The 127,368-nt window shown below is 32.5% G+C and overlaps 11 protein-coding genes and 1 long non-coding RNA gene across 13 annotated transcripts; 7 read left to right on the plus strand and 5 right to left on the minus strand.

The window, feature by feature from the left end:
* The first annotated feature begins 4,435 nt into the window (after window positions 1-4,435).
* Window positions 4,436-7,086, plus strand: LOC137835693 (probable glucuronoxylan glucuronosyltransferase IRX7). Its single transcript, XM_068644308.1, has 4 exons — window positions 4,436-5,259; window positions 5,346-5,707; window positions 5,799-6,049; window positions 6,176-7,086. Exons 1-4 carry the CDS (start codon window positions 4,998-5,000, stop codon window positions 6,654-6,656), a joined length of 1,356 nt encoding a protein of 451 aa, XP_068500409.1. The 5' UTR covers window positions 4,436-4,997; the 3' UTR covers window positions 6,657-7,086.
* Window positions 7,087-12,428: 5,342 nt separating this feature from the next.
* LOC137835694 (xyloglucan endotransglucosylase/hydrolase protein 31-like) lies at window positions 12,429-15,009 on the minus strand. The gene is made up of 4 exons (XM_068644309.1): window positions 14,211-15,009; window positions 13,978-14,078; window positions 13,651-13,868; window positions 12,429-13,236 (listed from the first exon to the last, which is right to left on the minus strand). Exons 1-4 carry the CDS (start codon window positions 14,437-14,439, stop codon window positions 12,876-12,878), a joined length of 909 nt encoding a protein of 302 aa, XP_068500410.1. The 5' UTR covers window positions 14,440-15,009; the 3' UTR covers window positions 12,429-12,875.
* Window positions 15,010-25,609: 10,600 nt separating this feature from the next.
* LOC137835696 (probable beta-1,3-galactosyltransferase 2) lies at window positions 25,610-27,912 on the minus strand. The gene is made up of 7 exons (XM_068644310.1): window positions 27,870-27,912; window positions 26,999-27,098; window positions 26,775-26,848; window positions 26,556-26,684; window positions 26,371-26,443; window positions 26,094-26,214; window positions 25,610-25,970 (listed from the first exon to the last, which is right to left on the minus strand). Exons 1-7 carry the CDS (start codon window positions 27,896-27,898, stop codon window positions 25,930-25,932), a joined length of 567 nt encoding a protein of 188 aa, XP_068500411.1. The 5' UTR covers window positions 27,899-27,912; the 3' UTR covers window positions 25,610-25,929.
* Window positions 27,913-32,249: 4,337 nt separating this feature from the next.
* On the plus strand, window positions 32,250-36,094 carry LOC137835698 (serine carboxypeptidase-like). Its single transcript, XM_068644312.1, has 9 exons — window positions 32,250-32,734; window positions 33,328-33,496; window positions 33,740-33,859; window positions 34,102-34,245; window positions 34,344-34,494; window positions 34,663-34,751; window positions 34,897-35,155; window positions 35,505-35,638; window positions 35,721-36,094. Exons 1-9 carry the CDS (start codon window positions 32,403-32,405, stop codon window positions 35,841-35,843), a joined length of 1,521 nt encoding a protein of 506 aa, XP_068500413.1. The 5' UTR covers window positions 32,250-32,402; the 3' UTR covers window positions 35,844-36,094.
* On the minus strand, window positions 35,986-36,921 carry LOC137835699 (uncharacterized). The gene is made up of 3 exons (XM_068644314.1): window positions 36,616-36,921; window positions 36,407-36,527; window positions 35,986-36,320 (listed from the first exon to the last, which is right to left on the minus strand). Exons 1-3 carry the CDS (start codon window positions 36,775-36,777, stop codon window positions 36,148-36,150), a joined length of 456 nt encoding a protein of 151 aa, XP_068500415.1. The 5' UTR covers window positions 36,778-36,921; the 3' UTR covers window positions 35,986-36,147.
* Window positions 36,922-37,222: 301 nt separating this feature from the next.
* LOC137835697 (alpha-L-fucosidase 1) lies at window positions 37,223-40,333 on the minus strand. The gene is made up of 3 exons (XM_068644311.1): window positions 39,499-40,333; window positions 38,588-38,824; window positions 37,223-38,126 (listed from the first exon to the last, which is right to left on the minus strand). The coding sequence occupies exons 1-3, from the start codon at window positions 40,101-40,103 to the stop codon at window positions 37,361-37,363; spliced, it is 1,608 nt and encodes a 535-aa protein (XP_068500412.1). The 5' UTR covers window positions 40,104-40,333; the 3' UTR covers window positions 37,223-37,360.
* Window positions 40,334-61,980: 21,647 nt separating this feature from the next.
* On the plus strand, window positions 61,981-64,089 carry LOC137835700 (transcription factor RAX2-like). Its single transcript, XM_068644315.1, has 3 exons — window positions 61,981-62,392; window positions 62,507-62,636; window positions 63,056-64,089. The coding sequence occupies exons 1-3, from the start codon at window positions 62,257-62,259 to the stop codon at window positions 63,801-63,803; spliced, it is 1,014 nt and encodes a 337-aa protein (XP_068500416.1). The 5' UTR covers window positions 61,981-62,256; the 3' UTR covers window positions 63,804-64,089.
* A 6,619-nt stretch (window positions 64,090-70,708) lies between these two features.
* LOC137835701 (probable CoA ligase CCL7) lies at window positions 70,709-75,097 on the plus strand. Its single transcript, XM_068644316.1, has 6 exons — window positions 70,709-71,989; window positions 72,284-72,473; window positions 73,634-73,779; window positions 74,116-74,183; window positions 74,291-74,393; window positions 74,737-75,097. The coding sequence occupies exons 1-6, from the start codon at window positions 71,000-71,002 to the stop codon at window positions 74,848-74,850; spliced, it is 1,611 nt and encodes a 536-aa protein (XP_068500417.1). The 5' UTR covers window positions 70,709-70,999; the 3' UTR covers window positions 74,851-75,097.
* A 12,173-nt stretch (window positions 75,098-87,270) lies between these two features.
* LOC137835702 (uncharacterized) lies at window positions 87,271-99,364 on the minus strand. Its single transcript, XR_011085116.1, has 3 exons — window positions 98,960-99,364; window positions 98,602-98,656; window positions 87,271-87,477 (listed from the first exon to the last, which is right to left on the minus strand). It is a non-coding gene; the product is annotated as an uncharacterized lncRNA (long non-coding RNA).
* A 9,713-nt stretch (window positions 99,365-109,077) lies between these two features.
* On the plus strand, window positions 109,078-110,088 carry LOC137834407 (heavy metal-associated isoprenylated plant protein 3-like). Its single transcript, XM_068642463.1, has 5 exons — window positions 109,078-109,140; window positions 109,247-109,478; window positions 109,614-109,807; window positions 109,891-109,968; window positions 110,074-110,088. Exons 1-5 carry the CDS (start codon window positions 109,078-109,080, stop codon window positions 110,086-110,088), a joined length of 582 nt encoding a protein of 193 aa, XP_068498564.1.
* LOC137834528 (heavy metal-associated isoprenylated plant protein 4-like) lies at window positions 109,625-110,882 on the plus strand. The gene is made up of 2 exons (XM_068642554.1): window positions 109,625-109,984; window positions 110,074-110,882. Exon 2 carries the CDS (start codon window positions 110,109-110,111, stop codon window positions 110,610-110,612), a length of 504 nt encoding a protein of 167 aa, XP_068498655.1. The 5' UTR covers window positions 109,625-109,984; window positions 110,074-110,108; the 3' UTR covers window positions 110,613-110,882.
* A 977-nt stretch (window positions 110,883-111,859) lies between these two features.
* On the plus strand, window positions 111,860-116,246 carry LOC137835703 (ABC transporter F family member 1-like). Of its 2 annotated transcripts, none has more exons than XM_068644317.1 (6): window positions 111,860-112,133; window positions 112,229-112,454; window positions 113,539-113,612; window positions 113,692-113,902; window positions 113,986-114,220; window positions 114,945-116,246. In XM_068644317.1, the coding sequence occupies exons 2-6, from the start codon at window positions 112,245-112,247 to the stop codon at window positions 116,000-116,002; spliced, it is 1,788 nt and encodes a 595-aa protein (XP_068500418.1). In that variant the 5' UTR covers window positions 111,860-112,133; window positions 112,229-112,244; the 3' UTR covers window positions 116,003-116,246. The 2 variants fall into 2 exon arrangements, with proteins under 2 accessions (XP_068500418.1, XP_068500419.1); XM_068644318.1 differs by having other exon boundaries at window positions 111,900-112,133; window positions 112,236-112,454.
* Window positions 116,247-127,368: the final 11,122 nt, after the last annotated feature.

The following is a 127,368-nucleotide window of genomic DNA, read 5'->3' on the forward strand; positions in this document are numbered from 1 at the left end:
TGTCGAGCCGAGTTGGCCTAGGACGATGCCAATCCCAAACGGACTAGGCCGGTATCAAGCCAAGTCGACCCCGGTTGACCCAGACCCATGTCGATCTGAGTCGGCTCGCGCCGATATAGAGCAGAGTCGCTCCAGGTCCATGTCGAGCCCAATTGACCCTAAATGAGGCTAAGCCGCGTCAGTCCGGGTTAATGTCGAGCCACGTCGATCTAGTCTGATGTCGAGTCGAGTCGTCACGGGTCAAACTAGGCCCATGTCAAGCCGACTCGACCTAGGTCGATTTTGGACAATATCGAGAGAACTCAATTTGGACCAATGTCAGGCAACACCAACCAAGGTCGAAGGTGAGCAGCGTCGACCCGGGCCGGTGTCGAGCAGAGTCGGCCTGAGACGATGTCGAGCGTAGTTGGTTAGGGTCGATGTCGAGCAATGTTGGTCGGGGTCAATGTCGAGCAAAGTTGGTTGGAAGCGATGTCGAGCCGAGGAGGCCCGGGCTGATGTCAAACGGAGTCGGCCCGGACCGATGGCAAGACGAGGCGACGCAGACTGATGTCTAGCCTAGACGACCCAGGACAATGTCAAGTAGAGTCAGCTTGGGCTAATGACAAGCAGAGTCAACCTAGGTCGATGTTGAGCAGACTCGAGCCGGACTGATGTCGAGCAACGTCGACTTGGGCTGATGTCGAGCGGTGTTGGCACGAGCCGATTTCGAGCATAGTCAACCATGACCAATGTCGATCATAGACGGCCCAGACCGATGTCGAGCGGAGTCGGCCGGGACTGATATCTAGCAGAGTCGGCCCGGACCGATGTCAAGCAAAGTCAACCCGGATCAATGTTTAGTAGAGTCATCTCGGACCGATGTCGAGCGGAGTCGGCTCGGACCGATGTCGAGCCGAGGCGACCTGGGTCGATTTTGAGTGGAATCGGCCCGGACCGATGTCGAGTAAAGTCAGTCCAGATCAATGTCGAGCCGAGGTTGTCCAGATGTATGTCAAGTATAGGCAGATCAGACAGAGGTTAAGCTTAGGCGACTCAGACTGAGGTCGAGTTGAGTCAACCCGGGCTGATGTCAGGCTAAGTCGGCCCGGGCCGATGTCTAGTCAAGTCAGCCCGTGCTGAGGTTGAGCCGATGTCAACATGAGTTAGCTCGGGTTGATGTCAAGTCTAGTCAGTCTATATCCATATTGAGTTGAGTCGATCTGAACCAAGGTTGATTCGACATCGAACCCATGTAGAGCCAAGTCGACCTAGACCTAGGTCTAGCCGAGTCAGTCCGGACCCAAGTTGAGTTAGCCCAAGCCGATGTCTAGCCGAGTTGGCTTGTTTCCAGGTTGAGTCGAGTGAGCCGAGTGTTTCCATAACAATACTATTGAAATGGTTGCATTCCATTTTTCATGAATTGTCTTAAAATATCGTGTAATTTTGTGAGCAAGTTTGATCAACAAAAGCAAATTTGAGTTCAATAATGTATAATCAAGAACTTGAAAATTTTAAGTATCAATCACGAAAGCATTTTGAAAAGCCAAGTTCAATAATAAAATTGAGTTCCAGATTTAAACATTGAAAAGCTCAACTCGAATTTTTTTTCTGTTTTTTTAACTAACTTATATCTTTGGGTCTCTTTTTTATTCATATAATGGTGTCCAGGAAATTTCTTCTTACACGCATATTTCCCTTCTACACCCCATAAATGAAATCTCTATTTTACCCTTTTGCTTTAAAGTTTTTTGTTTTAGATTTTGCCATTTGAAAACTTTTTCATTGTCCAATTTATAAGTCAAAATCGTCTTTTAAATTACATAATATGTAAGTATTTTTTTATAAATTTTTTTCTAAATTATTTAATTCAAAAGGTATTTTTAACTTCTATTTTACATAACTTAAAAGTATTTTTTTACATTATGTGATATATTGAACACTTCTCAGTAAAGAAAACATGAAAGATAAAAAATGTGGGATCATAATAAGTTGGAAGGACAGTGGTGGAAGAACCAATGACGACAATGTAAAAGAAGATGACAAAGAATAAGGACATTTTAATCTTTCACACATCCAATGAAAGTGCAGGAAGAAATGACTGTGGTACAAAAAGAAATCCCATAGAGTCCAGTGCTTCTGTTGCGCTGACTTTTAAATCACAACCCAGTATATAATAGCTTTTTTTTTTGGCTCTTCACACCCTCTAATATTTCATTTTTCTTTACATTCCCAAAAGCCCCTTTTACCACTCACTTTAACATTGAAGAAACTTATTTCTTTATTATAGTTATGTTGTATTACATTTATAGAAACTAATTTCTATATTGTAAAACAATTTCATTACAAAACATGTCTTTCAGAATATAACCTAGAAACTAGTTTACTTAAAAAGTATTTTCGTAAAAAATATTGAAAACCCAAACAGTGTAATAAAATTGATGGCAGATTCTCTCTACAGCAGATCATTTTGGACTGCACCCAATATACATAAAGAAAAAGACCAAAATACCTTTAATGAAATGAAAATTAAGGTTTAGTAAAATGTGCACCCAACTCACATCCAACCCACACCCAACCCAGCAGCATTGCACCTTTTTTTTTTCTGTGATCACTGTGAGGAGACAGCGCGCAGTGGCAACAATCCTTCTTTAGTGGCTTCGTCTCCTTCTCCGTGCGCTGCCTCACAGTCTTCTCTGCGCGCTGCTTTCTCACCATGATCACAGAAAAAAGGATATAATGTTGCTGGGTTGGGTGTAGGTTGGATGTGAGTTGGGTGCACATTTTACCTAAACCCTAATTTTCATTTCATTAAGGATATTTTAGTCTTTTTATTTGCATATATTGGTACAGTCCAAAATGATCTGGTGTAGGAAGAATCTGCCAAAATTGATTCTTCTAGTAAGATTATCCCACATTTAACGGGAAAATTACTATTTGCACCTGCGTCATGATGGTGAACTATGGAAATGGACATCACATCAGCATCTGTGAAAATACCTATTTTGAGCAATACTTCTTATAATGTGGGCCACAAGAGGTGAGATATTGGGCTGTTTCTTCCTGCAACTCCATAGCTTATTCCGACACCCTAAAGATGAGGTGAAAGATCATTTTATTTTTTTAAAAATCTATTTTGGATTTTACAATAAAAAATGTATATTTTCTATTTATACCTACCAAATTGTGGAATCTGGAGTATTTTTTTTTATTTAAAAAATATATGAAAGGTATTCTCAGATTCAAAAATACATTTTTGATTTTGTTATCCAAAATACTTTTCAGAATCAATAATTTAAAATGTATTTTGTTTAAAGAAGCTCGTTCTAGATTACAGAATCCAATATATTTTTAATTTTATAATTTAAATTTTTTCGAATTATCTATTTAAAAATGAAAAATAACAGTAGAATAAATAGTATTTTTAATATTTTAAGGAGTTTGCAATTGCAGTCAACATGAACTATACATTGGGGTACGTCTAGTTTTGTTATGTGTAAAATACAAATATATGAATTTAATTTCAAATTTAAATTATTTTTAATTCTTTCCGTGGGTTCAAATCTTATAAAACTAAATCAATTTTGGAATAGGTTTATATGGACAAAATATATTTAGTTCAAAATGGATTTTAAGATCAGATTATATCTCTAAACCGGTTTTTAAACTTGGAATTTGTTCGTATAATGTTCAAAATTGAGTCAGAACTCTTTTTAAAAATGAATCTTAAGAAAATGATTTTTTTTTGTTATAATTAAAACTAATTAAAAAAACTGGCTTTAGCGGAAACTATTTTAAAAACTAGACATGTAAGTTTTTTTAAAGAAAGAAACCTGTTGATATTATTTAATTCTTTTAGCCCAATGTATATTATAATGTTAGAAAGGGTGTACAAAATCATTATTAAACATGGTAAAAAGTTTTGTATTTGCGGATATATGTGAATAAAACTTATAATGGATATTAAATGTATATCTTTTGCGAATATTAATGTGTAATGAATACATATATTTTTAGTTATCTATTTATTGGTAAACAAGTATATTCAACTGACAGATACTTATTATCTACTAACCATTATTAATCAATTTTATTTAGATATATTTTAAAAAAATAGAATGATCAAAATAAAATTATTGAGAAGAGAAATATCATCATTAAACTTTTTAGGAATCTAATTATATAAATTTGTTTTAGGAGATTAATTTTTGAAAATAATTGAACTCATTATACTTTGTTTTTTTCTTTTAAATGTTATCTAGGTGCAGCACTCCCTATGAATTCATGTTTCTTTCCAATCTTTGTGTTTGCCTCCATATCTGGTGACACCACTGTTCTAAGTTCAATGCATAAACAAATTCTGCAACTTTTTCCAGCTCAAACTCCTCTTTCAACGCTCCTTGTCATTTTTTAATTAGCTCTATTCTTTTAATAATATATTATTAATGTGTGTACTGAATCTCCAACATTTTTATCAATAATTTCTTAAACAGACAAAGTTTCTACGGTTTCCAACCATTTCACTTCGCCACGTTACTGTGGTAGCATCTCGTGAGAGGTTCATATGATGTTGGGCTTATTAAAACCATGATGCAATTCTTAGGTTATAGTTATATAATAATGAAGATACGATGAATAAAATATGAGTAATAACATGGCAGCAAAGGAAAAACCGAAACCACATTGGACCAATCATTTACGACGACAAATACTGAGAGGACCAAAAGCAGCACAGTGACCGATGCCCCCGCCGAGCTACATGCTCATCCATCATCGCCATGTGATCTCTGAATCAAACCCATCTCAGTTAAATTCACCTTCACTTTTTAGGGAAGAAGAATTGGATTTCGGAATTCCAAAGCTGCAACCATTTTAGTTTCAAAGGATTCGTTAAGATTAATAAATATATCCCCACTTGTTCATATTTTGGTGCTAAAACCTTTCTTCATTTCTTCAGTTCCACTTCTTCAAAGCTAGGTTGCTGCTATCTTTCTGTAAATGTTTTAATTTTAAAAGAAATGTCAGAGCAAAAGAAGCCCCCCAAAAGCAGGGTTATCTATGTTGGGATGAAGCTTCTGCACAAACCAGGGAACAAGCCTCTACAAGAGAAAAACAGTTTCTTTCATGCATATTACAAATGGGTTCTTTGGCTCTCTCTCTCCCTCTATTTCTTCACTTCCTATCTCATCACCAGCAACCCCAACAACGCACCAACCTCTCCCGACACATCCTCCCACGTTGTCCCTCGTGCCTTTGTCGACACCACAACCAACTCTCTAGGTGGCGTAACATAACACATTGTTCAGCATTTTCAGCTCAATAATTGTTTGCTTTTGAAACTTATTTCTCTACTACATTCGTTGTAGGGGTGCTGAAGAATCTGAAGTTGTTCGTGTACGAGCTTCCTCCAAAGTACAACACCGATTGGCTCGCGAACAAGAGGTGTGCCAATCATTTATTCGCGTCGGAAGTTGCCATCCACAGGGCACTGTTGAAGAGCGAGGTTCGCACGTTTGACCCTTACGAAGCTGATTTTTTCTTCGTCCCCGTTTACGTTTCCTGCAACTTCAGCGCCGTGAACGGCTTCCCCGCGATTGGGCACGCGCGCGCTCTTATTTCCTCCGCCGTCAATCTCGTGTCCACGGCATACCCTTTCTGGAACCGCAGCAACGGACGTGACCACGTCTTCGTCGCTTCCCACGACTTCGGTTCGTGTTTCCACAGCCTGGTAAAAAGTCAATGTCCCACATCGATTAAATATAATGTCTGATAAAATTAGTCCCCTTTCTGTTTGTCTGATTGACTTTTGTGCTTTGAAGGAGGATGTGGCCATGGCTAATGGAATACCCCAAATTTTGAAGAACTCGATTGTGTTGCAGACATTCGGCGTTGTTCACAGACATCCGTGCCAAGACGTGGAGAATGTGGTAATTCTGCCATATGTTTCGCCGGAAAGCGTACGGAGCACGCTGGACAATTTTCCGGTTAACGGACCGAGAGATATTTGGGCTTTTTTCCGTGGGAAAATGGAACTGCATCCTAAGAATATCAGTGGACGGTTTTACAGCAAGTAATTACCAGTGGCCCCACTCAGCATTAATTAAACTTAAATGTAACGTAGTCAAATCATTAACTAATGTTGCCTTTTGGTTGAAAAGAATTGACCGTTTTTTCCCTCTTTTTTTCTTCTGTGAAGGCGAGTGAGGACGCAGATTTGGCGGAAGTTCAACGGTGACCGGAGGTTTTACCTGCAACGGCACAGGTTCAGCGGTTACCAGTTGGAAATTGCTCGGTCGGTGTTCTGTTTGTGCCCGTTAGGGTGGGCTCCGTGGAGTCCGAGGTTAGTGGAATCCGTTGCGTTGGGTTGTGTGCCGGTTATCATCGCGGATGGGATTCGATTACCGTTTTCCTCCACCGTGAGTTGGTCGGAGATATCGCTGACGGTGGCGGAGAGGGACGTGACGAAGTTAGGGAAGATCCTTGAGCGCGTGGCGGCAACGAACCTGAGTGACATACAGAGGAACTTGTGGGACCCGCGGACAAGGCGAGCCCTGCTTTTCAACAATGTGATGGAGCATGGCGATGCCACGTGGCAAGTTATGGTTAGTTTGAGTGAGAAGCTTGGTAGGTCTTACCGAAGGTCTATGGTTAATAACGAATTAGGGAGTGACACGTAATAGTTGGGTATTGGCGTGGATTTTGGATTGGATATGGTGGTCTTTCTCCCACGCTCATGACAGCTGGCATTTTTTTGTTAAATAATTTTTTGTGTATATAGATTTTTATTATTATAGATTATAGGAGTAGGTTAGGTTAAATAAATTATTATTATTATTTTTTACTGTTTCTGATATATGAGTTGGCATGGAAATGAAATGACGAAGTGAGGAAGAGTTTTTGGAAGTGGGAGAGCGACATGGTTGAGTGGTTGAGATGTGTGTCAGAACTTTTTAGTGTTTTTATTGAAAATTATGGGAAGTTGTGAAGGTGTCAGTGGTCACGGATATGGATGCTATGCTCTTTCTATGGCTATGGCTGTCAAAATCAAATGCTGAAGGAGAGAGAATCCAATATTAATTATGAATTGCATTAATTAAGTCATTAAAACACCCTTCAAAAAACTCTGTAAGCAAATTCTGGACTTCAATTTTACAACTTTGCATATAACGTTCGTACGGTTTCTACCTTTTCACCTCAGTGATGTATATTGGCGTTGGATTATGGGTGGCAAAGCGGGCGGCTTCTATGGGCCGGTCCGCGGCCCGTAAAAAAAAATAAAGCGAATTGTTTATTTTAATCTGCTGATCCGTTTAAGTCTGTTCTGCATAATCAGCAATTTGCGGGGATTCAATGTGGGATGGGGACGAGTTGGTTTGCATAACTCGTATTAATTTTAAAATGTATAATATTTTTTCACATATTTATATTCTTTTTATATAGTCTTATATTTTATATTTCGAAATTTTTAATAACATCTTACTACACATGTTTCATGAAAATAATATTATGAAACCATCTACCTAATGTCTATAAATAAAAAAATATCAAAATCTTTATTTAAAAAATTATTTTTTTTAATAAATAATTTTTATGCGGACTGACCCGTAAGTCCATGGACCAACTCTTATACGGGATAGGTTGAAAAAATCAACTAACAAATTCTATGCGAAATTGACCAATACAATCTACTTTTTACAGACTAAGTGTGGAACGGACCGGCTCGCATTTTCAGCCCTTAGACTGGATGAGATAAGCCACTAATGTTGTGTTGTGTTGCCATAAGCTGCACGGATCATTGAAATGGTTGTAAACGTCACAATTGATAGCGACAGATAGTATAGGTTGAAAACCGAAAAATTAAAAATGAATTCTAAATTTTTATATCAATTTTTTGTATTTACTTTTATTAATTCAGCAATTTTATTTGAATTTTAAATTAAAAAAAATTCGAACAAAATGGTTTATTATAATTAAATATAATATTATGTTTAAAATTCATTAGCAACTAACAAAGACTAATAAATATAACTTTTAAATACTCATTCACTTTATTTTATTGTAATTATTCTAATCAAAAGTACATTTGTGGTTGTATTAGGACACTATCCAAATTTTTGTGTTTTATTATAGTAAAATGTGTGTCTTATAACTCCTGGTTACTTATTTTGATATCTCTAGATTTTAATTAATATTATTTAAATTTTATATTTTTTTTAAACTGATTTTTTTAAGTATAATAGGATGATTTTTTTTATCTGAATTTCTTAATAGTTTTATTAAATGTTCTTCTTAATTATTAGTAGACTTATAATTGATTTGTTAGGTAAGTTATACTTTTTTTTAAAAAAAATAGGAGATTAGACTAATTAATACTATACAACCCTCACGGCTCAAATTTTTTTAAGGTAAATAGTCTAATTATACGTTGAAATAACATCAAATTACAACTTACTATTTTAAACGATAAATAGGAGACAAGTTTATTTTTAAATGATCTGCACATTGAAAACATTGATAAATTCTATTGGGACCTATAAACCTTGTTTTGCATAAACTAGATTCATAAGTCATATTGTGACTTATAAGTTACCGTATGCATAAACTCGATTTATAAGTCATATTAAGACCTATAAGTCACCTTATGCATAAACCATATTATGGCTTATATAAGGTACCTTGTGCATAAAACTGAGTGATAAATTATATTGGGTCATATAAGGCACCTCATGCGTAAATGCAACCAATTATCCATATTGAGTCTTATAAGCCACCTCATGCATAAAAAAGTCTATAAGTTATCTCGTGTATAAACTCGACTTATAAGTCATATTGAGGCCTATAAGCCTCTTTTTACTCGTCGTTGTGTTGTCTTAATTTGTATTCTTAATTCATTAAGTATATGCATTATTTGATGCAAGGCTGCAAAATATAATTCTTTTAGGTCCCGTTTGGTTCAGAGACGAAAGATTTACTGTTTGTGAAGAATGCACAAATATCAATGCACATACAGACAAAATCACATGGAAAATCGAAAAAAAAAATTTGATCAAAACTTTTTTCGCTGAATTGCGAAGAAAGTTGGAATTTACTAAATAATATATATATATATTTATTTAATTAATTAATTACATTTTACTTTCTTAACCTTTTCATTTTACACTTAAATTATTCTTATTTTTAATTAAAATAAAATTATAATTTAAATATAAAATATAATCAAAATTATAAAAAATTATAATTATAAAATAACATAATTAATCATGTTATATATAATAAATTATAAATATAAATAATAATAAAAAAAATTATTTTTTAATAATATAGAAATAAATTTATATAATAATTATATTAATTACAAAAAAGTAAAGATAAAAATAAAAATATTATTTAATCTAAAAATAAGTTTTTATCAAATATTTATAATTATAAATATTTATATAATATTTTAGTGAAAATAATTATAATTTATAAATAAATAAATCAAATTAATTTTTTAACAATTTTTAGATATAAGGGTAAATTTGTAAACTACATTATTATCAATTAAAAAAAATATAATTTCAATCATACCTATCACATCACTCACAAACTTTCATAAATTTTTCCTATACTTTCCACTCTATTTACCTTAATCCAAACACCTTAACTTTCTTTATATTTTTCCATCAAATCATCTCAAATCCACTCCCTCATCCAAACAAAGCATTAAGTCTTAGAGCTTAAATATCTCATAATAAATTTGGGGGTAATTTGACTTTTTACTCAATGAAAGTTTGTATTTTCCTCGAATCATTCCAAAGAAGTTAATCTCCGATTTTTGTTTAAGATCCGGCTAATTTTATTAAATATCTCTATTAATGATTAGTAGGCTAAAAGGAGGTCAAATTAACTAATGATACAATAATTATACATATTTATAATTTTTAAAATATGTTAATAATTCTGTATGGTAATTTTGAATTATAAAATTATGAGAAATAAATTTAAAACAATATAATATTAATTAAAAAAATTATATTATTTTTATCGGATATTTTTTTTCTGAAATATTTGTTAATTTCTTTTAAAAAATGTTTAATAGTGTTATTGAAAAAATAAAAATAAAACCCAATCTAAATGGAATGTAAATGTTAACTTGATTTGATTCACTAAAAAAATAATTAAATAATAACTAAATTTAGAGAAAAAAATAATTAGTCACTGTATTAATTAAATTAGATACTAATTTAGAGACTAAAAACTTATTGATATCTAAAGTAGTTTCTATTATTAATAAAATATTATAATTTTGTTTTTATCAGCAAAGAAAAAAAATGATTTCTAAAAATATTATAAAATAATTTATAAATTGGTATCTAAATTAACTAGCAAATTTTTAGCTACTAATATTTTAGATTCTAAATTAGTCCCTAAAAAGCTAATAAAGACTAATTTAGAACATAAGTAGTTAGTAGTTAAAACCTTGGTAGCTAATAATTAGATACCAATTTTGAAACTACTTTATAAAATTTTATTAATATAAAAACTATTATAGATACTAATAAGTTTTTAGTTTATGAAATGGTATTTAATTTAGTCAATATAATAACTAATTATTTTAGTCCTTAATTTAGTCAATATAATGATTAATTATTTTTGTCTCTAAAATTAATTTTTATTTAATAATTTTCTTAAGTGATTCAAATTTTATATAAAATTGAAACCAAACCAAATCTAATTGAAATATATTTATCTTGTGTAAGTTTTTTACATGCACATTCTTCAAATGGTTTTTCGAGTTGACAATAATAGCATATGACAATTCACTCCCTTGGAAACCAATTTCATTTGTATTAGGTCTCAAATACCATAGCCAGGCTTCCGTTGAAAGAGGACTGTTTCTTCCTGCAACTCCATACCTTCTTATCTCATCGCCATAAATTTTCAATTTTAAAAAAATGCTCCTCTATAACATTTCGGATTTCGTAATTTAGAAGTCATTTTTCAAATTCGTAATTAGTCTCTGGATTACATAATCCGGAAGCCTTTTTTCAGATGCATGATTACTTTCTGGATTACATAATATGGATTATGTAATTCAGAAGTCTTTTTTCAAATGAGTTTCTGGATTACATAATCCGAAAACTATTCTATGGAGGTGGCACAAGAAGGATAAAAATGTATTTTCACGTTGTGTATGGAGGTGACAGAAAAAGATATGGAGGTGCAGGAAGAAACAATCTTTAAAGAGAATGATGGAAAACCCAAACCAAACACTACAGTTTGGGTTTGATGCAAAAAAAAAAAAAAAGAGCTACGAAGTAATTTCTAACAAATTAATTTAATTTAATCAGCTAGTTCATTTATTTTGAGTTTCGAATTAAATTAAAATTCATTTTGATTTTAAATTTATTCTTTCGTAACCTGAGTTTCGGTCACCTTATTAAATTTTAAATTTTGCACTAAGAAATTTGTTTATCTTTCTTTAGTATTTAGATTTTTGCTCTACCTTTTATATTTCCCCAACTAATTTCAACCTTCGTACTGCTGCTATTAACTGTATTTCGTTGTTTTTACTTTCCAACATAATTATAGTATTCTAAGGCAAAAATAATAATTGGAGAATTAGTTTAAAAGTATTTCTATTTAGATTTGGTTTACACATCGCTTAAAACAATTAGATAAATAGACATTTTTGCTTGGTAGTGTAGTTTTTACACTCTCATTATATCAAAATTAAAGTCTCCACACACACATACATTAATCAACTATATAACAATAATCAGAATATAAATAGAAAATGAGTGTTAATAATTGTAGTGTGATTTGCATTGTTCTCACCGTAGATGCTCTTTGAAATTCTGAATCCATTTTCGTTCATGTGACATTTGACAATGCCACAACTGGACAAGAAATAGTACGATAAAGTAATGTTTCTGACCACTCACAAGATGAAATTTAGAAAATTCAAAGCAAGAGACTGAGATGCAATTTACATAGTTCACATGATTTCATAGAAGTCTTTGTCAAATAAATTTTTACAGGTGTAACATGATAATTATGTAAAAATAGTATTTTTTTTAATACTTTCAAAAAAATCCGTGACAATTAAATTTTATCAGTTGAGAGGGGATGATCATCATGAACTTATTCTTCATAATTATGTTCATAAATTGCTAAGATTAAAATAGTAGCAAGATTGTTGCTTATTGTAGGAAAACTCTTCTATATTTATTTTTCTCTTCTCTGATTTCTTAAATGTTTTCCAGGTTCAAACAATAGTCCTTGACACGGGCATTCTACTGACACAGCAGAATATAAGATTAGTTATTATTTTGATGGAGTCACAGATTGAATAATGGTTTTGGTTGTCCGATTCTGCAACAAAAGTCCATAAGAAGTTTCCTTTCAACAGTTTACTTTCAGAGGGACAAAGGTCCTTTATCTCATTTCTGGTAACTAAATACCAATTAGGAAAACATCCAAATAGATTTATTTCAACAGGAAAAGACTAAACAACAGTGCATCACATTACAGAAACAACAAAAACATCACAATCTTTTGTGGGGGCACAAATAACATAATTACAGAAACAACGAAAATATCACAATCTTTTATGGAGGGGCTTGGATGCTCAGTGTTGTTGCAATTACACTTACCATATGCAATTCGGACCATCACAAAATCCACCCCCAGGAACAAACTCTTCTGGTAGTAGGATGTGAAAAGTAAAAAAGTAACTTTGGAACATGCCAACCTCAACCAAACCATGATTTAAGCTGGCAGAGTTCAAAATAATTTTATTTTCAAAGCAACTAGATATTCCTTGTTCATTGTGTATATTGAAATTTTGCAGTTGTGCATTAAAGTTTAAGAAAGTATTTTCCTAACTTTAATCCAAATATATATGTTAAACCTTAACATTCTGGAGTAAGGGTGTGGTCTCTCCCAGGATCATGGCAATAGTCATACACCAAGTGGTTGTTTTGGACCCATTGCATTGCAGCAAGTTGCTGAGGACTCAGGCTTCCATGGCCTGATGGTGAGGCTGATGGTGGTTGGCATGAAGTGGAGGCTTCTGTGGTGCAACCTTCAAGTTTGAAATTTTGGTATTGACCAATGAAGGGTTGGTATTTATAATCAGCTTTGTATTTTCCACCCTCTGTGGCCCATGAAGATGCATCCCATATTGATCCGTACACATGCATTTCTCTTGTGGGGAACGTGGCATCACTCTTCCTAGGATACCTTCTTATTGGGACATCATCAACCAAAAATCTGCATATATTATTCCCAGTGTAAGATGATTAGATTACTAAAACTAGCAAGCAACACAGAATCCAGATTCTGCTAGATTTTATCATAATCAACCTACTCCCGTGAAAAAATACATTGTCATCCCATAATAAGCTATGAATGATTGATTGACAAAATGCACAGTTTTTCTCACTTTGAGAAACATGATAAAAAAGTTAATTGGTATATTTGAAAGGGGACCACCACATTCCATTATTGTATAGAAATGGCCTTTTCGGTGAAATATTTTAACCTACCTTATTTGCCTAATTGGCTAGCTAGATGATTCATTCTTATTATATAAGAAAAATGTTCACTAAAAAATTACAGCAAGGGCTTTAAGTTAGATTTTATAGGAAAATTTATGAGTATCATGGTAGTGCATGAAGATATTACATGATCTCACTGGGTTCCCATAGAATAGCATAGTTGTGAAAATCTTCTGTTGGGTCGAACCAAAGGTGAAACCTCATCTCTCTCCCTATAATATTCCCATCTCCACTTCCTCTGATGTATACATTTGTCTGCAAGACATATGGCTTATCTTGGGTGGTACCAAGGAATTCAATGTCTATTTCATCATGGTTTCCCGGGTAGTCTTGGTTGTTTGAAAGCTACAATTCCCAAATGAAACAACAAAGAAAAGCGATGAGTAACTGTACATAGCATAATGTATATATACTCAATTTTCAACATTAGTTCAAGCTACAGATTAATCCTCACGTATAAAGATGTTATGACCCCTGCTGTATAACCAGGTTGAAGTTTAACTGCAGCACCAAAGTATCCAGATCGGTATGAGTGAAGTGACTTGAATCCACTCCCTGTGTTTCAAAAAAAGTGCCAGTGAAGAGGTAGTAACTAACCAGTGATAATGAATAAACGGGACTTCAAATTTTAATAAAGAAAAATAAATAAGCATATGTGGTTGGGTTTATGTGAGACATTTTACATACCTGTGTAAGTGTCAAGCCAGATTGTTAATGACTCTTGGTCTAGTTTCTGATGCTGAGGTCCCCAAAGGTTTTTAAATCCCTCACCAAAGGTAACAGGACTAATTTTGGAACTAGGGTAGTAGCCAGGGGAAGGTGGACCCTGAGCAGTACTATAACAAATCACAATTGAGAATAAAAGAAAAGAGAAGAGAGAAACCAGGTGGAAGAAAGAGGAAGGTAGCAAGGACATTGTGGTAACCAGAGTGGCTCTGCTAAGATGAAGGGTGGGACACAAAATCAAAGGGGTAGTTGGTGGTGTTCATGAAGAGTATGAGCACATTGTTAATATATAGACGGATTTGGAGGCCACACAGTGCCAAAAACGGCGATAACTTGGTTTAATAAGGAGTTGGGTACACGAGGGACTAGAGTTTATCTGGTTTATGATGATACATCAATCTATGGTGTGCTTTTCTACTTTGATTTCCTCTTGAGAAGGAACTTCCTTTTTTTGAAGTAAATAAATGTTTGTTATGCTTTGTCAATTGGGAAGGAGAAGAAAACTTGGAGGGTGAAAGACACATTAACGCTTACTTTCGTGACATTTATTTGGTGACCTTTGGAAATGTGACAAAGATGGCATAGATAGGTTTCGACATGAATGGTTCACCTTATCAAAAGCTTTTACATGTTATCATACAACACTTGGACAAAGCATATGATAAAGAGAAAAACGTCCTGAACTTATGTTTAGGGGGATGTGATGGGAATTGGGGTAGGATATATGGCCTCATAATGACACACATCAATGAGAGCTATCAACTGGTACTCCACACTTATTCATCAATATATATTTTCTTGCTACTGTATAATAAAGTAAGTAACAGTATTCTTACAATTAGCTTTTTGCAACAACTTTTCACATGCATTTCTTCTATCTCTTTTTTTGACATCACTCATTTTGTCACAAATTTTTAGTCTAAATTGTTCTGATAATTTTTTGTATGGTGTGAAATTCAGTCTGATTGAGAAAAAACAGTTATACAGCTTCTCATCCAGAATACCAAGTTCTGAAACAATGAACCAGTACATTTAGAAACTATTATTTTGTACTGTAAAAGCACATTCATGAACTTGAAACGCGTATTTGTAGTAGAGTCTAAAAGTTTTAATAGTTGGAGGACTTGTTTCTAGTCAACACTTAGAGAGGAACTTATAACCACCACAACCTATTATATTTAGCATGCTTTGACTATTTTGATAATTGGAATAACCACATGAATAGTCTTAAATTTTCTTTTATTCTTGCAGTTTTTTCTATGCTTTCTGCTAATGAGCTTCTGCTGATCATAAAAAAACAAACAATGTCAAATCTCAACAACTTCGGATCATTAAATACTATAAGTTGTGGTAGTTTTGTGAACATGAAAAGAAACATGGTTGATACTACCCTCCCTCCATTTCACTCACTTTTACCTTTCAGTTTAAGTTTTTGATACTTTTATTTGAAGTTTCTGATTTTGGCAGATTCTTTAAGTCCAAAGCAAGTAGTTTATATTTATTTAATGCAGAAAGTTGTTAGTCCATAAAGTGAGGATTAGTTTGACAAATAATATGGTTTAGGATAGAATTTGGAAAGATTAATGAAATTTTGAAGTGTAACAGCAGTGAGGTGACAAGATTTGACCTCATGCAGAAACAAAAGCAATCCACAAAGGATTATAGATAGGATTAGGATGCAATTGAAGAGGATTAGAGAGTGTAGGATAAAATTTGTTGGGTTGCATATTAATGTAATGAAAGCAACCATGGGAATTCATGGATTTAGTTAGTTGAAAAAGAGAAAACAATTTAACTACGGAAGTGGTTGTCCACGTTCTTTCTGATCTATAAAGGAAACAGAAGTGCATATCCCTTGTGTTTGGCAGCTCTGTTCCCTTCCATGATTTATGAAACAAGATAATTATCAGTTCATTTGGAAAGGAAAGGTATTCCACTCACGTAAATGCTTTTTTTGTTGATAATAACATATATTATGTGTCTCTAATTTAAGAGCAATTCTTCCTAAGCAATACCTCACTCATCTGCAATAACCATGTATAAAAGAAGATATTGGAGTGAATAATATGAACGGTGAATTAGATGTAGAAACAAAGGTGTTGGTGGTGAGTGTGCCCTACAGCACTTTTTCATCTGGTGAGAAAGCAAGAAAGTGTAGCAAAGTTGATGGTTGATGTAAACATTTTAGTGTGCAGTATGAAAATTGAAGACAATGGAACTTCAAAAATGTATAATGTGATGGAGCATTTGGTGTAAATAATTTAGAGACACTGTGTTGTTCTTTTCAAATCTCCTAACCCGCAAACAACGTGAATTCATCTGTATGCATCACCTTTACTCTCTCTTTCTGTTGAAGTCAACTACCCTAATTTTTAGTAGTTCATAATGCATGACTACTACTGCATAAATCTTTTTGAGTCAAGTTTTGGATTAAAATTTTATAAAATAACAAAATGTAAATAGATAAATTTATTGAAGTCAAAACGTGATTTAAAGTTTTATATTGAGTGAATATAAATAAAATTTTATTACGAAAAACTGTTGTTTGAATCCAATCAAAGACCCGTGGCCACAAATAAATAGTTATGTATTATAAAAAAAATTGGATCTTCTATTTTTTTTTTATTCAAATCAAAACAAAACAAAGAGTATGAAACATTAAACTCATTCTAGGTATAGCTAAAAAAAATGTAAAATAAAAAATCAATAAAAATTAAAATAAAGACTAAACATATATAAAGAAAAACAATTGAAAATTAAAGAAGACAAAATTAATATTAAATTTTCTTCTAAAAAATTTGTATCCATATCTTTTGTTGTTATGAATATGATAATAATAATTATTTTGTGTAGGGTCTCTTGGAGATTTTGGAAACTGTGTCTCGAGTGACTGGGGATTTCTTTCGTATTACATTGAGATGCACAAATGCACTTTAAAATGTTTAAACCTAGGTTTGAAACATGCTATTGCTATGCTGGGGAGTGATTTGGGTAGGTATTATAGGCGAAATTTGGAATCATAGGTATAAGGTTGTTTTTAAGAATGTGCGTGTTGATCTAGTTGAGGTTTTTACTATGGTATAAAGGAAGACTTGGTCTTGGATTACGGTAAAGGAAAGATTGATTGATTTCTCTTACTTAGATTGGTGTTTGGAACCCCTTTGTTGTATGAAATATTTGATATATTGATGTTTAGTGATTTATGTTTAACGTTTTGTCCATGTTTATGCAAACTTTCTTGGCTTTTGTTTCTTCCTGACAAGGTCGGTTTGATGATTTTGGGGTTGAGATACAGTAAAGGAAAAATTGGTTGATTTATTCTACTCAAATTAGTGTTTGGAACCTTTATTTGAGAGACTAATGTTTGGCGATTCTTGTTTAACACTTTGTCCAGATTTGGAAGACGTAGTGTATTTTGTGCAGGTTTTTTTACTTCTATATCCCCATCGCAGGGTCAATTTGATGGGTTTGGCGCTTGGATGTTTGATTTACTTCTGTTTGCTGATAAAGACTGAGTTTAGTTGTTCCACTTTTGTGTCTTGTCTTGAGAATGTGTTCCTTTGGAGGGTTGATGTAATTGTATATTGATGTGCTCTTGTATCTTGATATGGTATGTTATTGTGGCTAATGTGCTGTAATATCTGTTGGATTCCCATCTGATTAGGTGATAAGAAACTTGTGTTGAAATTATTTGTAAAGGGTTAGAGCACATGTGAAGTGCCTCATTTTATTTTATTTTATTTTATTTATTCTTTGCTTATAAAAAAAAACTATTATTTTGTTTGCATGTAGATGATTAAAAAATACTTTAAGTTGGTCACATAAATATTATTATTAGGAAAACATATTTTATTTTTTATATAAATATTTTATTTTATATTTTGCAATAATTTAAAATCATTTTTTTAATGTTAATAAAATAAATAAAATATAGTTTCAGGTAAAATATATATTTTTTAAAATTTTTTGTTTCTTTTAAAATTTTGAAATCATGATTTTTCATTCTTAATGATCTAACTATAAATTAATAATATTTATTTGAAAAATTCTTAAAAAATTAAAATAGGTAACATTAGGAGATGATAAGCAAATATTAATACAAGTTATTACCTGAAACAATTATTTAACATTTCGTTTAGAATATAAAGAATTAACAAATATAACATAATATAAAAAGCTAAATATAAATTTTAAAATAAAAATATAAAAAGGTAATGCATATGTTATTAAAGTCACATGCAAACTAGAAATAAAACACTTATGGTAATCAAATGAGAGTGAATGAAAACTTCATTTTATATAAACTTCAGTTTTATAAGTTAATTTAAATTACTTTTTAATATATGTCTTAGAATGAATAAGATTGAAGTTGATTTGATTTGATTTGAAAGAAAGGTTTTTAGTTTGGTCATTTTTGAAAGTGAATTAGTGCAATTATATAGTAATTGAGTTAGGCACTAATATTAGCCTTTTAATTCATCAACAATATTCTTTATCACAAAGATAAGCATTATGTCTTTGTAAGTAAATATCTTCTTTATACGTATTACAAAGATTAGAAAGAGTGGAAAACAATGTTACGCTTCTAAATCATTTCAACTTTCTTAACTTTTTAGGGTCTCCACTCATGCATTAAGGATTGTATCAAATATATATTTGATTTTCTTATTTTACTTATTTTATATTATACTATTACAGTGTGTGTTCATGAATCTAGAATATAATTTATATATTCAAAAATATTTTTTATTTACTACAAATTTTAATCGTACTATAATTTAAATTTTTAAAGTATTTATTTACTATAGATAATTTTAATTGTATAAAATAAACATTTGTTTTAGACTTAAAAGGCTAATAAATTACTGACTCAAATCTTAAAAAAAAATCATAGAATATAATCTAATTTTATACATAAAAAATAATTAGTTGTTACAGTGATTAAATTAGAGATTATTTTAAAATTTTTTATTTTTATTTTTTAAATTAATTTATATTATTATTAAATAATTTCTAAATTAATATCTAATTAGCTACCAAAGTTTTTCTACTAAATTGGTAGCTAATTAGATAAAAATTTAAAAACTATTTAGTAATAATAAAAATTAATTTAAAAATAAAAATTATTTTAGTATCTAATTTAATCATTATAACAACTAATTGTTTTTTAATTAGTTTTCATTTAATTTTATTAGTGTAAAGACACAACCGTTAATTAAAGTGTGATTAGGATAATAAAGATTAGATTTCAAACTTCATAACTTTCACCCCTAATGAAGAAGAGTTCATAAAAATAAACATAAATTTTATACACCTTAAACTACACCACAGTGCATTAATAACTAAACCACAAAATTTACTTATTTAACCAGAATTTAAAAGTATCAGACCCTGTACCTCTGCGAGAAAAAAATTCAGTTTTACTCTATTTTTAATCATTTGTTTTTTCAAATTGATATTTGTGAAAAAACTAGTTAATGTAAAAATCTAATAGATACATCATAAATATCTTATAATTTATTTATGATTCTCACATCTTATTTATTCAATTATAATTATATTAAAAATACTTTAATTCATAAAGTATAATTTTTAAGTCTTTTTTTTCAATCTATCGCTTTCTAATTTATTTTATGGTCGACATGAATAAAATTTATTACGGAAAAAATCATATATTGTTTTAATCATCAGGTTAAACTTTTATTAATTTAAAAAAATATATATAACCTTTGACGACGTTAACTAATACATTTTATTTTATTTTATTAAATCATACTTAAATAAAAAAATCCCAAAATTATTTCAATAAAGTATATTATTTAATTAATTTACATAATTTTTCTAACACTTAAAAAAAACCTTTGCAAGATTTGTTAGAGACTTTAAGAACTTAAACAATTAAAAATGCAGTGTAGGAGATTGCATTGCCTGTATTTGAAGCTTATCATAACAAACCTAAGTTTTAATTTAATCAATATTATTTTCAACCAATATGAAAGCATTAAATATGAAACATAGGGGTTTGCTAATTATGTAATTAATGAGTAAGATGAGAGGATTAATAATAATAATAATCTGATAAAAAAAAGAAGGAATAATAATAATTGCAGCAGTTGATTAAACAAATTGCAGAGCCATTTGGTTTTCGTGGCCCCATATGTTATTTCAAATTCTAAACCATGGAGATCAGATATGAATTATTGCATGAACAATATTTTTTTTTCTTCTTACCTAAATTAGCATCTTTATTTATATATATATATATATATATATAATATGGGTGTTGAAAATTAGGTATTACATTTGAATTAAGAAAATCATGAAATAAAAACTAATTTTAGAGACAAAAAATAATTAGTACTATAGTGACTAAATTAGAAACTATTTTAGAGACTAAAAATAATTTTAGTTTCTAAATTAGTTTTTATTATTGTTAAATAATTTATAAATTGATATTTAATTAACTATGAAAGGTTTTAACTACCAATTATTTAAATTCTAAATTTAGTAGAAAAATCTTGATAACTAATTAAATATCAATTTAAAAATCATTTTACAATAATAAAAACTAATTTAAAAAATAACAATTTTTTCAGTTTTTAAAATGGTATTTAATTTAGTCGTTATAACAACTAATTATTTTTATGATTTTTATTTCATGTTTTGTGTTGTCGTAGTAGAATTTTACATTTTGTTATGGAACAAGATTAAAGTTTATAAAAATATTTTGAAATTATTATTTTGTTGGAATAAAATGAAAGCAATGTAAAAAAGGCTGAAAATACATAATATATTTTTCAAAGGATATCATGCCTGATATAAAGGAAATAAATAAGGAATAGTTTAATGATATGCATATGAGGCCAGGATGTGACTTAAGAAAATGGGTAACTTTAAACATAACATAATACCAAGTTTTGATTAAAATATTGACTATTAATATTATAATTACTAGTGGATATAAATATTTGTCTGTACATACCATATTCATGTAAGATAATGACAACACATTTTTTAATCAAAATAATTAAAATAAAATATATATACTAAAAGCATTTATCAAAATTGCTGTCCTATTTATATATTAGTATAAATACGTGCATATAGAGTTAATGAAAAATTAATTAGAATGCACTGTGAATATACATTTTTTCATGCTATCTGCAATTTAAGTTTACATATAATTGAAAATATTGATTTTTTTAATAACTGTTTTAAAATCATATTTGTAGATTGATTTTTAATGGATTGTAAAAATATTTACACTAACAATATCAAAATTAAACTCATAAATAAATTATGCAATTGTTTTAGCGTATTTGGATCCATTAGTCCTTGTTTTGTTGTAGAACTTCTAGGCTTTTGGTTCCTTCACTCCATCAAATTGGAAGTTGCACCTTATCATTCAAATGATAAAAATATTCTTCTTAATTAAATAGTTGTTCTTAAAAGACTATTTCAGAATATATATATATATATATATATATATAATTATCTATTTTAGAAGGTGATATTATTAGGAAAGTCTACTACCTATTTTAGAAACTCCTTTTCGGAATCTATATAAAATAATTCCAAAATTTTCAATCCTGCAATGTTTATCTATACCTGGATGGAACATAGATACGAATACGGATGACACGACACGGATACGAACATGAAGATACGTATAATATCTAAAATGTAGAATACGAGGATATTGATCTATATATTATATAATTTTGAATTATATAAATTGAAAATAAATATTTATGTGCAAAAGTATGTTTCAGATTCTTTTGGGAACAAGAAAATATTTTTCATGACTGGTTCAAAAGAATTTGTTCCTTATTTTTATAATCATAATAAAAATTTATACAATAAATTTGAGTTTTTAAAAAATTATTGTATTTATACATTTTAAGATTGTGTTAGAACCGTGTTAGAATTTTTAAAAATCCAACAAATATTTTTTGAATTGAACACTTCACCAATAAGCATCATACAAGTGTCGTACAAGTGTTTACACCGATACGTGTATCCGACACAGATACGCCATTTAAGAGAAGTGTCCGTGATGAGAATCAAATAAAAGAGGCTTTTATTAATGGAGGAAGAGGACATCCACCCTCACATTTGAAGTTCTTCCTTCTAGTCTTCTCAAAATTAAAAGAAAACATAAAATAAAGATGAGGCCCAAGCCCAAAGCCCAAGCCCAAGCCCAAGAAGGCCAAAGCCCAAAGAGCCCAAGTCCATCCCATGAGGGGCAAGGCCAAGCTTTGAAATACTCTTGTATAGTTTTAGGAGGTGTGGTTATTAAATAAAGGTGTGTGAAAATGTAAAATAAAGTCACATTGTCCATGTGACTTAGGAGAGTGGTGTAGGTGTAGTTTTTGGGAGGTGTCATAGTAGAAAAAGGTCACACCTCCCATGTGACTTGGTTTTGGTGGGAATTTCAAATGAGTTTATTTGAAATTTCCCACCTATTTTTCAGCACCTTAGGCTATAAATAGAGGTGCTTCCTTTGTAAAATTCAGATTGGAATTAATCTAAGAAAACTATACTCAAATTTTGAGTGACCTTTGGAGAGCTTTTGGAGCCTTCTTCCCTAGTCTTATCTTGATGGATCCATGGAGTCCTCAAGTGGCGGCATCACTCTCATCTAGGAGCATTCCACACTTCTAGTGGCGAGATCATCCATCCTCCTTCCATCTTCATGAGCATTCTCTTCTCCTTCCTTTCTTCTTCTTCAATTGTTCATGTTGCCTTGTGTTTTGAGTTGTTTTAGTTTCGGTTCTTCCATTTTCCAGCACCTATATTCTGTTTTGTTTCTTAATTCTGTTCGGTTCATTTGAGTATTGGTTTATTTCTGTTCGGTCTTTTCAATTTTAATTCCTTTGTTGATTCAATTTGACAATATTTGGTTCATCCAAATGAGTTTGGGATTTGGGTACTAGTTTTTGGTGAGTTCTTGTCTTAGAACAATGATCCAACTCTAAGAAAAGTGCCTCTATAATGTCCAACTCAAGGTGATTCCTAAGAAGGTCAAGAACCTTTCTCTTCTAAGCTAGTGGAATCACATCAGTCCGAGTCTCATAGTCTGAGATTCTTTTATAACTGTTTTTTTTTATGTATATAAATTTATTTCTATTTTATTTTTATTAATATTTATTTTATTAATTTATTTTGATTACTTTGTAATTCAACAATTAACAAAGATTTTAGTTTTAAAAATTTATTTTATTTATTGACACTTAAATGTTATTAGATGTGGACCATGTTATTTGGAGAGAGTGGAGAAATTAACATAATGCTGATTTAGACTCATTTTTTTTCTTCCAATTGCTATTATACAAATTTGAATTTTCCATTTTATCCTTATTAATATTTTATTTTATTAATTTATTTTGATAATTTTGTAATTTCATCACTTAACATAGCAGTTTTTTAGTTTTAAAATTTTATTTTATTTATTGTCATAGTTTTAAAATTTTATTTTATTTATTGTCAGTGACCACGAAGAGAATGGAGAATTTAGTGCGCTCCTATTTTAGACTCATTTTAATCTTATTGATTAAGACATAATGTTTAAACTATTTTTCCATTTTAAACTGATATTTTTTTCTATTTTAAAATTAAAGATAATGACAGTATATAACTACTATATTAATATTATATTAATATAAAATTAAATAATTTATATATCTTATATATATATTCAAATTTATTAAAATGTATTTTAAATTGATATAATTAATATAAGTATCCGAAGCATCTATATTCCGCCAATAAATAATAAAACTTATATATTTTAGAAGTATTTTTATAACTCCAAAATTTCAAAATACAACTTCCATCATTTAACCTAAAATCACAACAAAACAACAGATTTTGACCTGAAATCACTAACCAAGCCTTCTAGACACCACTACCACCACATCTCATTTCGAGCTCAACCTTCCCTGGAGCACCTCCACAAACCACCGACGCAGAACATGCTTCCATGGAATCATTGTGCTTGAAATTCAAGGGCAATTTTAGGATTTCAAATAATGATGGGGTGCAGATTTTAATTGTTGGGGTGCAAGAACCAAAATCCCAGCTTTAATCAAAGGATAAATGTTCAGAACGAGAAATCCCAAGATCGAAGGAAAGAAAAGCCCATTTCTATTTGTGGGCTCAAATTCCAAACTGTACGGTACACGACCAGAGAAAAATTATGCATTTTGGGCCAATATTGCTCATAATTCTATTAACCAATGCACTGCACTCTGATTAATATTTATAACAAATAAATACTTTTAAAATATATAAAATATAATTTTTAAAAGTGCAATGAAAAATTATATTGTGATTCAATTAGTGATGATCCTGTTTATTCCTTTCAAATATATTTCTTATTTTAGTTTTAAACTTAATTTATTGACTAGTCGAAAATTCCATTCTCTACAAACTTCTGTCACTTTATTTTATTCATACCAGTTTTCTTAATTCACTACAAGAAAAAATGGTTTTAACGAAGGTTTATTTTTATATTATCTAGGGTTAAAACCTCTATTAAGTCATTTACCCAGGGTTTTTTTAAACCTCAGGAAAAGCCTTTCAAAATACCATGGGTTTCAAAACCTCCGTAAAATACCATGGGTTTCAAAATCTCCGTAAAATACCATGGGTTTCAAAACCTCCGTAAAATACCATGGGTTTCAAAACCTCCGTAAAATACCATGGGTTTCAAAACCTCAGTAAAATACCATGGGTTTCAAAACCTCAGTAAAATACCATGGGTTTTAAAACCTCCGTAAAATACCATAGGTTTCAAAACCCCCGTAATATACCATGGGTTTCAAAACGTCCATAAAATGTTTTAGAACCTCCTTAAAAAATACCATAGGTTTCAAAATTATGAAATTTGTTTTTTATTATTCATTTACCATTTAGGCATTCATGTGTTTTTTAAACCACAATTATTTACATCTATTGTATTTATTTATCTATGTTTGTTAAAGTTTTTTTTTTTCAATAAATAAAAGAAATAATTGGGACCAAGTTTTATCTTCAACAATATCTTAGGATGAAGATTAAGCAAAGATAAATTAGTGTTTAGCAAGCACTAAGGAAATGACTTTTCTATGTAAATTAGTACAATAAATAGTTATAATTGTTATAACATTTACAACTTTTAATTATAACTGAACAAAAATAGTTATAACTAAAACTTAAAAATATTATATTGTTTTTGTATAAAACTGAAAAGAAGATTGTGGCTGAGATAAATTCTTAAGGAATGAATTCTGTGAATTGTAAAATTGTGCAGGATTGGAATGCTAATAGAAATGGTAAGGTTGAGCAATATAAAAAAAAAAAAAAAGACAATAAAGAAATGCCTTGAAAACTGGTTCAACTTGTTTCTAAATAAAAAAAATTACAGCAGATAGCTTCTCCAATATTAAATACAAAAAGATAACAGAGTGGTTGATGCTATAGAAGTTGGAGAAGGCATAGAGAAACTATGAAGCTACGAAAAATTGAGAAAAAGTAAAAGAGATACATGAATTTTCAAGCTCTGGATACCATGATAAAATTAAAATAAAAAGAGTACATGTTTACAACCATTTCATAAAAAGAGTAGAAGGATAAAAGAAAATGATCTTCACTTTTGAGAAAGAACTGGCCCAGATTTCATGCATCCAATGTACACCCGTTATTTTGATCGGTGTCTCACTAGAGTTTGTCCTAGTGTTGCTGAAAAGGGAGTGAATAGTATAAAACAAGAATCCATGTGGAACAGTTTAAAGAATCCTACAATATTAATCACAAACACCTAAAGCAAGGTTAGTTTATGAGAAATTGAGAAAGCTTAAATACCTATATTTACATGAACATCGTCATCAACTTTGATATAGAAGTCAGCATCCCATAAGTTAACAGCAGTAGCAAAGTAGGTCTTTGTCTTTGCTGACAATTCAAGGTATCCTTCAACATGATCCTGCAGAATCAAAGCACTCAGATTTGTTGCATTTCTTTTAATTTTACCTCTAAATAAATGAATTCATGCTATTTTGTCAAGTGATTATTCAAGTAGAGACCAAATAAGTGAAGGGAGATTGGGGCAAAAATGCAGTAAGACAAATAGGACCATTACCAGTCTCAGAAAATCTTCATGCTTCTTATCTTCTGCTTCAATAGCTCTGTCTAGGATACCCCCTGATGTGGCACTGGTGAAAGAAAGGAAAAACCAAAAATCTCAAGTTACAATTAATTCAATATATTGAGTCTCTTCTTTTTCTGTTGCTGAAAGCAGTGTTGATTCCTACTACCATTAGGTACCTACTCCTACCAGATGATTCACTCATCTTGATATCTTCTGGTACTGGAGCACCACTTCGTATAGACTCCTGAGCTGCCTTTGCAGCTGCTAATTCCAACTCCAAGTTTGAAATTGTCTTATCAAGGGTTCTACATTCCATTCCATGTAGTTACACATTTTTAGTATAAAAGCAACAACAAAATAAAATTACAACAAATGGTAAGATAAGTATAACTTACTGTATGGCATTTTGTGTCTTGAAAGCCTCTTTATAGATGCCTTTAGTTTCACGTTTCACTTCCTTCTCTTGCAACTAAGGGAGACAAGCACACAAACACAGGAATTTCAAAGGATGATTTACATCATAGCCGAAACATTTAATTGAAACTATGTAGTGCCTTTGATAACTACCACGTAATTATTAAAACTGATCAAGCAGGGAGGAAATGTAACAAATGCTTACAATTCTTGAATTACAATCCTCTGAAACTACATTCAATTTTTCAGCTTCCATAGCTGTTGTCCTTCCAAGTCCTTTAGGTTCAGGAATAGTCCATATCCAGCTATACATTTAAATTTCTTATAAGCAAAGCACCACAATAATTGTGTAACAAAGTACCGCAGTAGGTACATAAACATGATGCATTATTGTCAAATCAGAATCTGAAAAGAAATCAATGTCAAGTTGTTATAGAAACTATGAACGTTGAATTAAATTTCTTTAGTGACCACGCTTTCATTAATCCTTCATGAGTCTATTATGATGTGCAAATAGATGCAATTAAAAATACTAAAGCACCCCAAATATGTTGGACCATTGCTATTTAATAACAAGGCAGATCCCAAAATAAAAGGTCCATTTCCACCAACTTGTAAATATAAAAATAAGTGCTTCAGTTGCAACTACCCAATCTCTTTTTCATAACCATGCTCTTCTCCCTGTTTAATTTAAAAGAATTATGGCCTAAATCATAGAAAAGTTAATACCAGTTGCTACTTTGCCCTCAAACTACCAGTTAGAATTTTTCGTATGACAACTGAACAGGCACACATATGCTGTGAACTGCAATAAAAGACCATTATTTTCAGCGTATCTGTAAATTAACAAAGGCATGTTACCACAATGAACCAAAGCATAATTTCTTTTCAAGAGCTGAAACATGTTGGAAGGGTTCTGAAACTTAGGGGGTAATGGTTTCCAAGCATGCAGGCATTCACAAGGCATGTTAAAACCGGTATAATTTTCTTATGTAGTTAAGAAGGGATAAAAAAGTGCATAAGATGCCATAAATTTCATACACTTCCACACAAAAGTCAGGTACCACACCACATACATGATTTCTGAATGAATAATGATGTGCATGGAAATTAAACTGAATTAGATAAAACCTAGAACTGAAGCGGAGAACCAGGCAGGGTCATGTTCGCGGGCGGCGCGGAGGTCGGTGATAGCTGCTGACCGGAGGGAGGGAATGCGTTGAGGAAGAGGTCGCAAGAGCGGCATTGACGACGGAGGTTGCGATATTTTCGGCGAGGAGAAGCTCCGACTATGACTTGGCGTCAACGACGAGGAGAAAGAACGAGAATGTGAAAAGACAAAGATGGAGATGAGATAAAATGAGAAGGTTGAGAGTTTCTCCAAGAACCGATTCCGTGGTGGAGCAAAGGCGGAAAGAGCTTCTCTGGAGCAGCAAATGAAGAATGGGTTTTGTGGCTTTTTTTATGGAAGTGTGGCTTAGCAATGTGTGAGTATGTGGTGGAAAACTAAGTGTATAAGGAAGATAAAAAAAATTAATTATATTTGTTTAGGGATATTTAGGGAGGTTTTAGAAAACCTCAGGTATTTTACTGAGTTTTAGAAACCTCAGGTATTTTACTGAGGTTTGTACGAAAAACCTTAGTAATTTAACAATTAAAAAATATTTATTTATTAAATTTATATTTGAATTATATTAATATTTTCCTAAATAATTTTTGTTAAAATAATATTTTTAGTGATAAAAATACTAGTTTTTCTTATAGTAAATTTTTAAGAAAAATATTTATATAAAATAAATAAATAATTAATTAATTTTAATAAACTTATTTTGCAGAATTTTTAAAATAAATTTTTGTAAATATTAACTAAGATTAAAAAAATCTCTCTTATTTTACGGAAGTTTTAAAATAAATTTTAGAAATTAATGAAGGTTAAAAAAACCTCCGTTATCTTTGTGGAGGTTTTAAAATAAACCTTTGTAAATTAACTAAGGTTAAAAAAACTTTCGTTAATTTATGAAGGTTTTAAAATAAACCTTTGAAAATTAACGAAGGTTAAAAAAATCTCCGTTATTTTGTTAAGGTTTTAGAATAAACCTTTGGAATTTAACTAAGGTTAAAAAACCTCCATTATTTTGTTGAGGTTTTAGAAAAAAACCTCCATTAGTTAAATAATTCCTAAGGTTATATTAACCTCTACTAAATAACCTCCATTAAAACCTTTTTTTCTTGTAGTGATTGCTTATATAATTAATATTTTTTTTTCTAAATTAAACTACTCTAAAACCAGTATAGTCGGATATATAAAATGATCTATTAGTATACTACTGTACATGTTTCAAAATAACATATTTTTAAGTTTAAAACGAGTACTCCAAATACAATCTAAAAGCTAAATAGTAATGATGCAAATGGTTAGATAACACTGAAGTAAAAAATTATCACTTACTATTTATTTTTATTATAGTGGGTTTATTAGAATTTTGATTATCTTTTCCATTAACAATCTTGAACTAATTTCTTGACAGAATTAACGAGGGTTTTAGATTTGAAGTGTTGAAAAGATACTGGAGTTAAAAACTATTCATTCTGTTCAGTTGGTAAGGTCACCATATCTTCAAAAGCTCTATCACTTGTCTGTCAGTAAAATACTTTGTGGTGATTTTTTAACTTCCAATTTGTCATACATCATTACACACATATGTGGTTTGGACATATAACAAAGACATCATGCTGAGAGCATGTTAGGTATGAGACTCACTCAGACTAGGAACTGAAAGAGTCTTGCAAGTTTATTACATAAGAAAAAATAAAAAAATAAACTCAATATTTCATACTAACTATTGAAGATCCGAAACAAGGAACACTACAAGAAAATCATGAAATAAAAATTAATTTTAGAAACAAAAAATAATTAGTTGCTATAATGACTAAATTAGAGACAATTTTAGTGACTAAATAAATTTTTGGTTTTTAAATTAGTTTCTATTATTGTTAGATGGTTTTTAAATTGGTATCTAGTTAGCAACAAATGTTTTTGTTATCAAATTTAGAAACTAAATAATTCGTAGTTAAAACCTTGGTAGCTAATTAGATACCAATTTAGAAACTATTTAACAATAATAGAAACTAGTTTAGAAACCAATTTTTTTTTAGTTTCTAAAATGGTCTCTAATTTAGTTACTATTGCAACTAATTATTTTGGTATCTAAAAATTAATTTCTATTTGATGATTTTGTTGTAGTGGAAATTGATTTACTATTATATAAGAACATTTTATATTATATAAGTGATAGTAATTAGGAGTCAGTTTTGTAAGACGAAATTAAACTTAAATTTTACTTCCTAATTGTATCAGAGTCATTTGGAACTTATCTCATTAAAAATTTGTTATGATTACTTATCGGGTTACAATGATACCATCCATAAATATATAATCTCACACACGAGTTGACAATGTTAACGTGAGGAGAATGTGTTCAAGATTTAGGAAAAAAACATATATAAATGAATACAAATTTCACCTTAGAAGACAGTATTTTAAAGTTGAGTTAAATTTAAAGTTCACTCTTAATAATTAATAATTAGTTTATCCAAATAACTTATTTAAATTAACCATCTTTTTAAGTAAGTCTTATCAATTCAATTATTTAAGAGGTCTTTTTTAAGGAAAACAACATTTTTCACTTTTGCTGGGATGATTGGAAATTGGCAATAGCATACCCACAAGCAACTCTTGCATCTGTGAATCACTCAATATCTGACCTAATAACCATAATAAGGCCGAAAAACTCTTTATAATATTCCCTCAATGGTTGCAATAATTTTAGCATGTATCCAATATCTACACTCCAAAATCATCAATAACTACAACCCTTTTACTTTCTTCTGTTCACTTGATAAAACAACAAATGACACTTAAGAAACTCCAATCCATTGCATCAAAATGGCATGATGCAAAAGAGTAAAAAACTGTTTATATTCGGCTAAGTTTTTCTCTGCCTTTTGTTTTCACAACAAGTTTCTGGTATGGCACATGTTCATATAATTGACACAGAAGGATGAATATGAAAAGGGTAGGTATCTATTTTCATTGTAGACATGTTGGTAGTCTTGTACGGCACTCGGTTGTAGCATCTCACAAACAAAAACAAAAGAAGTGTGGTTCATGAAAGTGTTGAACACACTCATCAGTTTTCTTTGTTTATGCTTAGACAATATTGCGTGTGCATGCAATTAAGTCACCGCTATCATCTCTTACACGCTACACTTTCCTAGCTACTTTATGAGCTTCACCATTACAAAACACACTACTGCTATAACTTTCTTTAAACATATAATTAATTGTATTATTTACAATAACTGTGCAGTGGATATTAATCTAGAATGTTTTTTAAAACTTAGGATCACACTTTTTACTATTCTCTAATTGACTTTATGTTGACATAACGAATGAGGCACAAGATAAGTGGTTTTGCAAGAGACAAAACCAATTAAAGGAGGGGCTTTTTCATGCATATTTTGACATATTGCAATTATAGATTAGACAGAATCTGTTCCATTGATTTTCAATAATTCATCATGCAATATGAAAACGTAAGAATGCCACACTTGCAAGACATGCTAACCGGGTCATCAATTTCATCCTTTTAAGCTTTAGAAATGAAAAAAACAGAAGCTATTTGCTTTACTACATTAGATCAGGGTCAAAATTATTTTTTCAACATACAAAACTAAATGCACTATCAATTATATATGCTATTTAAACTCATTTCTTTAAAAATTAATTTTACAAAACATATAAATAAAGAGATTCTCAGTGTTATAATGGTGTAGATTAAGGAATGTTTATGTACTTTATTAAGTACTGCTAATTAATTAAAAATATACTTCTTCCATATTTTTTTTTTTGTGTTTGTCAGAACTCTTTCCATTTTAAAACAATCAACACTTAAGTTTTTTCAGTGATTAAGAAAAAAATAAATTAATGAGAGTAATAATTTTATTAAACTATTTTATTTGTTCTTCATTTTCATCTAGGTGTTGATTCCCTCACATTAATTATTTTTTTAGCAAAATTGAAATACAAAAATTAATGTTTATTTGTTAAAACCTCACTATTTCGAAATAGAGAGAGTATTAAATAGTTTTTTTTATATTTTATATAATAAATACTTTTATTTTCCATTTTCATGTTAATTATAATCAATGTATGTAGGCATACTGAAAGTGTTAAAATGTTGGACCAATTAAAAATTATCTTTAACATAATTTTGAAAATAAAAATATATATCATGTGGGCCAATTTATATTTATGTAAATAACCTTCAAAATACTATTGTATATATTATTTAATTCTTAAAAACTTTGATAAGAAAAGGTTTTTATGGTTAAAAAGCAAAGTTTTATTGTCTTGTGATGCTAGAGTTAAAAACCTCTAGTAGTTATTTGCATGTAGACTTATTTTAAAATAGCAAGTTGAAAGGTGCAGGAAACCACAAAGCCTCCCACACTCAACTTTTTCCCGAGCCTAACAACCAAACCACATAGGTAAAGACACCACTATAAATTCATAGCCATTGCCACACTTTTTTTCTACGAAACAAAACATGGCATCATCATCGTCAAGGTTCCTCAACACATCTCTGTCTTTTATGCTCTTCTTCCTCATCTCCAATAACATTCCACCTTCTTTCTCCTCTCCAACTCACCCCACAACCACTGAACTTAGTTTTTCTTCAACGGCAGAAAAACTCATAAGAGGGTTCAACCTGTTCCCTAAAGACCCTATTAATACACTCGAGAGTGACTCTCTTCTTGTGGCAGGAAACATTGTGGAGAAGAAGTTAACTTTTCCTAGCCTTGTTGCTCCAGGGTCTTCTGTTGAAGAACTTGGTCACCATGCAGGCTATTATAGTCTTCCCCGTTCCAAAGCTGCAAGGTAAAAATGCAAACTCATGTTCAGAAATGGTTCTTGTTGTTTGGTAGAGAATTCTTTTCTGCGATTTTAAGGGGTTTAGCTTGCGTACTACTGCTTTATTCGGTTAGGTGGGAAAGGTAAAGTGTCACGAGGAAGAGGGACGTTTTGGTGAAAAGCAACCAAAGTTAAAATTCCTGCCAGCTATAGTTGAGGCCATGTCATGTGGATTAAATAATGCAAAATAAAAGATTCATTAAGGTTGAATAATTATTCAGATTTACAAAAGGCTAATAATGCTTGTTACTGGAACCTTGGCTAGCTCAATTAGAAATTATTTGCTTTAGATTTTTAAGTGAGTTGACTTTGTCTTGCATGGTTTTTTGACGCATCACACATTCATGGTTACATCACAGCTAATATAATTTTTATACATTCTATTTGAATTTCAATCAGCTAAATTTACTCTCACATAGATATAGTACTGGTTTAGGCTGGTTAATAATGCAGATTCCTCATAGGTTGCTTATTAGTCAATTTTATCTTCAGTAAATAATTAGGAGCTAGTTATGTGGTCCTGCATTGAATTGAATATTTGTTCTCTTTATCATCTGCAGGATGTTCTACTTTTTCTTTGAATCTCGAAGCAGAAAGGATGATCCCGTTGTCATATGGTTGACTGGAGGACCAGGATGCAGCAGTGAACTAGCTTTGTTTTACGAAAATGGTCCTTTTCAGCTTACCAAGAACTTGTCCCTTGTGTGGAATGACTATGGTTGGGACAAGGTAGCAATAAATTCCCCTTTGTTTTTCTCACTTTACCTCACTCGCATATTTCCATCCTGTGACAAATCCTATCAATTTTTTCTGTGCTTTTTCATGCTCCCATGCAGTGTCTCCCAGGAAAAAAATGACTTTATGTATATCTCTGTCCACTCTTAATAGGACTATAGCTAGCTCAAAGAATCAACTTGATACACTATATTTGTCTACATGCTAGAACCAATAGAGTGTTTTCTCATTTTGTAGGCATCAAATATTATATTTGTTGATCAACCCACTGGTACGGGGTTCAGCTATACTTCTGATGAGAGTGACATTCGCCATGATGAAGAAGGCGTTAGCAATGATTTGTATGACTTCTTGCAGGTGAGTATATTTGATAACTGATTAAATAAAATAATTTCCTAATAAAATCAAACTCAATCATTTCTGTTTTTTTATAATTACTTACATTAATTGGTTAAAATTGATTTACCTTTGGTTGGTTGTAGATAAATTAAAAATGCAAGATTGGTAATTGATATATAAGTACCATCAAAATTTCAAACTGTATGTTACACTATGCAGTTGAGCATACACGAGTCCACTAAATTTTACAATAATGACAGGCCTTTTTCAAGGAGCACCCTCAATTCACTAAGAATGACTTTTATATTACTGGAGAGTCATATGCTGGACACTACATTCCAGCTCTTGCATCCAGGGTTCACCAAGGAAACAAAGCAAAAGAAGGAATTCATATAAATCTAAAGGTCTTGTACTATCTCATAACCTATAACATAACTATGAAAGGTTAAGTAATTGCTTTTTCTTCGTTGTACTGATTCGTTTCTTCCTATATAATAAACAGGGTTTTGCTATTGGTAATGGCTTAACCAATCCTGAAATTCAGTACCAGGCGTATACAGACTATGCATTAGACAGAGGACTGATTGAAAAGGCTGATTATAATAGCATCAACAAGTTGCTCCCATCATGCAAGCAGGCCATAGAAGCTTGCGGTATAAATAACTTCCTTTATTTTTTTTCCTTTTCACTACAGAGTTATTTAGCCAGAGAGTGGGTAACCTTAGAAAAGAAAACCACAAGGGATATAATTTTACCAATTTATTGCACTACTCACACTACTTATGTTCAATGACACTCTTAATTTGTATTTCATTTATCAGGCACTGAAGGTGGAGAAACCTGTGAAACTTCATTATATGTTTGCAATAGGATATTCAATCGGATAATGAACATTGCTGGAGATGTTAATGTAAGATCTAAAACAATGCAGTTTGAGTTTTACCATGAAAAAACTTTTGCATCTTCATTTTAGCAATATAAAGAGTACTACGATCAAGATGAATTAAAATAATGCAGATTGAGTTTAATATCACATCCTGTTATTCTAAATGCAGTACTATGACATTAGAAAGAAATGTGTGGGAGATCTGTGCTATGACTTCTCTGAGATGGAGGAATTCTTAAACAAGAAGACAGTGAGAGATGCTTTAGGTGTTGGGGAGTTGGACTTCGTTTCATGCAGTAGCACAGTGTATAGTGCTATGATGCAAGACTGGATGAAAAATCTAGAAGCGGGTATTCCCGCACTCCTCGAGGATGGAATCAAGGTGCTTGTGTATGCTGGAGAAGAAGATCTCATATGCAATTGGCTTGGTAAACCTACGTATACTCAATTTATTTGGAACCAAAATAGCATATCAAAGGGATAGAGAGGTCATTGAGCATTCTTAGTTTGATTGACTGAACATTTGCAAAATTGATTTCAAAATGCTACAATTTATATTTGAATGTTTCTATTCTAACTAATTAATAGTATTTAGTACACTTATGTTATAACATAATAATTGTAAAAAATTATTTCACCTCAAAAGTCAATTGTGAATCTGGAATCAAAAGTATGAACAGATATTTATCAAAAATCACCTTAGTTGATATTTGAATGTGATTCTGGAAACTTAATGTGAATTCAAACAAACAATTAATGTGTCTGTGATTTGGGCAGGGAATTCAAGGTGGGTTCAAGCAATGGAGTGGTCCGGTCAAAAAGAATTTGGGGCGTCTGGTACAGTCCCATTTTTGGTGGATGGTGCAGAAGCAGGCTTGCTGAAAAGCCATGGACCTCTCGCTTTCCTGAAGGTTTGTGTTGAAGGGTTTATTGCTATGCGTGAAATTGTGAATTCACTTCTGGTGACTTTATTTTTTGGTTAAACAAAAACAGGTATACGAGGCTGGTCACATGGTGCCTATGGATCAACCAAAGGCTGCACTTACAATGCTAAGAAGCTGGATGCAAGGGAAACTGACAATGACAAAGAATGGGGATAATGTCTCTCCAAAATGATGCACTCAGAGCACAAAACCCAAAACCATCCCTCTTCTTGCACAGATATTGATGTCTTCTCCGTGTGTATAATGGGAGGGTGGAATATAATTCTTTTTTTTTCTTGTTTCTCTTATTATCCTTGAAACTGCCCACTGAAGAATTTGAAACAAACCATGTATTCATGTCACCAAATCGTGTACAACTTTACACCCGATTGTATTGAAAGCAAATTTCAATTCTTGAGCAATACAAATGACAATTAAGAAAAAGGGAATATGAATATGGAAACATTAAAAAAAAGTATACCAAAGTGGTGACAAGACTAGGAAGCGTGTGGCGTTTGGTAGCATTGTTTCAAAAGGTTAATTGCGGGTTGAAATGAAGAGCTTAGAGGAACAGCGGATGCAACTCTGATGTGTTGTGCATTGGCGTTCATTGATTTGGATAATGTCACAGTGAACATCTCTCCCTCCATTATTTCATTTAGCGTGACCCCTTCGTTAATAAAGAACAAGTTATAGAAAATATTTTTACTAGAAAATGCAGAATATATATGAAATAAAAAATGCAGTAGAGAATACCGGAAAAAGGGTGAAGTTTGGCGAAGTGGAAGAATTCATCCGCGGAGCAGCCAAGGAGGAGTTTGGCAACCCTGTCGAAGCAGATGACAGTGAGAACCTCTGTGTCTGTGGCAACTGACATCTACCGAAGAAACAAAACAAAACAAGGTTGTTATATTAAATTTTGTTGGAGAGAAAAGAAAGGAAAAAAAAGAGAGAGGATACGATACGAGGAAGCGAAAGAGTCGTTTGGAGGGAGGGTTGCAGGAGTGGCAGATGGAAGAGGGGTTGGGAAGAGTCCTTTCGCAAACGCCGCACACTCTGTAAAACATATCGGTGTGGTCTATGGATAGAATAGTGCACGTTACTCTTCTTTTGCTTCCTTCTTCCATTTCTGTGTTTCTTTTCTCTCCCTCAATTGCTCTCTTCGCTTGTTTAGGTTAATTCAAATTTCATATGCCTAACAACTCTGTTTTGATTGGAGGAACAATAAATATGGATAAGAATGTATTACCAACGCAAGTCAATTAAAAATCCCCATCTTTTAGTATCTTTAAGTATTCAAAGCTTTATTTTTTTATTTTTTCATGCAATGGCAACTAAATGACTAAGCCACTAGTTACTAAAGATCTGCAGAGGGAGAGGAAAGGTATGGTTTTGGAGAAAATTACCCACCCATTTGCCCATTTGATAGGTTGTGTTCACCAGCGCTGTGAAGAAATTAATACACTTTTTATCACATTCTTTCTAGATGCTGTTATTGAGTAAAATTTATTTGAAATTTATTCTATAATAAATCACACTTATAGAATAAAAGATGAGAGACCTTTTGCAACATTTGTAAAAGAACAAATCAATTCACTGGGATTAATCTCTTCTGCTTATAACCGTATTCAAGGAATTATAAAGAATCTAAGAAAATTGAAAGTGTATTTTCCGTGTAAAGTGCTTTCAAATTTTACAATTGAACAAAGTTTACATTGCAGCACTTAGGGAACTGTTGTGCGTGGTGGTCTGCAGAACTTGACTTCCATTGAAAGAGGCTCCTGATTTTTTATCAGGTGTGTCCCTCAAAACGGTAACAGAATCCATGTAGATTCCTAAGTATGATATCAATGGGTCTGCACGTGACTTGTCAACAACTAGCTTCAAATACTGAGACTTCAGTTTTGGAAACAGCAACAGCCTCTGATATCCGATTGTGGTGCCATTTACAACTCTCATCCATACACCATCTTGGCTCAACGTCTCAAGGTGAAATTCAATCACCCTCTGTCCCATGTGAATAGGCTCTTGTAATTGCAAAACATTGAATGATACTAGTTCTTCGAGATTTATGTACAATATCCACTTAGTTTGGTTCTCCTCGGGAGCCCAATATGTGTATATACCTTCTTTAAGAATATTGTAGGGACTAAAGTGAGTATCTTGAATCCCCCCTCTTATGCTGCTGGCATTAATAACAGCATTTATAGCCAAATTGTGAGAAAATATGGACCTCCGAAGTTCAGCGAACTCTTGAAGAACTTGGATATCCTCATCTGAAATAAGACCCGAGGAGTTTGGGGGTACATTCAATAATAGCTTGCAGTTTCTACCAACTGATTTATAGTATATTTCAAGTAGACTCCTTGCAGACATCGGACTTTCTGAAGCATGCCAAAACCAACCGGGTCTTATTGAGACATCACATGTAGCAGGAATCCAATCAGGACCTAATGGGTCTCCCTCGCTATTGTATCTGTTTGATGACCAAAACACATTGGTAAATGTCTACAGTACTCAAAGTAGAAACAAGGGAACCTCTGGTTCTATGTAATCTGAGAGTATTAATTTTTTCACATGCCATTTTGAGAGCATTTTAGTCATGTACATGATTCTCCACATTTTCAAGCCTTGCAAAGGATACAAGCAACAAAGAAAGAACTAACTGAAATTTACATTCTTCAACTTCATTTAAAACCAATGAATAGGCTGAATCAGAATAAGTTCATTTCTCTGAATACCCATGTACGAATTATAGAGAGTTCCATGATTTTCAAAATTGCTCCATAGAAGTGTTTGACGCAGCTAAAACACCATGCAGCAAGAATTATAATCCAACTATATATAATGCTAAGTGACAACAAAGTAATCATGTAAACCAAACATCATTTAAAAGTAAGGGAAACTATAGGAGTATTAGTACAAAATGGAACTTACTGGAGATCAATTTGACCAATTTCAAAGCCTGTTTTGTTGAATAGAGACCAACAAGTGAAGCCAGCAATACCGTACTCATTACCTACCCACCTTGTCTCAGGACCCAAATCAGAAAAAATAGAGACCCCTGGTTGGAGCTGGTGAATCAGAGAATTCCAGCTTGTATAGAGATAATTCATGTCCTTCTCCCCTTCCCCTTTTGCACCATCCAGAAAAACGTCAGTTATCTCTCCATACCTGGTTTGAATGAACTTACTATTTAAATAAACATGGAATATATATTGACAGCAAATTGGCATATAAAAAGAATGATTCACAGGATCACAGGGAGAATTTCAAAATAGTAATGTTATCTCTCCAATCACAAATGTATTGCATTACTAAATAGATACCAGATTCTCAACAAACCTAACATATAGGAATTCAAGTGTGACTTAGGAGTCACACAGGTAAAGATGATCATAGAACGCAACACTAACTATGGTTATAAGGTTTATTGAAACTTATTTTATGCACGTATGTGAGTTAGGAAAAACTTATAAAATAGCTTATAAAAATGTCCAGTCCAGCATAACTTGTGTTTGAAAACAGTTTAACATATCAGTCAATAATCCAATTATTTTACACTATCATTTTAGTCTCTGACGTTCATAAACCATAAAAACTAAAACGGAATGAAAAGTGTATGTATATGAACTATTAAAATATAAGAACTGAAATAAATAATTTCTAGAGGAACTAAGACTAAAAGATCCTACAGTTCTTTACACTTTATACTGCAAATGCTTACAAATTGAACTTTTAATTTAACATTTATCCCCTTACATTATAAAAACAACTTACAAATAAATACTAACATGCGAATAATTACTTAATTATTTAACATGTTCACAACTACTTAATTTAGTTACCTAGTGAGTAGCTCAGTCATTTGGGCCAAGTAGAACTCATTATACCGCAAAGTGTCACCAAAACTTGTCTCGTGGCGATCCCACGGCGAAAGGTAGATTCCAAAGCCGACGCCGGCATCCTTGGCGGCGGATGAGAGCTCGGCGACGACGTCGCCGCTCCCATTCTTCCAGTTGCTGGAACGCAGGGAATAGTCGGTGTAATCAGAGGGCCACAAGCAGAACCCATCATGGTGTTTTACAGTGAGGATTACTGTCGAAAAGCCACAATTTTTTGCGACCCTTATCCACTGCGATGGGTTGAGCTTGGTGGGGTTGAAGACGGAGGGGTGAGCGTGGCCGGAACCCCATTCGGAGTCCGTGAAGGTGTTGGGGCCGAAATGGAAGAAGAGGGACATGTCGCGCAGTTGCCATTGGAGCTGCAACGCCGTTGGGAGAGGCAAAATTGGAAGAGGTGGGGGTTTCCGGGAACAAGATGCAGGGACCAATAAATGACAGAGACCCAGGAGGAGAATCTGAATTGGGAAATTGGGTAGTCTGCAAGTTGAGATTTTGATCAAGGGATTGTGGGGTTTGCACCACGATCTCGAACTCTTGTTCAGCTTCATGTTGGTAATCTCACAAAGTATGGTTGACCTCAAGTGTTTGTGACTCTTCCACTTCGCAAAGTAATGTGATAGATAACTATATAATGCTGATTAACAGAAAGAAATAGGTGCCACGAAATCAGAAGACTTTGGAATGGATTTAGACAATTATGTAAATTAAAATTTTATAATATAACTCATATCGAAGAAATTTTGAGATTTGGACCGAAGATTAAATAAAATAAAAAACTTATTAGTTAATGTTTGGAATCTTCTTTTATATTGGTGTTAATAAATGGAAGTTCAGCTAAAAATTTCTATCGCGTTTTTTTTGTTCTTCATTGTGGTTGAAGATGAAGATTTAACAAGGGTGTCAAGGAAAACTATTGAGATGAATATGGTAGAGAGCTTGAAAATCGAGGTTAAAAAGGTAAAAGTAAATATGCTTCAATTTGTAGATGACACTTTGTTCTTGTGAAGTTAATACTAAAAGTGTAATTGCTATTAAAGTAATTTTGAATTGTTTTGAGTTAGTCTCTAGCCTTAAGGTTAACTTTATGAAAAGTAGAGTTGGTGGGTTGGGGGTTGATAAGTTAGTGATTTAACGTTTTGCGATAATTCTCAATTGCGATGTGATGAATACTCCTTTTAAGTATTTGGGGATGATTGTGGGGGGTTGTCATAAGAGAAGTGCGTTCTGGGTCGATGTGTTAAAAAGGATCAAAAGCAAATTGGGAAGGTGGAAAGGAAGATTCTTGTAGTTAGCAGGGAGAATTTGTTTGATTAAGTATGTTCTCTTGTCTATTCCATTGTTCTACGTTTCTTTGTATAAGATGCCTTCTGTGGTGTTGAAGAAAATTGTGAAATTACAGAGGAATTTTATTTGAGGTTGGGGCTCAGGAAGATAGCTTGGGTTTCTTGGAAAAAGGTCTGTGAGACACGAGAAGTTGGTGGTTTTGGTATCATGGATTTAAGGCTTTTCAATGTGGCTATGTTAGGGAAATGGATTTGGCGTTTGGGATCAGATAAGGGTGGTTTGTGGAAAGAGGTTATTGAGTCTAAATATGGTAGTTGGAGGAGTCTGAAAGAGTTTAGGAGTTCCCACATGGAGTTTCTCTGGTGGAAAGATCTGAAGGGATTTGGAGGAGTGGGGAAGGAATATCGTGGTTTGTTTTGAGTGGGTAGTCGATAATGAGGATAATATTTTGTTTTGAGATGATGAGTGAGCGGGAACTAAAGCTTTGAAGAGTAAGTTTTTGAGATTGTTCTCCTTAGTAATAATAAAGATTCCTTTTTGGATTCTTTTGGGGAGTGGTGTTTTGGCTCTTGGAATTAGGATCTAGTTTGGAGAAGGGACATGTTTGATTGGAAGAAGAATTAGGAACTTCAACTTATACAACTGCTTCATGGTTTGCGTCTTGTTTTAGGAAAGGAAGATTTCTAGGTGTGGAAGGACGACATGTCAATGAGGCGGTCAGTTCGACCTACAATATATTAAGGAATTCTTGTGACTGAGAAAGTTCGTCCTTGTTCGAATTTTTTTTGAAGATCAAAGCTTTGTTTTTTGTTCACTTCACAACTTGGAGGGTGTTGGGTAATACGATCACTTCTAAGGCCAATCTAGTAAGGTGAGGGGTCACAATCGATTATATATCTTGTTGCTTGTGTCAGGAAGAGGAGGAGACAACTAGACATTTGTCTTTTGAATGTAGAATTGCTTGGTTAGTTTGCAATGAGTGTTATGCTTGGTTTCGGGTGGCGTTGGTAGATCATTTTGATTTTGGTTCACATTTCCTACATTTTAAATTGTGCAATGTGCTAGACTATGTAAACACCGATTGGGGAAGTGTTTGAGACATAGGAACAAACACATCTTCAAAGATGGAGTGATTGATCATTATGAAATTTTTTCTTTGACTCAATTAAAGGCTTGATCTTGGATTACATCTAATTTTGCTTCTGCGTGTTTTTCCTTTTATGATTGATATCTTGGTTCGTTGACTTGTTTGCTTATGATCAAAAGTCTTTAATAGTTTGTTAGGTTGAATAGTTTGGTTTGATGATGCTCTTCTTCTAAGTGCCTTTGTTGGTTTTGAGTTATAGGTTATAGCCGTCTATAGGACTTTCCTTTTTAAAAGAGTTATTGGTATGCATATTGATTAGACCACTCCTGAAGTAATTTATATTTATTTATTTATTCTTTTCATTGATAAAAAAATTAAATATAAATTGAATTGAAAAAGTAATGATAAAAGAAATAGAAATGATCACCTGTAAAAATATTATGTAGAACTGGAACGCTAAGTTGTGAAGATTTGAAATAAAACAACTATAAGATCTAATCAAACTGAAAAAACAAAAAAACCCAAAAACCCAAAAACCAAAATATTAGACAGATTGAATCTGTGAACTAAATTCAAATATTTATTATTTTAGTAAGTAATACATTTATGTTTCTTTTTAATCAAATATATATATATATATATATATATATATATATCAATCTAAAATTGTTGAAATAATTTATATATAAGATAAATATTTAAAATTTGTAAAAAACACGAATAATCAATTCTAACAATAAATTATTTCTATAATCCAATTGAATAAATTGATATTTATAATAATGCTTTTAACAATAATTTGTATTAGTTTTTGAAAAGTATTGACCAAAATAGTCACTGACAATAATGATCCACGTCCTATGAGAAATTCAATTCTGAAAATTTAAATACATTTATAATACAGCCAAAAAAAAATGCATTTATGATGCACAAACTGAAGGTTTGGCGATGACTATTTTTAATCATCTCAAGTTTTCCTTTTTCTAATTAAAAGAAATCTCAGACACAATTAAAACCAATAATATCAGTATAAGCTGAAATAATATTAAAAAATAATAAATATGAAAACAGATAAAAAAACGTAATTAACTACAAAATATGAAAAGTAATATCTGTGAGATTAAATTGCAATTGAAACTGAATTGGTGTGAGGCTGGTACCATTATTGAGACCCCTCGAATGGTCCAATTGGTGTTGTGGGTTATGTGAAAACTCGCCGTGCTCTTCGTACATTGAACACTGTGTGGGCTCAGCACTTGAGAGAAGAACTCAAAGGTAGGCTCTCTGTAAGAAGTGGTGCAAGTCCAAGAAGAAACGTAGGCTTTCACCAACTACTCAAACTCACTCACAAGGAAAACAAAAGAAAAACACACTCATGTTGGAGATCCCACATCAATTAGTTATCGGGCCGTTATTGATCACTCAAAATATATAGTCCCACACACAAGTTGACAGTCTCGGCGTGAGGGGTGTGTTGGAGATCTCACATCGACTAGAGATTAAAGCCTTTAATAGTATATAAGTGGGTGCAAACCTCACCCTTATGAGCTGGTTTTACGAAGTTGAGTTAGGCTTAAAGTTCACTCTTTCGTAATAACTCAGCTGGAGAAACTAAACAATTATGCTACTCTCATTCCACCATCACTAATATTATTAACATTTTTACTATTATTTATTATTATTAAATCCTTTACCAGATCTCGAAGTTTTCTCTTATAAAGCACCAAAACTGCACTAAATATATAATAATATATGATGAAATTTTCTCTTAATGTTTATCAGAGGCAAAGCTAGGGGTCACAGCAGAAAATTCCAAACTTCAAATAAGACAATAACTAAAACTTCAAGCCTAATGATGCCGTGATTAAACCTAATGCTGGTATCTGGAGGGACTTGTTAAAAACAAAATATAATTAGATACAGCAGCAAAACCAATAGATACAAAAACTTTGACTCTTTTCTTTAGAATGTATACTTGTGGAGACGTCTCTTTAATCAAGCTAGAAACACCAATGTATCATGATGAAACTGCTGAATGTGGCAATGGAATGAGTGACACCTCAGGTCACGAGAGAACAACTAGAGAGAGACAGAACAGTCAACTGATTTGATGACCACGAAATTGCTGTACACCTCTCATTATTACTGCATTGCTATCACTACTGTGTACTCTGTATGTATATATATATATATATATATATATATACTGTCTTTCTTACCAAGCCATAATGCTTATTAAATTATTTAGCCACCACCCCTTCCCATAGTTTACATCTCTAGTTTCAAAGTCAAAGTTTCATCACCATTCTTTACCAACCTCATCAAACAAAATGCAAACATTTCAAACCAAGTAGAATATAATGCATGCTATCATCCATTGTCATCAGTTACTGGTCAAACAATAGCAGAATGTGAAGAATAGATAATGGGGAGGTCTGAAATTATTGTAGCAATTTGTAATTTGTTATCTGCATGAGGTGACTAATTGATTGGTCCTTTTTTTCCTTTCCCTATATCTTAGAACATGGTCACAACCAAAGCAACACAGAAACACACTAGGCCACCTAGCTAGCTCTCTCAGTCTAACTCTTCTTCAGTCTCAACTCAACTAATGACCAACCAACCAACCCCTTATTTATCAATTTCTATGTATGCATGTCATATTCACACACATATCTCAATATGAGCTTAAAGATAAACATATATCAAACTTGAGTTGAAGAAGAAGCAAACCAATACTAGCTTAGCTTCACCTGAAAGGTGTACGTAGATACAAAGACATGTATAAAAAGTTTTAACATGACAAAAACTAGCGAAATCCAATAGTGCCAACAATCATGCATATACATGATTCTTCTATATGATGTATATGCCATACACAACAGTGGCAGCTATTCTACTCTATTCTTGGACATTTCTACTTACTCTGCAACATTGATGTTGTTGAGATAAGAGCGTGCATGCACGTGCGGGGAAGTGTCATGTCGTGGGGACCATAGCCTCAGCAGTCAGACTCTGGCCACGTTTTGAGCGACCACTAATATTAGGACCCTTCAAACTTTGAACCAAAAAGTGAAAGTGAGAGAAGCACGTTCTTTCAGTTTTCCCTTACTTGTTCCTAACATCCTCGTCACGGGCCACCAGGGATATATCTCCCTACTACTCTTTCATTACTGTATTTTATTTTATCACAATTTCTCTCACTTTTTTCTTTCAGATTTTTTTTTATTTGGGTTAAATATATTTCTCTATGAAATTGATTTTCGTTAATTTTTTTCATCCCTTTTACTTTTTCGTCTTATTTAAATTAGCTTTTAGTTATGAAAAATTTCAATAATAAAATTTTGTTGTCAAAACCTTGTTTTGGGATAAAAAAAAGTTTAGGTTTTGTGAAAACTTTCTAAATATTATACATGTTAAAAAAATAGGAAAAATAACTAGTAGAGTTATATATACTAGTGGAAACACGGCGCGATTGCGTGTGTATCCACATTTTTCTCTTTTACTCAATTTTCACTATGACAGAAATATAACATACATACATAAATAATTTTGGATGAGTCAAAATTGAAAAGCAAAAAATAGAGTGTAGAGAGTGATTAAGAGTAGAGGTTATTTTATTTGATATGTGAGATTTTGTGTGGAAATGTGTGAGAGTATGCTCTCTTTGTTGCCTTAAAATAAGGAACTAAGGGAAAAGTGAGAGAGTCATATGAAAAAACACTCTATTGTATTAATAAAATGAGATATATTAAATAAGGGTAGAATCGGAAAAAAATTATGTACACTAAAAAAACAGTTATAATGAAGAATCCCTTTATATATAGGTATAAATGAGATATATTAAATAAGGGTAGAATCGAAAAAAAAATTGTGTACATAAAAAAACAGTTACAATGAACAATCCCTTTATATATAGGTACAGATAAAAAAAATATTTTCAACAAGTAAAATAATAATTTACTTTTCTTGTACTAAGATAATAACCTTGTGTTTTATGTTAATGCGTTATTTAATAATTATCAACAAAGATTTTTTTCTTTTTACTCGTGATTAATTATGATTAAATCTTAAAATATAATTGTTTTAGGTAACTTCAGATCGGTCGACAATAAGAAAATAAAATATAATGAATATGATATAAAATAGGAGTTGAGAATACTCCCTATGTTGTTTACTAGATTCTTTTTGTAGAGCACAATTTGGTATATATAGACTGAGTTGTAACCTCTCTACCTTTAGCCATGATTCTGATTTAATTGAGTGTTTAAGACTAATTGATTTAAGATTCCTTAATTTGTGTTCCTCATACATAGATCAGGAAACGACCATAAATAATCAAGTATCAGACCAGGTCGATGACCTAACATGCTCCTGCCTCAGACAGGTCAATAAGACTATAATTATAATGAATTTGAAGGTCATAAGATAAACTATTTATTATATTCCATAAGTCAAATCCATGACTTAACAATAATATAATATATAATATTTATTGGTTAATGCAAATAATGCTGTAATTCCTTTTATTTTGCAGCTTAGTTTGGCAACCGTTGAGAAAGGTAAAGCATGTGGTATATCAGAGTCAATGACAACTATTTACACTGCATGACAGCAGTCATTTGATTATTCAAAACAATTAATTTAATTTTTTTATGAATATCGTGAATTGATACTGATGGTGACCCATTGTGCTTATCAATTCGGAATTGGAAAACAAATGAACATGAAAGACATTTTCACGATTGAAGCTTTGAGTTACTAATATACTAATATCACCAAAATAATCACCATTATTTTTAAAATATGCATATTAAATATTTTTGTTCGGGTGCAATATATAGACTGTATACAAGAAAAGAGAATGATTAATACAAAAAATTTAATTTAGTAATGATTTAAAATTTAATTAGCCCACCTTAGTATAATCTTTCTTAACCGAAAATACCCTATTAATAATGTGAATTTATGCTTAAAAATATTATATATTAATAAATGATCATGTTAACGCAAATTATTGATATATTGAATCTTAATGTAGAACTTCAAAATTTAGATTATCAGTTTAAGTTTTGTTCTTAAAATTATATTATATTACTAGAATAGTAACCCTAACACTTTAATTTTTATCCTTTATTATACTACAAGAAAAATATGATGTTTCGTCAGTCAAAAACAGACACGAATGAGAAAAAACGACACTTAAACGTCGAATTTACGTGAACCAACAATCCAACAAAAAATCGTGGAATGGTGATGAAACAAATATCGTCGGCTTATGCGTGGGTCAAATCGACGCAACTGTATAAAATCGCCTTTGTGTCGATTTGGTTGACGAATTGGAAAAGAAAATTGACATCAGATTTTGTGTCAACCTGGCCCACGCAAAGGCCAACGCATAAATTAATTAATAGAAAAAAAATAAAAGCTTGGCCGACGCATGAATGGTAATAAAAAAACATTTATTTTTTGTTCTAGCCATTTTACCATGTAAGACAAATAATACCAAACCAATCAAATTCAAAATTCAACATAACAAATTGCCATCATTCACACCACATTCACAATACAAAAAACATTCAAATAGTTAAACAAAATCATTGAGATAATTTCATCCATCCAAATATTCAAAGTGAATATGAATACATAAAACAAGACTTAGAACTAAAATTTTACTTTAGAATTTAATTAAAAGTACTAATAAAATGTTGAATAATTCAATTACATAAAAAGAATGCAAATGAAAATATAAAATGGATCCCATAGTGATGTGATTTGTGAAAACCTACAAAAAAAAATACAAACAATGTGAATAAATAAAATACTTAGTATATAATAAAAATGTGAAATAATTAAACTTACAATATGGGATGCACTTGAAGGGACATACTGGTCATCGTGCTCTGGACCATACTGGTGGTCAAATTAAGTTGTGCTAGTGGAAGTATTTTTGTCATGTTCCATTGAGATAAGCTTTTCATTTATAACCTTCATTTAGTCCTCTAAGTGTGCATACTTTTGGCCCCACATACTAAGTTCAACACAAAGTATTTGATTTTCAATCACACGATCAGTCTGAAATGTCAGAAGTAGAGGGTTGAGTGAGGGAAGAGACTCCTTAGCAGAAGTTAGCAGCTGTCGTACCATACACTCAACCTCTAACCTTCTTCCGACAACTTCCTTCCAAGTTTGAAGCTTTGTTGCAGGATCAAGTTGATGGACATCAATGCTAGAGTCCTGAGAACTATTTACTTGAAGGGCCCTCAAGCGTTCATGATAGTTTTCCTACATAGGTCATTAGGAGATGAAAATATTAGGAAATTAAAATAAAAATATAAAAAAGGTTAAAAGAATAACTTACACAAGTTTCACGAGCACGAGTATCAACCCAATCACCCTTCTTGTTTGTGTGGGTGGCCATAAATAGTTCATCAGGTTCTAGGGGACGACCATATTGGCGTTCCTAATAATGTTGTACAATTAGAAGCAATATATGTTGCAAATGAAAAATGAATTTCATATAAGATAATGATGAGTACTTACGAAGGTCACTGCAATATTTTTATGTGATTTTCGACCTGTGGAGTGCAGTGCTCCACCACGAGATGAAGCCCTATTCACTTTATTCTGAGTTGATTTATCTTTAAACTTTTGTGAATCCCAATAGTTCAGAAGCTCAACCCCATGCCTGCTCGCCTATCCAAGTAGGTCGGGCACCCTTTGCCCTGACTTTGGTCAACTTGTCACAAATTATGAATTTTTTTATTAATTACGTATCCTTTTATTAATTAACTCTCTAAACTTTTCAGCCATATTTTGTCAATTATTAAACTCAAACTTTAATTCTCATTCTCATTACAAAACAATATTAACAAAAGTCCATATTAACAATCCATACAAATTTAAAGAGTTTGAGGTAACCTGTTCAAAAAATAGATCTATATTGAATTAACTCGTTCAGAAATTTTAGAGTTTTAATGTCATCATGATGATTAACACATTAAAAATTTAAGTTTCAGTTAAGTAAAATGTGTGTGTCATTACATTCACATAGCCCAACAGAGCAACATAACAACAAAGCAATAAAATTAATAAAAAAATCTGAAATTTTAAAACTTTACCTCATGGAAGCATATTGTTGTGAAGTAGGAGGTGGAGCTCAACAACGACGGTGGATGATGGAGCTTAAATGAAAAATGAGAAAAAAACATAAAGTGGGAGCGAAAATGGAGAAGAAAAAAAAATGAAGACCAAATTAGAAAAAGAGAAGACAACCCATGAACAATGTTGGACCAAAAAAATAGCATGAGGCAAGGGGACCCTCTTACACCATTCTTGTTTCTTATAGTGGCTGAAGGTTTAGTTGGGATTGTCTAGGACTGCATAAAGACTTGGTGGAGAGTTTGGAGATTGGAAAAAAGTTGATTAAGGTAAACTTGCTCCAGTATGCAAACGACACCTCGCTCTTCAGTAAAGTTAGTATTAAAAGCGTGTATCACATCAAGGTCATTCTAAACTGTTTTGAGTTGGATTATGGTCTTAAGGTAAATTTTCTCAAGAGTAGAATCAGAGGGATAAGGGTATATTAGACTGAGATTCTCTGTTTCATGGCTATTTTAAATTGTGATGTGATGAAAACATCTTTCAAATACTTGGGGATGCGTGTAGGGGGGTGTCATAAGAGTGGAGTGTTTTGGGACGAAGTGGTTAGTAGAATAAAGAGTAGATTAGGGAAGTGGAAGGGTAGATTCATCTCGATGGCTGGGAGAATCTGTTTGATTACATTTGTCTTATCGTCTATCCCACTATTTTATCTCTCTTTGTTCAGATTGCAATCTATTGTGCTGAAAAAAATAGTGAGTCTGCAAAGAAAATTTTTGTAGGGATGGGGATCTGAAGGGAGGAAGATTGCATGGGTTGCTTGGGAAAAGGTTTGTTTGTCCAGAGATGCGGGCGATCTTGGCATTATAAAGGCTAGGCAGTTCAATATGGCTTTATTGGGAAATTGAATTTGGCATATGAATTCGGAAGAGGGTGGATTGTGGAGGGAGGTTATTGAGTCTAAGTATGGGGGTTGGAGAAGTCTGAAAGATTAGAGGGCAGAACATCAAAGCCTTTATGTGGTGTTGAGATTTGGAGGACATTTGGAAGTCAGAGGAGTGGGGAGTTTAAAGACTGTTATAATTGGGAGGTTGGAAAAAGGGAGAGATATTCTGTTTTGGGAAGACGACTGGGTAGGATCTGGAGTCTTGGAAAATAGATTCCTGAGGTTGTTTTCTCTGTTTGACAATAAGGATGCAAAGTTAAACGACTGCGGAGTTTGGGTCAATAGTGTTTGGCAGTGGAACTTAAATTAGACAAAAGGACTTTTTGCTTGGGAAGAGTCTCAAGTATGGCAGTTGTTTGAGGTGGTATCCTGTAAGAGCCTGACCTTGGAGACTGAGGACAGATGGGTTTGGAAGGGTTGCGAGTTTGTAGAGTTTTTTGTCAAGTCTGCTTACGATTTATTAAGGGGAGAGAAAGCAGATGATTGTTCGAGGATGTACAACTTTTTCTTGAGGGTGATTGAAAAAAGATTGCTACCAAGTTCAATCTGTAGAGGCGAAGGGTTCAGGTTGAGAGCAATCTTTGTTGTTTGTGTAGGGTGTTAGAGGAGTCGACAAGTCATCTATTCTTCAGCTGCAGAGTCACTTGGCTAGCTTGAAATCTTTGTTATGTTTGGTTATTAGGAGTGAAATCGATATATATTCTCTCTCCTGGGTCACATTTCGAGCAGTTTAAAATTCTTGATACGACCACTTCAGTTAATCTTATTTTGGGTCATGTTTGGATTGCGTTGGTAAGCGAAATTTGGAAACATATAAAGAATTGTTTATTCAATGGAAGAGTGGTAGACTATTCTGAAGTCTTCTCATTGGCACAGGTTAAGGTTTGGTCTTGGATCTTGTCAAAGGTACCTTCAGTGAGTTTCTCGTTCTCTAATTGGTGCCTAGAACCCCTGGTATGTATGTAAGTTGATGATAGGGTGGCGGGGTTGGTCTTTCAATTTTAAGTTGTTTTTTAGCTTGTTGTTGTAGGGTAGGCAATCAAAGTTGTCTTGAGGTGTATGTCTCTTTTGCTTTATAAGAGGGTTGAACCACCCCTAAAGTAAGTCACATTTATTACATATTTTCTTACTAATAAAAAAAATTGGGATGACTTTGAATGAAAAAAATTATACACCTGATTTAAGTATTAATCTTTTTTATAGAAGTAGTGTGTAATGCATAATTTTTTCCCAATTCTTTTTAATGAATTGAATGTCATTATACATTACTTCTATAAAAAGAAATAAAAAAAATTAATAGTAATCATATTTCCTAAGTCAATTTCAATAAAATAAAAAAAATACCTGTAATTTAAGTAAAAGTTCTGTTAGGTATACAATTTTTTACATTTGAAAGTCGTCATCCAAACATGACTTCTACATTTTCATTAAAAAAAAAGTAAAATTATCCTGTTTGATGAATCTCGAATAAAGTTTCACCAAATCAATAAAAAAAATTGTTAACATAATCCAATCAATCTCAGGCCTTTGTTCAAACTGATTTTCTATCTTTGTTGAAAATTATTATTACTTCAGTAGGAGTAAAGGTGGTAACATGTTTAGGATAATGTTCAATCTCTCATATACCGTCCAAAACTCTAGTGATCGATCATTGGACGTGGTCCAAGTGATTATCGTTGCTCCTGAGGTGTTATGCCTCCATTCTAATAGAGAATGAGTGAATTGACAAAATTGACTCTCGAAAGACTCAATCATTCCAAAAGCTATTATGAGCTGCAATCATTTATAAAAGAAGAAATGTTAGAAAGAAAAAATGGACAATTTTTTCTTAGAACCACTCACATTGATTTGGGGAAAATTTTCACATTGTATTTACAAAAAAGTTCAAAAGGTCTTGGTCCTCTCTTAAGTTCCTTGGATTATTGTTGATTCCAATTGGAGATGTCGTGTGATTTTCGGTCTTTGATCGATGTAGGTGGTGTATCTGCAAAAAAGTTACTCTGATACTTAAGTTAGTGTTCAATTTGAGGTAGCTGAGTGTAATAAATATTGTTTAAAGTTTACCTTTACCTTGGTTGGTATGCTTATTTATAGGATTGTGATGGACCTTTGACACTAGATTGAGATTAAGGTAGATTTTTGGGTTAATCTTTGAATTTTAAATAAATTTTCGTATAATAATTACATTAATCATTTTGTATTAAAGGATGTATGTTAAGAACATGTTTAAGAAGTACTCGGTCAACAATCTATTACATATAAAAAAATATAGAGAATGTAATGTTTCTTTTTTATGGTGACTCATTTTTTTTTTATAAGAGTTGTAATATCTCTAAAATACTCCTATTTATTTTGTTGATAAAAAAAATTATAAATTGAAATGGATCAAACCTGAAATTTGTGATAATTTCGAACTATAATGAATTGTTTGTTCATCTACAATGGCAGTTGAAATAAAATATAAGGATATGTAAGATTTGTATTGCTACATTAAAGATTAACACTCTGGTATTTTCCGTGTGGTCTGACAAAGCAGAACAAAATATTATTATGAGTAAAATACTTTAGAATTTGTACCTCTTGAACGTGATTAAGATTTTGTGTAATATCTGTTGACACAAGACTTTTAAAGCAAACTGAGGTAAAGATTGAGTATATCAACCTCAATCTAGGATAGGCTAGATCTTAATGGCTTTAGCGACACGAAGGTTCTCTGACAACATTAAATTGGATTAGAGTATGTCGGACCAATAACCTACTACCCTATGCTTCTACTCACACACAAAGGTCCAATCTGGAATAATATTTCACAAACAATACTTCACATTACATTAACCACTTTCATTTGCATGTCTCAAAGGTTATTTATGCTACTGATCCAATTATTATGCAAACCTTTTGAGTCATTTGAAAATCTACAAAACTGAGTTATTATTTGAAAAACAAGGTACGATTAATAAGTTTATAATTTGACTATCTTGGCCTCTCGTCACATCATGTTATGCATTCAACGTTCCGATGCTACCTTATTGAAGGAGAACTAATATTATTCTATATTCAATCTACTCTGTCTGATATCCTGCCACCAGATTGATGCTGCTGCTTTTGAACTACTGCTTGTCACAACTTTATACAGCATCACCATCACATTATATCACAGGGCTACTGAAATATTTTGAGTACACAAGCAAGAGATTTAGTCGGATTCATATGCATGTAGCCCCTAAATCTCATAGACATAGCTACACATAAGTTTTCCTGAATAAGAGTCTATTATCATGCACACCTTTTCTAACATTTTCATTTTAAAAAGGTTGAGCATGAGTGCAGAAGAGCATGGAATGATTTTGAATTTTATATCTTGGTGGGGATGGTTATTGTTTTGGATGGTGAAACGTTTCTTTCATACATGGAGATAATGGTCAAAGATTAGTGTTACTGTTTGGAGCACTATGTACAGTGGTTTATATCCATCGAGAAAGTGATAAGAAATGCAGGTATTATATAAGCTACCAAATTGCAAAAAGCGTGGACTATAAACTAAACGTATCTTCCTAGATCCCTGCCTACCCACCAAGATTAGCTTCCTTTAATCATAATAAATTATCAACTTTACTTTATATCATATGCCACTACATATATAACTCTTCTTTTTCCACAGTCACTTCTCTTCCGTTGCCTTCAACCAAAACAGTTTAACACAACTTAAAGTCATGAAGAAACAATAGAAAAATCCTTCATTTACACAATAAAATAATATCAATTATTCATTTAGACAATAAAAAAAACATCAATTTGATAGTTGTGATAAAGTAAATATAAGTATGTCAATATGAATATTTATGAGAACACTAAAAAAAACCATGAAATAGAAATCAATTTGTAGAAATCAAAATAATTAGTTGCAATAGTAACTAAATTAGAGACCATTTTAGAAACTAAAAATAAATTTGGTTTCTAAATTAGTTTCTATTATTTTTTATTATTGTTAAATAGTTTCTAAATTGGTATCTAATTAGCTACCAAGGTTTTTGCTACCAAATTTAGAAACTAAATAATTGGTAGTTAAAACCTTAGTTGCTAATTAGATACCAATTTAGAAACTATTTAACAATAATATAAAATAATAGAAACTAATTTAGAAACCAATTTTTTTTTTAATTTTTAAAATGGTCTCTATTTTAGTTCTTATTGTAACTAATTATTTTTTTAAAAAAAATTGGTTTCTATTTCATGATTGTCTTGTAGTGGAAGAAACTTAAATTTTAAATGTTGAGTTTACATTGTATTTTTTAACTTAGAAATATAAATATTTCTAAATTAGTACAGTGTATAATTTTTTTTTATAGACTGTGGGAAGGTTAATGATATTATAGATTTTTTTTTTGGATCTTCGTATAATAGTTTTTTTGTTTTGAGAGGTTATGTGAGGGAGTTTTATTTATAAGAGTTGTGATATTTTTTAAATATTTTAATTTATTATTTATTAATAAGAAAAAAATAGTATCTTTTAACTTTATTAGACCCAACTTAATTAAAATTTAGCTATAATAATATTGGGAAAGTTTTTTTATCAAGTTCGAGTCTCATTTTAAAAGGTGAATTTTTTTGAATTTTTAATTACACTTGATTAAGTATCCTATCTTGTCACCAATTTTTTTTTTTTTTTTTGTGTAACAGCAACATTTGTTTGGACTATATATCATGACCTTTGTATTAAATATTCATGAGTTACTTTTTTCAATATAATTTTTTTGTCAATAAGATTTGAATATGAAATTTCATTGAATTAATCTGAGATAAATTCTACCCGAACTAGAACATTGATGGCTGTAGCTCTAAAACACAAAGAAGGGAAAAAAATATGATAAGTTGATGATATAAGAAGTAAAAGATAGAGATAAAAAAACACAAGTGGTTAAAGAAGAGATGTGTACTTAAACAAGTGAATAATCTATTTAATGCTGCTAATACCATATAAAATTAAGATTAGAACCCCATACAGTATAGTTAGCTGGCAGCAGAAGCATGCATACGTTAGCAATGACACAATTCAGTTCATTAAATAAATCAAAGTATGCAGCTGCATAATTGGTGAACTTGTTTCAATTATTTTCAAATATAAGACGAAAATTAAAAATAATTGTTAGCTTTAAACCCATACCATGAAGTAGAGCAGAATTCTATAGAACCATTGAATAGCTTTCTTCCACCCTTTATACTGAGAGAGAGTACAAAGTATAGGGATGTTTATCTATTACAGAGAAGGAAAATATAGATATAGAAGAAGTAATAAATAAAAGGAAAAGAAGGAATATCATCATGTATGATCTATGAAATAGGGCCTTTGCAGAAGACCTAGGTCTCTTGTGTATTTTCATGTGTCCTCAAGCAACACAAACGTCCTATACTAGGAATGTTATTCTAGTGTACATGACAGCACAGATATATGTGATAATTGTTTTCCCTATATATTTTTCACTATACTGTCGGTATAAAACTATTTATATATATATATATATATATAAAAGCTCTATATCTATACAATTTCACTCATTAATTAGTCAATATTTAAACACAACATCTCTGAGCAGATGAATTTAAGGACAATCCCTGATCCATAGGACCCTATATATCAGATATGTACAATTGTGAATATATATGCGCCTTCTGCCGCAAGTGAAAAAGTTAAACTGTGAGGAGCTGTAAACACACAAGTATATATACTTTATCACATTTTTTTTATCTAACTAAAAGAAATAAAATTATTTTTTTCGATATTCGTTTTAGTGGGATGTCGGATGAACTTTCTGTCGGATTTTGTCAGCATTACAAGAAAAACATGAAATAAAAATTAATTCTAGATAAAAAAATAATTAGTTACCATAGTAACTAAATTAGAAACTATTTTAAAAACTAAATAATTGGTAGTTAAAACTTTGGTAGTTAATTAGATACCAATTTAAAAACCATTTAACAATAATAGAAAGTAATTTAAAATTAAAAAAAAATTTAGTTTCTAAAATAGTCTCTAATTTAGTCACTATAGCAACTAATTATTTTTTGTCTCTAAAAATTGATTTTTATTTCATGATATTTTTTAGATATTTCATAGATATTATGCAGTTAAGCTCCTCGTAATTTTTTATAAGAGTATAAGAATTGAATAATCTCTTAAATGATTCTTGTATATATATATATTTTTATTGGTGATAAAAAAAATATTATTCATATAGATATACATATGTGATAACCAGTTATATTTGTATTTACCGACTGAAGAAGAATGTGTACGAAAAGGTGAAGAAACAGCAAAAATATTCCTCCCTAGTTAATTTAGAATTGCATAAAGACACCTAAATATGAATGAAGTTCTTTACTTATCCTGAACTTTTTTTGTTGAGAGATAATCAATTAACATTTAATATATAATTGGTTATCAAATCTTTTTAAGGTATAATCAACTCTATTTGCACGTAATTATTTATCAAAACAAATTTAGAAGGATAATTTCTTTTATCAGCATTTAGAAGGATAATTAGTTATTACTGAAATATAATCGATTATACAAATCTTAAAAAAAAGTAATCAATTTACTTTAAAACGTAACCGATATCAATTATCAGTGCATGTATATTAATAAATTTAAAATTAAAATTTTAACATAATAATTTTATATCCAAAAATATATTTAAACATTAAATTAATTTTATAATATGTTAATTTAATTATTTTAATTATTGAAGGTAAAGCCTTGATCTTCCAAAAGAAGTCATACAACCACGAATTTCCCCCTTCTGCCTCTCCTATCAGAAAACAATAGGTTGACTGAACAGAAAACTCTTCAAAGATGCTATCTTTCCAAACCCATTCGTCCTAGACTCACACCTCAGTAAGTTGGCGAACAAGGAACTCCTCCCACACAAAAAGATCCATTCTCCAATTTAGCCTCCATGCCCAAATGTTGTTCTCTCAAGCCCCACACTCAGACAAAGATGCCTCTTTGTTTACAAATATTCTTCAAGGCACCGGAACTTAACCAATTATCTTCCCAAAAAAGAATGTCTCTTTCATTCCCTACCTCCCATTTGAAACAGTGTTCAAAACTCCCTCTCCAACATTCTGACTTCCTTCAGGTCATTCCACCACAAAAAAAGTTTATTTTTAGATGCTCCCCACTCTTTCAAACATTTCCAACCACCGTACTTGAACACAACGGTCTCCTGCCACAACCCACCTTTGTTGGACCTCAAACGCCAGATCCACTTCCCCAGCAAGGCCACGTTAAAAATTTTAATATTGATAATGCCTAAATCGCCCTCTTACCTAAACTTGCAGACCTTATCCCACACAACCCAGGCTATCTTCCTCCCTTTAGACCCCAAACCCCACAAAACATTCCTTTGCAAGGTCACAATCTTCTTCATCACACAAGCCAACATCCTGAACAAAGAGAGATAGAACAGGGGGATTGACGATAAAACGGACTTAAGCAAGCAGATCCTCCCAGCCAGCAAAACGAATATGCCCTTCCAACTACCAAATTTGTTCTTAACCCTTTCTACCACATCGTCCTAGAACACACCCGTCTTATGGCAACCCCCTACCGATATTCCCGAATATTTAAACGGGGTTTTCATCACTTCTTATCAATTGTTGCAAAGCAAAAATTAGATGTCTTGTCGAGCCCCACCTCACCAATTCTACTCTTCAAAAAATTCAGCTTAAGATCATAAGCTAACTCAAAGCAATTCAGGATAACCTTAATGTTGAAAACACTTTGGAGACTAGCTTTACAGAAAAACAAAGTATCATCGACATACTGCAACATATTCACCTTAACCTTCTTACTCCCAATCTCCACACTCTCAACCAAATCTTTTTCAACCGAAGACCCCTGGCCTTCAACTACAATGAGAAAAAGGAACAGAGCCAAAAGATCGCCTTGCCTCAGGCCCCTTTTCGGAATAAATTCCTTAGTCATGCTTCCGTTAACTAGAAATGACATCGAAGCAAATTCCAAACAAGATTTAATCTAGGAGATTCACTTTGCACAGAACCCAAGCCTTCCCAGCATATAATAGATAAAATCTCACCTTACTGAGTCGTAAGCATTCTCATAGTCTACCTTGAAAAAAAACAACTTTTTGTTCTTCCTCTTCATCTCGTCCCAAACTTAGCCACAGGAACACTATCGAACAACCCCTTCCTTCTAAAAAAGCAGATTGTTTGAAATCAATCACTTTTCCAATCACCTTTTCAACCTAAGAGAAATAATTTTTTATACTATCTTATACACGCACCCTACGAACCTAATTTTTTATATTATCCTATACACGCACCCTCTCTTACCTTCGTTTTAACCACCTCCTTGTCTTCACTCCAAATATTGTTCTCTAAAACCCCGTTGATCCCGTTTCTCACTCTCCTCTACTTCATATTCAAGTGAAAAAACTTTGTATTTAAATCTCCTTGTTTCAACCATTTAATGCGAGCTTTTTGTCGTAAGATTGCTTCCTGCTTGAAGAAATTTCTACTTTGTTCAGCTAATAAGATTTTTCTCTCATCTCTCCCAGACTCGTGAAGACTGCTTTCATCGTCTCTATCGTCTAACTCTTGAATCTTCTTCTATAAGACTTCCCCTGCGCGGTTGACATTCTTAAAGACTTCTCTATTCCAGATTTTCCGATCTGGATTTAACTTTTTTCAATTTTTCTTTTAAAATAAACAACCCTCCGCCATCGCTTTGCCAAACATCCAGGCTTCTGAACGATTTTGGCCCCCAATCCACATTCGTATTTTTTAGCACTAGCACACAATGATTAGAGACCGATCTGCTTAAAACATATTGTTTACTATTTGGATATGTTTCCAGCCACTCCCTAGACACCAAAATCCTGTCAATTCTGCTCTTTACTGCCCCATTCAGTTTGTACCATGTGAATTTTCTCCCAACCATCGGAATATCCACCAAATATGTTTTTTTCGATGAAATCATTAAACCCTCTAATTTCTCTACTATAATCAGAAATCGAAATCACACTTCTCCTTTCCTCCTTACACCTGATAGATTTAAAATCCCCAACAACGCACCAAGCCTTGTCTTGTTGATTCTTCCTGATTTCGCTAATCTCTCCCACACCTCCTTCTTTTCCCTTAACAAACCCAAACAATATACATTTATAATTGTTACTTGTAACCCATCTCCAACCTCTCAAACCCCTTATAGAATGGAGAAATCCCTCCCTTTAAAAGAACTAGTAATTTGGAAGCAGTTTCTCCTCCACATAATGATGACCCCTACTGCATTATTTACTTCACTATTTTCAACCCAGTAAATATCATTAGAACCCCACAAAAGAAAATAACTCTCCTCCGAACCCATAACATTTTGTCTCTTGTAGGAAAACCATTCTTACCTCTTCTTTGTGGATCAAATCGCACAAATATTTTCTTTTGACTCTTCCTCTTAACCCTGTTATATTCATACTAAGCAGATTCATCATCAGAAACACTCAACTCCACCCTATACTCCTATTGTCCCGGTTTTCCATAAAATGTAACCTGTTTATAGTAAATTCTTCTTCCCTGAGATAGAAAAACCCAACTCCTTGCCAATACTCCACATGCTTCTAACTTTACCAAAATCATTGTTCGTCTAGAACAATCTATTACAATTTCTAACCCCACTGTATGTGATAGAATTTGCCGACCACAACTCCCAGGTAGAAGCAGATTTAGACGCCCTCCCATCCAGGAGATCTTCCTTTGGACGAAAAAGACGTAACACCTTCCCCTTCGTCGGTGTTGACCATCCTTCTTGCACCAGGGCAAATATCGAAAAAAGACTCTAACTCGCCAGCCACCACTATTGGAGGAGAAACCGTTGTTACAACAATGTTGTTTTTAGCTAGTTGTGGCAGGGTGAGCAGTCCGGGTTTTCTTGAGGTGTATGTCTCTTTTGCTTTGTAAGAGGGTTAGACTACCCCTAAAGTGGGCCACATTTATTATATATTTTATTGTTGATAAAAAATTTATAATAATTCTAAAAGTTGACTATGAAAAAACTTGCAAGTGAACTAGAAATTCATTTACAATATGATATAGAGATTAGGCTTTTGTAGTAAATGGGTGGATAAGTGTTTGTATGGAATCCCCATCAACTTTTTTGTTGATCAAGTTGATATGCAAATACCTTTCGTATACCTAAGTCTACATGTGGGAGAGAATATGATAGAGTTAAAGCTTGAAAATCAATAGAAGCAAAAATAAGAAAACAAGTGAGAAGATGGAAAGATAAATATTTATCTTTCGTAGAAAGAATATCCCTGATCAAAATTGTGTTATATGTGTTATCCATGTCTATTAAGATGTTAGTACATGTGTGTATATGGAGGTGTAAAAGTTGACTATGAAAAAATCTGTAATTGTGTGAACTAGAAATTTATTTACTATACCTTAAATCCTAAATCTTAAACTTTAAACTCTAAATGTATTTTATGCACTTTAAACTGGGTGAGGTTAATAAAATGATTAATTCGATTTGGGGTTGTATGTGGATTGCAACTTAGAAAACGGAAAGATAGATATTTATCTTTTGTAAAACTAATATTCCTAGTCAAAATTGTGTTATCTGTGTTACCTATGTCTATTAAGATGTTAGTACACGTGTCTAAGGAGGTGGAGAGATTCAGAAAATTCCTCTGTAGAGTAAATGAGGAGAACAATAACATCAATTAGATATAATTAAGTTGTTTGTTTAAGATCTTAGTGTATGATGATAAAATAAGTTTGAATTTCAATCGTTAAACTATTTTTCAGGGAATATGTTTTTGGCTCTTCTTCATGTATGTGGGATGCTATTTGTGCCTGGTTGTTTGTTTGCTAGAGTATTGCTAGGTGTTTGGCAACTAGAGGGCATAGATTTGTTCCAATAGTTGTTGATGGTGTGTTAGCTTGCGTTGAGACTTTTATTAGTGCTTTTGTTCTTTTTCTAATTTTATATTAGTTTGTTTGTTTTATCTTTGGGTATATCCAAGGTCTTTGTGTGTTCTTTTGGTACTTTTGGTACCGTTTAAAACACATTGCTTTGGCTGATAAAAAAAAAATAATCACCAATCTCATCACTCACCAATATTATAACCAGATAATTTTGCATAATAGACATGAAGCTCTTTTAACATATCTTTTCTAATGCAAGTTATTGATTATAAAGTTTAATAAAACAAGGAAAAAACTAACCAAAAGAGAAGTTTGAAATATAAAAGAATTATAATTTATAGTATATTTCACTGTTCCAAAGAGTTATATATGCTAGCTAGTTTGCTGAATCCCTAACGTGCATGCAATTGCCTGAACACCTATGTTTGTTTCCTAGGGGAAAGAGTGTATGAAGAGGCAACTATGCATCACAAAGTTATGATTTAGCATTTACAAATGCAGAGGCAACAATATATTTCATTTTCTGGTTCTTTAGTGGTAAAGTTTTAGGACGTGTTCGTGTGCAGTTCCAAAAGATACACCTACTGCTACACAATGATTTTCTGACAAGTTTAATAATACTACTATATAATTAACTCCATTAATATATATCTTCAATATATATATTGTTGAGGTGCGCTTTTGTCACACATGTCCGCCAGTTAGATGTGGATTTAATTAAATCATACTACAGGTATTTTAACATATTGCGTGCACCTTTTCAATTTTTTTCTTTCTGTCTTTTGCTCTTGTAATGTTTTACTTTAGCAAGAGTGTCAATGCTTTAATTAACAAAAATGATTAAATATTGAGCCACCGCACTAGGACGAAGAAACTTGGACAATTAATTCCACATTTTGGTCCTTGCTTTTGGATAGAATCACAAATCTGGTAGCTGTAGCCATCACTGCAATGAACCTGCTGGGTTATGTTTCTTTCTGTATGACAAACTTTGGATGCTTTTGTGTGTGATTAAATATTAACTAAAGAAGAAATTATATATATGAGTCAGAAGTTTTGGCCGCGAAGGCTGAAGGTTAGAAAGTTCTCCCTGAGAATGAGTCCATATTAGAATAATGTTCACAATTTAAATTATTTTCGTACATAAACGTCCTATCCATGCTTTTCATTTAAGTTTTTGTTTCTTACTGAGATAATAAAATAGTAATATTTTAACTGTTCAAAAGCTAGGTCTCTTGTTATAAGGCTAAGCAGTCCCCACCAAAGTTTCATTAGAAAGCCAGGGTTTGGAATTGGCATCGTGAGAGAGGTTTTGTGGAATTGTTGCAGAGAAGGAGAGAAAATGGGAAGAGCTCCTTGCTGTGACAAGGCAAATGTGAAGAGAGGACCATGGTCACCAGAAGAAGACTCAAAGCTGAAGGAGTACATAGAAAAGAATGGAACTGGAGGGAATTGGATTGCTCTTCCTCAGAAAGCTGGTAAGAAACATGTATATATAGTGTTAGACTTTAAACCTAGACATCCTTTCATTTGCATGTATTCTCTTTTTCTTTGTATGTCTACAATGCTCTGACTCTGATATATGATTATAGGTCTAAGGAGATGTGGAAAAAGTTGCAGATTGAGATGGCTTAACTATCTTAGGCCCAACATTAAGCATGGGGAATTCTCCGACGAGGAAGACAGAATAATCTGCAGCCTTTATGCTAATATTGGAAGCAGGTACTACTTATTGCTACCCATTTTTATGCACTATTCATAGCTAGACCCACTAACAAATTCTAAAATTTATTATTCTCCAGATCTAGAATATTGAGATGGACATTCTTTTTTTTTTTCCACTTTTACTTCAATCACTAAATGAAACGCATGCTCCGGGTGAAATGTCCTGAAGTCTGTCCATATTTATTTAAAAGAGGTAAAAGGAAAAGAAAAAGAGGCACACAAAAAAAAAACACAACAAGGGATTTGACAATGTGAGAAAACTATGTAGTTGTCTAGAATCTGTCTATATTTGGGAAGCTGGTCTTTAACATGGAAGCCAAGTTTAGATCTAGCAACAGCATGCACTCAAAGATGTTGGGTAAATGAAGACATTGATATATAATTATATTTGGTGAATTTTTCCTTGATGTTTTTAGGTGGTCAATTATAGCTGCTCAGTTACCAGGCAGGACTGACAATGATATCAAGAACTACTGGAACACCAAGCTTAAGAGGAAACTCATGGGGCTGCTTCCTGCATCTCATCAAAGAATAGCACCCTATCAACACTCCTCCACCCAAAACCCTCCCTCATCATTTTCTTCTCAATCATCTCTATCCTCTTCAATCTATAGGGACTACTGCAACAACTCTCATTATCACATCCCAGCACCAACCTCATCTTTCCCATGCCTTCAACAAATTTCTGTTCCTTCAAGTAATTACACGAGCACAACCACCTCTCTCCCTTTGTATCAAAACCAAGAGCCTTTGGTGAGTGTTAGTCCCATGCAGTATTACCCCACCACAGACAGTTCCATGCTTGTGTTTGGAAGTGAAACAAGTTGCAGTTCCTCTGATGGGAGCTGCAGCCAGGTGAGCCTTGGCAGAGAGATAAAACAAGAAGAAATGGGATTTCAGAATTTAATGTTTGGAGATCAGAACACGAACAGATTTATGCAAAGTCAAGGCAACATTAATCATGATGGAGGTGAGGAGTATGTGCACCAATGGACAGAGAAGCCAAACGGGTGCTTCTTCCAAACGCAACAAACAGCACTCGATTATGATCTTGAGGTTATTAAACAACTGATTAGTACTAACAGTGGTAGTAATTATAGTAATAATGGGTATTTTAGTATTGATGAAAACAAGACGGAGAAGGGAGTGTACTACAACTACTGAACTGAGTGCTACTGATGCATGACTGACTACTGGAAGTGAAATCAGAGAGATATGATCAGTGAGAAGCATGGGAGTGGGAAAGATTCAGAAAAGACTTTGAGGTTGTGTTGTGGAGTTCTGTGTTCTTTAATGAAATCAGATAATTCTTATTTTCTAGGAAGTGAAAGTGATGATTTGATGACGATGATGTTAGGTTTTTGTAAGTATTCTCTCGATGTAAGTGCAATCCCCCAATCAGACATCAATGTTATCAATTCCAGAAAACAAGGCTTTTAGATTCAAAAATATTTTTCTCAAATATTATTTATTGCTATCTATTCATTTTTATTTTGAATTCGTATAAAAACTCTAAATTCATATCTCAACAAAGCATTAAGTAAAAAAAATAATCATTGTATTTTGATTATGAACTTTTGGAACTAGAAAGTAAATTAGCACATACATGCAGTGTTATTCTTATTATGTTCTCTCCTTTAATTATGTGAAAATTGATATTCATTGTATCATGAGATTGTCCCTTATCATAAAAAAAAAAAAAAACCCTTTCTCTATTTTTTAGTTTTTGTATCACTATCATTGATTTTGATACTTATGTGTGATTTGTCAGAAATAGAAATACTTGTTTAAGCACCCTGACAAAGAATCTTTTGTATAAAAGCTAGGTCAGAAGTCAAAATAGAGGTTGTTTACGACAAATCTTCATTATTTTAACTAATAAAAAGGCAATGATGGCCATAAAAGAAAGAGTATGATGCATATATGGTGGATGAATTTTATTGTCTTGTATGAAAGAGTGTCAAGTTGTACAAGAATAACATAAATTATTGAACACAAATCTCAGTTATATATATATATATATATATATACCTGGATTGAAAATTCTTTCATTAGTTATAAGTATTATTTCTGTGTATGGTATGGATGCATTATTCATATTTATTCACAAATCATTTAGTTTTCCTCAGAAATTTTCTATTACAATCAAAATAAAAATGTTTTTTTTATTGGAAAATCAAATCAACTTAATCTTATTAAACATTTTTTATTCTACTCCTCTACGTCAAAAAAAATAATTTCTTTGATGTCATAATGTTTTTTTTTTCAGTAAATGTCAAAAGGGGTGTGTGTTTTTTTTAACACTCCAACGTATTAACAATTTGTATAAATTTGTACCCACTTTCATAATACAATATTAATATTTGAAATATACTTCTACAAACTCTACCTGTTGCATGATTAAATCAACTAAATCCTAATTAGAAGGGTTTCAACCAATACCTTGTTCGTATAAAGACAAATTTTGCTTCAATGAAAATTAGCTCAGAATTATATAGTAACATTTCCCTTGGTTTGCTTTGTCATTATACAGCATTAATTGAACTATAAGTGTGCTAATTGGTGATTATAATTTTAGGTTTAACTTTATCCAGCTGGTGGACTGTTCTGTCTATGATTTTGACCATTGTCTGCGACTCATGGAATAGTCATCATCGTGTGATTATTCTACTCATTAGACTGTTTCTTTGTTCGTGAAAATTGTTCACTTATATTAAATTGATTGACTAATGGAAAAAAGTTGATTACGTTCACACGCAAAGCTGAAAAAGTTAGCCCAATAATTTGGCTAATTAATATTTTTATGTATTATTCTATTACTTTATTTTTATTCGTTTCTGCTCAGAAATGAAAACTGATATAACTTGTGAAACGTATTATTAATAACAATTTTGAGTAAAAAAATTCTGTCAAATTCTTAGTGTTGTAGCATTAATAAATACTCATAAATAAAAATATTGGTTTTAAGTTGTGAATGGAGTGTGTGTGAGCATCTACTAACTTTTTGCAGGTCAAGCTGCTGTTGGATTGACTTTGATTCTGAACTGCATTGCAGTGAGAAAAAAAGGTTCCTTTTGATTTTCAACTTGTCACTTCTCATCCTCATAATCATTTTTCTTGGGAGTGGTTGCATTGCACCTCTCATACCTTCACTCTTTTCTTTTCTCCTTCTTCTTAAATCCAAGCCTTCATTACTGCAACTTAATAAAATCAGAATAAATTCTGAAGTTCCTATTTCAAACCATGTCTTCTGGACCAAAGACAAAAGGTTTAACATATCCTTCTAATTTTTGCTGCATGAGACTAACACAACTCAATGGTTAATTAACTTGTTAGTAAACTTCACCTTCAAGCTCTAAAAACCATTTCGAATTTGTTTGTGTTTCAATCATGTATTGTGAAGTTAAAGTGAAGGTGTGGAGATGTAAGTATACTCTTGGTTTGCATTTGATGATTAAAGAATAAAAATAATATGAAGTGATGAGATGAAATAATGGAGGATTATATTATATAAGTAAGTATCACATTAGAGAAACTATTTAATCAAGGTTTTAGATATATTAAATATTTTTTAATATAAGGACACTTTAGTCTTTTTTTAAATATATCAATTGATAATATTTTTATTCTATTATATTAAATAAACCACTCACTATTTTTTTATATATATATATATATATATTTTAATTCAAATAATTACATTTCTCTTTCTATTTTTTTATCTCATTCATTTTCCCACTTTCTTACCTTTTACCTTCTAATCCAAACATTACATTTTGCTGAAAATAAAATAAATAAAAAAGAAAGAAAAGAAAGTAGATAAGTGAAAAAAAAAATGAAATATAGATGCAAAGTGTTTTGAGCATACAGGTAATCCTAATTATCTCCTCGTATTCACTAAATCATCTGTGGAAAAATATAATTAATATATGTAATTTAACATAATCATTATGATACAAATTTACTTAATTATATTTAAATTTGTATGACTTCCAAACTAATGAGATATAAGTTAATCAATTATATTAAAACTAATGAAATATTTTTTCTTGTAGTGTAAACGTGATTCCCTTTCAAATTCTTGAAATATGAAAAAAAAAACGTTGTATTTAACGATAGATATAAATAACTTAATTGATTAGATAAAGTATAATCTATTAATATAATTGAGTCTGCAAAGGTAATAAACGGTTATACTTAGATCGAAATTAATTATGAAATGAGTAACATAGCTTAATAAATAATCAATTATGTTCTCACATAATTTGTATAAGAAATTAGAAAAGTTTTATTAATGTGCATGACTAGTAAAAATCTCCCATTTTTTAGTGTTGACAAAAATAATTACCACACTCTACCTTAATCACCCGGTCATTCCTAGCTTGTTTCCGAAAAATAGAGTTAGATAAATAATAAAATGAAGTGTATACATATATATATATATATACATATATACATATATATATACATATATTTATATATATATATATATATATACATATATATATATATTCTCAACTAGTAAAGTACGATGTAATCATTTTCATACCTTCGTCAATGCACTAAATAACTTGTTAAAGTATAATATAATAATGATCATATTTTGATTGCTGGTTAAAAGTGGTGTTACTCTCAAGTCTCTAACAGAATTTTTGAATTTATGTTTGACTTTTTACTTGTTATTTTGAGCCTGAATTAGTTTTTTTTTTTTTTTCCTTTGACAACAACTACAATGATATTTAAATTTACAATCTCAGTAAATTGTTTACGTTTCTCAGTACTGGCCCAAAGGACTTCAAGAAATATTCTAAGGATGACGTTTTGGGCCTTTAAGTAGCGTATGGATTTCAGTTTATAGAGACTGTTTCTTCCTGCACCTCCATACCTTCTTCTCTCACCTCCATAAGTTTTCAAATTTCCAAAAATGCCCCTTTATAATATTCCGGATTACGTAATCCAGAAGTCATTTTTTAAATTTGTAATTAGCTACCGGATTACATAATCCGGAAGCCATTTTTCAGATGCATGATTATTCTCCGGATTACATAATTCGGAAGTCTTATTTAACTTCTGGATTATGTAATCCGGAAGTCTTTTTTCAAATGAGTTTCCGAACTACATAATCCCGAAACTATATGGGGGTGACACAAGAAGGACAAAAATGTATTTTTATGTTGTGTATGGAGGTGCCAGAAGAAGATATGGAGGTGCAGGAAGAAACAGTCTTTATAGATTTACAGCCATTAGCCAACAAGCCCAAAGCCCATAGGCAACAAGCACACAGCCCAAATACAAATAAATAAATATTATGCGTGTTCAACACATGTCAAAATTTAACACATGTCAAAATTTATATATGACAATTTTTTCAGTAAAAAATAGAAATGACAATGCGGGACAGGTTATGCGGATCCGTATGCATTTTGCTGCCAAAAAGTATGGGACAGACTCACTAATATAATCCGCTTAGATCTGTCTCGTATAACTCACAGCCCACGTAGACCAACAGTAGGGTGAGACAGAGTGAGTTATTTCACTGGCCTGCATAATTAAAAAAAATATTATTATTTTTCTGCAAAAGAATATCATACCTCACTTACTCATTATTGCAGTTAAACTTTTATTTTATTTTATTTTAAAAAAATTGAATTTAATGTACTAAAAATATAAATATTTTATTTTAATCATCTAAAGAAGTTGTTGATATTAAGAGTACCAATAGATTTAGTTTTAAGTAAAGTCTTATATTTAAAATTTGTTAATAAAAATAATATAAAGAAGAAATTTCAATAAGATACTCGTTAAAAAATTAATCATCTTCATTAAAATATTTTGTAGCAAAATTTTTGATAAGATATGATACATTTACATACATATAGAGGGAAAATAGATGCAAAACAAAACTTTAATTATTTTTAATCAAACATTCTAACAACCCTCATATTTGAATTCCTTTATATTTTTATCTTAATTGAACAAATTGAAACATGGATGAAATTTTAATTTTTAAGCAATAAAAATAGGTTTTTTTTTATAATTAATAAAATTTTATTTTATTTTTTAAATATTGTTTTTATGCAGGCTGGCCTGCAGGCTACCTCTTATGGGGTGGGCCAGTGAAATGAGCCTATATTTCTTTCGTGGGGCAAGCCAAATGTGGGGCAGGCCAATCCACATTGTCATCCCTAGTGAAAAGTGATGAATGTGTTGAGAACCTAAATGATTAATTCCTATAAGTTTCTTTAGACATTCTAATATACTAGCAGACCAATCCATTCTTAGATGCAAATGCGAAAGTTACTCCTATCCATAAGCTTCTGAAGTATGATATGCTTAAGGAGAACATGATCTTTATTTTAGAGTGACACTTTGAAGCAAAGAGAATTGTTGAAAAGAAGGATTAAGAGGAAGAAGCCCGAAGGAAGGGAGTTGAGGTTGTGATTGATTAGCACGTTGAAGTAGCTAGTGTTCCAAACGTACAACAACCTAGGACTTCAAGATCAAAAGTTTTACATGTAGTGCTTATATGTCAACAACCAATTGGTGTGCTTAACATTGTCCAAATGATTATTCAATATGTTATACATGAAGGACGACAAATAACAGTTGAGCAACTTAGAGTTATGAAAGAGCTTTAAACTTTAGAGGATGGAGCAAGTAGTCTCGACGTTTGCAGTCCAAATCCTTCTTCTTCTTCTTACCAACAAAATCATCTATGACTTTTTATGATAAGAACACACTTTATGTGACTTACTTGTGATAGTTGAAGATCTATAAACCATCCATTGACATTAGAGTCAAGGTAGAAGTTCGATTCCTAGTGAGAAAATTGTTTAGGAGGAGATTATTGTAAGTTGCACAATTATCATGTGACGTAGATAATATGAATTGAGTTGCAATCGAATTGCTAGATTCTTAGTGAGACAATTGTTGAGGAGAAGATTGTTCTAGAGTATATCAATTGTCCCGTAACAATGGTCAGGTGAGTCAAGTCACAACTTAATTTTTATATTGTTTTGTTATTAAGTAAAACAAAAAGTTATGTCCTAACTACCAACTAACTTTTGTCATATTGGTAACCATTGGATCTAATAAAATAGTGATCATGCATAAAAAGTTAAAAATGAATAATATTTTTATGTTAATTAGGTTTAGATGTATGCATTAAGTCTTTAACACAAAACAAAGAAGATTAAAATAAAACAAATATTTATTGAAATTTTATTATTAATAAGATAGTTATAATGAATAGATCTTATCACATAATATTAATTAAGATTAAAATATACAAATTATGAGTATTTCTAAAATCCATTTTAGCAATTTAAAAATGTTTTAATTTTATTTTTAACTGTTTATATACAACTAGATCCCTAGTTACATTTTTGTATACTCACATAAAAAATATCTTTAAATAATTAATATATAGTAGTTAAATAGATAAAAATAGAGATTAAATTTTTATATATTAATAACGTATGCGTATGTGATGATATTTTTACATTTTGTTGCGTGAAGTGATTATTATAAATGTCTTGTGATGACAAGTTGATCTTCATTAATTATGCTAATTTTAAATTTGAGTTTCAACGAAATAACAGAAAATGAGATGTTGAACGTGGAAATTAATACTTGAACAGAGTCATGGAACAATTTATGAGATTTCGTCAATAGATTTTACTAAGATGTTCATAAATTTTGGTGTTTACACGAAATTATCATACGCAAAAAAAGGTGTATAGATGTATTAAATAAAGAGTATGTAAAATACGAAGCTCGTAGATTTTTTGTCAGTTCTTTAAAAAAAAATTATCAGCAAAGAGTCAGTTCTTTAAAAATGTTTTCTGACATTCAATCAATCACCCAAACAACATATTTTCTGACATCCATTTCCAATTATGATTACTTTTCTTACTAATGCGTTTTAGAACATTCAAAATATGACGTAACTTTCTAAAAAATTGAAAGTGAAACTCAGTTAATATTCAGTGCAACACTTACCTAAAAAATTTTAAAATAAAAAATAGATCACGACACTATTAATTGGAAAATCAGAGGGTTAGTCAACTGTTTTTGTTTTTATGGAAGGGGGTAAGAGTGATTAAGTTGTTCTTATCCATCTGAACAAAATTGATAACACCAACACTCTTTTAAATACAAACACACGTCAACCGTAACATAAATAATGTCTAACTATTATAGGATTTTGTTTTTAATTTTTGTATAAACGTGTTAAATTAATTAGCAGTTAAAATATTTTGGAGAGAATATTCTTGGTCCATGAAAACTTTAAGAATAAAGAGTTGATTATGATAATGTTATAGAATCAGAGGTTATTGTGGATTCGAAATCCAATTAGAATGCAGAGATCCGGGTATGGCTCCGACGGAATATTCCGGTCACTGAGACCTTCAATCGCTCTCCCCAAACAACCCAACCTCACACTCGTTTCCCATCTATTCAACAGAGTCGCACCATTTCCCTCCAAACACGCCCTTATCGATGCCGATTCTTCCCAAACCCTTTCATTCGCGCAGTTGAAGTCGCTAACCGTTAAAGTCTCACACGGCCTCCTCCGTCTCGGCGTCGCCAAAAACGACGTCGTCCTCTTCCTTGCCCCCAACGATATCCGCTACATCGTCTGCTTCCTCGCTGTCACCTCCCTCGGCGCCATCGTCACTACCGTCAATCCCGCCTACACCGCCGCCGAGGTCGCCAAACAGGCCAAAGACTCCAATCCCAAATTTGTCGTCACTGTCCCCGAACTCTGGGACAAGCTCCAACACCTCAACCTCCCCGCTGTGTTCCTTCATTCCCGCGCGCACTCCAACGCGACTAGCTTCGACGCGCTCGTCCATCTCGCAGGGTCGCCTACCGAGTTTCCGAAAGTTGACGTCAAGCAGAGTGACACGGCGGTGCTGCTGTACTCCTCCGGGACCACTGGCCTGAGCAAGGGCGTGGTTCTAACGCACGGGAACTTCGTGGCGGCATCGTTGATGATAGGATTGGACGATGATTTGGCCGGGGAGATGCATAGCGTGTTCCTCTGCGTTCTGCCGATGTTTCATGTGTTTGGTTTGATGGTGATTTCGTACTCGCAGCTTCAGAGGGGCAGTGCTGTGGTGTCTCTGAAGAAGTTTGAGTTTGAACTGGTTTTGAAGACGATTGAGAAGTTTAGTGTGACGCATTTGTGGGTTGTGCCTCCGATTATTCTTGCTTTGGCCAAACATGGTTTGGTTGATAAGTATGATCTTTCTTCGCTGAAGCATATTGGTTCTGGCGCTGCTCCTCTTGGGAAAGAGTTGATGGAGGAGTGTGCTAAACGTTTCCCTCGTGCTACTGTTGCTCAGGTAGAAGACAACGTTTGTGGTCAGTGAGGTTTCGATTTGGATTGTACTTATTAACCAAGAGAATGGTTGGTTATAAATAACTTTTGCACTTTTTTAGAGAAGTTAAGCGATGAAATTTCTATAAAAACTAAATACATAAGTGGGTTTTAGTTTATGAATAATGACAGAAGTTTACTTTAGTTTTTTTTTTTATGAGGGCTTGGGAAGAGAAGAAATTTATTTAAAGTGGGGTTAAAATGATTTGAAGTTGAAGTATGACTTTTGTGTTGGTTGTTATTGTTGTTGTGGTTTCAGGGATATGGTATGACTGAAACTTGTGGGATTGTTTCTGTGGAGAATACAAGGTTGGGGATTCGGCATAGTGGCTCTGCGGGAATGCTTGTTGCGGGAGTGGAAGCTCAAATAGTTAGCGTGGATACACTGAAGGCTCTCCCTCCAGGACAATTGGGGGAGATATGGGTGCGGGGTCCTAATATGATGCAAGGTACACTCCCTGAAATGTGGGGTTTATTATTGTATTGTATCGTTGCCATGGCCTATAGTAGAAATGATTTGAAAAAAAGATGTATTTTCTGCTGTCTTATGTGGAGGAAGAATCTTAGGTAGACAGGTTAAGTAGATTTGGTTTAAAACTGTGCTTGAATCTGCCTGTTCCGTTTTAAATTGATTCTGCTAGACTTGTTTTGGTCGCTGTCCGTGTACATTATACATTTCTCTGGCTCTTTCTTGTCGAGGAAACACTAATTTGTTTTAAGCTTGGTGGTGCCTAATGTTGGCTGGTGGGTGTAAATTCGGAAGCAAGACAGATTAGATCATGACCTTAAACATGTAGTCCTGTATGATAAAAGAAAAAAAGACATGGTCTGGATTCTACATTGTATGCTCAAGTTGTTTGCCAAAAAAAGACTATCATCATGTTACAGTGTTCTTGTTAGGCTGCTTGATGTATAGCAGAAAGGGATTTGCGGTTATTGGAAGATGCATCATACACTGGCCAATGTCCTACTCTAATTTTTCTAATCAATATTTCACGAATATATTTTATTACTTTCTCTGCCTCGGCAACTGTTCCTCCGAGAGATATTGATTGAGTTGTAGCTCCATTCTCCAAAAATCTACATGCTTTCGTGCATGAAAAATATTTTTTTGTGAAGTTGAATTTCATCCAATCACTAATTTGTATAATTAGTTCTAAAATGTGGTGGTGAGCATCATTTTGGTACGGGAGTTGAGGTTTTTATCTGACTTTCTAACTTTAGACTCTCCTTTTCACCCAGCGTTTATCAATATGGATGGTCAAAATGGTTTGTGCTAGATAATACATCATTCATTATGTTGATAACGACATATTTGTGTTCATTTCCAAGTTTGAATTGTTTCATGGACTGTTGCCAACGGAAACTGTTCCTTGTTGAGTGAAAAGTTAGGAATTTTTATTGGCAAAATCAATTGAGCACTAGAGTACATGAAAATAATTATGCTTAGTGCTTTGGCTGCTTCCTTCACTTTTATTTTGCTTCCATATTCTTGTCCTAAAAATATGTTTAGGGTCCTTAGTTTACTTCGTATGCAGTTTGGCATTAAATTGTATTCCATGGTATCTTCCTTGAAGCAATTTAATAAAGCTATTGCATAAGTTTTCAGGATATCACAACAATCCCCAAGCCACAAGATTGACTATAGATAAAAAAGGGTGGGTACATACAGGAGATCTTGGATATTTTGACGAGGATGGGCAACTTTTTGTTGTTGACCGTATCAAAGAACTGATCAAGTATAAAGGTTTTCAGGTATGTGATCCAAATCTCATGTCAATGGTAAATTTACAATTTGTCTAGCATGTTATAAATTCATGCGTGGTCACATGTCCCAAATCTCAATCAAATTCCCCATTTACACGAGTAGTAGAAACATAACGAGGTACTTAGGCAATTTGGTGCATTACATATATGTTAAACCCCAAATTGTATCAGTAAGTCAAATTTTGTAGCTTCGGTGCATCATGTGTTTGCTGTTCTGCGAGGGTAATTATTTGTGTTTACAATCATTCTGGGTTATTCTTGGCGATGAAAAGGATTTTTCATCCATCTGAAACTATTTCCCGTTTGCCACATCGTTCTAACTAGGTTGCACCAGCAGAACTTGAAGGGCTTCTTGTTTCTCACCCTGAAATACTTGATGCAGTTGTCATCCCGTAAGTTTCCCATGCATGATATTTATTTAATTATTATGGGTACAGAAGAACTATAACTCATGTTATTAGTAATTGGAATTCATAATTGACTCATTTCCATTCTGTAGATATCCCGATGCAGAAGCTGGTGAGGTTCCAGTTGCCTATGTCGTTCGCTCACCCAATAGTTCATTGACTGAGGAAGATGTTCAAAAGTTTATTGCTAAGCAGGTAAGAAAAATAAACAAGCCTGATCTTTGACTTGCATTATATGTTCTTTACTAAATGGGGTTCTAAAATAAAATTGAGATTAACAAAATGCATGTTTTTAAAGTGAATTGCCTTGCCCTCTTTGGTTCTGTATTTGTATATGGATGCTTTTATGGCCAATTGAAGGCTACACAAACAAGAGGGGCTTATTAACATCTCATAAATCACATCCCATCTGTTCCCGACAGTAATACTGGATTTGAATATTGTTTGAGTGATCATCAGTCATCACTGCTATGCCTTAATGCAGCATTAGTTCTGTATATACCCGTTTTTGTTGACACTTATTTGTATTTGTTTCCAGGTAGCACCTTTCAAAAGATTGCGAAGGGTGACATTCATCAATGCTGTTCCTAAGACAGCATCGGGAAAAATTCTCCGAAGAGAGCTTATTGAGAAAGTAAGATCCAAAATATGATGCCATGATATGATTTACTTTTTTTCAAAACCTTTTCGGGGTTCAAATTCTGAAGTATAATGCGAGATAGAGCGAATCCCGAAAGGTATGATGGTTGTGGTAGTGGAAAATGGAATAAACTGTACATAATAGTTCTTATAATCTTAAACTAATAAAGTTATATTGCATATCTATCAATTTAGTTCATAAACTGCTATATTTTCCAATTTTAAAGGATCAATTTGATGGATTTTTTCAATATGAACAAGTTCGTGTTATGATATCTAATATTTAGAGATTATTTATGTAATTTTTCTCCTTTAGAAAATAGGTTAATACTTTCGGGATGAACTGTGTATCTGTCTCGAACCAGTACTTGAAAAAACTTGCATATTAGCACATTACTCAGAAAATAATCAACTCGTGGGACATAATTGATTTGCTATTAAATAAAATAAATATTTACTTCACAATTTGAATAATGTGAAAATTATAGTCATCTTCTCTATTTTATGTTGTTTATATTTTTACGTTATGAATCCAAATTTCCAATTATGTTCAAATAACCTTATCTTTTTTGCGTTTGGGATATCAATTTCATAACGTTAGTGGTACTGTTCATATTCATTCCGGAGAAGGTATTTAGAATGATCGCGATCGATTTCATTCCATCTTGTTACTGTATATGTAAGTTTCCAGCTATGTTAATAACTTTGCTTGAAAGTCTCACTCTGTAATACTTGACATTGATAATCACATTTCTTCAAACAAGAAATGGAATTCTGTAGCTGTTGGTAAGGGTGGTCAAAAAATCCAAATTACAAAATCCAATCCATAATTATCCAAATCCACATTAGTTTTGATCCATTTAAATGGATTTATTTCAAATCCAAATCCATATTTTGGATTTTAAATCCAATCCATTTAATTGGATATGGATTGGATACATTTTTGAATTATCCAATTTGTATTTTGGGTTGGATTTTGACTTGGTCCGATCCAGGTTGAGCCAAGACAATTCAGGCGCAGGTTGAACAAAGTTGACCCAAGTCCATGTCGAGATGAATGGGCCCGGACCGATGTCAAGCCGAGCGGATCCGGACTGATGTCGAGCCAAGCGGGTCCAAGTCGATGTCGAGCCGAGGGGGCCAGGGCCGATATCTAGTCATTTGAGCTTGGGCCAATGTTGAGTCGTGCGAGCTCGGGCCGATGTCTAGTCGTGTGGGCTCGGGCCGATTTTGAGTCATTCAGGCCCAGGCCGATGTCGAGCCGAATGGGCCTGGGCCGATGTCGAGCCGATCGGGCCCGGGCCGATGTCAAGCAAACTGGGCTTGGTCAGATGTCGAGTCGAGCGAGCTCGTGCCATTGTCGAGTTGAGCGGGCCTGGGCCGATTTCGAGTTGAGTGGGCCTGGGCCGATGTCGAGTTGAGCAGGTCTGGGCCGATGTCGAGGCGAGCGGGCCCAGACCGATGTCAAGGCGAGCGGGCCCGGGCCGATGTCGAGGCGAGCGGGCCCAGGCCGATGTCGAGGAGAGCAGACCCGGGCAGATGTCGAGCCGACCGGGTCCGGGCTGATGTCAAGCAAACTGGGCCCGGATAGATGTCGAGCCGACCGGGCCCGGGCCGTTGTCGAGCCGACCAGGCTCGGGCCGATGTCGAGCCGACCTGGCCTGGGCCTTTGTCGAGTCGATCGGGCCTGGGCCACTATCGAGCCGACCAGGCTCGGGTCGATTTTGAGCCGATCGGGCCCAGGCCGATGTCGAGCTGAGCGGGCTTAAGCTGATGTCGAGCCGAACGGGCCCGAGCCGATGTCGACGAGCCCAGGCTGATGTCGAGTCGTTCGGCCGAGGTTGATGTCGAGTTGTTCGGGCCTAGGCTGATGTCGAGTCGTTCGGGCCGAGTCGATGTATAGTCATTCGGGCCCGGGCCGATGTCGAGTCGTCCGGGCCCGGACCGATGTCGATTTCGAGACCAGCGAGCTCGGATCGATGTCGAGTCGTCTGGGTCGAGGCCGATGTAGAGCCGAGTTGGTCTGTGTTCAGGTTGAGTCGGCTTAGGCCCAGTTCGAGCCAAGTTAATCTTTATCCATATCAAAATGGATTTAATGTAATTGACAAAATGGATTTAATATAATTAACAAAGTGGATTTAATTTGGATTCAATCCACTTTAAATGGATTTTAAAAAAATCCAAATATATTTGATCTAGTTAAAGTGGATATGGATTTTAAATCCAATCCACTTATTTGGATTTGGATTGGATCTAGATTGGATTTTGGAAAATCCCAGCCTTAGCTGCTGGTGTGCTAATATAAATTATTTTTTTTAAAAAAAAAACACACATTGAACGGTGAGGCTTATAAACAGTACATTTTCTGACCAAAGGACATTGGTTTAAATAGAACAAGAAAAAGGAAAAAAGATATAAAAAAAAAAATTCACTTAATAGTTAATATATTAAAAATAAGATTTTAAGTATAATTCAACTTTATACAAGTGAAATTTGCACTCATTATATATTAATTTTCAAAAAAAATTAAAAGAAAAAAAGTTAAGAGAATAAATGTTCTTCTAAAAATTAACTAGACAATATTTACTCCATAATAATATGTTATTCCCACTTTTAATCAACAAAAACATATTTGTAACATTTTTATCTTCATTGAAATGATAAAATTTTATTTTCTTTCAGAATGTTGTATGTATTGATTTTCTTCCTCAAGTCCAAGACAAAAAATATATAACATCAATGAGCATATCTGTGTAACACAATCAACACTATAGAAGATATTTATAACTTTTTTTAATTACAAATTTTCCTCTCATCTTTTATTTACTTTCATCAAAGAAATCTTAGTTTTTTTTATTTTCTCTTTCTTTTCACTTTCACTCAATTCCAAACAAAACCTAAATAACTATAATGGAGCATTATCTAGAGATATATTACATCTCAAACAAGAGAATGCAACTTCTCCATTTTCCCCTATTTATAAACCTATGAAAAAAATAAATGAAATGGAAATTATATGCAATTTATGACAAGTGACTTTTTTTTATTTAATGATAGGTAAAATTTCAACATGAAGAAATTTTATCACTCAAAAGTAATTGACTCAAATTGATGTGATATTCACGATCAATTAGGTTATATTTTTAATTAAGTGGTTGAATGTTGTTTGAAAAGATAAAAAAATAAGTAAAAGTGAATCATTCATATTTAAAAAAAAATAATGATACATGATGCATAAAGTAAGAATTAATAATAGTGGAAATTAATTTTTGGTGTACTTTAAAAGTTACTTATAGTCTTACATAATTTTAATCTATCTATAAAAGGACATACTCATAGAAATAAAAATGAATTTTGAAAAGAAACTAAAATTGGGTTTTTCTATGAGAACTGTATGGAGTCTTGAGTTCCAACTTTATGGATTCTTGAGTTATAAGATCTCAATTTTTTTCTTAATGTGTAAACTTTATGACTTATTACTCATCATTTTCAATATGAAAATTTTCTCTTTTATATTTTGATATTAAAGTTTCAACTCTTAATAGTTTTTTTTTATCAGCAAAAGAATGAATAAATAAGTTTGGAGCATTTTAGGGATGTTTCTACATTAGACATGTTATGAGTTTTGCATAACAAAAAAAAAAACATCTAACAGAGGGGGTATGCCAACAACCCTATCGCCTAAAAATTGACAAAAAACTTTAGTGCTTTAAATAACTGCTAGCCATACCTACAAACTTATACATTTCCCAAACCTCAGCTAGTTCAAGTATAAAGAATTGAACCAGAAATACTAGCAACAAAACACATACACCTTCTAATTATTTTAAAGATAAATTTTACTCCCATCAACACTACCTCAATAAATTCAGATGTAGTAATGACTAGTAGACGTAAAAGGCCAAGACTATAAGACCCAAAAATGCAGACTCCATGCTATAGCCAAGAAGTTGCATACCAACAAAAAACTGGACATTTCATAATTGCAAGAAGCGTTTTTTGAGGTATCAATCAGAAGCTGAGTTCACTACAAGAAAAACATAAATTAATGTCTACCCTAATTAGATGCTAAAAGATGAAAATTGGTGCTTAAACGTCGGCTATGCATCGACTACCTAGAAGACGCTAAAACTCTGGAAGCAAAATGTGTTGGCGTCGACTTTAAAATGGGATGCAAATTGTGTGGACTTTTGTGTCGACCGACGCAGGAGGGATATTTAAGAATTTTAAAAAGAGGGACTTTTGCGTTCACTTATTGTGGGTTTTGTCGACGCAAATAATTGGTAGCTAATCAATGTTTTTCTTGTAGTGGTTTCTCCTTTCATACTCTAACATAAGCATCATTATCGGCCAAAAGATCCTACACCAGTAAACATTTGATTTTGATCTTCAAGAGACACCATAGATTGATTGTTATCTTGTAACTTGTGCACATGGTGACCAAACTTCAGTGCTCCACCTGCAACCAACAACCAATCCCTCCCTTCAAACAAGCTCAAGTATAAACATCCAATCATACATACAACAACTACACACACACCATCAACATATTAAGTATAAAAACTACTCCTAACAACACTACTTGATGCATTTATACCAGTCTGAAAAAGAATAATCAAAACAAGACAGATTGTACCTCATACAAGTCCATGCTTTCATTTGTGCCATGTAAAATACCTCCTTAATATCTACCTTATTCTCCTTAAACACCATGTTATTTCTATAGTCCTATATGCTCCTTAGTATGACAATACATAGTCCTTTCCACACACTATTTTGTTTTTTATTTAGCTGAGGACAATTAAATTGCAAAATAGGACTCATTGGTGAGTAATGTGAAAAAATTTGAATTCCAAACTTGTTGCTACACATGTTCCAAACTACATTACATGTGAAAAACAAATAGGTAATAATGTCTTCCTGTTCCAGACATAGAGAGCATACCATAATATTTAAGTTGATTCCTCTTTTTATTAGGTTTGTTTTGGTTGCCACTCTTCCCATAATAACCCTTCAGAATAGAAAATGGACATTTGGAAGGGCTTTGATAGACCAAAGTTGTTGAAAATCCTCACAACTTGTAGCTATATTATTATGTTGCAGGTAAGCATAAGCAGTTCTAACTGAATACACCATCCTGCTCCCTAACCCATGTCCACCTATATTCATGTTCAAATTGACTCCATTGATATTATCCAACAACTCATACTCTTATGCTATTTCCCACATGAATTTACCTCTTCTCCAGGTTAGCTGCCATTCCCTTCCAGAATTCACTTGTGCTACAACTTCGTGTATTATTTTACTTTGACACGTTGATATAGAATACAATCTAGGAAATCTATGGATAATGGTTGTTTCCCCTAACCATTTATCCTCCCAAAACCTAACTGCATTTCCAGACCCCACTCTCCAGATAATATTATGCTCAAACTAGTTGTCCTTCTCAATGACCTTAATGAGGTCTTTCCACTCCATTTACCTTCTCCTTCTACACCCAACCTCCATTTCCACCTATTACGGCCTTGTTAAACATTGCTATGTCTTTTATTCCCAACCCTTCTTACTCTTTTGGCTTGCATATATGCTCTCAGCTAATCCATGCAATTTTCTTGCCCTCATTCCCCAAAAACCATAAGAATTTCCTTTAAATATGTGTTACCTTATGGCATATCGACGCTGGTGCTTTATAGAACGACAAGAAGAAAAGGGCATTAATGTCAACACTAATTTAATAAGATATATTTTCCCAATCAAAGTTAAATGTCTCCATTTCCACTTTTATTCTCAATTTTAGAGATTAAAGGTTCCCATAACTGCTTTTTCCTTTGATTTCCCCCAATTGGCAGACCTAAATATGTGAATGGTATGCTCATTATATTGCAATTCAGAATACAAGAGAAATTGTGTAGCGTATCCTTATCTATTCTAAGTGCTCTAATATTTGATTTATGGAAATTCACCCTCAGTCCCGAGGCTAGCTCAAAGCATATAAGTTTTGACAATAAAAATGTTTTGATGAGTAGCCTCACCAACAAATATAGTATTATCTCTAAATTGTAAAATATTTACCTAAACTTGTTCCCTCCCAATCCTAACTCCGTGAAACACATTTTCCTTCACAATTTGTCTTACTAACCCCACTAATCCCTCTGTCATAATAAGAAATAGAAATAATGCCAAGGAATCCCCTTATCTTGAACATCTAGACGACTTGAATTATCGGGTAGGACTTCTATTAACTAACACAAATAGTAATGATGATTCCAAACAATCCTTGATTCAGGAAATCCATTTCTCTTCGAACCAAAATCTTGTCATTATATCTCATACAGTACAAACACTTCTATAATACCAAATAATACGCTTTCTCGTAAGTTAATAGAGTTATTATGATCATTTAACATCCATATTTTTTTCAACAATTACATTATACTACATAAAATATTATTTTATTATAATAGTTTATCTGTATTTATTATTATTTATTGTTTAGATATAATATTTTATTATTAAAAAATAGTTGTATCGTAAATGTATTGAAAAAGTAGATTGTCAAAACATATTTACCCTATTTAATAAGATTTTTTTCATAAAAAAAAAAAACGCTTTTTGCTTAGAGAAATCTTTACAAATTGAAGGTTATACAACTTAAAAAATCTCATCAGTTTTTCTAAGTTCCAACAATTTAGAAATAGATATATATGCATAAAATTTAAGTCGCAAATAATAATTTTCTTCTAGTTTATGGTTAAATTAGAAAAGTAGGTGAAATTTGACATTCAGCTACCAGTTATTCCACATATAATTAATTGCATGTCATACACATATCTATATGATATCTTTCCGAAAGACACCAAAAAAGAGTAATCAGTCATCAATTAATAATTTCCAGACTTTTTCCCCGTTCCTACTTTTGAATTGTAGCCTTGAAATTTTCAAAATTTCAACTAAGAAAAATTCTAAACCAATAAACACGAACATTATGGATCACACTGACACTGACACGCATACGGACACGAAAATATGCATAATTTCTAAAATATATAACACGAGAACACAAATCTATATATTATATAATTTTAAATTATATAAATTAAAAATAAATATTTATGTATAAAAGTATGTTTCAGATTTTTTTTGAGAGTTTTCATGACTGATTCAAAAGAATTTGATTTTATTTTTATAATCATAATAAAAATATATACAATGAATTTGAATTTTTAGAAAATTATTGTATTCATACATTTTAAAATAATACATTTTAAAATTGTGTTAGAATTTTTAAAAATCTAACAAATATTTTTTGAATTGAACAATTCACCGATAAATGTCCTACGAGTGTTGTACGAGTGTCAACACCAATACGACACGGATACACCTATTTAAATTTGTGTCCGAGTCTCATACCTAGTTGAAAACTCCAAAACTTAGCCATGTATACGTTGAGATTCATGCTAGGTTATCATGTGATTTCAGTTCTTTTAAGTTGGCTAGAATACATAGCAACATCTCACAGAAGTTATTGAAGTGAATATATCTGCAAAAACCTGCATATCAGTGGTGATTACAACTGTAACAATCTAAATAAAGAAGGATATACATACAATTATTTAACAATGCATTCTACAGTTCTGACCACTCAGATTGGTTCAGATATGATGCATCATATTCGGCTTTATCTTAAAAGTTAAACTAAACCGCCTTATGTATGGCGGTTTGATGACCCTTCTACCCTCTTGATTTTCTAGATTATGTATAGCAGTTATTAGTTGCTAACTTCTAGGCATAACTTTTAGAGAGTCCTCTAGAAATTGTGCAGAATTCTGAACAAGGTATATATTCATCTGAAAGCATGCATGTTGCCCAAAAGAAGCTTTATATCCAACTGAAGCTATGCGTATATGACTTGTTCATATAGTTGAAGCTTTACTGCAGTAACTTTATGCAGGGAATCATGATCCGTTTATGACTGCTCTTAGATCACAAAGTCAAAAGAATTAGGCAATGTCACCTTGTTTTGATGCGTAAGCCTGTTAAAATTGCTACTTGTGAATTGGATTCTCATATCATAGCAGTCTTAATTATCACTGACAGGCACTAGGGCATATATCATTAATTAGCTCTCTTACAAGTTTATCTATCTTTATCAATCTTCCCGTCTTTATTCTTCCATTAGGAGTGGGAATTGAGTGGTGGTAAATGAGGTTGAGAAGAAGAGAAAAGTGTAGATTCCTCAAAAGATGAGATAGAACTTGATAATGATGCTAATAGACCACCAGAGGGTCATTCAAGCAATTCAAATTCATCGGCTGAAAAGTAAACGAGGGTTCCATCATTTCTCTTTTCTGAAAATTTCCAAGCTACTATATACTACTTTTTATAATAAGGCTTATAGCGAACACGTGGTTATACGAATTAATCAACTTGTGTCATTTTCATAACTATTACACGCTTAGAATGGAAGGGGATGAATTGTCAATAAGCTTATCTGTGACTTTCTGCATATCAAGTTATGGGAATCACTCAGAAAAGCACACTTAATCAGTAACTGTTCTTAGCCTCTTGGTCACGTGGCGCCCTCATACTCTGGTTTGGATATTTTTGTTACCTGTGTTTTTGGTACGACTTTGATCTGTTAGTTACACGGTGATATTTATATTTGTATAAGTATTGTGACAATCCTTTTAATTAATTATTATTTTGTTAAAAAATACACTTTAACTTGAAACATTTTTTTATAATTTAGTCTTGGTAAAATTGGTGATCTAATACTTGATAGCTAAAGGTATATATAGGTTTATTTTGTTAAAAAAATACACTTTAATTTGAAACATTTTTCTATAATTTAGTCTTGGTAAAATTGGTGATCAAATACTTGAAAGTATATATAGGTTTAAGATTTTTAATTGGAATTGTATATGTAAAGACTAGAACTAGGATGTACGTAAAGACTGATAGGATTTGGTTATTTCTCCTTCTTCTTCTCGTATTCATTTTTTGTGTCTGTTAGGAGTTAATTAAAAAATTATTCAAAGATCAAGTTAGAACTTTGTATTAAAAGTGTATTTAAACTGATACAAAATCTATCTTATTCTTTTATAAATGGTTTATTTATAGTATTTGGTCATGAACACTCTGCTATAATGGATCGAATCTATTAAATATTAATATTAACTTATTTTAAATAAAAATGTCCTAATATTTTTTTGAATATTATCAGGATTTAGTAGAATGTGCTCTTGATTCTCAAGAAATATATGTAATTGGCTTAACTGCTATTTATTATAATTACTTTAATTATATTTTAAGCTGGTCGATCGGTCACGGAGACCGAATAACCTGTCTAGTTTGATATCGATTGGTACGGGAATGATAGTGGAGGTTTCATTGTGATCTTGGAGATTTCGTCTCAAATTATGGATAACAATGGCTAATGCTGTTATCTATAATTGCGGTCGCATGTGATTACAATAAGCTCAAAAGCTTTGATGTAGTTGAATTAACAACATTATGTTGTGTGCATGTGTTTACATACCCCAGTAAATAGTATATATATATATATATATACATATATATATATGTATATACATTGTTATCCATACATATGTATATATATGTATATACATATATATATGTATATATATGTATATATATATATGTATATATATATATATGTATGTATATATGTATATATGTATATATATATATATATGTATATATATATATGTATATGTTGCAGTACATTAAAAGGGAGATAGAAGGTGAAAAAGTAAAAGGGATTGTGTATTTCCAAAGAAGAGGCAATTGCAATGATCCTAACTTGAAATAGCAGAAGCAGGTGCAGCCTCACTAGATAAAGCCAATATGGCATTTATGATTTATAGATGCAGCTACATATATACCATGTGCCTGGTCCCTCTGCAACCATATAATATATAACAAAAATAATACTTCTCCTGTTCCTCAGCAGCAGAAACCAAGTAAAGTGCAGTGAAAATGCAGACAAAGAAAACATATCGATCGACATGTGTAACGGCCTGTTTAGTAGCAAGAAGTTTGTCATGCTCAAGTTGCTTTAATCTCCTTTTAAAATTTCAACCATTTTAAAAATCTTCAAAATTTAAAATCTGAGTGAGTTATTATAATGTATGAGGTTTTAAATTTAGAATACTCTTTCAAAACAAAATGATTCTTCAAACAATCATGTGCCTCCATTTGATTTAGTTAAGTTGGAAAATAAAAAATCACTAAAAACTAAGCTAAGATATCACACACACACATGTTAGTTTAAGGGAGAAAAAACATTTAAAGCGAAAAGACTTTCCTTTTTGTTATTATCATTTGTCTTTGCAGGATGTTAAAAATCCACGTAATGATGTTACTACAAATAGAATTTAACTAACATGTAATGAGAAATAAAGAAGAAGAAAATTTCTTTAAAGAAAACAATCTACTCAAACTTTATTATTTATAAATTTTTCTTATCAGCAATTTATATTTATCTATTTGCCATCTACTTTATGTTTTATATCCATGTATATCCTACCACGTTTCTTGATTTGTGAAATGATTTTTCATTTTGAACTTTTTTTTCTTCTAAAACATTCATCTCTTCTTTTAAAGCTTTGTCCAATGTTCATTTCTCATAGTCTTCTTTTATATTGAGATAAGAATCTATGTTTGTTATGTTGAGTAGATTTATCTTTGTATAAGAATTGTAACATACCTAAATGTTTTCTTTTCTTTTATTTATTTTTTACTAATAAAAAAAATAACAATAAAGCTTCTAGGTCTAATAAAAAAACTATCTGCATAAATTCAGAAATAAAATATTTAACATACAATTTTTTTCTTTCTCAACACAATGGATACATCTTCAATCGTTATCTTCTCCGGTTTCCTTTAGGAATCTTCATCTCCAAATAAATAAATAAATTGTTATTGTATATTCTTTAAAACTTTGACTCATTCCACCAAGAAAATCTCATGAGTTTTTTTCTGCCTAAAATTTAAGTACGGTGGAATCTGAGTTGGGCACATACATATAATTTTTCATTGGAAATTGATATTGAGCTCCCACTTAATTAGTTGAAGAAAATTCACGCATCAATTAATTATTTTCGCGATTATATGATTTTTCATTCTTAAATTTCTGTTGTAATTAAGAGAGTTGTAAATAGATACGTAAAAGAGATACTTATTTGTGGCTCGTGGCAACCAAAGTAAACTATGAAAGTTCAGCAACTGACCAAGTGCAACTTTCTATATAAAGTAGAAAAGTAGTGGCTGGCCCGTCTAAAATAAAATAAAATAATGTTAATTATATGTTGTTTTGTTCAAATTGTTTGTGGAAAAAGTTAATACTCCACAATCAAAATAAGGACTTTCGTGGTTGACGATTTCGATGTGTTTTGAGATTCATACCATCTTTCATGTGTTTTCATTCTAATCTTTGTTCAGAACTGGAATACCAACATCTCAGATAACAACATATTCAAATCAACAAACACAGACTAAAACCTGCTTGGATTACAAAGAAATGATTATTTAGTCGAAATTGATAGGTATAAGTGAGTAAATACTCCGTTTATAGGTTTATGACCAAAGTAGACCAATTTATTTTTTTTGTAAATTATGATTTTGAATAAAAAATTATATAAAAATAAATATATCATACATTATGTGAATAATATGAAAGTCGTAAACATGAAAACCATATTTTATGAATAGAACTTTATATGTAGAAGTGGTATCTCATATATACAACTTTTCACATGGAAGTTTTACCAGTTATAAAACATGACAACTTACCACTTTGTTACACCGCCTTATGTATTATGTCGGTTTTGAATATATACTTTTGAACCAGTTGGTAGAGATTTACTTACAAATTATAAATACCCAGTTGTCTTACTTTCACACCCTAGCTTCTAGGCCTAACTTTTAGAGTTTTCTTGAAATTGGGAATGCTAAATATCTAAGCATTTAACTAGGGTCAGTGTATGCAGGCTTTCAATTTCCACCATACCCCTAAGAAATATATATATATATATATATATATATATATATATATATATATGTGTGTGTGTGTGTGTGTGTGTGTATACCCAACTGATATGTGTACAGCTGTTTTTAGATCATCAACAAGTTTAGAGGATTGACCTTATTATATCATTTTGTTCCATCAGTAATACTAATCTTATTAATCCTGCACCTTCTCATATGGTATCAGTCTGTGTTTTGACTAGATCAAGCGTATGAAGTCATATTTATTCTTCCATTCGGGTGTGGTAATTGGTGGAAGTAAATTGGGTGGGTTGAAACATAAGGAGAAGAGAAAAGTAAAGATTTAGAAGGTGGATTACTCTGAAAGATTAGATAGGATTTGGTTATGTTAATTGACCATGTCTTTTCAAGTGAAACTATTGGCTGAAAAAAAATATCAGAGGGTTCCATCATTTTTCTTTCCTCAAAAATATCCAACAGAGTACCAATACAAAAATTAATTAACTTGTCATTATCATATTACAATTAATAGGCTTTAGAATAGAAGGGAAAGAGAAAAAGAAAAGGAGGGGTACCTCTATCACCTTCTGCAGATGGGTTTTGGAGACCGTAGTTCAGTTTTCCTCAGACCCTTTGATAAAGTTAAAGATCAAATAATTTAATTAAACATTTTTCTGATATACTTTTGCAAAATTTGGAGCATAGGTAAAGGAAACGAATTGCACCATTTCGGGGAAAAAACCTAAAGGAAATATGTAGGTTAACAGAACATACATTTTATTCACAACTTAATACCAACTAAGAGGGCTGTGTCAGCTTCTACACCCATTTCTAAGTTTTTAGGTTAGAGATTCAACTCCACCTTTGAAGTAGATCTAGATCTGCACAAGAAGTGTGATTGTGTGCGTATATGCAACAATAAATAGTATATTGCAGTAGATTAACAAGGAGATGGTATATATTCAAAGAGAAAGGAATGTTATGATAAAAGAAAGAAGAAGCACAAGCAGTTGCAACCACACAAGCAGTGTGCTTCAGTAAGTTAAATGAACCAATATGGCATTCAACTGCAGATGCACCTGCACCTTGTGCCTGGTAAGTTTACTTACTCCTTGTTCTTACCTACTCTTGTTATGTTCCACAGAAACCAAACAAAGCGCAGGTGCAAATGCAGATAAAGGCAACATATTGGGGGCATCAAGATGCACAATTTCCTTCTGCATAATAATTTTAGCAAGATTGTGCTGTATATGAAATCCCTGGGAAAAGGGATTGAGAGAGAGAAAGAGAAGACTGAGATTGATACATTCAAATCAAGAAATATTTTGTGACTAACTCTGGGAGATATCAGCTATTTATAGAAAGAAAGAGTCTTATCTCCAGACACTCTGAACAATAAATACTTTGTTTTTTTTTTCTATCTTTTGGTTTCTCTTCTTTTCATATCACATTATCTATAATGATTAAAAAAATATCACATTATCTACAATTTCAATTATTTATCTCAAATCATCTTTCTAGTGATGATGTATTTTTGCAATTAAAGTCACTGTTAAAGAATATATATATATATATATATATATATATTTATTGTAAAATATAATTAAAGACTTTATCAATATACAATTTTTAGTGCATTAATATGAGTTTTAATTAAAGCTAAATTTCCTAACCAGACTAATGATTTTCAAAAAAGCATTCGAGGTGTTAATGATATATTTACACTATTCATTAGATATTTAAAAATTCTTATTGAAATAGTTTTTTTTTTGGGAATAAAGTAGGAAATAATGTTTTCAATATTCAACAAAATAAATAAAGAACAAAATTGAATTTTACAAGCACCACAGCAGTTTTTTTTCACAAGATTAAATATGTATAAAACAATAAAAACAATGGATAAGTATTAGGGTTTAGGTCACCGAATCATACGTCTTCTCGTAATTAACTTTGAAAAAAACATAACTCTTCTTCCTTCATTTAGACTCCTCAAGCTCCTCGTTAGCGACACAAACATTGTCCATTAAATCCCTTCCTTCAAGAAAAGTCGATTGTCTAAAATTAATGACCTTGCATAACACCTTTTTCAACCTAATGGAGAGAAGTTTTGAAATAATCTTGTATAGGCAATTGACTAGAGAGAGATGGGTCTGAAATCGCCAAGCGAATGAGGGTTATCAGACTTAGGAACCAAACAAATAGAAGAAGTGTTTGACCCCCTAGGCCACGAATCAGAGATAGCAAAATCTTCTATTGTCGTACAAATGTCCTTCTTAACCACATCCCAACTATGTTTAATGAAACAAAAATTAAAACCATCCAGACCCAATCTCTTCGAACTGTCGTAACTCCAAACCGCGTTCTTAACTTCCTCTTCAGAAAAAGAACCGATCAGCATCTCGTTATCAGATTCAGAAATAGAGTTAAAAGATACATTGTCCAACCTAACCTGAGGCCCAATAACTTATTCAAATCTAGTATTGAAAAAATTCCTGACTTTATCCTTAACCACATCCTTGTTCTTGCACCATAACCTGTTAATGAACGTACCATTGAATCTATTCCTTACCCTTCTCCAAGCGACAACCGAATGGAAATACTTAGCATTTAGATCTCCTTGTTGTAACCACTTCTAACAAGCTTTCTGAAAGTACACAACTTTTTGCTTGAATTGATTCTTATTAAGTTCTGTCAATAGACTCCTCCTTTCCTCCCTACCTGCCTCATCAAGAGCGCCTTCATCGTCTCGATCATCCAAAATCTGAATCTTATCTTTTAAGTTCTCCCCTAAATTAATGACATTCCCGAAGATAACTCGATTCCAGGTTTTTAAATCCTGTTTTAATCTTTTCAATTTTTTCTTAAAAACGAACATCCATCTTCCAAACACTTCATAATTAATCCACTTGTCTTGCACAAAATCTTTGAACCTACCATCCTTCTGCCAAATATCCAAGCTTCTACACGACTTTGGTCCCAATCATAGCTCACATCTTTAACTACCAATGCACAATAATCTGACACCGATCTACTAGAGACAAATTGTTTACTATTTGCCCAGACATCCAACCACTCCTTGGAAACTAATACCCTATCGATTCTGCATATCGGGGTTGAAGGTGAACTTTATGAAAAGCAGGATCGGAGGAGTGGGGGTCAATGCGTTTTCTATCCAAGGTTTTGCGACTATTCTTAACTGCAAAGTAATGAAAGTCCCTTTTAAATATCTGGGGCCACCAATTGGTGGTTGTCACAAAAGGGAAGTGTTTTGGGATGGTGTGGTGGGTAAAATCAAATCCAGATTGGGAAGATGGAAAGGTCGTAATTTATCTATGGCTGGAAGGATTTATCTCATCAAGTCATTCTTGTCAATGTTTATGCTGCCTGCGACGATGATGGAGAAAATTGTGAGTATTTAGAGAAAATTTCTTTGGGGGTGGGGTTCCGAAGGGAGGAAGATTGCTTGAGTTTCGTGGGAAAAGGTTTGCGAATCTTGGGAAGAGGGAAGACATGGAGTAGTAAATATTAAGGACTTCAATTTGGCTTGTTGGGTAAATGGATTTGGCGGTTGGGGTCTAATGAGGGAGGTTTATGGAAGGAGATTCTTGAGTCTAAATATGGAGGCTGGAGAAATCTCATAGAGGACAAACGTGGTCATAATGATTTCCTTTGGTGGAAAGATTTGAAGTTGATCTGGAAGCTAGAGAAGTGGGGTAGTAACTTTGGTGATTGTTTAGATTGGGAAATTGGCAACGGGAAGTCTATTAAGTTATGGGAAGATCGGTGGGCTAGTAATGAATCCTTGAAGTTTAAATTCCCAAGGCTTTTTTCATTAAGTGTTGAGAAAGATGTGGCGTTAGCTAGTTGTGGGTCTCGGACAAACAATGGTTGGGAGTGGTCATTGGCGTGGAGAAGAAATCTTTACAACTGGGAGAAGGTCCAAGTTAAGAAGCTTCTTGAGGTAGCGCACAACTCATGCCCTGTCTTGGAGAAATTTGATAGGTGGATTTGGAAGGAAGACATACTTCAAGAGTTTTCTGTTAATTCGGCTTATGGGATCTTAAGGGGTGGTCATGAGGGGGAATGGTCGGGGATGTTTAAACTATTTTGAAGGATTAAGGCTTTGCCCCTCGCTCAGGTTACTACTTGGAGGGTGCTGGGAAATAAGATTGTTACTAAGGCTAATTTACTTGGACGCAGGATTAAGGTCGAAAGTTTTGGCCTGCTTTTGTGGGGTAAAAGAGGAGGAGTATTCTCATTTGTTTTTTTATTGTAAAATAACCTGGTTGGTGTGGAATCTGTGTTATGAGTGGTTAGGCATTTCGTCGATTGCCCCCATTCATGCTTTCTCTCCTTTTTTGCAGTTCAGGTTGTGCAATGCTTCGAAGACGGTAAATTTAGGGTTGAGGAATATTTGAATAGTGGTGGTTAGTGAGATTTGGCGTCATAGGAATAAGATTATTTTTGAAGGAGGAGTTCTGAATTATTTTGAGATCTTTTCTTTGGCCCAATTGAAGGTTTGATCTTGGATCAATTCTAAGTTCCCCTCAACTTGCTTTTCTTTCTCTGACTCTAGTATGTCTTTACTTGGTTTAGATTGGTGATGGAGTTTGTTTTTGTCAGGTTTAGTAGTATTTGTAATTAGGGGTGGCAAAATAGGGCGGGTTGTGCGGGTCGGCTCGCGATCCGTTGAAAAAAACGTGGAGCATGTTGCTTATTTCAACCCGTTGGCCCACCCAGCATAACCTGCAGCCCACGCGGGCCAAGTGCAGGGCAGATTGGTCCGCATAACCCGCATAACTTTTAAATGTAGAAATTTTTTTCTGCACCTCCATATTTTCTTTATGTAGCCTCATATTTGACATTCTGAAAATTTTAATAACATCTTACTATGCATGTCTTATGAAAATATATTATGAGACCATTAACCTAATACATCTAAATAAAAAAAAATCAAAAATTTTATTTAAAAAATATTTTTTATGCGGGCTAGTCCGCGAGCTAACCCTTATGCGGGGTGGGCTAGAAAAATCAGCTCGCAGATCCTATGCGGGGCAGGCCAACCCGACCCGCTTTTTGTGGGCCAGGTGCGGGGCAGGCCTATGCGGGACGAGCCAGCTCGCATTGCCATCCATATTTGCAATAGTTGTTTGGAAGGTGTTGGATGGTCAGGTTGTTCCTGATTCGGTGTACAAGGGTTGAATCACCCCTGAAATGGTTCATATGTATATAATCTTTATTCCTGATAAAAAAATGTATAAAAACAATAATGAAATATATAAATTTGTATACTATTTGTTGAGAATTTGATATAGGTTTAGAATTTGAGATAGGTTTAGGAGTGTGACCCTATTTTTTATTTTACTTCTATAAGTAAATTAGTGAAAGAAACATAAAAAAAAAATATTATTATTTAAAATTAAAATAAAATAAAACTGGTTTTTTACAAAAGGAAATTTTTAATTTATTATAACTGAAATATAAATAACTCAACCATATTAATTTTTGAATAATTTGCATTTCAATAGTTAAATATAAATTTTAAAATATAAAATTTGGTTGGGTCTCAATCTGACCCAATCTAACTACTATATATATAACTTAGATATGATTCATCTCAATCCAACTATTATATAAGTATAATTGTAAATTGTTGATTAGGTATTTATGTTAAACAAAATAAACTTATTATATCTGCAATCAATAATTATTTAAGTATAATTTTAAATTTTTATTAGGTATTTATGTTAAACAAAATAAACTTATTATATCTACAATCAATAATATTTATATATATAAACTTAAATAGAAACTATTTTAAAAAAATAATTAATTAATTACTTTATTGATTAAATTATATATTATTGTAAAGACTAAAAAAATATTAATATTTAAAATAGTTTATATTATTAATAAATAGTTTCTAAATTAGTATCTAATTGTTAGTAGCTAAAACTTGCTTTGGCCCACCCCACATAGCCCGCAGTGCGCGCGGTCCAAAAGTAGGGCGAGGCAGGTTGGTCCGTTGGCCCGTGAAAATAAAAAAATCATATCCAAGTATTTAGAGTGACAGTGAATTTAGTTTTATGTAAAATTTTATATTTAAAATTTGTTAATAAAAAATAATATAAAGAAGAGATTTCAATACGATAGTTGAAAAATTAGTCATCTTCATTAAAATGTTTTGTAGCTAAACTTTGATAAGATACTTTTATACATTTACGCACATATATAGGGAAAAATTATATGCAAAGCAAAACTTTAATTATTTTTAATCAAGCCTTCTAACAACCCTCATACTTAAATTTATATTTTTATCTTAATTAAATGAATTGAAATACGGATAAAATTTTAATTATTCAGTAGTAGGAATAAGTTTTTTTTTATAATGAATGAAATTTTAATTTTTGAAAAAAAAAATCTTACGCGGGTTGACTCGCGAGTTACTTCTTATGCGAGGTGAGCTAGTGAAATGAGACCACACTCCTAGCATGGGATGGGCCAATCCACATTGTCACCCTAATTATATACCAATTATTTAATTAAATACCAATTTAGAAACTATTTTAGATATTGTACTAGTCGGAGCCGAATGAGCCACGCCACTTGGTATCGGTGACTGACCGACCGAATGAATGGGTTATATCAAATAGAAAATAAAGAGATATGTGATAAATTAGGTAATATCCTATAAATCCGGTAACCATGCGATAAATCTAAATATGTAAAGTTAAAAATAAAATCCTTTGTTGTAATAGTGTTTTTGAAGATGGAAGGTTGAGATTTTGACTCAGGAGAAGTGTAGCCAATCGAATTTCTTGAATGATAGAAGGATGCTAGATAGTGTTCTAGTGGTCAATAAGGTTCTTGAGGAGCTCAGGAGGAATGAGAGAGGTTTGTGTCTAAAGATGGACTATGAAAAGGCGTATGACTCGGTCAACTGGGTTTTTTTTGTTTGATATGCTGCAGAGGTTGGGTTTCCATAGCAGATGGATTACGTGGATCATAGGTTGCTTAGAGTCAGTGTCGGTCTCAGTTTTGGTCAATGGAAGCCCCACTACGGGATTCAAACCTACGAGAGGGTTGAGGCATGGAGACCCTTTAACTCTTTTCCTCTTTTCCTCTTTCTTGTAGTTGTTGAAGGTCTGTCTAGGCTAGTAAGACAGGCAATCAAAGGAAACTTTCTTAAAGGCGTGAGGGTGGGTAGGAAGGAGGTAGAGTCATGCGTGCTACAATTTGCAGATGATACTATCTTCCTCTGTGAAGAATCATTCTCTAATATCTTCATTGTCAAAGCTATTCTCAGGTGTTATGAGCTAGCATCGAGGCTCAAAATTACCTTCCACAAATCAAAGCTAGCAGGTATTAATGTTGTAAGAGAATCGCTAGACTGGTACTTAAAGTCTTTGCATTGTACTCCTATGAGGGTATCATTTAAATACTTGGGGTTAGAAATAGGCAATACCTTAGGAAGAAGCAGTTTTGGGAGCCCATCTTGAATAAAATCAGCGTTAAACTATGTGCTTGGAAAGGAAGATTTTTTCTTTGGCAAAAAGAATATGCTTAGTTAAGTCGGTCTTCACATCTTTACTGCTCTTCTACTTATCTTTCTTTAAAGCTCTGGATTCGATGTGTGATAAAATTATTAACGTTAAAAGGAGATTCTTATGGGGCTAGGACAAGGTTAATAGGTTTATATCTTGGGTGAGTTGGGAGAATCTATGCAAACCTATGGAAGAGGGTGGGTAGGGAGATTCTATATGGATTGGTTATAGGAAATTGCAGATAAACAAACCTAAGTTTAGCATGAATGAGGCACCCATAATCGTTAGGGTTGTTGTACAAAAGCCCGATCATCCAAAAAAGGTTTGGAGACTGAAGGCTCAACAAAGATCTTTTGCACAAGTGGTTAAGAACGACAGTGAGCTATTTTCCCAGAAGAAATCAGATGTCAGCACGGTTTGCATTCGGGTCAAGGTGGATTATACAAAGTGGCTGGAGGATTGCTATGTAGGGAAATTCTTTGAGACAAATAATGCGCAATCCATCAAGGAAAGTTTCATTATGAGCGGTTTTAATTTTGTGAGACTAAGTCAATTGCTAAAAACAAAGTGGTTTGATGGAATTTTCTAGTCTTTAGTCCCTTGGGATGATAGTTTTATGGTAGTTGATAATTTTGTTTTGGGTTCGTTGTAAAGGCATTTCGCTGACGCTTTGGAGCAGTTAGTGCTCCGAAAGTATTGGGGCCCTCGTCGAAACGCTCATAGAGGTTGATGAGGCCATGTTAACAAGGGAAGTGCTTGAGTATGCTCGGTTGCGTGTCAAAATTCCGGTGGGAGGTGAGGCAAATGTGGTGAAACAAGTGAGAATTAACGATACTCTTTGCCAAATTTCATAACAAGAAGAGATTAGCTTTACGAACTCCATGCATTGGCTCTCTTATAATAATTGAGGAGCGATAAGTGAGGATGAATCTGAATAATAAATTGAATATTGCCCTAAACATAGAAACCAATAAAATAATTATACCTTCATATTATCCATTGAAATGTGTAAAAAGGTAAAAGAAAATACGAATTTTTTTAGTTCCATTATTAGTTATCTATTTCACACATTCTATTATAAAGTGGACTTTAAGTCTCTAATCTCTAGTCGATGTGGGATCTCCAACACACCCCCCTCACGCCGAGACTGTCAACTCGTGCATGGGACTATATATTTTGAGTGGTCCGATAGCGACCCGATAGCGGGTGGCACGATAGGCCCAACACAAACCTCGCTAGGATAGGCTCGAAATGGCTCTGATACCATATTAAGAAGTGAACTTTAAGCCTAACTCAACCCCATAAAACCGACTCATAGGGTTGAGGTTTGCACCCACTTATATACAATGAAAGGCTCTAATCTCTAGTCGATGTGAGATCTCCAACACTTTCAATTTATATATAACATAACTTATGATATTAACAGAATTTTGAATTAACATATTTTTGAAAGATATAATTTGGATTATGGCCCTTATCTTAATGAATTATGTATTTGTTTTCATCAGAATAAATATTAATTTTACGTGTATTTTTTATTTATATTTAAATTTATTTAATTTTTAAAATGAAGACATTTTAGTAATCACTTCAATTACTTAATTATAATTTATACTTATTTTTTTAAAAATTAGTCATAATTACATATAAAATTGTACTCAATTTTTTTCTAATTGTTTTAATCAAAATAGTTTCATATTCTATTTTACGTTTCTTTTTTTCTACTCCATCACTTTTCATTCCTAATCCAAACAAATACTACAGAATTTACAAACTATTATGTGAGTTCAACTTATTTCATTTAGAAATTAATTTATAGAATAAAATACTAAAATTAAAATTAATCTAACATAATCTAAATTTTCTCTAAAATGACTTTAATATTTTTTGTATTATTCTTGACTATTTATTGTAACTTTGACTCAACTCAACATTGCCGATACCACTCATGGAAAATATTTATTCATAAAAATCTAGTTGGAAGAAGGAATCTGATTTTCGACATATTTTTTTAATTTGAATTTTATTGTATTATTCTTGCTATTTAAGGGTAATTTGGTATATTATGCAGTATAAAACAAAATTTAGATTAAGAGAAATATAATTTGAGAATTGAATTGATCTCTCTTATTATTATTATTTTTCTTATTTTCTGCAATACATTTGAAAGTATCTTATAAATGAAAAATAATTATTTAAAATTGTATAACATTACTCTAACTATTACCAATAAGAGAGTAGTATAAATAGTCTTAAATAATTTTTTTATCAAAATAAATAAATAAATAAATATTAACCATTTTAAGAGTGGTCTAATCTTATTACAAATCAAACCGGAAACAACCAGTTATTCCACTTAATCAAATTTGAGCTATTAAACAGAGAAACATAATAACACCACACAAGCTTCTTACTCAAACTAAAAGCTTGTAAAGTCAAAGGTTTTTAATTATAAACAAATACGTCAACGGGTCTAGACACCAATCTGAATAGAAAAAACAAGCATGCGCAATTTTAGATGTACTAATCCAAGACCAGACCTTTAATTGGAAAAAAAATTCATAATGATTTATCACTCTACCTTTAAAAATGAATTTATTCTTATGCCTGTAGATCTCATTAATAACTGAAATCCAAACATTTTCCCAAAAGACATTAATATAGATTCAAACATTGCACAGTTTAAAATACAGTGAAACATGATCGATATGATCTACGCAAGCCAAACATAACACTGGTTGTAAACTAATCAAACAATTCAATTCTACATTCTAGACAAACCTTTAATAAATATTCATATTCAATCTTCATTGATTTCGTTGAAAACGTATAATAAAATATGTTTAGGTAAGTTCTTCATATATAAAAAGAGATTCGAGCTTGTAGAATGTCAACATCTCAATTTAAAAAGAGTAGGCAGATTCTATATATGTAAAAATCTGCAGACCCTGTTCAGAGTGGAAAAAAAGATGAGCCTGTTAGAGTAACACAAACTCAATGGCAATGATTTCCAAAGAGAAGTAACCACCAACCTTTTATATTATGTAAAAAAGGATATATAATTATTTGAAAATCCACCCATGAATTCAGATTTGATAAGATTTAAAGCATCATCTGTCTTCAACTCAAAGTTGAGCTTCATCATCTTCCATATATTGCAGTTAATTTGATTCAAGACCTTTCTACCTTCCTTTTCTAGATTGTGCTACATTAGCTAACTTCTACTTCCTAACTTAGTTTCTAGACAGTTCAAAAGGTCTCACTTGGACAGTAGCTTCTAGTCATTAATATACACTTCTTGAAATTGTGTATTCTAAACAACAAGCTGCAAATATTTTATTGGGTACAGTGTATGCAGGAATTTCAATTTCGAACACATTAAAGAAGTTATCCAACTATCCTAGTGTGTATGACTGTTCTTAATTAGTTAGATTTTTCCAGCCAGTATATATATCAGATATTGTTTCATGGGTAAGCCTGTTTAGCATGTAATAAATTGGGTTCTTTTATGATATTAGTAGTTCTATCACTGGCTGGCACTAGGGCATAATATGCTTTCTCACACAAGTTTTCTCTCTTTTCATCAATCTTTTATATATTCTTCCTCCGATGGGAAATTGGAGTTGGGTTCATAAGAAGAGAAAACTAAAGATTCCGAAGTTGGAAAATTCTCAAAAAATAAGACAGCACTTGATCTTGTTAATTGACCATATGTCCATTTCAAGTAACAATCATAGTGTGAAAAACAACTGAGGGTTCCATCATTTCTCTTTCAGAAAATATCCAAGGGAGACTACCACTACCACTTGTCATAAAGCACAGCAAATTTCTTTTATTATTGATTGAGATGGGAAAGAGTATGAGGTCTTTTGGTTGATATGTAGATGGAAAGGCTCTTTGAGAAAATCTGTTTTGTTGTATAAGGGTTGGACCACCCCTGAAGTGGTCTTATTTAATTTCATTGCTATTTGCTGATAAAAAAAAAAAAAAAGAATTAATTTAACTTGTGTCATTTTCATAACTTAAATTTAGAAAAGGAAGAAAAAGGGAATAACGAAACTCTCAAGCCCTCCCTTTTTCTGCAGTTAAATTTTGCAGAATCCTTCAGACTAAAGGCCCTAACACCCATTTTGGCTAAAAACCCTTTCACTAAATTGACACTACTGAGCAGGTATTCATAACTTGTGGTCAAATTTCATATAAAATAATACCTTTGAATCATTATGTTTGCAGAGAACAGGCCACATCTTCTAATTTGACTCCTTCCTGTAATATATTCTTGGAAAATAAAACAGTTGATGGCCAAAGGAAGAAAGTAGGTTAACAGAACACACATAATATCATTCAATCCTTAATTCTGACTAAGCTTTGTCTAAACTTCAAAATTACGGATTCAACACCACCTCCATATACATGGATCTAGATCTGCATAAGAATTGTGTTTGTATGCATGTATGTAGAGATATGCACCACAAAAAATAGCACATGTTGCAGTACATTAAGAGGAAGATAGAAGAGCTGAAACCGAAACGGGCGTGTGTGTTCAAAGAAGAGAAAATTATATCTTACCCTTTATGATGTAGCACCAACAGCTGCAACCATACTATCTCCTTCTGACCACATCCAAAGAGCTTCAGTAAAGCTAAATTATAGCTAACAATCCGATATGACTTTCACCTGCAGATGCACCTGCACCTCGTTCTCAGTTTCTCTATTCCACACATATATATAATATAATATAATATAATATATATATATATATATATATATCTTCCTCCACAAGTGACATGTGCTGAATAATGTTGCAGAGAAACCAAGTAAAGTGCAGGTGCAAATGCAGATAAAGGCAACATATCGGCATCAACGTGTATAACAATGACTTGCTATATTGCAAGTTAGGAAGTATTGCACGCGGCTAACATTTATATAATAAGAAATTCCTGTTGAAAAGGATTATGAGAGAGAGTGGTGAGATTGATTCACAGAAATCAGAAGAGATTTTGGACCAATTCTTGTAGACATGATCTATCTAGATAAATGGCATATGTCCTTCCTGAGATGAAATGAATAAATAAAAAATATGGCATATGTTTGGAGTGTATTTTGGTCATTTTGGGTGCGGGAGAAAACACGGAAACATTAAACAAAGCAAAGGAAAAACTATGATTAGACGTAGGTTTATGTGTGGATAAGGATGTGTCTCCATTATTATTATTTACGGTTTTCTCTGATATCTAAAGCTAGATAGCTAGAAAGAGGTGTGTGCTCATGTCTGCCACACAACAAGCTGGTCTAAGCCCACGTGATGTAAAGCATCAGTACCACGTGGGATTTCATTACTGCACCAATCACACACTCCCACCTAGGAAAGTGGACTGACTCTTCACTTGCCATGACTATGTCTCCCTGTGGGTATTCTGTTTTCTGTAACGTGTAAAGAGAAACACAACCAGACAAAATATAGATACAGTATCAGCATTTTTCATGATATTTTCTATTACATTTTTATACAGAATATTAAAAAAATAGTCTTTTTTACAATTTTTATATACATTTTCAAAGTTTTATCTTGCAAAATTTTAAAAGTCACGTTCTTCTTTTGTTTTTTTATACTTTAACGTTCATTTTTAGTCTGTTTGAATTAATAAAATAAAATTTAATATAGTATAAAATATTCCATCAAAAACCATATAAATGTCTTATTAATAATTATTCCATCAATAAAATAATGGTATTTTTAAATTAATTAGTTTTATTTTTTTTCAATATTTATATATTATGATTGTACTTAAGAACTTTGATAGAGTTGAAGAATTTCCTATTAAATATCCAAATTAAGAGGCACTAAGAAATCACGAAGACATACTTAAAAGATGTTAGAAAACAAGATTAGGTTGTGGACAAATTTGCAGTGCAAAGGGCTATCTTTTCCATGCCTTCACTCTCAAAAGGCATTCATTATTCAGTTCTGAAAATCAATTGGCAACCAGCTCACAAGGTACTTCTTAAATTGTTAGATTGGGAAAAAGTAGAAAATGAGGCTCATGTTGAGACAACACCAACTTCAGAAACCCTACACTTGTACCACCACATTCAGATCTCAGAGAATTGTTGCTTTCAGGCTTTAGTTTTCTATTATTAATTTTGTTATATTCTATTAAATAAACTTGGTTGAAATAAAGTTAATTACAATCTTCTATAAAGAATAAGAAAAGAGATTGGTATTAATAGGAAGTTTGATTTAGCAAAGAGAAAAGTGAAAGAATAAAATCACATGACTATCTTAAACTGGACATGTTGTTCAAAGTTATAGCCATTCATTTTCAAAATTTGCGGCATATCATCTTATTCCATTATTTTTTTTTTCTCTACATATTTCTTCAAAGCATCATTCCTTACTAAATATATGTTTCCCTTTCAAATTATGCTTCATATAAATAAGAATATTTTGTATGTATTGTTAGGTTAAGTGTTTCAAAAGAGTTTCATCGTTTAAATTAATTATATCTTAATTGAATTAAGATTGGTTTGATAGAAGGTACATATAATCTCTTAATGTATTATCTTATATACATCATTGACTATATTTTTAAATTATATTTATAACCATTTTTTTACATGAACAACTTTCTGAAACGTTGTATATACTAGGACCACGGCTTGTTTGTTTTTGAAAATTATATAACATGACATGTTGTTTCTATCGCAAAAATATCTAGATTTAGCATCTAGTTTGTGTATGTAAGAGAAGTTTTTTTACAACTAGAGAATAAATTTTGATTGCGCAATTTTACATAATTTATCAATATTAAAAACTATTTATATGAGAATGAGTTTTTTCATCTTTAAACTTATGATTATTTTTATAAAAAAAATTGAGAGGGTATCTCTTGGTTAACCCTTGATTTAAAAAAACACTTTATATTATTATATTATTGAATAGTCTCACAATTAACTTTTAATCTTATTTGAGTGATATATTTGGATTAGGATAATTGTAGCTTTTCAATGAGTATTCAATGTTATACAAAGTATTGATTAAAACTTGTTTAAGGGTGTGAAACCACTAATGAATATACATAGTCACTTAATTTAGTTATAAAAATTGTATATGGATGTCTTCTGTTCAGTCTCATAAGTGAAGATACATGCAAAGATACTCTAATGTTCAAGTCACTATGTGCGGCTAAAAGTTAACGTGGTCATAAGAAAAACAAAAAATAATTATGTTCAATATCTTGGAGGTAGTTGTCTATTTATATAATATTCTTAATGGGTCTTTACTTGGATGGGCCTTGGAGGTGAGCTCGTGTCATTCTTAATCTTGGTTTAGTCGTTATTTAGTCATGATAATTAGTTTTAGATGCTTATTAGCATTTGATTGAATACATAAACATTTTATGACCGTGTAGAAGTGTTTTCAACCTTGTATATAGTACTTCTTGGTCTAACCTGATACTTCTAAAACGTACTTGGTACTTCTCGACAAGATTAATGCTCTCGACCTTACTTAATACTTCATGGAAAGACTAGTACTTGACAAGACTCGTACTTCTCTATCTTGTTTAGTATACTTCTTGACAAGACTAACATGTTCCTAACTTATTTAATGTTTGGTCTAAACCTTCTCAGTTTATGAGCCATGTAGTACATTGACCCCTAGACTTAAGTGCATTATGATGAGTCTTAAAAGAAAATTTAATTTCCTTGCCTGGATGTCATAAAATATGTATAGTATACTGACATTTCAGGTTCAAGTAGGTGAAATAATATAAAGAATTTAGAAAAAAAAATTTAAAGCATCTTAAGGGATGTGTATAATAAATGTTGGTAATGTATAGATATAAAGTGACGGATGATCATAATCATCAGATACATTGGGGAAGAAGTAGAGGAGTAAGTTGAGAATGATTTTCCCTTAAAGGATGATTATGTTAAATTAAAGGCCTTAAATAAGAGGAGGTGAATTGTTTTTGAAAGATTTTCGTAAGTATTGAAGGTAGAGTGAAAAGTTATAAAGAATTAATCAATTTAAAATATATTCAGCCAAATAGAAAATTGTTTTTAAGTTGATTTCAAAAAATCAACCAGTTGTTTTCACAAAACAACCAGTTGTTTATACCAGCAAATTTGAAAATCAAAGTTAAAAGAGTTTAATGAGTGTATGGATATAGAGAGAGATTCACAAAATATGTTTATATTGGTTAACTCTTAACCAAGAGCTACATTCAATCTTCAGAAAACCTCTGAGGGTTCACTGTGTAATCAAACCTAAATTACATAACACACACCAAAATTGATGATCTTGAACCTCTCAAGAACACACACTACTTTTGGCGAACCACACAGTTTCCAGAAACACCTTTTGAAACTGCACCACACCAAAACACACAGAAATACAATGTTCAAGGAAGAAGGGAATAGAATACACCTAGGTAAATCAAAGATTAAAGTTCAGAATTACAAGACTCAATCTTATTCCAATCTTGAGATTATCCAAAAGCTCGTTGAAATCTTGAAAACTGTTTTTGATTAATCTCTCTTTCTTAGTTAATACATATGAGCGTAAAACAAACAAAAATATGTAAATAAGTTTAACTCCTCTACAAATTGTTGCAAATTTGAAACACAAAAACAAAACATTGTTAAGTTTATAGTTGTAGTGTCTTATGAAAAAATAGAAAAAAAAAACGAGGATAAGAAAAGAGAAAAGAAAAAAAAATGAGAATGGAAGCATATAAAGGATGTGAGAGAAGGGAATAAGACTTGAAATACATTAATCTTGTACTTGATAAGTTCAAGGAACACAATTAAGAGACGGAAGTGAAAGAAGTTTTTGATAGGGATGGAAGTGAGAAGTTTTTTATAGTGAGGGTGAAAAGTTGTTGATAGAAAGGAAAGTGAGAAGTTGTTGATAAAGAGAGAAGTGGAAAATTACCAAGAAAGATATATTTGGTTAGAGGATAGAATTATAAAAATAAAAGTAAATATCAAAAGAATGAAATAACAAAAATGTTCAAGATAACAATAAAATGAAAAAAAACTATCTTATTATATATTTCTAAATTAATAAAATAAAATATTGATGTAAGGATAAAATGAAAAAATAAACGTGTACATAAAAAAAATATTACGAAGAAAATCTTCTTTATATATAGATATAAATTATTATTATTATTATTATTATTATTATTATTATTGTTATTACTATTATTATTATCATTATTTTTATTATTATGTTTATTATTATTATAAATATTTTAATTATTAACAATAATATTAATATAAATATTACTAAAATCAATAATAATAATATTAATGTTATTAATAGTAGTAATATTAATATTAATGTAATAATAATATTAATGATAATAAAATGAATATTAATATTACTAATATTATTAATAGTATTAATATTATTAATAAATAACCCTAAACCCTAATATTAATATTAATATTTATTAATAATATTAATATTAACATTAACATTAATTATTATTAATAATAATACTATTAATATTATTATTTTTAATATTAATTTTATTACTATTAACATTAATCATCTCAAATAATAATATTATTATTAATAATATTAATACTATTATTATTATAATTATTATTAATATTTATAATATTAATATCATTATTATTATAAATATTACTATTATTATTTATTAATAATAATAATAATGTAAAATTATTATTAATAATAATTATGATAATATTAATATTAAAATTTTATATATAAAATGTTTTTCGTATGTTATGCTTAGACGCATTACACAGAAAACAAATTTGTATATAACGTCTAGGCATATTACAAATAAATCCTTATGAGTGTCTGGAACATTACATATAGGAAACAACTTTGTATATAAATCTGTATGTAATGATTGGGAGCATTATATACGAAAATAAATTTATATGTAATGTATATTAATAATAATTTTATTATTATTTTTAGTATTTTTTTTTAGGTTATTGGGTTCTTGGTCTTCTTTTTCAGTGCGAATTCTCGGTATGGACTTTTGGTTTGGGTTTTTCAGTCTTGGTTTTTGGTTTGGACATCTCGGTCTGGGTTTTCGGCTTGTACTTCTCAGTCTGGGCTTTCAGCTTTGAGCTCTCGGTCTGGGTTTTCGGATTGGAGCTCTAGGTCTGGGCTTTCGGCTTGAACCTCTCGGTCTAGGCTTTCGGCTTGGACCTCTCACGGATGAGTGTGTGTATCTGTAAGGTGCTCCGATGTCGATGCCAAAGTCAGAATTGGTACTAGTTAATTATAAGATAAATTCACTCTACTTACCTTTTAGGTTGAACATTTATTTATAAGACCCTCTTATTGGACTTAGAGACTGCTTGGGTCTTTTCTTTTTGCACCTAATATTTTTTAAACACACACCGGTATCTTTGGGCCTATTTTATGGACTTTGCTACAATAAGTAATTTAATTTTATTTATTTATTTTTTGTATTTAACCTTTTAGCCTGGCCTTTCGATACAACCTTTCGGTTGACCTTTCGTCATAACCTTTCGGCCTAGTCAGTACAATATTAATATTATTATTAAATATTAATAATAATAATAAAATTAATAAGAATAATAAGTAAATTAATGATGATAATAATAATATTATTATTTATTGTACTATTATTTTTAATATTATTTTTATTAGTAATAACAACAACAATAGTAATGTTAAAATTAGTAATAATAAAAATAATAATATTTTTAATAATAATAATAATATGTAAATATATATACAAAAATATTTATGAAAATCTATTATAATCTAGATGTAGTGTTTAGTTTAAAGATATATGTAATGCTGAATTTATTTATGGACCTATATTTGTATGTAATATTGAAATTCTTTGCAATAACATTATATGTTATTGTAAGTTTTTTTTGACATTAGAAATTTCGAATTCGTTGCTACAAGGACTATGTCACCCACATTATTGAAGAAAAATCAAGAAATTGATATTATCCAAAAAAAAAAAAAAACATGCCATTAAAATAAATGGAATGATAAAGAAGATTCAAAGTTTGGAGAATGATGAAATTCACGATTAAGCAACAAAATCCTGATTTATATGAGAATAATATAGAAGAAATGATGACACGAGCTTTTGGAAATGAAAGTAATATAGTTGCTCCATGCTCCTTTATTGCAATTCGTGTTCGTGGCTTATGATGAGGTATACGTTTGAACATTTTAAGTTTGTTAATATTTTATATAACCTTTCATAAATTGGAAAAAGAAATAGTCACAACCTGCAAGTTGTAAAATGTCACAACTCTATGCTAGTGCCTTTTGATTCAAAAATATGATATGCCCTTGTATGGAAATCACTCTATTGATAGAAGGAATTATTAACTTCTTTGAAGGATTGAAACCTTTCAATAAAAATAAAAACAGATTTGATTGAAGTTGCGTTGAATATATATATATATATGATTGTTCTACTATGTTACTTCCACAAGTGAACAACTAATTTTTTTTAGAAAATTAAAAATTGATTTTTGAGATACAACAATTATGATATGTGAATCTCATCACGATTCACTACCTTTTTAAATAAATGGAATTGATCTAGAGATAAACACAACATTTATTGTGGAATAGAAGACAAACTTCCAAAGGACAATTAACCTAGGGCATATATTTCTTCCATTCATCAAACGAAGGTCACTCATCCAAGGAAGGAAAGTAAGACAATTGAACAAAGTTGGAGAACTTAATTTTTTACTAAGGATTTTGCATTAATATAAGTGTAATGTTGTAAAAAAAATTCACACATCTCCTAACATGTATATATGTTTTTTTTTATAAATTTACATGTAAATAAAGAATGTGAATAAATAATATATATATATATATATATATATATATTATATTTTTTATTTAGTTAATAGAATGAGAAATTAGTTTAAAATTAAATTGATATCTATTTTCTATTTTTTTATAATAGTATTTTATTTTCAATTAAAAACTTATATGATTTTTTTCAATATTATTTTAAAATGGATAAATAAACTTTACAGAATTAGAAAGTGAAATTTAAATTTAATTTATCAAACAAAATATACTTCTTACAACACACAAATATCAAAACTATTTTTATAAAAATAAAATAAGAAAATTTAAATTTACTTCACCATAAATATTTTACCAATTTTTTTAAAAAAATTTAAAATAGTTTTAATGTAATTAAAATATTTTAATTAATTATAAAAGTTTTTAAATAATCAAATTTAAATTTTTAAATTTAGTGTCTAAAATATAGTTTTAGACAAATAATTATATATTTTTTACTATTTATTACAAACTATATAAGATTTTATTTTACAATGACAAATTTTAGGCAACATCATAATTAATATATATATATATATATATATTAAAAAAATATATATAATAAATATATCACATTTTTATTACAAAAATAATCAAATTTTATCTACGCATAAATATATTATCTTTCAAAATAATTATATTCATTATATTTAAGTGAATTTTTTCATATTAGTACTAAATTAAATAACATGAGAACTTTGGAATATATATTTTTTATTTGGAATTTTTTTTTATCATAAATGAAATATGTTACAAAATTGTTATCTACATTATTCATATTTATTCATTTACAAAATTATTTATATTCTAAATTTTAAGTTAAACATGGAGGGCTTTTTAGTACAAAAATAATAATATAATTTTTTTATAATTAAAATTTATAATTTTTTTATAGATGTAATAGTTGACTTCAAAATATATATATTAAAATTGTAATTATAAATGTATTACAACTGAAAATATTATTACTACTTTATATAATATTTATATTTCTTACTTACATATACAATAATGTTTTTCAAAATTAACTTATAAATTATGTATTAAGAAATTAATATACAAATTTACAATTTTTTTTACCTAAGATAACTATGATATTTTTTGACTTTTTATCAATTTTATTTCATAACTTAAACCAATTATATGTTATAATTGTATTTAAAAAAATAAATTTATTAATAGTAGTATGATACTCTATAGGTCCCTTCTTTTAACGAGTTATGAAATTTATGTGTATACAAAATATATCAACAAGTCTAATTCAACAAAGTATTTATTTAAATATGTCAATAAATATTCAGATAAAATCAAAATTAGTGCTACTTCTATAAACTTTAAATAAAAACCATAAAAAATCGTTATTAATTAATGAAATAAAGATATTTGTACTTTTGTAGTAAACATTTATAATGATTAGCATTTGTTACATTTAGAACTTATTTATTTAGAAAGTTGAATTATTGCTACTTCTATAAACTTTAAATATAAACCATAAAAACTCGTTATTAACTAATGAAATAAAGATATTTGTACTTTTGTAGTAAACATTTATAATGATTAGCATTTGTTACATTTAGAACTTATTTATTTGGAAAGTTGAATTATTTATATTAAAAAATTGTTGAATTATTTATTACAATTAATATGTAATAATTTGTTTGTAAATGATATTTATTTTGAGTATGTTCCAAAATCTAGACATTACATGTCAAATCATTTAAAAAACAATGATAATCCAAATTAATATATTTAATTTGGTAATATTTTTATTATAATTATTTTATATTATTATTATTATTATTCTAATTCAAATATGATAGGTAAAATTAGTTTCTTTTGTGTATTATAAAATTTATTTTTATTAATAATAACAATGTTTCTCCATAATAACAATGTAAACCAAAATTATTTATCATTATTTTATTTTTATCAAATCAAATTTATATAATAAATATATTATATATTTTAAAAATAAATCCTGTAAGTGGGCAAAGTACTAGTTACATATAAAAAGGAAATTTACATTCAAGACAGAACAAAGGACTTTCTGGGAAAGAAAATAGAAATAAGTTAAAGAAACCATAACTTCCCAAGAATGAAGGAAACAAAAAGAAGAGCATGATCTTAAAGACTCAACAACTAAGAAGAACACACAATTCATAACATCAATTCAAATTAATGCACTGAATGGGTAATGGAAAATATCGGATAAAAACATTAACACGCATTGAATAAAATATATGTTTAGAAATTAATAACTCATAAATTCGTGATTTGACCAACTTGAATAATAGTATGTTAAGAAACATGTACTTTTATGTAGTTTTTAATTTACTTTTAAATTATTCAATTGGTTTTGAACAATTTGATTTTTTTTATTAGGTTATTGTGATTATTTTTTCATAACAATAATTTTACAGAAAAGCTTAGTTAAAATCATAATTTAATAATTTAATTGAAAATGATAAAATAGTTCATGAATTTACAATGAGTCTTAAAAATACAAATTCAAGTTGTTTTTTATCAAATAACAAGAATATTATATATGATAACAATGATACTAATAAATTGAATAGATAGGTAATATTTGATTATATTAAATTCTAATAACACTAAAAGTTGAATGACATTAATGCTTAAAATTAATTTTACAAAAATTTATTACACATTAATTTGGCATAAAATTATCCTTGTGTAACATTTCGACAATAAATAGTATTTTATATTTTTATCTACAAAATTAATTGTTAAGAAAATGATGAGATTTAAAATAGTGTGTGTGAGAGTGCAACTTGAGAGAGCAAAGAGGTCGAAATCCATGCAATTTTTGTTAATGGCCCAACCCAGTGCGAAAATCCGAAATTTTATTAAGAAAATAAAAAGGGAATATGCAAAGGTGGGGCCCACTATATAAATATACGTACCTCGTATTTCTCACTCTCCACCACTGCAAAATTTCTCAGTCGATTATTGTTTCATTTTTTGCTTGTTGAATGGGTCAGGTTGAAATTCGATTGCACTCTTCTTTTCTATATACATTGTTAGATGTTAAATCTCTTCGTTTGAATTGCGCACAGAAACAGGTGAAGAAAAGCGATTATGGCCACAAGAACGAGAAAGGAAGCAAGAATGAGGAACCGCCATCGTCATACCCGACCACGGTTGTCTTCAAGATCGACATGCACTGTGACGAATGCGCTTCAAAGATCATCAAATGCCTTCACGCTTTCCGAGGTTTTCAAACTTGGACAAAAACAAAACATGTTTCGCCTCTCAAATTTTAATTAATCTTTTTCCGGTATTGTTTATTTATTTACTGTCGGTTTCTTTAATCCGACTTAACTCAAGAATTGAAATTAATTCATGTAGAAGGTGTGGAGAGTTTGAAGCCGGAGATCAGGACTGAAAGCGTCGACTCCATTAAACCAAAGGACAAGCTTTCTGGGAAGACGAAAAAGAATGTTGATATTGCCTCTCCTGTTCCGGACAAGGACAAGGAAAACAAGCCCAAAAACAACGAAAAGAAAACCAAAGACAACGAAAAGAAAACCAAAGACAAAGAGGTGTTAGTGTTATATTAATTTAAGAGCTAGTTATTATTATTTATTTTATTTTATTTTTGTGGTTTGTTGCGTTTATGTGACAGGCTCCGGTGACAACAACGTTGCTGAAGGTTCTTAATCTTTGCCCGTGCCAAGGTTGCTCCAATAGGATTCGCCGGGCAGTATTGAAGATCAAAGGTGTTTCTTTTTTCTTTTTTCTTTTTATATTTTGGATTTAGTGTTTATTTTTGTTTGTGGTTTTGACACGTGTTGGAATGGTGTTGTAGGGGTTAAGGAAGTGAGTACTGATAGGGAGAAGGGGATGGTGATGGTGAAGGGCACAATGGACGTGACAGCTCTTGTGCAGAAGTTGTCGGAGAAGTTCAGGAAGAAGGTTGAGGTGGTTCCTGCCAAGAAGGATAAGGATAAGGATAAGGATAAGGAGAAGGAGAAAGGAAAGGAGGAGAAGGAGAAGGAGAAAGGAAAGGAGGAGAAGGATAAGGATAAGGAGAAGGAGAAGGAGAAGGGAAAGGAGAAGAAGGATAAGGAGAAGGAGAAGGAGAAGAAGAAGGAAAGGGAAAGTGAGAAAGAAGGTGACAAAGGAGGGAATAGCTCCACCAAGAAGAAGAAAAAGGGTGGCAATGAAGGAGATAATGATAAGGAGAACGAGGGAGATGGTAATGGCAAGGGGGAAACTGAGCAAAACAATAATCATATGGTACCTGCATGTGGTTATGGTTATGGTGAATACAACTACATGGGGCAATATTATCCCGCATCAGACATGTTCAGTGATGAAAATCCCTATGCTTGTCACATTATGTGACGAGGCTTTGAGTATTTTATGACACTCGAAGAAATGGTTTTGAGGTGATTTTATGAGCTTGGGGTACAAAAGAGTCGCTATTTTTTCTTCCACTTTTTACTTAAGATAATCCTTTCTTTGAGCTAGGTGTGGATAGCATAGAGAGAATTTTGCGATTGATAGACTTGTTTTATTGTTCAACCTATATAGACTTTGTTATTATATATTATCTAATGCAAGTGTAAATGATGAAAGGGAAGAGACTATGTCCCAATTTGGTTACTTTTTGTGTTGAATAGGTCTTAATATTGTAACAGAAAAGATACTAGTACTTTCTTACTTGTCATTTCTACCTGAATAATTTGTCCTATTCATTAACCAGTGTCATTTCCTTAGTGCCAGGTTCGTTAGTGGAGTTTGAACCTGCCACGGGAGAGTTGAGGATGTTGGACAAGAGTGGGGCTCACTCCACTGCTTTTTTCCAGCCATGCTACCAATTCTGCTACTTCCAAGTTTATTTTACACCATTTACTGTTCTTCCACTGTGCTCACTCTACAAAATTAATACAATTCCATAACTTGGGTCAGATATTTTTAACTCCCATTGTATTGCTACTGCATTGAGGCAACGAGAACAACTTTAGTCACCCAAGAAATCAGGTTTATCTTGAGATGAAGTGTTGGAGAGTTCCATTTCGTAATTTTATCATTATATGCATATTACTCAAAGTGGTAAACTATAAACCATTATAGGAGTGTACAGACTAGCCCTCTTTTGCTTTTATCAAGGCAGAAAAGGAAGTTACTGGCCGCATCACCTTCGTTTTCAATGCATGTGCTACGTGAGGGATCATATAGTTCTTGCCATTCACTCTCGGTTTTAACCATGTGATCCCACACCACTGTGCAATTCATTGGAAAAAGAAACTAGAACCTCACTGACCAGAATAGACAACAAATATTCAAAGAATTCAAGATTCCACGTGATTATGATTTTTGTTTACTATTACAATTTGCATGGGCTCAAAATCATTTAAGGATAAGCAAAGAACAAATAATTTTTGTCTTCAATTGCATTCGATAATATACAAAGAATATTCACTCACATTTATGACACCTGTCAATGTGACTTTATAATTTTTGAAGTGTTCCACTCAAAAAATTATTCAAAAAATTGTCCGAGCAATGGTAAGAAAATGGTCTTGGATGGTTGACATTGAGATTGAGAAAGAGTTGAATATAAGTAGTTAAAGATATAATAATGCAATGAAAGAAAGCGTCCAAAATTAAGGACTCGAAAGTATGCATGGTGGTGGAGCATTTTTCTACAACATTCTATTCAATTTATAAGAGTATGGTTGTCCTTATCATGTCCTTCCGGAGGGGACACGTGGAAGCGTACCTCACCTCCTACTCCTTCCACTGCACCCGAACGGAGTTTTGAACCCTAAGCATTGGTTTCATCAGAATTTTACACTTTCACGGTACCATCAATCCACGGTAGCACTCTGGATCTATCTTCTTCTCTCACTTTCACCAAAGGTTTGCATTTCCTCCCTCTGATTTTTGCTTTCATATTCAGTTTTGCATATTTTGTTGTTCTCTTTTGGACTTCTTACTTCATTGTTACTATTCAGAGGTTAGATATTGAAGATGGTGTCTGACGCAAGCAAGAAGAAGGCAGCACAGAAGAAGGCGGCGACGGCCGCCAAGAGAGGTGGCAAAGCGGCAGCTGCTTCTTCCAAAACGTCGTCCTCTGAGAAGCCTGCCGACAGGCTCGCCGACGGAATTGGGGAGATTCAGATTTCCGATCGAACCTGCACCGGCGTCCTCTGCTCTCATCCTCTTTCGAGGGATATTAGGGTGAGTACAGGGTGTTACACATTCACCGTGGAATACTCTGTTTTATTTTTATCTATGTTGATTACTATTATTATGTTTTGTTTGAGTTTGTCTATTTGGTGTTTCGGTTCTGCTCATTGAGGGTGAGTTTAGAATGCTTGTAGCCTTTTGACTGTTAAGGAAAAGCGTTAATTTAGTTATTGTAGCCCTCGACTGTATAATGTTGAAGAGGTTTGGTCTTGAACAAAGAATCTGGTTTCTAAATAATTGAATAATTTATTTCCTCTTTTCTTATTTGAGGATACAAATACATTTCCTTGCACCTATAGTACTTGCGTAGTTATCTTGATGCCCTAAGTTACCTAAATTACCTTGGTGCCGAAGCATTTTGCTCCATGTAATATATTGATAATATTTGTCTGAAGTTATGCTGTTTTGTTTTTTCTTTTTCTAGAGAGTCACAGTCATTAATTGTTTCTTGCTCAATGTTTCCCTTTGGCTTTTTAAGAAAGATTTCCATAAAATTTATAATTGAAAATTCTTAGAAAGTACCCTACACCACAAATCTCCTTGTAATGAACTTTGATAACATCTAAGAAAATGGTCTAAATCTAACTCAATTCATTTCTTCATATATTGTAATTTGGTCATTTTATCTGAGGATGTCGAATCTCTAACAAAAATATTTTGCCTTACTTTTTTGTATGCGTATACTTCATTCTTCCCTGGAAATAGAAAAGTGGTAGGAGAATAATCTGTGCAAAACTTTAATTTTTAATACATGTTTTCAATACCTGCAATAGTTAAGTTCTCTAAAATGGGGTAGACATTCCCAGTTTAGCGGATCTTTTGGCTTATTTTTGCTCGCATGAGTGCCTAGCCAAACAATTGGGTTTGTAGCATGGGCATTCTACCATGTTGTGCCTTGGTCAAAAACTTGGTTCTCATTCATGATTGTAACAAAATACTCTCCAATAACTAATTCTTTTAGGAAGGTTAATACAGTAATCTTATGCACTAAAAATAATATTGTCTCAAGTGTAGTTAGTTGCTTACACCATTACAATGATCATTATTGATTGACGTATTTATGCTGCAATTACAGATAGAATCTCTCTCAGTTACTTTCCATGGACATGATTTGATAGTTGATTCTGAATTGGAGCTAAATTATGGAAGGTTGGTCATCCTTACTATTTTGTTCTCCTTTTTGTTAGGATGCTGTGAAGTGACTATGTTTACCGTATATTCCTTTCAGACGTTATGGTTTGCTTGGATTAAATGGTTGTGGAAAATCTACCCTTCTTACGGCAATAGGTTGTCGAGAGCTACCTATTCCAGATCACATGGATATTTATCACCTTAGCAGAGAAATTGAAGCCTCTGACATGTCTGCATTGGAGGCTGTCATAAGCTGTGATGAGGAAAGGTTGAAATTGGAGAAAGAAGCCGAAGCTTTGGCAGCTCAGGTATGTTTAGTAGTATAGAATCTGTTTTGCTCCACATTTTGTGTTTTGGGATCACTGGCTCACTCAATTGATTTTGGGTCCAGGATGATGGGGGTGGCGAAACTCTTGAACGTATTTATGAACGATTGGATGCCTTAGATGCATCAACAGCAGAAAAGCGTGCCGCTGAAATTTTATTTGGTCTTGGTTTCAACAAGCAGATGCAGGCAAAGAAGACCCGTGATTTTTCTGGTGGCTGGAGAATGAGGATAGCTTTAGCTCGAGCTCTATTTATGAACCCAACCATTCTTTTACTTGATGAACCAACCAATCACCTCGGTATCATCCCTCCTTCCTAGATAAAATATGTTTTTTGTGGCTTAATACTCATATTACTTGCCATGTTTTATGTATTGACTTTCACGTGACTGGTGTGATGATTTTCTATCCTGAATCATTTGTGATTTTAAGTGGCTGCAGATTCTTTTATCTATTTTATAAATTATGTCCATCAAATAGAAGTCCTGAATTTGTTGAATCCTCCTGGTTTACCCGGGGCTAGGCCTCTGAGTATAGTTTTTATTTTTCAGAGCATTTTTTGTGTGGTGCCTGCTTTAGAGTACGAAAAAAGGATTGCCGTAGCATTAATGCTTCAGGGTAGGATAATATATCACTAGATGCTTGATATCCATCCACATGGTTGATTTTGTGAATGCCAGATCCATTTGTTTTCACTCTTAAATGTCAATCAAATTTCATTGATCTTTCGTAAAATTATATTATATTATATTTTACTTGAGAAATTGTCGACCCTTTGCGCTGCATTATCATTTTATTTTATGGTGGTTGTATAATTGTATTTCTGCTAATGCAACTGATACAATACAATCTTAACCACATCCATTATTGATGTTATTTTTCTTGAACTCTCAAATTAGATTAAATTTATTTGTTTTATATGTGAGATGTTATTGCTTTTGTTTTTTAGTTACACTGTGAGTATGTTTCACCTCTGGTCCTGGAACAATTGCTGATTCATAGGTTTTTAAAAATATATTTGCAGATTTGGAGGCTTGTGTGTGGCTAGAAGAGAATTTGAAAAAGTTTGACCGCATTCTGGTTGTGGTTTCACACTCCCAGGATTTCCTTAATGGTATCTGCACAAATATCATCCACATGCAAAACAAGAAGCTGAAGCTCTATACTGGTAATTATGATCAATATGTTCAGACACGTGCTGAGCTTGAAGAGAACCAGATGAAGCAGTACAAATGGGAGCAGGAGCAAATTGCCTCTATGAAGGAATATATAGCTCGATTTGGTCATGGATCAGCAAAACTTGCACGCCAAGCCCAGAGTAAAGAGAAAACTCTTGCAAAAATGGAGCGGGGTGGACTCACAGAGAAGGTGGTAAGAGACAGAATTTTGGTATTCCGCTTTGTTGATGTGGGAAAACTTCCCCCCCCTGTCCTCCAATTTGTTGAGGTGACATTTGGTTACACTCCTGATAATCTGATCTATAAGAACCTTGACTTTGGGGTTGATTTAGACTCTAGAATTGCTCTGGTTGGACCCAATGGAGCCGGGAAGAGTACGTTACTGAAGCTAATGACTGGCGATCTGGTACCTGTAGGCGGCATGGTTCGACGCCACAATCACCTTCGAATTGCACAATTTCACCAGCACTTGGCTGAAAAGTTAGACTTGGAATTATCTGCTCTCCAGTTTATGATAAAAGAGTACCCTGGAAATGAGGAGGAGAGGATGAGAGCAGCTATTGGTAAATTTGGACTGTCGGGTAAAGCGCAGGTGATGCCGATGAAGAATTTATCTGACGGGCAGAGGAGCCGCGTGATATTCGCATGGCTAGCTTATAGACAACCTCACTTGCTACTTCTGGATGAGCCAACCAACCATTTAGATATTGAAACAATTGACTCATTGGCTGAGGCATTGAATGAATGGGACGGTGGCATGGTGCTTGTTAGTCATGATTTTAGGCTCATAAATCAAGTGGCCCACGAGATATGGGTGTGCGCTGATCAAGCTGTGACCAGATGGGAAGGTGACATTATGGATTTTAAGGAACACTTAAGATCCAAGGCAGCTTTGTCTGACTGAACAAAATTGTTCATGTGTTTATATTACAACCTGTGCCTTAAATGGCACAGAAAAGGTTTAGAAATCATGGTTGCTGACCATCATACATAACAGGGACGGTAGACGTAATACATATTTCTATACGAATCTGCTATCCGAATCTGCTAGTGCGCAGCTTATGTTATGAATGATATGTTGTATCGTGAGTGTATAACATTCATCATTTATGACAAGGGTGGAAAAAAATCCAAATTACAAAATCCAATCCATAATTATTCAAATCCATATTAGTTTTAATCCATTTAAATGGATTTATCTTAAATCCAAATTCTTATTTTTGGATTTTAAATCCAATCCATTTAATTGGATATCTATTAGATATAGATTAGATGCATTTTTTGATTATCCAAATTGTATTTTGGGTTGGATTTTGACTTGGCTCGATCCAGGTTGAGTCAAGACAATTCGGGCCTAGGTTGAGCAAAGTCGGCCCAAGTCCACGTCGAGCTGAGTCATCCAGGTCCAAGTCGAATCGAGTCGGTATGAGCCAAAGTCGAGACAAGTCATTTCGGGCCAAAGTCGAACCGAGTCAACCTTGGGCCAAGTTGAGTTGAGTGGCCGATATTGAGTCGACCCGAGTCGGTCGGGATCTATATTGAGTCGAGTTGGCCCATACCAATGTCTAGTCGAGCCGGTCCAGACCCATGTCGAGCTGAGTCTTTCGGGTTCGATATTGAGTCGAGCGGGTCCGGGCTGATATCCAAACGATAAAGTCAAGTCTAATGTCAACCCGAGCGGGCCTAGGCCGATGTAGAGTCGAGTAGGTCCAGGTCGATGTCGATGTCGAGCCGAGCCGATACTAAGTCGAGCGGGCCCGATGGCAAGTCGAGTAGGCCTGAGCAAATGTCGAGCCGAGCGGGCCCGAGTCCATGTCGAGACGAGTGGGCCCAAGCCTATGTTGAGTCTAGCAGTCCCAGGCCAAATTCAAGTCAAGCAAGGTTGGAAGTCGTTTAGGCCCAGGCCGATTTTGAGTTGCCCGGGCCCCATGTCAAGCCGAGCGGGCCCAGATAAAGGTCGAGATGAGTGAGCCCGAACCGATGTCGAGCCGAGCAAGCCCGGACCAATTTCGAATCATTCAGGCTCGGGCCGATGTCAAGTTGAGTGGGCCCGGGCTTAGGTCGAGTCGTTCGGATCGTGGCCGATGTCGAGTCGTCCAGATTGAGGCCGATGTCCAGTCATCCGGGCCCATGCCGATGTCGAGTCGAGCGGGCCCGTGCCGATGTTGAGTCGAGCGGGCTAGGGTCGTTGTCAAGCCGAACGGGCCGGGCCGATGACGAGTCGTCCGGGCCCAAGCCGATGTCGAGTTGTTCGGGCCTGTACCGATGTCAAGTCGTCTGGGTTCAGGCCGATGTCGAGCTGAGTGGGCCCAGGTCGATTTCGAATCATTCGGGCCCGAGCTGATGTTGAGTCGAGCGGGCCTGGGTCGATGTCGAGCCAAGCGAACCCGGGTCGATGTTGAGCTGAGCGGGCACGGGCCAATGTTTAGCCGAGCGGGCTTGGGCTGATGTCGAGTCGTTCGGGCTTGGGTCAATGTCGAATCGCTCAGGCCGGGGCAACTGTCGAGTCGAGCGGGCCCGATTCGATGTCGAGTCGTTCGGGTCTGAACTGATGTCGCGTCGTCCGGGCCCGGCTCGATGTCGAGTCGGCTGGGTCTCAGCCGACGTAGAGCCGAGTTGGTTCGCGTCCAGGTTGAGTCGGCTTAGGCCCAGTTCGAGCCATGTTAGTCTATGTCCATATTAAAATATATTTAATGTAATTGACAAAGTAGATTTAATCTAATTAACAAAATGAATTTAATCTAGATTTAATTAATTTTAAATGGATTTTTAAAAAAATCAGATATGTTTATAAAGTTAAAGTTTTTTTTTTTTTCAGCAATGAATTAATGAATAAAAAGAGACACTTTAGGGGTATCTCAATCCTTATACAACTCCCAGTTACACAGATATAAACCATAGAAATAAAAATACAGGAAAGCTTTCATTTGCTCAAACATAAACATAATAATTGTTCTTAAACCAAAAAAAAACTGCAAGACTAATTCTTTCACCCGTGAATCATTCATTTGCTTCAACTTAAAAGGAACTTGAAAAGTCAGCTGCAGAATTTTCCAGTAGTACTCTTTTCCAAATCCAGTTCGTTATGACAACACTGTAGCCTTGAACCACCCTTAACCATTAAATCCTAACTATTATAGAAACCTGCATCACGAATCTACTAAGCATTATTAAAACAGCACCCATCCGTTAACCACTTCCTAGGCACCATTCCACAGTATCTTTGGATCCATAAAGATATTCCATCAAACCAAAAAACGTGGATCCACAATACAAATACTTATCAATACAGATTCTCAAATTCTTTCAAATCCTGAATCCACAATACAAATACTTATCAATACAGATTCTCTTCTTTCAAATCCTGCACCAGTGGCCATATGCCCCCTGTACGCCTTCAACGTCTTCTACGTGCTCCCCACCACTATCCTCTAGAAATATTAACTCCTTCATCAAACATCAGCATCTTCGGATCACCATCTTTTCACACTTCCATCCTCTATTACAACATTCATATTCTGCTCCCCTTGGGCTAAACCTGCATCATCAACACAACCTTTCCCACCTCTCAATCTGGCTTAAACAAGCAAAACAAAACTAGGACCTTGCTCTTGAAAGAATTATAACATATTATAACATATTTATTACCTCACCCAAACCAGACATTCAGGATATAATTAGGGTTAAAGATAGCTTCTGTAAAATACATGCATATGAAAAAATAGCAACACTTTTAAACCCTTACCTAGTTACCATGTTAACACAGGTTAATGGTGATAAGATCCAATCAGAGAAAGAAAATATAACTTTCTTTTCTTTGTGTTTCAACCACACCCAAGATTGTACTTGCGCCATAGTGAAAATCTCCTCTGCGTCTACCTTTGCTTGTTTAAAAATAACCCTGTTTCTATGCTTCCAAATGCTCCATACTATGGAGATCCAAAGACTTTTCCATAAATTATTGCCCTCTTTGTTAGAGCACATACAAGAGAATTGTTCAAAATGAAAAATCAATTCTTTGTGATTCGCAGAACTAATTCCCAACCAGCTAAAGCACATGTTCCAAACCTTACTTGATTCCTTACATGAAAGGAGGATGTGTGCAATAGACTCCTCTTCGGTTCCACATAATGCACATAAAGTATCTCCTAATATCACACCCCTTTTGTGCAAATTTTGTTTTGTTGCTAACCTATTCGAGAAAGCCCTCCACACAAAAAACATAGCCGATGACGTAACCTTTAAATTCCAAAGAGAACCAAACACAGAAATCCCCCCACACCCGTGATTAGCAAGCTTATTATAAGCGGATTTTACCGAAAAGGTGTAAGATGGAGGATCATTCCATAACCTTGAGTCCTCTTTATCTGGTTGTAGTAACACCTGTGATATTATTGACATGAACTCCTCTACCATAGTTTTTTCCCATTCAAACCAATCTCTTCTCCAATTAAATTTCCACTCCCACCCAACTGCGTTCCAAATGCCAAAATTATCTATAGTCTTGTCTTTAAGCTCAGAGTTATTGTATATTCTTTCATATCTTACTCTGAGTTTACCATTAGTTAGCCATTCATCTTCCCAGAAATTGATCTTCGCCCCTGATCCAACTTTCCAGACCATATTCTGATTGAACCAATTAATTCCTTGGTCTGAAATACTGGCTCTGAATAAATCTACCCACCATCTAGACGTAAATCTATTTTGTTTCGGAACATATGAATTTGACAACCACCTCAAACCATACTTAGATTCTAAGACCTCCTTCCAAAGACCATATTCTGTAGACCCCAGTCTCCATAACCATTTGGCCAGAAGTGCCTTATTGAAGTGCTCAATACGCCTAATACCAAGACCTCCTACCTCTTTCTCTTTACAAATATTATCCCAACTAATCCAAGTAATTTTCCTCCCTTCCGTACCCCATCCCCACAAAAACTTCCTCTGTATATTTAAAAAAGGATAGGTAGAATAGTGGTATAGCATTGATAACTGATTTTATAAGGCACATTCTTCCCGCAAAAGACAGACTCCTCCCTTTCCATACCGAAAGTTTCTTCCTTATCTTTGATACCACAGGCTCCCAAAAAGAACACCTAGATAGGTTACCTCCTATAGTTAAACCTAAGTATGAGAAAGGTATCTCCATTATGCTGCAATGGAGTATTTCTGAATATAATTTCACCTCGTAACTATCTACTCCAATTGCGCCTAACTTACTCTTAAAGAAGTTTACCCTTAGGCCCGAGCTTAATTCAAAACATCTTAAAATAGCCTTAATACACCTAATATTTTGCACGTTAGGTTCACATAAGAAGAGGGTATCGTCTGCAAATTGGAGTAGATCCACCTCCACGTTTTTATCCCCTATTTTAATTCCTGATAACAAGTTTTTTCTTGTCGCTTGTTTTACAAGCCCAGATAAACCTTGTGCTACTATCAGAAACAAAAACGGTGTCATCGGATCCCCCTGTCTAAGACCTCTAGTTGGTTTAAATTCTTTTGTCGGACTACCATTTATCAAAACCGAGACTGTAGCCGATTCAAGGCAAGCTCTAATCCACTGCACCCATTTTTCACAAAACTCAAGTCTTCCCATCATATAAAATAAGAACTCCCAACTTATCGAATCATATGCCTTCTCAAAATCAAGTTTCACAATCACTCCCCTTTTCTTTCTTCTTTTCAAGTCATCAACAACCTCATTGACAACAAGAACACTATCTAACAAACCTCTATTGGACAAAAAAGTTGACTGTGAACCGTCAATTGCCTTCTCTATTACTTTTTTAATCCTATTAGACAACACCTTTGCAAAATCTTATACAGACAACCGACAAGTGAAATAGGTCTATATTCTTCAAGGGATTGAGGGTTCTCAGACTTGGGGATCAACGTTAAGAATGAGGCATTACAACCTTTCGGAATCTTCCCCTCGTTGTGAAAGAATTTTACTGCTCCCAACACATCCTTTTCTAGTAGACACCAGTACTTTTTAATAAAACTAAAAGTTACTCCGTCAGGTCCAGGACTTTTATGAGTATCACAATTCCAAATGGCTTCCATTATTTCCTTTTCTTCGAACGGTTCTATCAATAGTCTATTATCAGATTCAGAAATCTCCTTAAATTCCACATTGTCCAACCTAACTCCAATATCTTCGATGGCCGACATCTTATTCTTATAAAACTCTTTGACCACCTCCTTTACCTTATTTGGTTCTTCCACCCAAATGCTAGAAAGATTACAGTGTGCTCCTTTTATCTCATTTCTCATCCTCCTCCATTTGATGGAAGCATGGAAGAATTTTGAGTTGGAATCCCCCTTTTTAATCCATAGTGCTCTTGACTTTTGTTGTAATATGGATTCGTTCCTCTCATTTATGTCCTGTAGTTGGCTCAAAAGTTCTCTTCTTTCTCTGATCTTATTTTCGTCCAAGCCTTCTACATCATCTCTCATATCTAACTCTTGTATGTTCCTCAAGATTTCAAGTTTGATTTTGTCAACGTGCCCGAATACATCTTTATTCCAACCTTTCAGATCACTCTTTAACATCTTCAGTTTCTCTTTTAACACTAAGATTTCAATGCCCTGGACCATATAATTTTCCCATTTACTTTTAATAAAATTTTCAAACTCCTTATCTTCCTGCCATATGTCAAGAAACCTAAAAGGTTTTGGACCCCAATCCACCACATTTGATTTTAGTATTAAAGCACAGTGGTCAGATATTTGTCTATCTAAAACATATTGCTTACTTCCTGGCCAGTGTTGTAACCATTCAAAGGAAATTAAAAATCTATCAAGCCTGCTCTTAGCTTTACCATTAGGTCTATACCAAGTATATTTTCTTCCAATACAGGATATATCTACCAGCTCCATATTATCAATGAAATTATTAAACTCATGTAATTCTTTCTTATAACCATTACCATTGGAACTATTTATCCCCCTACGTTCCCTTTCATTCCTTATAGAGTTGAAATCCCCCAAAATGCACCAAGATTTACACGGATCCCTTTGTCTAATCTCTAATAAATATGCCCACATTTGCCTTTTCTCTTGCAAATTGCAAGAAGAATATACGTTTACAATAACAACTGGAATATTTTTCTCCTTAAAGACCCCCGAGAACACTGTAAACCTCCTGTTGATGATTTGATTGGAACATTGAAAAAACTTTTTATGCCAAATCATTAGAATACCCCCTGACCCGTTAGTTGGATTGCTATAAAGATGATCAATGTCATTATCACCCCATAACTGACAACAATTATTTATACTAAAAAATGACAACCTTACTTCTTGCAAGCACAACATTCTAACATTCTCCTTTCTGATCAAATCCTTGATATACCTCCATTTCACAGGACTCCCGAACCCTCTCACATTTAACGTAAGGATTCTCATTGATAACCCGTAACCTCCCTCACATCCCTTTGAATTTTCATGCTCCTGTCCCTTTTTTCTAATTCTTCTAGGCTAACCATGACATTTCCTTCAACCCCACATGTAGCCCCTATCTGTTTACCCAGTTCCCATACACGAATTGTTTCTAGACTTCCATGTTTTAACCAAAACAAACGATTATAGTTATTTATTGTCATATCCGAAACAGAATTACTAATATGAGATAGGGCTAACCTTACATTCTTGCGTTCTTCCCTCTTACTGATTTTGCTTGACTCCCCCATCCAGAAAATTCTTCTATCCTCAGTTGAGGATGAATTAATTGTGACTGGTTCAAAGCCTTGTTTTGTTTGATGGGCCATAGCATCTGCGGCCAATTGATCGTCGTTATTTGTTGAATTATCGAATGGAGCATAAGTATCCCTTATTATGCTTAAACACAATCCAGGTTGAACGTTAGAGTTCGTATTTATGTGCTTAGTTTCCTTCGAATTCTGTTTGAGAGAGGAATGGTATGCTTCCCCTGTTTGTGACCCACACAGCGAGTCCTCCACCCTCGAGATTGACTTCGGAGAACCTTGCATCCCCCCCTTCACCGCCACCGTTGGCGACGGCTCACTAGGTCTCGTTGTTCCGTGCGTAACCTTGAGCAAAATATTGGGACGCTCGTTGATCTTTCCATTACAGGTAACCTCCTGATGTGCGACGTCAATGGCAGCCCCTGTTTGTTCATTCTGTTCGGAAAAGTGAAGGTTGAAAAAAGTTTCTGAATTAACTGGGCTTCCAGGCAACCCGTTCCACAGCGGCGGCACCCTATTGGCATCTGGGCCATGTTTCGATAAAGCCTCCATTTGTTTTTTATTACTACACCTCCCCTCCTCCTTTTCACTAGTTTCCTTGTTCACCACACACTGGGCCGTTTCTGAAGGACCACATAAAAATCCCACGTCAGCCCTAGTAAGAGCCGTTGGGGCTCCAGACCCTAGGTTTTCACTACCTATGATTGATTTGAGAATAGGCTTAGAGACAGGGCCTACAGGTCTAGCCAGGATGGGTTTGCAACATGTTGCCGGAGCACTAGGTCCTAAATTCCGACAGCCTTGTGTCGTCGGAGGCAATGCCTTACTCGCATCCACCATCGAATTCTCCTCAACGACCTTTCTTACCTCTTCGAAATCCCTGCTCCCCGATCCCACTGAATCATTAGACGCTATTGAGTCAATCTCTGTTTCGATATCTTCAGATTCTTCGCTCCAATGGCACTGGCAAAGTTTATAATCTGGAACTGTGTATTCTTCCTCCACCGAAACCTGATACAAAACATCATTAATGTTCATATAGCTAGTAATCTTTGCCTCGCACCCCACTGAAATTCTAATTCTGAACCTTGCGTACTCCATCTCTTCCAATGCTAGAGTTGCTTCATCAATCTCAACGAGGGTTCCCAATAACACAGCTATGTGCTTGAAACAATCGTAATTCCATAGTTTCAAAGGTAAACCTCTGCATCTCACCCATACCAGTTTGTCTACCGCTACGAATTGCTCATTCCAAGGGATAATTGTGTCAAATATTTCTTCGAACCATTCTTTGTTCTCCTCTATGGCGTCTTTGATCGTCATTTCATTTTCTCCCTTCAGTAACACATGGAACCCCCCCAGAAATTTAACCTTTATAAAGCCAAGACCACCCAGAATAAAACTTTCGTTCAAGGTTGAAATTTTGCTCAGATCCGATACTCTTCCAATATGACAGGTATTTAACAATTCTCTGGGAGTTTCTTCTGCTTTAAAGTGAATAGCATGTAAACTTCCCCTGTTCTGCGGTGTTGCTCTGTTCCCATTGCCATTCTTAACAGTGTTTGCATACGAAGTTGTTCCCTTTGCCCGCCACACTTTTTTAATTTCTTTCTCTGGTTCTAATGCCTTCTCTTTTAGTTTTGCATTCCACTCCTTCCTTGTTTCTGCTGCTCTGATGTATTTAGGTCTATTAGCATTCAATTTCCAACTCCCAATCCATATTGTATTCAGATGATATTTCAGCTCCCTAACATTTTGTACTCCCAGAAATCTTACAAATCCAAACCTTTGCTTCTTTATATTTAATTTTCTAGATATGAAAACATCACTCACCCTTCCCCATCTTCGAAAAATTTTCCACAAATCAGACTCTTTAAGATCAAAGGGGAAATTGGAGAAGAAGAAAGGTGTTCCTCTTTCGTTCATTTTCATGCAGTATTAGATATTTATATAGTTAAAGTGGATATGGATTTTAAATCCAATCTATTTATTTGGATTTGGATTTAGATTTAAATTGGATTTTGACCTTCCTAATTTATGCCAATAGTTTTCCCCTACCCTCGTAATTCTTCACCTCACAATTCCATATGAATATTCTATAAAGCCAATACTCAAAAGCTTAAATAAGTTTTGTTTAACCCCTTTTATATTCTTCCTTAATCTAATTCCATAAAATTGGGCAATAGGCATTATGGATGTCCTTCATATGTATTAAGAAAGAATATGATATATTCACAACTCACTTTTTTTTTTATATAATTATATTACAATTTTTAAATAATATTATTTTAATATTTTTTATATAATTTAATTTTAAACTTATTTTTTATTTTATATATATATATATATATTTATTTTTAAATTTATCATATAAAGAATTGTGTATAACTCTAATAAAAAATTGTACACAACTCTAATCAATAATGGTATACAACTCTAAAAATTATTAAAATATTATTTTTTATTTATTAGTACATCTCCCTCGATAAATTTGATTATAGAACATAAGAAACCTAATATTTGGTTCTCATATATTGAATTATACAACCATGGTTCGGGAAAAAAAAATCAGCCCTCATTTCTTTTCCTAAAAAAATTACCTTTTTATTTTGTAATTCTCTCTTCCAATTTTATAGTCTATATATGATCAATTTGAACCAACCTAATAAAGTACGAGTTATAGATTTGTGTTACTTGCCAAAGGTTGCTGGAAAGTTAAGCATGGAACACGTTTTATGAAAAAAGTAAGTGGTCAAATGTATACTACAAAGTTATGACCTATGTACATCACACACTGAATACATTTTTGTTTATATGAAAAAAAAAATATAATATATATTTGTGTACAAGATGTACTAAAAAAAATAGTGAAGCTTTTCTGATTAGACTAAACGTCCCATACAGCACAAGATTACAAGCAACCCCCACTCTATATACTATCCCATATCCTGACCATGACAAGTCCAAAAAGACTTCATAACTTTATGATATGACTTAGCATTATCTCACTCCTTTTCCGTCAAAAACACATTTTTAACACATTTTTAACTTCAATAACTTTTGAGTACGTTGAGAATCTGCAGCACATTAAAAAATAAATAATATTTTATTAAAATAAAGTAATTATATTAATCAAATCACAATTATAAACATATATTTTTCTAATATACAATTATCAAATTTACATTTTCCATAATTTTCAGGTATCTATCACCATTTGTCAGGTATCTATCATCTTTTGTCAGGTATCAATTCACATCTTCATATTGTCTATCATAACATAATCTTTCTTCCTCATCATCTTCAAAAACCAACTTCATAATCCCACTTCGTTACTTATATTCGACCATTATTGAAATCCAAAGACAAGAAACATCAGAAAACATCTTTATAATTCAGTTATGGTTTAACTAGGCAAATGAATTTGCTATCATATTTATACGTTAGTTTTAACTTTTTTGAAGAAACTAATTTCAATTTTTTTTAAAAGAATTTGTCCAAACCTACTTTAATTCTTATAAGTTGTGAAAATATATTGGGATAGAAGAGACAATTACTTTTCTATTTATCAGCATCTTCACATCGATGAAATATAAAAACATTCATAAACTTTATCTTATAAATCAGATTTATAAGTATTAACATATTTAATTTTTCTGTTTTAAGTTATTGGACTTTGTTTATTTGACTCAACTTTTCTTTTCTGTTTCAGCTAGGTCTTAGTCTTTTTCTTATATATACACCATATATTTTACTCTGTAATACACAAGTAAATAAGAATTTCTTTTGTATTTTATTTTCTGTTTTTTTCTTTTTTACACTTGAGTCATTGTCTCTTTGACATTTTCAATTAGGGTTCATCAGAACCTCTCTTTCTACATTACGATTATGTGCGTTTCATTTCATGCACCACATTAGACAAAGAATATTCATCTTCATTGACTATAATAGTAAGGTTGAGTTAGATTAAAGATTATTTTTTAAAATGATATTAGAGTTTATTCAAGTGAGAGTTTGTTAACCTTATCATGTCATAAGATTAAATTAGTCAATAGAAAAAGATTTAGAATAAATTTGTTAACTAATGTATAAATACAGTTCAATTTTGCAGGAAGTATCTCTCTTAGGTATGTACAAGAGACGAAATAGACATGGTGTCTTCATTCATGATAATTAATTTTCATGCCCTGCCCGAACTTGAATACTAGTGTGAGTGTGTTCTTGATGCACAAAGGTGTGTGTATTTGCATTATTCATTGTACATTGACAGCTGTACAATCCCAAATTGCAACTTTATACATGAATATAAATGCCAAAAAAAAGTTGCATTGCATAGCATTAAAGTCAGTCGACAAGCAGCAGAATCATTGGTCACAGCCTTAATTTCATTGTAAGTAAGGATGTCCCTAATTATCATAACATCTTTTAACTGGGTGGGAATACACGGGCCAAAAAGTGCATCTTAGCTGGTGGGAGCAGAGACAAGTTCAAGATATTTCATCAAAAAACCAAGCAGTTTCAGATTATCATAACATGTTTTGTTTATAATTTACAAATTTCA

The sequence above is a fragment of the Phaseolus vulgaris genome, chromosome 5 (assembly GCF_000499845.2).
Source record: "Phaseolus vulgaris cultivar G19833 chromosome 5, P. vulgaris v2.0, whole genome shotgun sequence".
NCBI classification, from domain to species: Eukaryota; Viridiplantae; Streptophyta; class Magnoliopsida; order Fabales; family Fabaceae; genus Phaseolus; species Phaseolus vulgaris.

What these genes read in the sequence shown, in the direction of transcription:
- LOC137834528 (XM_068642554.1), top strand. Translation starts at nt 110,109, where the DNA reads ATGGTGATGGTGAAGGGCACAATGGACGTGACAGCTCTTGTGCAGAAG.
- LOC137835700 (XM_068644315.1), top strand. Translation starts at nt 62,257, where the DNA reads ATGGGAAGAGCTCCTTGCTGTGACAAGGCAAATGTGAAGAGAGGACCA. An exon ending in TGCTCTTCCTCAGAAAGCTG is followed by an intron (nt 62,393 to 62,506) that starts GTAAGAAACATG and finishes ATATGATTATAG; the next exon opens with GTCTAAGGAGATGTGGAAAA. An exon ending in TATGCTAATATTGGAAGCAG is followed by an intron (nt 62,637 to 63,055) that starts GTACTACTTATT and finishes TGATGTTTTTAG; the next exon opens with GTGGTCAATTATAGCTGCTC.
- LOC137834407 (XM_068642463.1), top strand. Translation starts at nt 109,078, where the DNA reads ATGGCCCAACCCAGTGCGAAAATCCGAAATTTTATTAAGAAAATAAAA. An exon ending in ATGCCTTCACGCTTTCCGAG is followed by an intron (nt 109,479 to 109,613) that starts GTTTTCAAACTT and finishes TAATTCATGTAG; the next exon opens with AAGGTGTGGAGAGTTTGAAG. An exon ending in AGAAAACCAAAGACAAAGAG is followed by an intron (nt 109,808 to 109,890) that starts GTGTTAGTGTTA and finishes TTTATGTGACAG; the next exon opens with GCTCCGGTGACAACAACGTT.
- LOC137835693 (XM_068644308.1), top strand. Translation starts at nt 4,998, where the DNA reads ATGTCAGAGCAAAAGAAGCCCCCCAAAAGCAGGGTTATCTATGTTGGG. An exon ending in CACCACAACCAACTCTCTAG is followed by an intron (nt 5,260 to 5,345) that starts GTGGCGTAACAT and finishes CATTCGTTGTAG; the next exon opens with GGGTGCTGAAGAATCTGAAG. An exon ending in AGTGGACGGTTTTACAGCAA is followed by an intron (nt 6,050 to 6,175) that starts GTAATTACCAGT and finishes TCTTCTGTGAAG; the next exon opens with GCGAGTGAGGACGCAGATTT.
- LOC137835701 (XM_068644316.1), top strand. Translation starts at nt 71,000, where the DNA reads ATGCAGAGATCCGGGTATGGCTCCGACGGAATATTCCGGTCACTGAGA. An exon ending in CTCGTGCTACTGTTGCTCAG is followed by an intron (nt 71,990 to 72,283) that starts GTAGAAGACAAC and finishes TTGTGGTTTCAG; the next exon opens with GGATATGGTATGACTGAAAC. An exon ending in TCAAGTATAAAGGTTTTCAG is followed by an intron (nt 73,780 to 74,115) that starts GTATGTGATCCA and finishes CGTTCTAACTAG; the next exon opens with GTTGCACCAGCAGAACTTGA.
- LOC137835697 (XM_068644311.1), bottom strand. Translation starts at nt 40,103, where the DNA reads ATGAAGCTGAACAAGAGTTCGAGATCGTGGTGCAAACCCCACAATCCC. An exon ending in ATGACTGAGCTACTCACTAG is followed by an intron (nt 38,825 to 39,498) that starts GTAACTAAATTA and finishes CATTCAAACCAG; the next exon opens with GTATGGAGAGATAACTGACG. An exon ending in ATTGGTCAAATTGATCTCCA is followed by an intron (nt 38,127 to 38,587) that starts GTAAGTTCCATT and finishes GTCATCAAACAG; the next exon opens with ATACAATAGCGAGGGAGACC.
- LOC137835703 (XM_068644317.1), top strand. Translation starts at nt 112,245, where the DNA reads ATGGTGTCTGACGCAAGCAAGAAGAAGGCAGCACAGAAGAAGGCGGCG. An exon ending in CTCTTTCGAGGGATATTAGG is followed by an intron (nt 112,455 to 113,538) that starts GTGAGTACAGGG and finishes CTGCAATTACAG; the next exon opens with ATAGAATCTCTCTCAGTTAC. An exon ending in TGAACCAACCAATCACCTCG is followed by an intron (nt 114,221 to 114,944) that starts GTATCATCCCTC and finishes ATATATTTGCAG; the next exon opens with ATTTGGAGGCTTGTGTGTGG.
- LOC137835698 (XM_068644312.1), top strand. Translation starts at nt 32,403, where the DNA reads ATGGCATCATCATCGTCAAGGTTCCTCAACACATCTCTGTCTTTTATG. An exon ending in ACATTGCTGGAGATGTTAAT is followed by an intron (nt 34,752 to 34,896) that starts GTAAGATCTAAA and finishes TTCTAAATGCAG; the next exon opens with TACTATGACATTAGAAAGAA. An exon ending in TCTCATATGCAATTGGCTTG is followed by an intron (nt 35,156 to 35,504) that starts GTAAACCTACGT and finishes TGATTTGGGCAG; the next exon opens with GGAATTCAAGGTGGGTTCAA.
- LOC137835696 (XM_068644310.1), bottom strand. Translation starts at nt 27,898, where the DNA reads ATGCACATCATTATTCATTCAGAAATCAT. An exon ending in ATTATTCATTCAGAAATCAT is followed by an intron (nt 27,099 to 27,869) that starts GTATGTGGTGTG and finishes TTAAATGTATAG; the next exon opens with CTGGATATGGACTATTCCTG. An exon ending in AGGATTGTAATTCAAGAATT is followed by an intron (nt 26,849 to 26,998) that starts GTAAGCATTTGT and finishes TGTCTCCCTTAG; the next exon opens with TTGCAAGAGAAGGAAGTGAA.
- LOC137835699 (XM_068644314.1), bottom strand. Translation starts at nt 36,777, where the DNA reads ATGGAAGAAGGAAGCAAAAGAAGAGTAACGTGCACTATTCTATCCATA. An exon ending in AACGACTCTTTCGCTTCCTC is followed by an intron (nt 36,528 to 36,615) that starts GTATCGTATCCT and finishes TTTCTTCGGTAG; the next exon opens with ATGTCAGTTGCCACAGACAC. An exon ending in CAAACTTCACCCTTTTTCCG is followed by an intron (nt 36,321 to 36,406) that starts GTATTCTCTACT and finishes TTATTAACGAAG; the next exon opens with GGGTCACGCTAAATGAAATA.
- LOC137835694 (XM_068644309.1), bottom strand. Translation starts at nt 14,439, where the DNA reads ATGTCCTTGCTACCTTCCTCTTTCTTCCACCTGGTTTCTCTCTTCTCT. An exon ending in CTGGCTTGACACTTACACAG is followed by an intron (nt 14,079 to 14,210) that starts GTATGTAAAATG and finishes TTTGAAACACAG; the next exon opens with GGAGTGGATTCAAGTCACTT. An exon ending in GGGTCATAACATCTTTATAC is followed by an intron (nt 13,869 to 13,977) that starts GTGAGGATTAAT and finishes TGGGAATTGTAG; the next exon opens with CTTTCAAACAACCAAGACTA.